Raw genomic sequence first — 144179 nt, forward strand, 5'->3', positions numbered from 1 at the left:
TACTTTCTCTCCATTAAAATCAGCAGAGGCTTATCAGGGAGGTGACCTAGGTCAAAGCTGAGTGCTTTGTGAAAACCCAATCCATTTTTATATTTGGGAGCCAATAAAAAAAACCCAAACCAAACAGAAACACCTACTGTAAACATCACTATTTATTCAAAATATGCACATTACTTGCTATCAGTGTAATAGTTTGAACCTCTACAAACTTCTGTGCTTAGCTGATTAAATGGAAAGCTTTTTCTTGTGGCAAGGTAAAAAAGCACTTAAACCAGTTATATGTTAATACACATTTGCTTATATCAGTAAGGATAGAGTCAAACTCTCAGTCTGACACCTAATGACAACAATCATTACATTGTCATTGATTTCAAAACTTACTATTTTTTTTAACTACCTTGGAGATGAACACACTTCTCTTCCATTCTCTTTTCTGATAGATAAACTTGGAAAGTTATTTCTTGACATGTAAAGTATGACTGCAATGTTCTTAAATTGTTCATACATTTCAGATTGGCCTGTAATCCATATGAAAACAGCTTCCAGATGAGATGAAGTTGGATTATTATGAAATGTACCTTATTAGCCCAAAGTAAGGAGCTAATTATTTCAGATGAGCTTAAGGGGAGGTGTACTTGTCTGTACTCAGGTAGGCAAAATGTTTATACTTCATTTCAGAATGTTATCAGCAAAGTAAACTTTCATAACAGCTCAAAAAAATACGTTTTTAGCAAGTAATCTGTTGTGTTGAGATACCATGCAGCCCTTTATAAAACCAGGTACAACCAAAAAACACACCATGAAAAGAGATGAACTATTAATCTTCTCAAAATGCATTAAGAGCGTATATATATCTGTTGTAACTAGAAGACGCAGGTTGCTGTCCCAAAGAATTAGAAATGAGAAACAACTATGAAATGCAGCTTACATGAACAACTCATCTTTACTGAAGAACTTGATAAATACTTAAAAATATTTCATTAACTTTCTCTTCTTGGTATACATTAGAGAGATATTTGTGCTTACTTGTCTTCTAGTGTATAGTACCTGCTTTAAATACTGCTAGACAGACAAGCTACCATATTGTGCTAGGCATGGGTAGACCTGCACTATTGCTACTTTATGCATATTTTGATAATATCCTTTGTACTTTTGCTAGCAGACAATTGGGATATTTGTTTTTAGCCCAGCAAATGATTAGGAATAATTTATTCATGAATGATCACACTAACTTCAGAGGGGCTACTTAAATTATATGAAGTTAGATGCAGTGGACCTGAACAGCTTAGGTTTTCTTATTAAGATTTTACATACTTTTATGCATCTTCAGGGAATCACAGGGTTCTTTTTCAGAAAGATAATTTAGGCTGAAAAAGTCAAACCATCTCACTATGGACGACGTCCGCCTTGTTTATGGGTAATGTTGCCTGGTGCTGCTGAATGTCATCTCTACTATTCTGTTATAAATTTACCATTGTAGCTGCAGTGAGAGATAGAGGGCTTTTAGGTGGGCTGGGTTTTGAAACAAAGCATTTCAAAATTACAAGTAATTTAAAAAAAAGTTTAAAGTTACAGTAGAAATATCCTTTTTAGATATATTTTGAGGCTTGTATTATTCATATAAGATTAATTGTAAAACATGAAGGAATAGAAATTAGCTTTTAGTCTATGTTTTTAAAAATTTAAAACAGGTCCAGCTGAGTGTACCATAGAGAATTATCCACATTTTGCATGACAAATTGTAGATAAAACCGCATGATTTAAATATTTTGTACCTCTCATTCATAGGACAGGATTTTAAAAAATTTCTATTATATGAAACAAGCTAATGTCTGCAGATTAAAAACTGCAACCTCACAGTACATCATACCTCTGGAAAAGTTTATAGAAATTAATACTACAATAACCTCCTTGTGCTGCTGTAATGACTAGAAGGACAAGAGATTCACTTTCTGCCCCATCTGTCACAACTCAAAGCCCAGACCAGGCAAACCATGTCATCTCTGCTGGTATTTAGAAAAGGCTGGCAGAAATTTTTAGAAATATTGCCTCCAACCTGTACATTTAAATGAGTCATGTGTTCCCTTCGAACTCACCTTCCTCAGGGCAGCCAAGTGCATAAGTATTTTTGGCACCGATGGAAATAATCATCTGCAGTATCACTTTTTTCCCCCATGGGAAGTACATTTACTCTCTAATGGGGAACTGAAACAAGATTGTCACCATTCTGACTAATGGCAACACAGAACAAATAGGAAACACTTCAAAGGAAATATTTACAAAAATAGTGTACACAGAAGACCTAAGAAGCTTTCATATTATGAATGATTACTTGAAAGTAATAATTATTTCTTACCAACATTCATGAGCTGGAAGGGAGTAAAAATTAGTTGACTTAGGAAACTCTTGTTAAGAATTATTCATTAAGCTGTGCTTAATGCAGGTAATTGCATATGGCAACTATAATTATGGACTGTGTATGTATTTTATATGCAGAATCTATGTCCGGTAACATAGGTGACAGTAACTACTGGTGAAGTTTTTCACAGAAATTAATGATTGAAAGAATATTGACTCACACTGGAAATTTAAAATAAACAATAATTTCCGCATCCACTGGTTATTTCAGCATCACTTACTATCCCACTCACCTACTGTACAGCAATGTTATCGCAGGGCCTTTCAGGTTAGAAACTGGGCGCTTCACGTTTCCCAGTTGAATACTGTTGCTGAAGATAGCTGATAAAAAGAAATTCTTAATTTAAGGAAGAATTAAAAAAAAAAATCCAAACCAAAAAATCTCAATGCCTTGATTGCTCATGGCAAATAAAGAATTCCCATTTACAGACAGGAAAAGGACTGGACAAAGCAAAAAGTTACCACAAGTGCCATTTTTGTCTCCTTTTTTCATAGATCTCTCAATAGAAAAAAAAAAAAGCCCATATAATGGGCTTAATTTTCAGTGCCATTTATTTTAAACCTATGCATTCTGACAGTTGTGTCATGCCAGTAAAGATAACCATTATATCACAACTGAATCCCTTCTGTATACATAGCTATATCTGTTTACTGTACATAAGCATTACACAACACGGCAAATGTTTGTACAAAGAAAAAGTCACTCTGCTTCGTCCTTGTCCGAAACCAGGACAGGATCAAGTATGATATTCGACACTGAAAGTGTTTAAATTCCAACAGCATTTTATACCCCACTTTTTGTAAAATGAAAATCTGTGCTCGGGTTTTGGCAGTCTGACTCTGATTTCTGAAATCACAGACTTTAATGGAAACATAAAGTTGATACACAAAACAACATCTGAAAACAGCTAAATTGGATTGTAAGTGACAGGAGCAAGCTTTGGTAGAATTGGATTATTTAGATTAACCGTCACAATGCTAACAACGAGTCACTCGGGATTTACGTCCCAACATTTGCAGCAAACAAAAAGTTATCTTTAACCATATTAGATTACAAATAAAGACTAAAGTAGTGCTGATCATGTACTCTTCCACATAGAACAGACGGCCCACAACCAGATTGTTCTCCCAAATATCAAGTGAGTGTTGTAAGGACAACATTTTTATGTTTCACCTTAACAAATTCTGATGACATTTTCCTTGTATAGTTTCATTAACAGTAGAGTTTTAGACCAGTTTTGCTGTGCAAGTGTTGTTTACTCATGACTTTCAAGGTAATAGGTTTATTTGGAGTTATGTCATGGCAGTGTCCTGTTCACGGCAGTGTATCCAATTTGGAGCTGAGAGGAGGACTCCAACCCACTGAACATGACTGCAAACAAAATCTCTTTAGTTGAATTCAATCTAAAAATCCTGTATAGTCTATTTGGAACTCATAAGAGGGATTATGATTGTATGAGACTGTACATTTTAACATTAGTAAAATGTAGGTGATGGAAAGTAAATTGATGAGTAGTAAATTGGTGGAAGTAAATAGATGAACACTCTTGATTGCCATCAGTCTATGCAGCTTATCTTGTATCAAATTTTATCTCCATTGTGCTAAGGTAAGAGAAGTTAAGACTAATAAAGCAAACTCTCTTCTCATTAAGACAAGACAATACATGTTACAAGACTTCAAATGTTGAATCTCAAGTCCTCTATTGAGTTACTTAGTGTTTGCTTCCAAACCAAGATACAAGCTTCGTTAGTGCCAACATCATTGTAACACTTCTCATTTGATAGCAAGCTCAGTAATTTGGGAGCCTATTTTCCCCCTCCCTTCCATATATTGTTTGTGCTTCCTGCTTAGATCAAGTGGTTGTATGCCAACAGCCACTATAAAAGTAGCAGTTCGAGTACATTTTCCCATCCAAGAAAGTTGTAACAGAGGATGGTTAGTCTGAAAAACAGCGAGAATGAAGTGCGAAGCCATTTGCAGTAAGAGGTTGCCAAATGGAACCCTATGCAAAATGGCAATCTACAAAGAAGTACTGGAACTACAACTCTTATCCAGCTTGACATGTTTTCTGAAAGGGGAAATCATTAATTGTAGTATTCAGCACGAAAAACACACTTTGGAAACTACCAGTAAAAGGGTTTGCCAATTTAAAAGTTAGTTGTTGATTGTACAAAGAACAAGCCAATGGACTTTCCATTCTTTGCATCTTTGTTCCCCTCAGGAGTCGATTACCTTTCACAAAGAAAATTTTAGCTATCAAACTTGTCCATAAATTTTGCCGCTGAGTGTGAAACCATCCAGTTAGCATATACACTATCATTTGCATATCTTGAAAACACAGAGTTAGTGCCATCGAATCTTGTGAGTGGAACGGGGCTCTCCTCAGGCCAGTTCGGGTATGACATGCCTAAAAATGAAAACAGATAATTTTTTCTGCACTGAAGAACCATAACTTCATGTGCAGACAGTAAGGCCCTTGGCAAAACTCCCTTCAATATTTTAAGCCAGTCAACTGGATTTTGTCCCAAATCAATTCATATAAATGATGTTTCGAAATCCCTGAAGCGCAAATTCAGATGTAGGCCAAAACCCTGAAAAAATAAAGTGCTTACTTGATAAAAAATTGCGTGTGCGCACGCACATGTGCATAATAAAAAGCTAATAATTTTTCTTCTGATGAGCCTCCAACTTTCCATAATTTTCTTTTTAAACAATCATGTAGCAATATATTACTTTGCAAGAGGAAGTTCTTGCTGTACAGGAAAAGCTCCAAGAATTAATAAACCTATTTGGGACAGGATCCAAAGTCCATTCCAATGACTGAGAGTATTTCCATTTAGTTAAATGGGTGCCTTTCTTTTGGCTTCAGTGAGGTTTTGGGGACACTCTCACACCCTCACCAGGCATACCCTGATTAATTTTAAGAAATCCCAGGAGCACAACTGATAAAGTCCAACAAAGTCCTGAGCACTCTTGTCTTGATTCAGCATTTAAACATGTATTTCAGGCATGCAATTATTTGCATTGAGTCCCATAATTGCCTCACAGTTTAGGCACAAGTGATTACCAAAATGGAAGCAGAGTGCTTAGCACCTTGTTGATCCAGCTGTATGAGAAGAGAACCATACCAGCATTTTCAAAAACAGAAATCTGATTTTGTTGCTTATTAAGTATTCAGCATCTGCCATCAACCTCGGTGGCAACTTTTTCTGTTACTGCATTTTTTTAACTGTATTTTTTTAACTATCTAGCCACTAAGTGTCCCAAAGTGAACATGAGTTGGGGGAACCTATTAAAGAAAATTATAGCTAGGGCATAGATCAAAAATAGACCCAAAGCCATGTATTAATGGCAACTTTTAAGCAAAAAGATCCAACTTTTCAAAAGTCGCAGTGCTTGAAGAATGAAAAAAATATCTGTGATGTTAGTAAATATCTAAAAACATGTAGAGTATTTAATCAGGAGACAAAATGTAGGAGTTTTGGCAAGAACCATTTTTACTGTCCATCTCACCATCACAATATGAAAGCATATGTTCTTTTTAAAAACACTTGCTACATCATTCAATCACGGTTTAGTACTGACATTTTCATAATAAATCAAAGGACGTGAAAACAGCTGAGTGTATCTTCAAAATGCCCACTGTTAACTCAATTTTCAAAGGACTTTACATGTTGATTTAGTCTGTATATAATACTTATATACAGTATTTCTACCTTCTGTATATAATACTCTGGTTTCATTCTATGATACATTAAATAGACATTTCAGCTTATGGATCCAGAATGCATTAACAGCATCTGAAATTTAGAAATCCATCTCGATAAAAGAAAAATGTTGCAGATGGGTCCCATCATTGAGCTACGGCAAAAAATAGTATTTAAAAAAAAAAGTCTATTGCTTAAATTAGAGGTGCAGAATCTAACATATTTTAAATGTTCTTAGCCCCCCCCAACAGGACAGTTGAATTAGATACTCATTAGCATTTTATATTTCCCCTGAGAATACTTCCCTGATCTTTTTTCTTTTACTGTATGATATCTAGTCATTTCACTTATTTTCACATCCTTTTAAAAATGTTTACTTTAGACACAGCTGCAAAATGACTAAAGAATGATCCTGATGCAAACTTTGACATTTATCAAAAGAAAAAACAAACAAACAAAAAAACCCAAAAGAAGCTTCCAAGCAAATTTTGATTGGCTTCAGACAAGAAACACTGTAATGGGGTTACAGAGTCTGAGAACAGTGCAGAAGAAAAATCATTTTTTTGTGTGTTGCTAGAATCTAGTAAATGCATGTGAAATTCTACCATAGAGTTTGTTTTCAATCCATGTGGAAGGGAGGGTTCGAGGGAGGGGAGCATTATTACAGTCCACGAGTGGTGTCTCCTCTTCTGAGAGCCCATCATCATAAAGTAAGGAATCGGAAGGTGTGGAAGCTGCAAGATCTAAGTAGTCCTAAGAAATGAACACAGAAAAAGCTGGGTTAACGTACGTGCCAGTGTTGCTGGGTGGGTATAAAGGCTAAATGTACATCTGTTTTCTTTAAAACAAGTAACTACAGACCTCACTGCATTTGTCTTTTGACAGTACCTCTAGCACCTGAGTAGGCTCTCCTGTTCTGCAACCATAGCATCTTTGGAAGGATCTGATTTGCCACAACATTAGACATGCTAGAGACATACTAATACTTCCCTTACTTAATTCTGCACATTGGTCAGATAACCGAGTTAAAGGGCTGTGCTAACTGATTTGTTGGACATTCAGATTCTGTTATGTCTGATATAGATGTATGCCTGAAATACTTATATATAGATACATATGTGCGCTTAAAGGAGAAGGTACTCAGATCTTCTCATTGTTTTACAAAAGCTATTACATAATCATGTATAAAATTAGCTGCGTAAACATTGCCAAATAAAGCTTTTGCTGCTGCTGTTCTAAAACTAAATATTTAGGTCAACCATAAGAATTCATAGGTTTTCACCTATGCTGCTGAATTGCTTTGATGCAAACAACAAATGCGAAGCATTTTCAACTAATGTAAAATATATTTTTTCCTTTCAAAATGCAAAATGGCTTTTCCTTTGGAAATTTACTGAAATTAAACTTTAAGAAGGTAAAGTTACCCAAATGAAAATGGAATTGAAATTTTTGAAAAATTTAAAAATCTTTAGAATTTTCCATTCAGAAAGGCAATAAAAAAAATTACTCATTTGTCAAGCTCTATTTTGGGTTGGCTTTGGTTCTAATTATGATGAAAATTTCAGAAAACTTGCCAGCCTCTGTAGTACAAGTCTGTCACTGGACATGCAGATTGTTTGCATACTGATTGTCAGCAGCTAAATGGTTGACAAGTCCGAGTGATTTAATGTACAGCCTAGACATTTCACTTTGCCATTTTTAATTTAGAACTTATTTTTACGTTCACATTATGAATAAAATTGTTCCCATTTCTTTATTAGTCCTTTTTGCACCCAATGTAAATGCCATCACATTCTCAAATCTGATAATGGTAGCTGTATTTCCTCTGTTTTTCATTTGTAACTGTCCCCCTTCCCATAACCAGTAGATTTCAAAAATAATTTATGTGTTTATGTGCAAGTAGGTACGTATACATTTTATAAATATATGCAACTTGGACTTATTTTTAGACCTGAGCATCCATTAATTCAAAGAAAGTCTATACAGGATTATAATAGTTTTAAAGTTAACTCAGAATGGTAGAATCACACAGCTTTCGTATCTCTGTTGCTATCATCACATAACTAAACCAGATTCAAGGAAATACTGCATTCTTCTACTTCTAGGCTTCCTAGGGTTATTTATTCAGGAGTGCAATTTCGGAGTAACTTTTCACAGTAATTTTATTTTTTTTTATTTAAGGAAGCTAGATAGATTATGGATAACTCATCTGCATTTAGAGTTGAAGTCACCAAAGCCATTATATGAAGTAGTACTGCTTTCAGAAAGCTAGATGCATTTGGAAGAACCTAGATATTTAAATGCTTAAAAATTTGATGAAAAGTAAATTACTTTTATTTTTTTTAAAAAAATCATTATTTCTGTATATTCAAACTGAGATGATCACAAAAACTTTCAAAACCTCACACTTTCCGACACTTACCCTACTCTTCACCATCATTTTCTCTAGTTCCTTGCTGATCTCAGCAAATGTTGGTCTTTTATCAGGTTCTTGCTTCCAACAGCGCAACATCAGGTTGTACCTGTGACCCGCCACAACGTGAAAAAAAAAATTGTTAGAAGAGGGTCATGCTTCTGTTCAAATAATTTATAATGCTGAAGCTGAACTGTGACGTGAAGGCCATCCACAAGTACATCAATCTTTGTTATGTGTTCTGTTAAACGTTCCCTTGAATCAACAGCTGATGTTCATAAGAATGGACTTCTATTTTCATGAGTCTTTATGAGTTTAAATGATGATGCACTTGGCTGTCCTTGAAGAACTGTAGTCTTAGGTTTCTTTCATTATTTTCACTCTCTCAAAGGACCACCTCGTGTATAGGCAGCATGCCAGATTTCTAATTGATTTTGTTTGCATATGACTTTGAAGAAATTTGTATGTCATCACTGATGTGTATCTCAACCTGAAAAATGCTTATATCAGAAAGCAGAATTTTGTTCTTAATTTGTTTAAATTCTGAAAAGTTTCTGCAAACTTTTCTTCAAAGTGAAGCCTAACCTAAGACTATTTGCGCAAACTAACATTCTTTTGATTACTTCTATTATGGCTATTTTGATTATATCTATTCTTACTTTGTCTTTAACCGCCTTCTGTAGCATACAGCGTGGAAACGAAAGGGAGCAGAATTAAAGTTCTATAGTTGAGTGACTACCAGACAGACATTGGCCAAGTTCTGGATGTGTAACTCTCCAACCTGTGCCATTCATGTTATTTTTCTGGCTCAAGTGTTCTCAGGACTAAGTGATCTAGTCACAAAAGTGCTCTAATTCTGGAAATAGTTGGTTACAAGAACTACAGCAAGCTATTGAAAAGCACTGCATCATCCATGATCTCTCTCTTACTTGACTGAGTAAAGCGGAGAATGCAATTTAAGAAAAATGGCCCTTAAAGTGGGCTCTCAAAGGCTGTCAGAAAAATTTCTGAATAAAACAGAAAAAAATCTAAACCAGTCAGAAAACCATGATGTGGCTTGAATAAAAAAAGAAACGCAAACATGGTCAGCTTGCCAAACCTAATAATTATAAATGATACAACATATGTTTGAGGAATGAAGTCTTATTCCTTGTTGAGATGAAACAAACAAAAAAATTAAATATTAAGTATTTGCTAGAGGATATTTGCCAGTGACACTTGTAAACTTCTACCGTGCCCTAAATTCAGAAACCCTTAATGTTTTTTCTCTGTATATGGTATTTTAAAAAAATTATATATACTGTATTTTCTCAGCCCAGATGTGGCCAAAGCATCCTTCATATTGAAAATCTGTCAAGAGAGATGTCATAGTGATTATAGCCTGGTAACTTTCTAAAAAAACCTGACCATGACCAGATTTGCAGGCTGAACATAAAATCATGCTTCATCTCCAAATGCCATGGAAGAACCACAGAGAAAAGATATTTCACATTGAGAGTGTTTTAATAAATCAGCCAATAAAATATGAACTGTCTCCAAATAGAAAAGAAATTGCTATGGGCTTATCAAGCCACAGAAAATTTGTGTCTTCTAGGATATAGATTTCTGGGTCAAGGTATCCTTTCTCCTAGGTAATATGCCAGGACAACTAGTAGACAATGACTGTAGATGGAACGTCTATCTCATTTGCAGAAAAGTACTGAAACATCTTCTTGAATATTTCAGCTACCACTGTGTTTTATGAAATTCTCCTCCTCCCCCCACCCTCAAAAGTTTTGAATATTCAAACTGTTTTAATTATTTAAAATGTGTGTTATTAAATATCCTACAAATATTTTGCATGTAGCTGCAAGCATTCCGTTGGTAATTCTTTTCCTGCACTTTTCTGTCTACTAATTTTATTACATTCTTTTGAGCACTACATATTTTGATTATACCTCTGAGATATGCAGAACAGTATTTATGTGGTATTTATGTAAACGTTTTTTAAAAAATTTATTTATTCAAGAGATGTTTTATACATCTAATCAGATCATGAGCTACTTACATTTCTTCACTGCAGTTTTCTGGTCTCTCCATTCTATAGCCTGTTTTTAGGAGGTTAAAGAGCCTTTCAGGAGCAATACCTGGGTAGGGATTGCCTCCCAAAGTTACAATCTCCCAGAGTAGAACTCCAAATGACCATCTGAAAAAGAGAAAATTAGCTTTCATTTAGAGTGATAGGTTTCAAGAACTTAAGTGTGGCTTTCACCCAACACATCTCTTTCTAGTGTTTTGAGAACCCAACCAAATTCAAGACATTGCTGAGCCAGAGGGGCCGTACAGATGCATATAGGGCCATCCTTGTTCCCAAATACCATTCATTAAAAAGATTAGCAACCAAGACAGTAGAGATAAAGGATACCCCTCTTTTATCTATTGACAAAAGCTAACTGTATCCTGCAAAGGCCCATCTTCTCTAGACAGCAAGAAGAGAAAGTCCTTCCCATGGAGGCCCAGACCTCCCTAATTAGCCCTTATAGTCCTATTCAGAAATAATTGTCTAAATTTACACAGGCTGGCTCAACCAGTTACCGAGGGACTGTTTTGCTGTCTTGACTTTCTTCTCAGAAAGGGTCATTAGACATTGGAACGGGCTGCCCAGGGAGGTGGTGGAGTCACCATCTCTGGATGTGCTTAAGAAAAGACTGGACATAGCACTTAGTGCCACGGTCTAGTTGACAGGGTGGTGTCAGGGCAATGATTGGACTCGATGATCCCAAAGGTCTTTTCCAACCTGATTGATTCTGGGATTCTGTGACTATGAGGTTGTATTTCTTTATATGCACAATGTGTTTATTTCAATCATAAGCAACACCTTTGATTTCAGCTGGTTTGTTGGGCCATTTCAGTGATTCAGGACTTAATTTTCTTCTTAAGAGTTGACGAAAGAAGAGGAAAGAATTTATTCTGGAAATGCCAAATGCCTAAAATATAGTTTAACATAGAACAGAAGAAACTGTTTTCTGAAATTAACAGAAGAAATGGTGAGTTTTTTAACCTGCTTTATTGACAAGCTCAAACAAAAAGACTTTGCTCAATGGGTTGGAAATATTTAGATAGATTAAATGAGTCCATTTTTAGAGGGCAGGCCAGAAGAAGAGAGGCAAAAATATTTTTCTTTCCTTAGTGAAAGGCTTTTTCGAGACACAAAGAAGCTACAAATTACTCTGAATCTGCTCAACTGACAGAACTGCCAAAATCTGGATGCTAGAAATGAAGGAAACTGGCCAACACTGTTTCACTCAAAGGTGATACTCAATGGGATGCATTTGGAAGCAAAATTACATACAATTTATGACAAATGTTAGCTGGGTAATTTCTGTGAAAACTCCACTTTTAAGAAGATTTTAGAAAGTGTTACACACCTAGTGCCAAACCAAACAGCAGTGTCTAATTCCCTTTGGAAATTCCATCTCAAAATGTTAGCCACAAACCTCACCTCCCGTCTGACTACATTCCACCTGTGCTTCTCACATTTTACAGAACAACGGAACCCCACAAGTCCAGCATTAAAACTTCCAAAATGGGCAGAGAAGCCAAAGTGAGTCTCATGCAGTCCTAAGTGGTATGCCGCCGTTTTTCTCCCTGATGCCATTCATTGAATTAATTTTTAATCACTCTGCACATTCTTGAAAGCTAATGAATATTTATAGCATTTTCATATACTTTATTAATATACCTCCTCATACCCTTTTTGAAGCCAATTATGCTCTGCCATCAGGTTATAATTCTGTCCATGATTAATTCAAATAAACTTTGTAGTGTGGCAGGTTTTATTTTTTAAAATCCACCTCTTCTGCTTAAGAGGAATTTTACAGAATACGGAAGGAGGGATCCAGTAAATAATTTCTTAATTAAAGTTGTTTAGTAAATGGGCATATTAGAACAGAATGCTGTAGAATGCTGCAATGCTTTCAAATCATTATACAAATTAAGTACTATGGGAGAAGAAATGGGAGATGAAAAAATTCCCATTGTTCTATGTTTATTGCTGAATAAAAATGTGATGAGAAAAAGCCAGGAAAGAAAAATATGTGAAGAGGAAGACAGTAGGCTAGCTTTCCACTGATGTCATCGGCCTCTGAGGCAAAAAGGGATTTTGTAAATGCTGGCAGTGGTACTGCTACTAAGCACTGCTAACCACTAACTATATAGAAAGGCTTTACAAGGACAAGGCTGGAAAATAGAAACACAAAGTATCAGAAAAAAAGAGCATATTGGAATGGTTGTTAGTATATTAATATATATGTTCCTCTACAATATAATTGTATCACCACAAACAACAAAGAATATTAATAAAATAATATTTTTAGTGAGTGTAATTATCTAAAGTAACAATCAATGCTGCAAAAAAAGTACTTCATTTATCAGTTTGCTGTTGTTGGAATGGCATTCGTGGAACCTAGTGCTGGAGAGGATTTGCTTTGCAACTGTCTCAGTACTGTTCTGTAGGGACTCGGCTAAATTAGGAGCTGCTATATAACACTCTTAGATTACTTCACGTGTAATGACATGAATAGTGAAGGTGACCTCACCAGTGAGTCAAAGGCACCGTGTAAGTGTGGCAGATATGTCGACCTTTTATGCCATTGTATTGAAGCAGACCTGCAAAGCACAATGCAGTGCTCTGGTAAGAACACCTGATGCATCTCCAAGAAAGCTGGTATATCAGCATGGCTTTACACAGAGATACTAATCCAGATCTGGGAAGCAGTAAAGCTACACAGCACCAGCCTGCTGCCCAGGGCTCTGAGCTAGCTTGCTTGATGCCAGCTGGGCAATCTCTGCGTGGCGTCATCTCACATGCACAAGAGATGGGCTCCTGGGCTTAATGCAGCCCACCAGGAAAACAAACAAGGAGGAATGGTATTGGATCCAGAAGATCGATCAACAATCAAAGAAGAGGCAGTTACACGACAACACAATCTGTTCTGGCCCCAAACCATAGTGACAAATCTGTTTTGCAGAAAATGAAGAAATTAAAAATATGCTAAGCAGTTTTTAAAAGAACTTTAACAATTCTCTACGAAAAGTCATTGTAGAGAAGCAGGTCAGTGCAACGGATACTACCTGAGGAGGATAATAAGAGACCCAGAAAAACCTGTAAGCAGACCTAAGTAAAAGTGACATTCTACCAAGAATTACCCATATCTTTTTTCTTTTCTTGCTCAAAATGAAACAAAGTAAATGAAAATATTTTGGAAATTCATTTTGTAAGGAGTTTCCAAGGCAAGCTAAATATTTTACTTCACTAAAATCGCTCTGACCTGCAAAGAGGAGAGTAAAAAGTGAATGCAAATCATTTTAGAAATACAAATCAAAATGTTCCTATTTGCACATATTGCTGTTATCAAAGTGTTTTCCCCCAAAGTGAAATGTCTTTGAGACTGGTATGTTTTATTCCATTTGAGTTTAATGAAAACATTACTTTAGTTAGATTCTCTTTCAAGGGAAACTTGGAAGGTATCAAAATGCTACCCAAAACGCTACCTAGCAGAAAGTCAGGCATAAGTGCTGCTGCTTTTGCAGTCCCTTAGAGATTTATCTGTGGTTGCTTTGCCACCTAATCATCACAGGTGGAAACAGGAGCATAACCATCTTCAGGATCTTAAATGGGTTAAAAACTGGCTGGATGGCCGAGCCCAGAGAGTGGTGGTGAATGGGGCAAAGTCCAACTGGCGGCCGGTCACTAGCGGTGTTCCCCAGGGCTCAGTTCTGGGGCCGGTGCTGTTCAGTATCTTTATAGATGATCTAGACGTAGGGATTGAGTGCACCCTCAGTAAATTTGCAGATGACACCAAGCTGGGTGGGAGTGTCGATCTGCTGGAGGGTAGGAAGGCCCTTCAGAGGGATTTGGACAGGTTAGATAGATGGGCCGAGACCAACGGCATGAGGTTCAACAAGAACAAGTGCCGGGTCTTACACTTCGGCCACAACAACCCCATGCAGCTCTACAGGCTGGGGGAAGAGTGGTTAGAAAGCGGCCTGGCGGAAAGAGACCTGGGGGTGCTGATCGACAGCCGGCTAAACATGAGCCAGCAGTGTGCCCAGGTGGCCAAGAAGGCCAATGGCATCCTGGCCTCTCTTAGGAATAGTGTAGCCAGCCGGTCTAGGGAAGTGATCGTCCCTCTGTACTCGGCACTGGTGAAGCCGCATCTTGAGTACTGTGTTCAGTTCTGGGCCCCGCACTTCAAGAAAGATGTTGAGGTGTTGGAGGAGGAGGAGGGCGACCAAGCTGGTGAAGGGTCTGGAGGGTATGACCTATGAGGAACGGCTGAGGGAGCTGGGGTTGTTTAGCCTGGAGAAGAGGAGGCTCCGAGGTGACCTTATTGCAGTCTACACCTACCTGAAGGGAGGTTGTAGTGAAGTGGGAGTTGGCCTCTTCTCCTGGGCAACTAGCGATAGGACAAGAGGACACAGCCTCAAGCTTCACCAGGGGAGGTTCAGGTTGGGCATCAGGAAGAATTTCTTTACAGAAAGGGTTATTAGACATTGGAATGGGCTGCCCAGGGAGGTGGTGGAGTCACCATCTCTGGATGTGTTTAAGAAAAGACTGGACATGGCACTTAGTGCCATGGTCTAGTTGACAGGGTGGTGTAGGGGCAGCGGTTGGACTCGATGATCCCTGAGGTCTCTTCCAACCTGGTTGATTCTGTGATTCTGTGATTTCTGCTTCCCTAATCGTGCAAATGAACTTGCATCTTGGCACTGGAACTGGATTATTCCCCTAAGGTCTGAGCTGGCTGTCATTAAAATTAATTGGACTTTTGTCATTGATTTCAATAGGAGTGAGGCCAAGCATTAAATTCTTCTTCCCTTCTTCCCACCCTATCCTTCACCTGCCACCAGGTGTTACAGAGAAGTGATGAACTGGGATGTTTGGGTATAACCATTATCTTTAGCAAAGACTAATAATTTGTGTCTATATATCATGCCACAAGAACAGATCCAACCCTTGTTGTTTTTAACAGGAATTATGTATCTAAACACCTCTGATAATATTTTCTTCAGATTTAATTCAACAGCGAAAATCTTGCGTATAGTTGCCAGCTGAAGGTGCGATCCAGGCTCTGTTCTTCATGTCTCTTTGTAAGAGTAACAGCTTTGGCTACTATGTACCTTGTGCTTCCTCCCTCATCTCGTTAAACAAATACATAAACCATAAAGAATGCAAGAATTTACACTTACACATCACTTTGTGTTGTATAGATATGATCGAATAGGGACTCTATGGCCATCCATTTAACAGGTATCCGGCCCTAGGAAGAAAAAAAGCAACAATGCAATTATTGGTTGGAAAATTAAGTTTCCAAGCAGAAAACCAAGGTATTTATCTTCAAAACTGTAACAGATACTCTATCCATACTCTTAATATTTTCCAAACAACTGAATGATTTGGCATTTCATAAGAAAAACAGTGAGAACAGTTATAAGAGTTTTTAAAATCACTCATTCATTTCATTCCACACACTTCAGTAATCGCATTATATACAATAAGGTGGTGTGTTTTTTTTCCAGATGGTCACCAGCTTAAGTCACATAAACTCAACTCTCCTCTTAACAAAGAGCTTCATCCAAAGACTTATATTCTTCAAACATGAATGTCTATCTTCCCATTGCTCTGGGGAAATGTGCAAATGCAAAAATGATGAGAAATGATGATTAGAGAGGAAGAGCTATCACATTTATGTCAGGGATGATACATAAATGGAAGCACTGAGATGTTAAGATAGCTTTGGTTTTAGAACTGTACCTGGACAGTCTTATTCGGTTTCTGGTTACTAAACGGAATCTACAAGTTGCTACTTTCCACTGGCAGAAATTCACTGATAAAATCTGAGAAATTTGCCCCAGATATTCATGAAAATCTAGTTTTGCAAAATTTCCAAGATGTTTCATAACCTTCACAGTATCACTAGTATTCATATGCCTTACTTCTTGTTCTCATGAAATTCATATATATATGCAACAACTGTTTCAAGTAGGATTTGAAACTTATCCTACTTCCTTCCTATCAATTTTTTCTTTTCCCCGTTTCCCTATGCAAGCAGACAGATGCTTGTAGGCTCTATGTAATACTACGGCGATGAGTGTCTCAGAAGTAGAGAAAATATCCATTCAGTACATCAACACCCCACTAAATAAAATGAAACTGCCTTTATCTAAATACATAATTCTTAAAATACAGAGCAACTGGTATAGATCAATGTAAAACACATACATCAGAAGATACTAAATGAACATAGCAAAGCTCTTTTACATATGACCATGTCTTTCAAAAGGTTTCTTTGCAACTTATTTTGACTTACAAAACATTCACACAAACTGGCCTGAAAAAATAAGGAAAGCTAAACTGAAAATTCACAGTATTTATGGAAATCTTTTCATAAAATTCTAAAATTTTCACACGCAAAAAATTCTGTTGGCAACTCTTTCATATTAAGTCATAGAGGGAACAGAACCAACACTACTCATCTTAGAAAGAGTCAGTAGAAAGCAGTGAACATCACAGTCTGGTCTCGGTTGAGTTGTAAAAGTTCTGCTGATGCCAATGACAGGTGGATGCAAACAGGCAGAAAGCAGGATTTGGCTTGCCGTACTTGGCAATATTTTTTACAAGAATAAATAAATGACAAGCCTTAACTTATCTTCTTAGCCACAAAGTTATTATGCTCAAGCGTTTCTTTTCAGGGAAGTAGTGATGTGACTCAACCACTCGTCTTTCTATCAAATTTCATTTGTGCAGCCCTACAGGTGAAATGTTACCATATGCTGAATCCTGCCACGAGCACTGCGAGCAGGCAGAACTGTATCTAGGCACCTGACAATAATTTACTGTGGCAGGTAAAACAGAATTGCTTTCAATAACCTCTGGCAGGTAGCATTAGCTCCTAATCTACCCTGACCTGTGATGTACCATTTTGATTAAGATTTGGTATCTTTCATGCATTTGGAAGTATTTGTAGGAGGTCTTTGCTTCAAGTCTTCTGCATAGGTGTGATAATTCCTGAAATTAGGATCTTTATAGAAAATGACTGCATTTTTTTCAACTCGTTGGGATTTTTTTGTTTGTATTTTTAATTATAAATAGGAAAAGAGACGGAGAAAAATGATGGTGTTTTTAGCTTGTCTTTTCAAGCAGCGTGCTGAGGAACTGGATAAATGAGAGGGTCCACCTCATTTAAAAATGGGCTGCCCTCTACCTGTAAAATGGTTAATAGTTAAGAGCTCCTGCAATGAAAAAGGGTGTCATTCCTCTGTATTTACATTAACAAAACACATGCTATTTTTAAGCTTCCTGTGTGAACTCTCTAGCCTTAAGAAAAAGAAATAATTTATTACAGACTGTTTGGCACATTGTTTTTAAAAAAACAGCAGATCTTATCCTACTCTAGATATTGTCTTGCAGCTTTTCACAGGATCTCAGAACCGCTGACGTAGGCAGGGTCCTCACCCCTCCACCCAGAGCAGGCTCAGCCACAACAGGGTTCTTGAGACCATTTCCAGACAGGTTTTGAGTAACTCCAGGGACAAGAGATTCTCTGTGCAGCCTGTTCCCGTGTTTGATCACTGTTACAGTAAAAAAGGTTTTTCTTTTCTTTAAATGGAATTTCTCATATTTAAGAGAGTGTCTATTGCCTCTTGTCCTGTCACTGAGCCACACTGAGAAGAGCCTGGCTCTGTTGGCTTTGTTCCCTCCCATCACATATTTATACACATCATTAAGATCCCCCTGAGCCCTCTTTTCTCCAGGCTAAACAAACACAGCTCTATCAGGCTCTGTTTGCATGTCAGATGCTCCAAGGTGTTAATCATCATAGCAACCCTTCTTTTATTAACTTTTACATATTAGAAATAAATTGTTTTTGTTAACAAGTCAACAAAAAGAGGTGGAGGAGGTAATGGTGACTTAAATATGATATATTTTTCACACATATATATATTACTGTCCCACTGATTAAGCTCTTAATTTTGCTTCATCTTCATTTTTATTTCTTTAAAATAGAGAATTATTCTAAGTTAATAAAAAATAGCTATTATATTTTTCTTCTGTGGTCAAGTCCTGCAGTGTAAATTCATTCTCTTGATTAGGTAATAATTCCCACTACTGTTTTTAATATGCACTGTACCTTGCTCCTCTTGACATACGAATCTTCCTCATATACATCACGGGAGAGGCCAAAATCAGAAATCTTCATTTTGCGCCCTTCTGCCACCAATACATTTCTGGCTGCTAAATCACGATGGACAAGCTTTTGGAAGAAACCAACAATAGTGTTTATGCTTCTTGTGGAGGAACTGACTGCTGACACGTCCATCAGAAGGGCGTGCTCAGATCACCATTACGCTGTCCTACCTTCATTTCTGCAAGGTACTGCATTCCTCGTGATATCTGCCATGCAAACGATATCAGATCTCCCATTGTTAAGGCTCTCTCATCAGGGTTATCCAAATAACTCGAATTTCTGTTGCCATCACTACCCACGTAGCTTGGCCCTACTTTTCGACTTTCCCTGAGAAAACTGCGTAAGGAGCCATACTTAGCGTACTCCACAATTAAATACAGTGGGCCTGAAATAAACAAACACACCAATAAGTAAACAATTAATAGATAACCATTTATTCCAAAAAAGTCTCTTCTAATCAACACATTCTTTTGAACGATCAGAGGCTCCAGACGCCTCTGGCCTTTACGTAAAAGGCACTGAATCAGCCATGGAATCATAGAATATTTTTAGCTTACATCCTTTATGCAAAGTGAGTGAGTTTCAGCCTAAATCAAAGCAGAATTCACGCTCTTGCCTATATTCCTTCATCTAGATAATCTGAGACTAAAAAAGAGACAACCTTCTTACAAATCAGATCTGTGAAACAGCCTAACTTAGAGAAAATTAAAAAAAAATTTTAAAATCAAAATACTTTTCCGGAGTGTGTGATACTGAGCTCACAAATCATCTGCTAATTCCAATATTATATTTAAGGTGCCTTTTCAGAGCACTTAGAAACATTCTGACAGTTCAATCCATTAGTTTCTCCTCCCCATTACCCACATGAATAATATCCACTCAGTGCTTTAATGCTAAATACATTTTTCTGCTTTATCAAAGCCCTCCCACCCCATACGCTAATGAATTACCTTGATATTTATTAAAAGCCTGTGACTCAGAAACGATTCACTTCCTTTGCGATGAAAAAATACATTGTACTGAAAAGAAAAAAAAACAAACATCCCACCCTGCTGGTTCACTACCTTACTAAGACTCTGAGATGACTCAGTCCTAAATTATATTCTCTGTCTACAACTAAAAGTGCCACTTGCAACAGAACTTGGTGGGCAAAGAAGACAGACCTTTGCCCAAGGTTGCAACATGCATGCTGTGATTTTAGGCTGCATAATTACAGACACAAAAGGAAGAGGATGTTGCCGTGTAACTTCATTTAACATGAACAGAAATTATTCAGATCAGTTCCTATGCACAACAATGAAAATTTGCTTCATTGGCAGTTTATAATTCAAGTGTCTGAAAATTTTCTCACTTGAAATATACCTTTCAATGACTGTGGCTTTTAGCAAATATTTCACAAGAGTGAGACAATAGTTTTGTGACAGAGGAGAAGAACTGAGTATCAATCTAACTATCCAGCTATATTTTAACAAAAGGATCTGCAGTTGTCTTTTTTGTTGTTGTTGTTGTTTTTTTTTTTTCAAAGGGAGATCTCTCTCCCTGGCTCAGGCCTCAAAGCATTGTTTTAGTATGAATAATAACAACAATAATGGAAACCCCATTAAACTTTAAATGTAACCCATGTTTGAAAACACTGAGCATCTACATGATATAAAAATATATATTGATTGGAAGAGAATTGGTAGTAGATTGGTTAAATGTAAAATGGCTTCAGAATCAGAATGTGTATTGAAGAAAACCACAGGAAGAATGCTTAGTTACACTGAATTAGCATCTCCCCTCCCTTCAAACACTGCTTTTCTTGTAGTCCCTCATTTTTTTCAGCAAGCAGCAAATTTAAGAAGGGCTCAGCAATTATTAAGCAGTGGTCCAAACCCATCAACAAACTGCTCTTTATTTCCTTGCTTGATGTTTTCATCTTAATAACAAGTTTCTAATATTTACCATCTTGACTGCAGGCTCCATAAAGTTTGATGACATGAGGATGGTTCACCTGTTTCAAAAGGTTGAACTCTGAAAGCAGATCTCGCAGCTCACTCTGGGAAGCATTTTCTGCGGAGTGTTCAAGCACACAGTTGTGGTTAGGAAAGCATTACTCAAGAGTTTTCTACATACCATCTAAAGTATGAGATCAACCATTTCTCCTGGAATTAGCAAGAGGTTGGAAAACTCAGTACTTGCCCACAGGAGATAAATTTCCCCATCTCCACTGTCCTGCAGACATTCATGTTAGAACCAAGTGAAAGGGACTGCTGCTGTTCTGGCTTGGTAACCTGCTCTGATAATCACTCTGCCCTGATACAAATGGCTGCAGAAAGATGTCAGCCAAGAGTCAGGACCAGAGTCTGTAATGTCTTGAAGATGCCATGAAATTATTACAGACCTTTTCTGGTGTTCTAAAGCAACTTTTTAGTGTGAATCAGTGCAACTGAAGGTTCAGAAGCATATGAAAGCCAAGATTTTATGTTGATCAAACAAAAAAGACTCAGTTAACTCCCATGATATAGCCCTCCTCCTCCTAAATACATTTGCTGACAGAATAAAAATCCACTAATATACTGGCTTAGACTTGCAGCACACACACAGATTTAGAGTTCACAAGAGAAACATACAGTTCAGATTGATTTTACTGGGAGATACGTATGCAGACTTCACCGATGTCAGTGGGAATCACATGACAATACATAGCCTCTAGAGACTTTCTTAGGCTTTCAAGCATTTTGTTTTTGCAGAATTCTTCTGACTAACAAACTTCCTCTTTGAACGCACTGGGGCTTGAAGGAGATCTTTAGTCATAAAGACACCATAGGACAGAGATAACCCTTTTTCTAACTCATCCTTAAACTGTCTGACACACAGAACCTCCCCAGATAGTTCCTACAGTGTGTTATTACTGGGCAGTTGACAAGAATGTTGTCACCTTTACTTAAGGCTAATAAAAATCAAGCTCAGCTTCTGATCTTTGGTACTGTACTGTATGTTTTTTCCATAAAGGCTGTAAGCACCAAAGGATTTATTTACATATTCATTTAAAATGTGTGCTAATAGTTTGCCCTGGTCATGATAATTTTTATTCTGTTCTACTACATGTTTGTATCGGTACTATATTTTTGTATCCGCCGTATATTATCCTACAGTCTGAACCTCCAGTCAGACTTCAGAGTCTTCCACCCCAGGGAGTGCAAGATCGGATGCTCTCTCACTACTGAGACATAGTACTCTCTCTACTACAAAAAAAAAAAAAGCATTTATGTAAAACAAAAATGAACAACATCAAGTTAATGCCTGTGAGAAAGTTAGCTCTGGAACTGTGCAGCATGTGCAAGAACAGAACAAAGTTCCCCATGTACCATGTTTGTCTGCTGGAAGAACTAACTTCAATAGTGCACAAATGGAGGCAATTAGCTCTGTAGCTTTATGCCCCTTGTTTTTACAAATTGTGAATAATGTCTGTTTACGTATTGGTTGGTGTTTTCCCCTTTAGTTTTATTGTAATGAGGGCTTTCGTATTATGCAGGAGGTCAGATTTAATTCATATGAGAAAAGTGGTAATAATGGGCTGAAAAAATTATCCCTCTGTTCCTTTAAACCTCCATCCATAGCTCCAAGACTATTTTGGCTCAGCTAATTACTTACTGCTCCTTGTTCCCCCCCCAGTACGTAACGCCAAGTTGACAAAGTAGAGAGAGTCCTACCCTGGTCTGTTCTTAACCACAGACTGTGCCCATCTAACACAGTTCAGGCAGTAGATAGCTTTTACGCAAGAAGCAGGCGGCTTTCTCCATTAACATACTCGTATACATACCATTCCCTTTTAAAGATCAGGCAGTGCAGAGCCCCTAATACTTGGACAAAGTACCCTCTTTACATCTGTTACAGGGAAAAAATAAGTGATGTTGGCCTGATCCAGAATAACTGTCCTTTATACTTCCTGACAGCATGATAAAGACCACTGTGGACTAATGCAATGTTTCTTATACTTGAGTTGTGATGTGTTAACAGTAAAGTTAAACCGAGAACAACGGATAAATATTTGCAGAATGACAAATGTTCTCCACAGTCAAGTTGGAAAATGGAATTTCAGGTGACTATCTGCAACATAATTTACATTACAAAGGGATTCATTAAAGCCTGAAGTAATACTGTAAATGTCATATCAATTTATTAAAATAAGGTGCTTAAAATAAAGAGTTACTCCTTCGCATATCAATTCTGTCAGTTTCACAGAATCACAGAATCACAGAATCAACCAGGTTGGAAGAGAACTCAGGGATCATCGAGTCCAACCGCTGCCCTGACACCACCCTGTCAACTAGACCATGGCACTAAGTGCCATGTCCAGTCTTTTCTTAAACACATCCAGAGATGGTGACTCCACCACCTCCCTGGGCAGCCCATTCCAATGTCTAATAACCCTTTCTGTAAAGAAATTCTTCCTGATGCCCAACCTGAACCTCCCCTGCGAAGCTTGAGGCTGTGTCCTCTTGTCCTATCGCTAGTTACCCAGGAGAAGAGGCCAACTCCCACTTCACTACAACCTCCCTTCAGGTAGGTGTAGACTGCAATAAGGTCACCTCGGAGCCTCCTCTTCTCCAGGCTAAACAACCCCAGCTCCCGCAGCCATTCCTCATAGGTCAGACCCTCCAGACCCTTCACCAGCTTGGTCGCCCTCCTCTGGACTCGCTCCAACATCTCAACATCTTCAAGTGCGGGGCCCAGAACTGGACACAGTATTCAAGATGCGGCCTCACCAGTGCCGAGTACAGAGGGACGATCACTTCCCTAGACCGGCTGGCTACACTATTCCTAAGAGAGGCCAGGATGCCATTGGCCTTCTTGGCCACCTGGGCACACTGCTGGCTCATGTTTAGCCGGCTGTCGATCAGCACCCCCAGGTCTCTTTCCGCCAGGCCGCTTTCTAACCACTCTTCCCCCAGCCTGTAGAGCTGCATGGGGTTGTTGTGGCCGAAGTGTAAGACCCGGCACTTGTTCTTGTTGAACCTCATGCCGTTGGTCTCGGCCCATCTATCTAACCTGTCCAGATCCCTCTGAAGGGCCTTCCTACCCTCCAGCAGATCGACACTCCCACCCAGCTTGGTGTCATCTGCAAATTTACTGAGGGTGCACTCAATCCCTACGTCTAGATCATCTATAAAGATATTGAACAGCACCAGCCCCAGAACTGAGCCCTGGGGAACACCGCTAGTGACCGGCCGCCAGCTGGACTTTGCCCCATTCACCACCACTCTCTGGGCTCGGCCATCCAGCCAGTTTTTAACCCATTGAAGAGTCCACCCATCCAAGCCCCGGGCAGCCAGTTTGTCTAGGAGGATGCTGTGGGAGACAGTGTCGAATGCCTTACTGAAGTCTAGATAGACTACATCCACAGCCCTGCCCTCATCTACTAAGCGGGTCACTTTGTCATAGAAGGAGACCAGGTTGGTCAAGCAGGACCTGCCTTTCATGAATCCATGTTGGCTGGCCCCGATGCCCCGATTGTCCTGCATGTGCCGTGTAATGGCACTCAGGATGATCTGTTCCATCACCTTGCCTGGCACCGAGGTCAGGCTGACAGGCCTATAGTTCCCTGGATCGTCCTTCCGACCCTTCTTGTAGATGGGTGTTACATTCGCTAATTTCCAGTCAGCTGGAACTTCTCCAGTTAACCAGGGCTGCCGGTAGATAATAGAGAGCGGTTTGGCAAGTTCATTTGCCAGTTCCTTCATTACTCTGGGGTGAATTCCATCCCGGCCCATAGCCTTGTGGGTGTCCAGCTGGCACAGCAGGTCACTAACCGTCTCCTCCTGGATTACAGGAGGTTCACACAGCCCCCCGTCCCTAACTTCAGGCTCTGGGGGCCGAGTCTCCTGAGGACAACCGATCTTGACATTAAAGACCGAGGCAAAGAAGGCATTGAGCACCTCTGCCTTTTCCTCATCCCCTGACACTACACTACCCTCCTCATTCAGCAAGTGGTGGAGGCTCTCCTTGACCCTCCTTTTGCTGTTGATGTATTTGTAAAAGCTTTTTTTGTTATCTTTGACTGTAGAAGCCAAATCAAGCTCTAATTGAGCTTTGGCCCTTCTAATCTTCTCCCTACACGACCTGGCCATGTCCCTATAGACCTCCCAAGTTACCCGACCCTTCTTCCAGAGCAAGTAGGTTCTCTTTTTTTCCTTAAGTTCTAGCGTAAGTTCTCTGTTTAACCAGGCCGGTCTTTTTCCCCGACGGCTTGTCTTCCTACAGACTGGGACAGCCTGCTCCTGAATATTTAGCAATTCCCTTTTGAAGCATGTCCAGCCACTCCTTTGCCCTTCAGGACCGATTGCCAAGGGACTCGGTCCACCAGCCTCTTAAGCAGGCTAAAGTCTGCCCACCGGAAATCTAAGGCAGAAGTTCTACTCTTGCCCCTCCTTACTTCCCCCACTATCGAAAACTCTAACATTTCGTGGTCGCTACTCCCAAGACGGCCACCGACCCTCACATCTCCCACTAGTCCTTCTCTGTTCACAAACAACAGGTCAAGCAGGGCCCCTCCTCTAGTGGGCTCATTTACCACTTGCATGAGGAAGTTGTCCTCCACACATTCAAGGAATCTCCTAGATTGCTTCTTCTCTGCCATGTTGTATTTCCAGCAGACATCCGGCAAGTTGAAGTCGCCCACGAGTACAAGGGCTGGCGACCGGGCGGCTTCCGACAGCCGCTTGTAAAACGCCTCGTCCACCTGCTCATCCTGGTTGGGTGGTCTATAACAGACTCCCACCATAATGTCCGCCCTGCCGACCTTCCCCCTGATCTTCACCCATAAAGAGTCAACCTTGTCATCCTCACCATCTTCCTCAATTTCATCACAGTCCAAGCACTCCCTAACATACAGCGCTACCCCACCGCCTCTCCTGCTTCGCCTGTCCCTCTTAAAGAGCTTATAGCCATCCATAGCTGCACTCCAGTCATGAGAGTCATCCCACCACGTTTCTGTGATGGCAACCACATCATAACCTTCCTGCTGCACAGTGGCTTCTAGCTCTTCCTGTTTGTTGCCCATACTGCGTGCATTGGTGTAAACACACTTCAGCTGGGCTAGCGGCCTTGCCCCCAACGCAGGCCTGTCCCCACTAGGTTCATTTGTGGCTGCCCTGGTCTTATCCCCAGGTCTTATCCCCCTTATTGTGAATTTCCTTCACAATAGCTAGGGAAAACTGAATGTTAAATTATCTGCAAGTAAAAGCAACATTTTTACCACTATGTCTTGAAATCTTAACTTAGTCCCTTGTTGTTGATGAAAATGTGCTAGAAAAAGCAGTGACACTAAGTGCACAAATAAATATGAAATGAAATAATGACTAAGACTATTCTCTTGATAATGAGTATTACAAGTAATGGTTAACTAGTCTTCACTCCTGAAAAAACTTCGTTCCTAGACTTTCTCCGTATGACCTATTCTCCACTGAACCTCTTGCAGTGCAGGTGTGCACTTCATAATGCATTTATTTCTTTGATAAAAATGATGAGATATGCAGCATCTTTGTTCTCAAGCAGGAGATGATGTGTTGTTTTTTTAAAAACCCAACCTTGCATATAATAGAAATGGTAATAAGTAATATAACATTTTCCTGTAATTACATGTTTTTACTTATAAGCAGCAGTAAATGGTTGAGGTCATTCAGCTAAAGCTAGCTACCCAGCTAAAGGAATCTTCTTGCATCCACAAGCCTTTCTGAAGGTTGTTTCCCCTCTTCATCTCATGTATTCCTAGGTGCCTGATATGTAGGGACTACATGTACATATGAATTAGTACCCAAGACGGTAGAGAAGGACACAATTTTCTTTTCCTATCTATTTCATCTTTCAGGCTCTGGTGAATAAATGGCCTTCTGAAGGAACTGGTTTAAGCATTTCCACTGACCTCCTTCACTATCATTGCATGTCTATTGAAGTCCTTATTAGAAACCAGGCTCGGACATTAGATATGTAAAATCTATACTCATATCTATAACTGTACAGGTGGCAAAAGCCATGCATTACAACAGCTTCCACCTGAAATGTACAGTAATACCAGAGACTTCCTATGTCAGAGATCAAGCAAAACCATTAATTTCTTCATGTTTTTCTTTCAGCACAATTTCTTTTTTCTGTACGGGAAAGAAGCAGGTATATTTGGGCTGAAAACTACTGAACTGAGATGGTTAGAAGAGCTCAAGGTCTCACATTATCATCTCAACATTGTCTAAACAATTTTTTTTTTTTTCCCCTAGCTTTAAAGTCTTAGGGAAACCTGAAGACCCGGAGACAGCACTGGGCTATTCAAGCCAGTTTGGCAGAGCTCCTAGTAACTGAACAGCAGATCAGAAAGTATAAAAGTAGATGGAATTCTCAATCAGAAAAGTAACTTAATAGGTCTATTATCTCTCTTGACACAATTATAGTATGTTTTATTTAAAAAGCTTTGTCAAAGAAAACTGGGTAGAGGAAAAAAAAAAATCAGGAAGCTTTAACAAGCCCTTGCAATATTTCCATCAATGCCAAAAAAATTAAATACATTTGCCATGTTAAGTCAGAGGTTCCTTGCACATCATGAATTAGGATTTGTGGAAATTACTTATTTGGATCAATGTGATGCGAGCTCCTAAAGTGAGAAATCTGTCAGAACATAACAGAATGCTGGAAAAAATGGAGGCTGTGACAATGGTTAGTTTTAGCTGACCTTTTACTTTCACGCTAGCCCCTCTTAAAATCCATTCAGACGTTACAACAAATAGTTTTCAAATCATTTCAGACCCAGATGTGAATGTACCTTTCAGCATTTTCACTGCCACTGTGGTATAGCCAGCTCTTCCCTTGAGTCGGAATGCTGTTGCCTTGACGACCTTTCCAAATTCTCCTTCTCCAAGAGTCTTGCCCAGAACCAAGTTCTTTCGAGGGAATTCCCACTTTGGATCTTCCTGCAGGAGAGAAAAGGAATCCTATAAGATGAAGCAAGAAAAGGAGTGGCTAGCTGCACCCAAAGCATTAATGTTCAATAGGAGAACATTATTCAGGAATAGGTACAGTTTGGTTACTCTTTTTATCAATATCAGTCTATTCCTATAAAAGCTTCTGAATCTCTAGGTATTTTGAAAGTATTTTTCCATTACCTTGAAATCACCTACTTCAAAACAATCTGTATATGTAGTCTGTGGATAATGGATTATATTTACAGGTCTGGGAAATCGGATACAAATGAAACATGAAGTGAAACAGGATAAATACTTGCTGTCAGAATAACTATGAATATGTGACCTTGGACTTCTCTGTGAAACAAATCAGTTTTACTCACAGAATAAGGCTTTCCCTTAAGAGTTCATCAGAGACAACAAATTAGTGTTATTAAGCCTTACAGTTGCAAAATGATGACAGATGTACAAACCAGACAAGAAATTAAAGCAAACGGAGTACAAGGTTTGTGAAGATCTCAATATCTAATATCTAAATAGATTTGTTGTTGCCACATATGTCATATAAAGTGACAGTGTTTCTCTACCATGTCGATCCATGAAAACGCACCAACTGGCAGGCATCCTGGATAGTACGCAATTCAACACAGAAAAAACTAGATTAAAGGTATGATAGTGTGACTGGGCAAAAATCCTGAAAATGTGGGTAAAACTTACACTCCAGCTGACACCTACAGCCTGCCTGTTTTGTTTTAAACTTACCCTTGTTGTGATACTGTGGCTCATCACAGAGACTACAAACCTATTATGATTATTAGTATTTAATTGAACAAAGTGAAATCACACTACTGTCAAATGTAGAGTTACATCTAGAAAAAAACATCGGCTCAAATTAAGCCTAAGATGTTACATTATATTAAACCATAACAAAAATAGAATATATGGTTTATCCTATTACTCATTAAGTATCTTCAGATGCCTAACTATACACATGGTTTTTGCTTTAGTTATTTGAATTACATATTTCTATGAATAGATTGCATTTCTGTAACATTTTCTGCATGCATAAACAACATTCTTTAGGAATGAGAAAGACATAGAAAAAGAGCATGCAAAATGACATCAGACTTACTGGTATTTTAAAGGTGTCTACAGACACCTGGTTCTCCATGGAATCTAAAGAAGGCCGGCGGACATTAGTGGAAGAATAACTGATGGGGTAGGACTGGGCTGGGCGCCGGAATGTCATTTCTGCGGAGGCAATAGGTGGCTTCGGGGAATTCTTGTGGTACCGATGGATGAAATAGGAAGAAAGCAGCACGGAGATGATGAAGGACAGCAGCACTGCCCCTGCTATCACAGTCTTGCACACGTCATCACATAGTTGCTCTGTGGACCAAGAAAAGCTTCTTAGAACTTTGCTTGTTGTCTCCTACTTCCGATCTGGCAGTGCACATGATACACACAGGTGTGACAGAAACAGAACTCAAAATTATTTAAAAACCTAGGAAAACCTAATTAGCTAATTCTCAATGAAATTTGAGAATTTGCAAATATGACCACTGCACCTACCAATTCTTTTTTTTATTTTGGACACCTGCAGGTAATTATTTGCCTAACTGTCTGTGTAGATGTAAGGATAGGTAGCTTGACTCCATATTCCTTATCTTTATAGATGTAGGCTACTTCTGACACTCTTCTTTAAGACCAATATATTGATCTTCTGATACCACTTATCTCTCTGGAGAGATATGACTGAATTTTGCTTATGGACAACAGTTTATATTAGAGCCATTCAACCCATCAAATAAAATCTTCAAATGTGAATTTAATTCATTATGTCACTTGTTAGACATTAAAGAATATTGCTCTTCAACTTTTAGATGAGGAGACTTAGAATATTTCTGCTTTGTATTCAACAAAATAATTATTTCTGAAAACATTGCCTAATGCTGCACACTGCTTCTAAAGTAATATGCATTTTTTTCTCCCCATTTCCTACGTCCCCTTTTGCAGAAGTACTTTTAATGTCGTACTTTGGAAACTAAGTTTCTTTAAGTCTATGTGCCCCTAGACAGCATTCCTAGGGAGTCGCTTCCTGAAGAAACTGAAAGATCCAAAATGCAGTTCTTGTACTGTTGTTCAACAGATGATCCTGACTTCAGATACACAGTTAACTTAGCTACATCTGCAATCTGTACCTCAGAAATAAGTGGAAACAGCACAATATCCTTCTAGAATTTAAAAAGAAAAAGAACAAAAGCAAAAGCAAGAAGCTTTATGCTTTCTCTTTTTCTTCTTATGCCTATAGCAAATTTACTCAAAAGAGTAAATTGAGTTATATTCCAAACAATTCAAAGATGCAAAATATTTCATGTTATATTTATTATAAGCAATAATAAAAATTATTTTTTTAAAAAAATCCCAAACAGTATTTAATCCCCATCAATCTTTTTCAAACAACTATGTAGAGCTTTTCTGTTTAAACAAAGGTCACTGAAAAAAATAATCCACTCCTCCTCCTAACACAATGGGTGCTGGCTACCTCTGACATTTTGAAGCTAAGATTTTCAGAAATGATTAGGAGGCTGGAATTACTTGAAAGTAATAGAAGTCGTTATTCTAATTCTCCTAGCAAAGCTTCTCTTTGCAAGTATCAGGTGAGTCTCACTGAAATGCAAATGCTGCTGGAAATTGAAGGACAGCCAACCTGTTTGTCATGTAGTGATGGATAAAAAAGAATCTTTAGCCAAGGATAGAAATAACCCCCACTCTGGGGATTTTCAAGCTCCATAGTAGAAATCAAGGTGCCAGTTCTTAACTAATTCTATATTAGCAGTCTCTGACCAAAGATACTGCTTATTAACATGCCCACAATTTTCGATTATTCCATATATACAGATGGTAGATACAGAGGAAAAGATTAATATGAGAACAGCAGATAACGTTTAGACTTACCCTTGATATCGTCTTTCTCACAATAACAGTTCTGTCTTGGGAAGCAGTAACAAATCCCATGTCCTGACTTAATTCCAAGATTTCCAGTGCCTTTCCCGTGACCACCAATAATGTTTCCACCTAATCAAATACAGACACAAGCTAAAATTCTCACATGTAGCTAAAAGGAAAAAAAAGGGCTTAAAGTTTTCCACAGGTTTTTCCTAGTGTGCATCTGAAATTTGACAGGGCAGCACAGTGCAGCGATAATGACAGGGATTCCTGAGAATTACGGGAGAGTCTAAATTCTGAAATTTCTGAGATCCTGAAATGATCCTGAAAAGATCCTGAAAGATCTTGGACTGCTTGAACATTAGCCTTGATTAGCAGTTATTCCCATTATGGAAAACTCTGGATTAAAATTTATCTATAATAAAAATATAATGGTTCTCTTTGCATTGCATAGTTGGGATACTTTCCTAATTTCACATACCCCTTAAAACCTTATCTAGAATCCCATTATTTAATGCCAAATATCTACCTCAAACGATTGTCTCATGGCTGTCCCAACCCAGTTACCTCATAAAGCATTATGGTTCTGTATCAGTGAGGTCTTCTTACACTTTAAAATTCTCCCTAAAATATCTTCTCTAGTCTACTTATTTTATTTTCTCTCCGCCATCATCTTAGGTATTTTTTTACACATGAGATGATGTACAATCCAGTGGTATAGACCAGCGGTCTACAGACTTGAGTTCTGTTCCTGGTACTGATGCCAATTTCCTCTTACCTTGAAAAAGTCAGCATACTGTTCTAAATATCATTTGTTCCATTGTCAAATGGAGATAACAATACTTAATCAGGTCTGTAAAATGCCAAGTGCTAGTGAAAGCACTAAGTGCCAAGTATAAGTGATAAAAAATTAATCTTTTATCTAAAAACACATTGTTTAATATTAAGAAAAAAGTGCAACAACTCCTACAGAACTACTCTTGTTTTCAAGCAGGAATTCTTCAGGCAGAGTGACTGCAACTATATTTCCAAGTAAATAACTTTTTTTCTGCATATATTATAAAAATTACTATTAGTTGTGACATTTTTCATCCATAAACTGCCTTTAATCACAAACAGCATTGTATAGGCAGAAAACAATCAAATTCTGCAAGTTCAGCTGCCTTTCAGAAAAATCACCTAAACCATAAAAGGATTAAAAAAATGAACAAGGTATTTTCAATATAGTTGTCTTTTTATTTCAACTCATTTTCCTCCATTATATCTAATTCAATAGCAGAGTGAATGACTATTTCTTTTACATTTCTTTGGATGTGTAACACAAATTGAGGAAGAGGATATTTTTTGGCAACATGAAGGCAAACATCCTTTTTTAGAAGTAGTGAAATGGGGACTTGAGTATTTAAGCAAAATATACAGATTTTTACCATCTTTCCAGAGAGGCCATACCTACTAAATTACATGCAGCTCAGCTGGTTAATTTTGAAAGAGACTGTGCTGAGTCACTGCTTTCTGAGCTGACACTTGTTTGAAGCAGCATGGGTATTCCCAAAAATTCTTGATTATCCCCCCCCACCAGCCAACTTTGTCCATTGTGAAGAGGTGATGAAATAAAGTTTCCATTAGCCTCAGAAAAATCATATGTATTTATCTATATCTGCCTATGTTTGAGGAGCTGCAACAAGGGGGAAGCAAGGGATGAGCAGGTCCTATCTAAACTGTTCTTGAGGGAGGGATTTGAAGACAAAGAGTTTTCACAGCAGGGAAAGAAGTACATTTTCACTGCAGGTGTACATTGGAAACATGGAGGCTCCTATATGCATTCCAGAGACTCAAAAATGTATTTTTCACCAATGCATTGCTGGTGGGGAAATTCCAAGAGTTATCAATATTGGTTTGAATTGTGTGGTCTTTCACATGCTCCTTCTTTAAATCATCAGCTGTTTCCATTGCCCTGTGGTGGGAAAGAGCTTTTCCTGCTTTAAGACCATTTGGAAAAAGGAAAAACAGTGGCCCTAACCCACATCATTTAGAAATTCAGAAAGTAAAAGCACTGGTTGTTGGACAAAACTAAAGACAATGTCCGACTACCGCTGAAAACAGAGACATGCAAAGCAAGGTAGAAGCATAAGCAGTATTTTTTTTTTCCATTATCAGAAAGCCAAAGTTCAGAGGAACCTATAGAGATCAGTCATTTACAAATGTTAAGCTAGATTCTCACACTGCAACCAGCCCTGAAGCAGTTACTTACTACAAGAAAGACTCTTGCTTAGAATGTAATTAGCCATAATGATAGATGAATTATAAAAATAAGTATTTTAGCAACTGTCTGTACTTAAAGAATATTCTTGATGTTAATGCATCTGGGGCTTTTCTATTTATCGCTTGCCATTCCCAAAGAAATGTCCTCTGCCAGTAAAAGCTGATATAGTTGTACTCCTGCACCTCTGAGCTCCCAAAAACACTCATTGCTTTGTCTGTAAATATACTGGTCTTGGGCACCAGCCCAGGTTCTGAATTGCATCAAATCATGTATAAAATTATCCAACTCAGGCATTAAAAAGCCATACATAACATCTTGAAAGCTTGTCTTACTTGCCTACTTCTATTATCTAATAAGACAGTATTTCTTTGAGGCTTCTGTCAAGCAAAACATCTGATGCTGCATATGTTGTACATTACATGTTTTAGCATTGCAGCCTCTGGCACAAATATTTCCACTTTTAGAACGACAACTGATTCCAGTTATTACCAATAAAGAATTCTTTTCAGATGATTAGAGAAGTTGCTTGCATTCACTTCAAGCATTTCTGCCACTTTAAGAACTGTTTTTTATGCACTCTAATGAAATAATTATCTTTGTGATAAAAGTCATTTACAATACATAATCCCGTTCTTGCATGTAAGAAATACAAAGATGCCTGTTTAGTAATTTATTTTACAGAAGAACGTAAGTCCTAACCTGTAAGAAAATACTAGTTCCTCCAAGACTCCATTTCCAAATGTAAACTTGGGAGTATACAATGCCAGAGCCAGGAGAATTATTCAAGAAAAATCTATGTCTTTATTCCTGAATTAGATACCGGATGCTGTATAAAGAGATCCACTTAAAAATTACCGTCTCATAGAAGACTGAAATTGCTTAAGTGCAATATGCTGTTTTTCTAACCTTTATGTCTTCAGGGTGATTTGTGAACTTGCAGGTATGAGCACGTATTAGTGAGTGGCACATAGATAGACGTGTTCATGAAAAAAACACAAACGCACTTAAATTTGTCCTTCATAAATGCTGTTCATGTTCATGCCTGTATCTTCAAATAGGTAAGGCACTGAATCATTTTGATGGCTGCCCATCAAATAAGGCCAGGTACATTTTTTCCCCAAATGATTCTTTGCAAGCACATTTATTTTAAATTGAAATTTGTTTCTTTTTATTTATTTAAATTTCAGTTTGAATAGGCATGGTTTCTATCATATTGTGCTAAGGTTTGGAAATATGGCATTAACTTGCCTAAAATCTATACTTGTTTCAGCAAATACCTCCACTGAAAAACATTACCTGTGAATTAACAGGTGGAGCAGAATGAGAATTACTGAGAAAACCTTATCTTTCCATCACTGTCAGCCAATAGGTGTTGGCTGACTAACTTAAAAAAGAACTAGATTAGTCCCCATAACCTTAACTCTCTTGTATGATTCAAATGCAGATCTGACAATGCAGAGATGGTAAATATGTTGAGCTTGTAAAGGTATCTGGGATCAAGACAGTGGAACTTGAACAGCCACCAGTGGTGACACAGAAAAGGCAACCCTAAAACATTTCCGTACTTGTGCAGTCTTGGGGGCACACAGCCGGATCTTTGCTCTCAATCACATCACAGGTGCCGTCCGGACAAGTCTTGATACTTGGGGTGCACGTGGAATAGTTCGTGGTGATCCCTGTGAAGACAGAAACAGACAGCTGCACAAATACCACGAGGCTTTGAAGGAAAGCTGATTGTATCTTAGTGCATGTTGACACACTGAAGAACAGGTCACTTTTCTTTTTAAAATAAACACTTATTAATATCTATAAATACCATCTGCTGAACTAACAGGCAAGACAAGAGCTAAAAGCAACAGGAAGGAATACATTTTTCACTATGTTTTCTGCTATGTGCCTTTGACAGCCCTTTGGGCATGTCACTTGCAGTTACAGTGAGTATTACTTGAAAAAGAGCTAGTTGACCATTTTGAGTCTGAACAGTGGCTTTCACAACTACAGATGTCTCTACACAATTTCACGCATATTTGAATATGAAGTTACAAGTAGTCGAAGAGAATTTGTGATACTCATGCAGTTTGAAGGGATAACTCATCAACGTGGAAGCATTGTTCTGGAAGAGTCAAGAGTACTGTCACCCATCAGATCTGTGCTACAGATCACAGAAAACAGAGATGACAGAGACACTGATTCTGTGCTCACTGTCTGCTGTGGCAGAGGGTCATTGGTACGTTCCAAACTCAATTCATGATCGCAGAGATTATCTTTCAAGCCATAAGTCATCTGTTCCAGTTACACTGGTGCAAAACCAATTCAGTACCTTGCATTTTATGTATCATGTTCAGCTTCACCAGGGACAAGATCAAGAATGACCTTTCAAACTTCACAGCATTTTCCTTCCTAATGCATGTTTCATTTGGGTATTATGATTAATTTTTTTAGCCACAGCATCTGTGTAGTTTACAATACCAAGTTGTCCAGCCAGAAGAAATCCATTTATATCTATGGAAGTCAAATGCACAATTACAACTAAACAGCAGCTTGGTTTCACACAACACAAAGGTACCTTTTCCACTCCCCTGTCTCCACTGGCATCTTCCTGTTAGCACTCCCAGGCCACCACACTCTTCGCATTCAGCATGGTGCTTACTCACAGCACAAGAGTCAGGGCAGTCCTCCTCTTTTTTTAAAACTGTGGGGAAGAGTGTTTGCTGTCAGTTCAGGACAAGGCAGATGAATACACAAGCAAGGCAGCTCAAATCAGAAGGAAAACTCCATTCTTAGGGATAGATAGGAAGGAAAGAAAGATGAAGAAAGGAGAGAAAGACTGAACACTGACTGACCCAACTATCGGGAAACTTAAATAACAAAGAAAAGTCCAGGTGTTTCCCTTCTGTGAAATAAAAGATAAACACGATGGCATGGTTATATTTGCTTGATAGCACCCTGTCAATGCCTAGAAGTGTAGAAATGGGCTAACATACTGATAACAGAAAAATGGGGACCCTAAGTACTTACACCTTCACACAAAACCTTTAATTAAGGGAAAACACTTAGTACTTGGGCTAATGCAGTAGTATCCCAAAGAGCAACAGCTAGAAATGTGTGATTTCAGACAGCACAAGGCTCTTGCAAAAAGAAAAGTCCACTGCAGGCTTTTGTTTCTTCTTCCTCAGCCCATTCTCTCGTCATAGGAGCTGTGATACGATACAAGGGAATGCAGGCAACTATCAGGCAGAATTGTAAGGTTTTCCACAAAGTGTGATATGGTTTGGAGAGAAATGATTACATTTCCAGAGTAATCCTCCTCTTCTGTGGCTGTTGTAGAACATTTCTAACATTGTTATGAACTTTTCAGTAAAATGAAGTCAATGCAATTGCTACATGAACGTTAAGCAAAATTATTTAAAAAAAAAAAAGTAAAAATTGGAGAGAGAAGTGGAGAGAAAAATGATTGAATAACTATACTTAGGCCAGAGATTTGTGGTTCATATATATACACATATATTTTTTTCTTCCATAGGAATACGTGAAATACAAAATAAAGGTCACACAGACACACAAAAAAAGTTCTTCTAAATCAAATGTCATCATGATCATCAGGAATTGCATATGATAGACTACCTTTCTGTGCATTAGTTCTTCAAACAAATACCTGCTACAGGCAGGTCTGAATCAGAACTCCAAATGCAAACTTTGCTATCTGTATGTTGTAGCTCAGGCTCATTTTCATTGTTAATACCATCAGTTTATAGATCACCCTACTAATGCATCATCTAACACCAGTAACACTTGTAAATAGTAAATAGTTCTAATTGACTTGGGTACTTACGAGTTCCTTCCAATACAATAGTGAGGAGGGTTTTGGTATGTTTTCTGCTCTGCTTGTCTGTAGCTTGAATTGTGTATTGTATTTCCTTGCATTCGGGTCTGCGTAGCACAGAGGAATCATTCACATAAAGGCTTCCATATTTGTCTTCTCGGCCTTGAAGTATGCTGACAGCATAGCAGCTTACGTTGGGGGACAGTAACTTGTAGGTGATGTTCACACCACGGAATTTCATACAGTTTTCGATGCAGATTTTTCCTATCTAGGCATCAACAAAAACAAAACTATACATCAAAAACATTCCGTGTTTCCCAAAAATATCTAAAAGAAAACTGAGCATATTATACCTTGCAGAGTTCAGCGTTTCTCTTGGGTTTACAGATTTGATATTTTACTACCAATGCAGTACGTCAATGCTTCAAATGGGATTTATTCTCAGTAAAAATGAGAGGTAAAGCATTACCATTGTCTCCAGGCTAACAGTGCAAATGTAAAAAGCTTTGACACAGAGACTCAGTGATATTTGGTGCCTACTGCTGATGGTCAGCAGTGTTTGGTGAGAACAAGACCCTGTGATCTGGGAAAGTCTGACTTCAGTCCCTGCTCTGTCCCAGGCTGATCAGTGAGAAAAACTTTGGTCTTTGCTTGAGAAAGCAAAGAGCTCAGTGTGAACAAAGCTGAGACTCTTTTCAAATAAGACAGAAATAGAAATTGCTAATACATAATTTTCATAATATTACAGTCAAAAAATTTCTAGCCCGCAGAGTTCTCTGAAAGCCTTAAAAGGAATAAGAACCTCATTGTTTCCCATTTGCAATTTTTTAGACATTTCTTTCTAAAAATGAAAATATGTTGGTTTGCCATATTTGAACTTCTGCCTGCCAGACTATCTGTGCTAGAGCATTCTTTGGTCTGAAATGATTTATCTAAGCAGCACAGAAAAGTAAAGCCCCATCTCCTGTCCAGCTCCTATAGGAACTGATCCAAAGCTCACTTTGATGTTTCCATTTACAAGAGTGGGATTCAGATCAGGTCCAGAGGTATTGGCTTTCCTTGCAGGGAAAACCACAATGTGAAGGGTGGAGTGTTATTTAAGGGAACTTGGTCATGGATTCTTTTCAAATACTGCATTTAAGATGTTTTCAAGTAACACCACTGCTGGTGAAAGCATATCTGTACATCTTGGTTTTAGCATTATTAAAGAATGTAAAAAAAGAGAAAAAGTTTTTTGTACTAAGACCTCTTCCTATGAACCTGGACTATATAAAGTCAGAGAGGAAGCTTTTGCAGTCCAAGAAGCATACTTTGTCATAGGATAGTCACACTTCATCTAACTTACTCCCATTCACATCACTGACTGGTCACTTGGCACAATTTGCTGGGGTTTTTTGTTGGGTTTTTTGGTGGCAGGATAACATATGAAGGCCATTAAAGCAATCAGAAGCTAGGCCATTTCTTCCACACTGTCTTCTCTCCACAGCATGCTGGGACTGGCAGGAAGAAAAAGAAGACAAGACTTCAGCTATTCATAATCTCTGTCTAGACACAAGGTCTAGACAGGTCCCTTCCAGAACCACGTCATCTCAGCTTTGGTGCTGCGTTGCAACTGGCAGCGTTTTGCAACTGCTTAGGTGGTGTTGCTTTAAGGCAGTAGGAGAACATAATGATGTTCCATGGCATTAACTTTCATATAGACTAGATTTAACTGTCCTTTCTGCCTACTCTGTCACAACTGCTTTTTCCAGGCACCTTTTTCATCAACAGAAATTTCCTGCAAAGAGGACGGAGAAGACCCTATAAATTCGGGGTCCCTGAAGAGCAGATTATCCTTAGAGTAGCACATGGGCCAGTTTTGCTTTTTCTGTATAATTTGAGGAGAAGCTAAAAATGCCCCCCTCAAGAAGTTTCTACAAGAAAGACAGGCTTTCTCTTTTTGCCCGATTCCACTAGGTAAGCCCCAAGCTTGTAACTTTGCCCTGCACCACAGGTTCTGGAGTCAGCACAGCTCTTAGATGCAGCAGAGCACAGCACTGGGGAAGGAGGTAGAAGCAGGCAGTGCCTCTTTCTCATGATGGTGAAAAAGAGCCTCGTAATCAGAATTAACATCAACACACAGGGGAGGAAACTACAAAGGTGCATTTTGCAAGACACACAACAGTTAACACAGAAATACCATTACTAGAAATAGGAATGGGAAAATCCATCTTTTGAGCTCCAGAGTTTAATAAAGTCTGGATAATGATAATGTTCCTCTTCACTGAATTCCAGGGACATTTGGACATATAACCTCTCTCAAAATCTCAGCTGATGTTATTCATCATTTGTCTCAGTAAATGTCAATAGAGCTTTAAGTCCTTTGATAAGTTAAATGCCACTGGACAAGCCTGTACTGTCAGGCCGTGCTTCTGTTATTCAATTCATTTAGCTGCTCAAATAGACAAATGGCATCAGCCCAATAGTTAATCATTTCTTCACGCTCTTGTGTTTTCCTTAGGGCAAGAGACAGTTCAGCCTTCATATTGATTTGGTCCAGTACTTTTCCTCACTGCTCTGGCACATCAGAGCTAATTATGCAGACGACTTTAATAATGTGAAGTGCTGGGGACTAAGCTGCTTCCATTGACTTGTGCTCCAACCTGAGCACACTCTAAATTCAAACCCAGCCTCAGAAGTAAGTGGATGACAGTAACTGATCGAGATCATCTCCAGAGCCAGGATGAGTTTTGCATTTTGCTGGTCAAGAATCAGAACAAAATCTCTCAGTGAATTTGTGTTTAGGCAGCACAAAGAGAGATCTCTTCCAACAGACTTAAGAGTCCTCCTTTCCAGAAAGAGTTTTCCCTGCTACTACTGCCACCCAGTGAAACTGCACAGCTAGTGGGAAGTGCCATTGTTTCCAGAAACCCTAAAATTCCCTTTCAGATGTTTGACTGTCCTGACAACCTGTAAAACCAGCACCCTTAAAAGTTAACTGGGGGTTTTTTCGGTTTTGCATTCTGGAACTAGAAAACTATATACTCCCAGGCTTCAAAGAAATGTGTTCAGGCAGTCTAGGGTATGCACAGATAAATATGGTTTAACTAAATTTAATTTGCAGTTAATTCATTCATAATATTATTGTATGCATACACCTATATGTAAAATCTGTGCGTATATGTACACATATACACACACGCACACACATAAAAATCAATTAATTCATATATATTCATACATGCCTAACAGTTAAGTTTACACACTTTTTAAGATTACAGTCATGTGACATACATACAGTTGGGGCCCATTTCTCGATGCTAAGAGCTAGACTGTATCTTACACAATGCTGTTATTTCTTTTAGGGGAACACCCACTGGTTTCACCTTATCTTCAGGCAAGAGTTTTTTACACCACTAAGAAGAAAGCTTTCACAATCTGGTGCTATAAAAAACCCAAACCTAACATCAATAATATTGTGATCTGCACAAAAAGCACAGAATATGCTCTCAAGTTTCTAATGGACTGCAAATTTAAAAGTTGCAGGCACAAGGCATCACAAAATGTCATAAAGCAGTAGCCTTTTTTGTAGGGAGCCCGCTGTGCAAGCACACTTGGTATCTTTTCCTTATTTAGGAAATTCAGTGCAGACTACGGGTAAAATGTCCCTTGACTAAGCAGTAGCATTTTTTATTGGCCATGTAAGGTCTGTTCCTTACTCTGAAGAGATATCAGGCCATAATGCATTTCATCAGATTACATATAAGAACATGCAATATATCTAACTTTCCTTTTTCTTTCTTTTTATAATCAGCCAGCAGCTTAAAGATTAATAAAACTGAATTCTTCCTTAGAAGTCTTTTAATGAATTGTTTTTCTCTGCAATTGGGATGATCATATTTTAGTCTCAGTCCTCCTCTCCGCTACAAATACAGTGGCAGTTTTATAGCTTTAGTTACGAGGTATACTTTCCAGCAGCTTTCCCAAAATGGCTCATCACTAATGTTTTTAATATTCACTTTTGTAACATTAATTATATTGAACTAGTTCCTTATTAATGTACATGTTCCATAGGAATTACATTGTAATTTTCACCTGATTAATGTCAACCTGTTAGAAAGTGTTTCTGGAAGGCATTATTAATGGCAATGGTGGTGATTAAGCTAAAATGAGGATTAAATTAGGAAACACATTAATTACTAACTAGCCATTATATAGAGAAAAGCCATTAACATACTGGAATATGTAGAGCTGGGACTCCAATATCTGTGACAAAGTTTTTTTTGCCCTTGATATTTTTCCAGTTATTTATGCCTAAGCCACTCATGGTGGCAAGTCCTTCCGTCTCTATTTCTCTCTATTAATACTAGCATGTGTAGCCCCTCTTCTGTTATTATGTGATAGGAGAGCTAGTGTCTAGTCTACCTGCTATCCACTGCATCCAGCAACAGTCATATTGAGATCACATTTTTCATTGATTCTACTTAAAACAGCTACAACCAATGCTTTAGCGCATCTCACCCCAGTGATCTATCTACTAAGCTCTGTCTCTAACACAGAGTGAAAGTATAATTAACACAGTTCTTACTTGTGCAAAACGTTCAGCATTTCTGTTCACTGTGAACTGGTAAGTCATGTTTGGAAACTGAATGCTGACAGGGAGGATGGAGACATTGAAATAAAGCATCACCGATCTTTTGGGACCATGAAATTCTGTGTCATTCACCAAAACATCCAACTGGAAGGAACGATGCTCTGTGACTGAAATACTTTTATTCAGTACCAGTTCTGCAAAGGAAAAGATTAGTCTGTTACCAACCCACAGTATCTGCAAATGTATATTTTGATGCTGCAATCCCAACAAAATTATACATATCAAAATTATACATAAAGTTATTCCTAACAAGAAACAGAAGATCAGTTAAATATGAAAATATGCTTCTATGGAGTTATGCTCTGTGCCATTCAGGATGTTTGGAGAGGTCCTCTTCCCTTCTGCCTACCATGCTGAGAACCCTACAATCAGAACCTCTTGCTCATGAGTATGCACAACATCATCCCATACGCTCCCTATCCCAGAGATGCACAAACTCAATTTTTTCAGTACACATTTAAAACTCAGCGTTTGTTTAACTTGAAATTTCTCAGCTTTCTTTGGCTCAATATTTACAAAATGCTTGGAAAAGTTAAAGATCTTATTGGTCAATTACTAAAAAGCAACTTCTCCCTTATTTGAAGAAAGAGACCTTACTGTACTCATGTTGAGTTCCCCTCACTTGGCTGCCATTTGGGCTGAAGTGGATTTCATCGAAGATGTGCTCTACCCGAAATGTTTCACTTATCCAGGGATCATCAGTAATGATGGTTCCTGTGTATTTCTTTCTGCTGCTTTCAAGGGGATAAATAGGTGTCGTGTCTGCATCATATACAGTCAGCGCTGCAAGGACAGTTCCCTAGAAAAAAATAATAAATGACATTGCTGAATGACCTGAAGCTTTCTTCCTCCGATATGTGTTTGAGAGGTTGAAATATTGGTCAAATAAAACCTTACAACTTTCATTCAAGCCCACTTTCATTCAAATGCCTTTTAAGCTTAAGGATCTAAGCTTAATGAAATTACTAAGCAAAATGCCAGTGAAATTCACTATGTTCTGAATGCTTTGCAGGCATGTAATTTCAAAGAGAATATTTTACTTTATAAAACAGTTTTATGAGACCTTCACTATCATCCAGAGCTAAATGAAACTCCCAAATCTCAAAATTTTCAAAAGTAAAAAGGAACTACTTTATCCCCAGGGAAATGTGACATGTTCATCGGTATCTTGTCAACGCTCATTCTAGTCAGGAGGTGGCAGCAAACTCCCAAAAGCATTCTTTTCCCTTCCAGACACAAATATGAGCAAAACATACTTTGAAGGGAAATTTGACTACAAAAAAAAGATGTTGTTATGAAACAGAAGTTCTCTCACAAAAAAATGCATCATTTAGGCCCCCAAAGAAGTGTCTTCTCTATACCACTGACTTATAAAGGGTTGTTGCCCCGGTGGGAAGAGCCAAAGAGCCCACCTGTATGTACACTTAGCCGAAGCAAGGGGTGTACGTGTGCGGGGGGCACACACAAAGACACACAGGGGTTCAGACCTCTTGAAAGATCACTTTGGGGTGGTAAGGAAAAAGTGGGAGAGCACCATTAAAGCAAGATCCTGAAGCTCTCCCTTAACAGCCTGACACTGGAAAGTTTAACACCTTTGCAGGTGCAACGTTTGTCTGCAGAAGACTACTGCTTCTCCAAACTTTCTGTTTCTGTTACAGCATCCTATTAAACGTTCTGAATGTAGTTCTGATATCTTATATAGATTTGCATATATGGGAAGGATACACACATACACTTGCTCTAACAACGCTCAGTTTTAGTCACCTGGGGGAAGTAACCCTGTAGCAAATACAGAGCAGAGCTCAGGATGAGGAGATACAGCGATCCTGACCACAGTGTCAGCAATGGTCCATCCTGACCTCAGGAACTGCTCACATTTCTTTACACTGTTTAATTCCTAACCCAAACTCTTCTTTCTTTGGGGTCTGAATAAGATATAACATGGGAGAGAGGAATCCTACAAACTCAGTGTTTTACAATTACAGGTCTGTAGAGTATGGTGCAGTGATGTGCTCATTGCTGAGATCCATTATCCAGAGCATGGTGTTTCCCAGTAATCATGCCACCCACTGCTGCGCTCCTACTTCAGGGACTAGATAAAGGAGAACATTACCTCTTTCCTGTTGAACTCCACAACAGCATCTGCAGTATCAGTGCCATTAGGAAGGAAGGGAGGAGAATCATCTTCATCTAACACATTCACCAGGAAGGGCACCTCAACCTGCATTTCCCTGAAGCCCTCTCTCACAGTACATTTGGCAATCAGCTCATATCTCTCTCTCTCTTCTCGATCTAGGCGCTGTGTCACACTCACGCCGGTGGTGTTCTCATTATAGCGAAAGGGCATACCTTCATCTGAAAAACATAGCAACAGTATAAATAGGGACAATCACTTCCCATTATAGGACTCTGATAGTTTTCTTCTGTAATACTCTTTTGCAATCCAGTAAATCCATTTGGACATCACGGCTGCATGATAAAAAGCAGACTCAGAACTGAAACAGAAAGAAGTTGTGGGGTTACGTTAGGGTGGGCAGAAAACATGGAATACATGGGAAGATCCTACATTCTAGAAGCAGCACAATTTAAAGCTCAGGATATTCCCAGTCTGCTCTTAGCAGATGCAGACTTCTAAAACCAATCTTTTCCTTAGGGAAGGGGACAGTCCTCCTTCCCATCCCTTCTGTATATCTCAAAGGCTAAAATCTCCAGGCTCAGTTCACGTTTGCAACGGAACTTCCTTTATAGAATCAATCTAGAGGATCTACTACAAAGCGGATCTTAACAGTGCAGCTGTTTACATCTATTGCTGGTATGTGAGTGGCTCAGTTCCAGTTTTACCTGCCAGCAGTTTGTAGGAAATGCTGAGATTCTGACACAGATGATGAACTGAGGGTAACTGGAGCTGATGAAATGTGCCAGGTGGTTTATTCTCCTTGATGTGAAAGGAGAGATCCATTTCTGTGAAGCAAAGCTGCCTTGCAGTCAGGGAACTGCAAGCGGGTGCAGTAGCATTGATCAAGGAGAGGAAAACTGTGGTGCGCGTAGCAGAGTCGCATTCATTCTCTTCGAAAGGGTGGGATGAAAGGAAGACATACAGCATCACCTTCGATAACGGCATCCAGTTTCCTACAGCTTCAGAAAAAAAAAAAACACCAGAAGAAATATTTTACAGAAGACAAGCCAACATTTCTTTTACTCATTTTGTACTCTAGTCCATTATTCCACAAACAACTATATAATCCATTATTCCACAAACAACTATATAATCCTATTATGTAATAAAACAATTCTTCAATACGTCTTCTGCTGGTGCGAAGACCTTAAATCTTAATCTCGCTAACCCCAACAAGCCAAAAAACTATAGGTGTTAGCACCACTTTTACATTGTAGAACCTCACAGAATGATATCAGCATTCTGTCTGTAAGACATTGACATAAAACAGGTCACTATTAGTAATCAGCTTTTTGATAGGACTGGTTTTTGGAGGGACTGGGGCAGACTGGGATGACAGCAGGGAAACAGGAGTGCATGAATGGCAACAGATATTCAGGACAGATCCATAACTACTATCATTTAAGTCACAGTGTTCTGTTAAGTACCAGTTGAGGATATGGGCCAAATTGTTTACATTCAGAGAGCAAATTGCTTCTTCATTTTGAAATATGAAGAGCTGGTCAAAAGATAACATAGTAGTTAAAATCAACCTGTGGCAGCTACTAATAGACCCTCAAGCCTTAATTATTTTGATTACCTTGGTTTGACTACCAACAGAATGATAGTATCTCTGTAACAGATCTAATTCACTTGAAAAGATGCTCTAGGTCACTTTGATCCGTATGAAAAAAAACAAGGCTCTCCAATTCTGGATAGCTGTTCTTCCTTCGTTCAGTTACAAATAGCTATCTGATATTCATGAACACTGAGTACCAAAAATGCAGGGAAAACAGGTGAGATACCAAGCACTCAGCGCTTAAAAAATAAAGCAGTAAGTGTCTGAAGTTAAACATTTCAACATCAAGGCACCCAAGTCAAAGGGTAGTGTTGATATATGGCTCTTACAAACTCAAGACAGTTACTGCAGACTCTCTCCAACAGCAGAATTTCTGCAACTATTCACAGCAGTATGCCATTAACTCCTCACCCATTTCCTCCTCCACCATCTAATGATACCTAATTTCCTCATAGATCAAAATCACCAAAACCAATTTACTGCTAGAGCATAAAAGTAGGGGAAAAAACGGAGATAATTTATTTCTGTAGTTCAATCGTAAGCTTCTCTAACAAAGCCAAATCTCCAGAGGGGGAGCGAGATACACTTAACCATTTCTTCCAAAAACTGTTCGGTGTTACACACAATTGTACTTTGTGAATCCATGTTACCAGAGTTCAAGGACCATTTATATAAGAGTTTGGACCAATCTAACTGCATTGGTCTGGGCAGTAAGCACCCAGCATTAACACAGTGGAAATTGCTTAATTTGCATCAGTAGATGGACAAACTGCAAATCTCAGTGTAAAGCTGTGACTTATACTGCTGTGAAATGGAGAAAAAATATTTCAAGTAATGCAACTTTCAGACCATATTGGAGTCCACACTGTGGGCAGCTAGATCTATCCCAGGTCAGTGTTTGCTTTGGCGTATGGTTCCTTGCATTCGCTGTGGGTTTCGCTGGGTCTGGTTCCTCATTTTAAAAGGGCAGATGTGGTTTTTCCAAACTTGATGCTCATATGCTGATGGATAAGTCTAACGATCTGAATGTACTTTGCTTTAACAACGGGTACTTCAACAAGAAAAGCTAGTCTTCTCATACTTACACAGCAAGCTGAAGTCTTCTCTATCCATGCTTTTGCTGAGGTAGAGAAGTCCTGTTTTTTCTCTGATTTGAATCCAATGATTTTCATGGGATCTTGCTCGAGAAATGATGAGATTCTGGCACAGATGAAAGTGGGCCACTTCCCCGTGTGAATCCCTCAAGGCATGGATGCGCAGGAGCGGTGTACCTGCTGGCTGATCAATGTAGACATTCTCCGAGTACTCTTTCCGGGGGAAGTAGAGACCAAAGGCAGCTGCAAAGGAAGGCACACAAAAGGAGAGATGCTCCCAGTTAAATGATTTTTGCACTAGCATTTTCTTAAGAGATGCATTTCCAAAGAACCAAAGGCTTCATTCTCTAAGGATTAAAGAAACGTTTAAAAAGATGTGGAAAAAGGCAGATCCTCATCTGGTGTAAATAAACATGGTTTTACTGCACTCAAGCCAGGGACATAGCCACCAAAATTTCGGCCTATAGTTTAAGTTACAAAATCATCTGCTTTTTGAAAGCAAAACTGCTTTACTGTAAACATAGCCCAGTTTAAGCAGAACGCTTAATGAAGTTCTGCGTGCCAAATTTTACTTAAGTTCATATCTGGAGCTCTCAGCTGTAATTCCATTATCTCACAGATGACATTCAAAGAAGGAAAAAACCTTTGATGAAATCACGCACTTTAAAAGCCTAAACACGCTCCCTGTTGTGAGAAAACACAGATATGTATCAATGGCTCACACACTCTTCCTTGGATTACAAAAAACCTCTCTTACATAGGAGTCCTTTTGTGGCTCCCTCCCCTTCTAAACAGGCCAGCATGGTACTTTTGGTACAGAAAATGGAAGTTGTTTAAATAAAATTGGTATGAAAGTCTTATAAGTATTTTAAATATGACGGATAGGAAAGCTGAGAACTGACTTGCCTGAACCGGGGAGGGAAACATACATTTATTTTTAATACAATGGCTGTGACTGACCCATTGTTCTCCAATGTTTTCCCCCTCTGACACTGCAGACATTTACATTTAGTAGGGCTCAGCTGCCCCTTGATGACCGTTTCTTCCGCTGATCTCATTTTACCAGGTCACTTTGCAATGGCCTCTCTATCCCTTTCCAGTGCTTCCCTTCCAATTCTGCTGCCCGCAGATGTGATAAGAGCAGAATGCTTGATAAGCAGGGAAGGTACAAAGTGATGCTCATTGCACTCATGCGCACCGAAATACTGGAACTGTCACTCTTGTACTTCACCTGTACTGACAGTCAGTACTTGCTCCCGTACAAAAGAATACTTCCGTATTACAGAATTTTGCATCATTTCATCTGATTTGCTAAGGAGTAAGGCATATAAAAGGCTCATGCATCTGCTGAACAAATGAAAATAATAACAATTTCCATATGTTACTAATACAAGACTATCTTAGCTTAAACCAAGCCAGATACAACTGGAAACAATAGTAATACAGCAGTAAAATTAGGGACAGAATGCCAAAACATCTTGAAAAGAGCATCAGGCTATAGCACGTATTTATTTTTTATTATTATTGGATCCATACACTGTTCTACTGAATGGAGAGGACTGCAAACAAACTGTAAACAAGAGACCTCTAATTTCATTTGGAAATACCACAGAAACCACTGTACCTTGCAATGATTCATGACATCATCAGCATCCCTGGATGCAGTTCCAATCCGTGAGATTTACAGAGGCCCATTACTTTTTCTACATATACTTTGCAATATATGAATAAAGTAGTAAAGTAATATGGTAGGTGAATTCGCTCCAAAGTAATTAATTCAAAGGGAAGCCAACAATAATCTTTTTGAGAGTTTTAGAAAAGCATTAACTCCTGACGTCCCCTGTCTGGAAGAAAACTATTACTTCTGATTCTGGTGCTATCACCATCTTTTTTGTAAATTAGATTCCTGAACATTTGTAATAAATTTCAAATATTTTTCTAGTCCCTCTATCTGTCTTTTTTGAAGTGCAGGAAGACATAATGAATATGCACTGCTAGAAGTCCTAACAAACTGGCTCATTAACAAGAGGGATAAGGTGATATCCAAATAGCAAGCCCAGTAGTCCCAGTGCAAGCAAATAGATTTCCTTGAGGTATTTTCTATAAAATCTTGATTCTAGAATTATGAAAACTTCTTCACGAGAAATTCAACACTGAAAATTCACTGCTCAAGACCAAAAAATGACTTTTAACCCACTGATGCATACAAACAAGGCTCATACAACATTAGCTACAGGACAGAGGAATATTTACTTATTTACTTATTTCCAAGACTGGAGTGAACTGTTCTAATATGAGCAATCCTGTGTGCTCAGCGTGACAAACACATCATGCTGTGCAAGAAGCAGCACCTTAGCAGAGACATGAAATCACCTCCCGTAAAAGCAGCATATAGAAAGTAGAGTATATATAAACAGTATGGATGTGTAAAGTGTGAAATTGGAAAAGAAAAGGAAAAACGGGGATTTTGAGTTGTAATTCTTTCTTTCCTTGTCTTAAACAAGTGTGTTAATCTTTTATGCTTTGCTCTACAAATCTGGGCCTACACTGCATGCTAGTGTGTACACAGTCGCGTTTAACAAGGCACATAAATAATTATGACAGACGTTGCAACTTAAATGCTGCAGACTCTGAAATTCTTTGGCATCAGCTCACAGGAGCAGTCTTCTCCATTCTCAAAAAAAGGGGAAAAAAATCCTGTAATATAAAAATTTGATTTCTCTGTAGATAACAAATGCAAAAAAATGCTTTGTATTTTGAAAAGAGGAGGATTCCTTTACAAAATAATTTATAATTTACATCACTAATTAACCTGTAATGTTTCTTCACAAATATAAAAGCCACTTTAAGAAATTAGGAAAAGACACTGTAAGAAATTTAAGTAGAAGAATGACCTTTTTCTCCCTGATTCAAACCTAAAAACTGATGAAACTAAATTCTGTCCATCAAAAGTGTTAGCTTTTTAGGACAGAGCATACTTCTCTATTAAGGACAACACCTAAGGATAGTTTTAAGTGACACCAGTGGATATGACATTCTTTCACGTTTTACTTAGAAGACAAGTATTTCAAGTGACAAGACGTTACAACACTGTAGAAACTTAGACAATAAAATGAAAAAAAAAATATATATAAATTTGATTTAGCCATGAAACAAGATTCACCCAATGCTGCTGATCTTGAAATTACTGGGATTTTGTAAAGTGCTTTGTGTCATTCTCTAACTCCATTTCAAGCACTGAAAGAGATGAGAGGTATGCAACAGACTGCCCAGGTCACAACCACACTCTGCATATAAATCTTTGGAAGTTGATTTTGAATGAGACCTTTGAAGTAGAAACGTAGCACCCACTTCTTTGAGCTGCGTTCATTCCTTTAAGCCCTAGTAAGTTAAAACCAGATTCAATAAACTTGCCGTCTGGCAAGTATGCTGCAGGAGGAAGAGGTTCTAATCTTGGCCACAGTTCCTTATGTCCTGAAAAAAAAAAAAATATCAATTTCCAAGGACTTGTGCAAGCTTCCTATGGAAGCCAGATGGAGTTTTTATTGAATCTGCCATTTAAATAAAGAGGAATTGAGATGGTTACGCTCAAAACTGATGGTTAAAGTGCTTTTGCTTAAGAATTAAAAGCAGAGAAACATTTCACGTTACGACCTTGAAATACACCATGAGAAGGTTGTGCTCTGTAACTTACATCAGTAACATAATATATAGATAGAGAGTGTGCGCACCCTATTGAAGTATTTTGGAATCTCTGAACTTTTTTTTAGAGGACGCGTCAGCTCTCCTCCATTCTACAATCAGCGCAGAAATCATGGCAACCTCTGATAGATGAGCAATATTACGTGATAATAGCATATCGGTAACATACAGAAGAGAAAAGTGATCACATTGAAGCGGATGTAATGCTGCTGACTAATAGCTCCTACAGGAAATAGATACAGTTATGACAGCAGTTTTCCAGTTCAGGGAGAGAAAGCAGATAAAAGGAGAGCAATGAAATGAGATTATATATACTTTGAAGCCGTCATGATTGCCTTTTGAAATAAGACCAACTTTCATGTGGCTTTTTTCAGTCATGAATGATTAGGTAAATAATGCCTTTTTTTGATACAAATTAATTTTTTTTTTGTACGAACTTTGTTGTAGAAAATTTTACATGTTTTTAGTGCTTTTTATGCTTGCCATTATAGTCTTGAGTAGCACTGGTGGACTACTCTTGATGAAAACACTTAAACTGACTATAGCAACATTATACTCTTACCATCAAGCACGATGACGAAAAACATAATTTAACTTTTTAGTCACAAAATGAAGTGGAATGAAATTTTTTATTAGTGTAGAGGTAGACTTCACTGTAAGACATTCTCCCAAACAATGTAACCATCTTTCAACAATTGCAGACTTCAGAAAACCTGTTTTGAAGCAAATTATCCCAGTCACAAGATTTGCTCTGGGAAAGAACATGCTTAGATAACTGGAAAACCATCTCAGGTCTGTGTGGATCACTTGCAGAGTCTCAAAGCACATCGGAGATGGTGAGAAGAGAAGACAACCAGCACACGACAGGGTCACTGGTCAGAAGCATCCCGTCACCCTGGTCAACAAGACAAAAGACACATCCACAACATCCTCTTCTGAAAAGAAGCCGTTGCAGGTTGTAGCAGCCAGTGAACTGCCGGTCAGTAAAACGCAGCAGCTAGCTTGTTCTGGAACCTGGGTTTGAGAACCTAGGAGTGAAACCCACAGGAACGGTAAAAGCAGTGCACTGTTCAAGTTCAAGGCTCTCCACTTAGCCAAACCATTTGCCTCAAGCTAAGTAAGCAGGTGTCTTATGTAGCTCATAGTGAAAATTCAAAGCTTAAATGACCGCTGATTGGTTTAAGTTACACCATGTGCGTGAACAAAAAGCTCACTTCTTGTTTCTAATGACTGAAATCTAACATATCTCTTTAAAGTTATTTTGGTTTTCATTACTCATGTAATCTGAAAATTGTCTCTCTAGCCTGAGTGTTTGCTACCTTCCACCTTCTTTTCACCAGTTCATGTTGTAAGTTACACTTTTTTCCAGTAGGTTAGAATCTTGACAGATCTCATGGTGCCTGCTGGATGAACATGCTTTTAAAAATAGACTGGTTTATGTTTTTAAGAAAACATAAGAAAAATCAGCAAAATGGAAATGGAATGAGGGTTGGGTTTCATTCAGCAAGTAATATACACCTATATGACGCACATCTAACAAAATTTACTCAGAGTTCCCCAGCATTTTGGAGGACAACACAACAATTTATTAAGAATAGAACAGCCCTCATGCAATCAAAATCCTTAATCAAGAATTGACATGCATCTCCAAGAAAAGGGGCATGCTTTTAATGCAATGATAGCCCTATCATTGTAACATACAGGATTTAATGATATAACAGATGAACATGGGAGTCTGCTGTTAATAATCCCCCATTTGTTGCACAGCATCAGATTTCAATGAGCAATTATCTGGCAGGGTTAGTTTTGTGTTCCTGAAATAATTATCTTTACTTTTGACGAGTAGCCATTATGTTCCATTACTAGAATTAACATACCCAATGTTTGATTCATCAGAGAACGAGAGCAGCAATGCACTTGTATATTTTAAATTAAAGGTCTTGCCCACTTAACGCCCTTCTAGCCCCTACAGAATTAGGAAATAAACTCACTCTCATAAACCAAAAAGTCAGTAATTTAGAAAAACACTGTCGCTTAATGGAAAGGTAGCATGAAACAGCATAGCTCGAAATAACGCTACGTGGATTGAACATCCTGCAAGGTATTCAAGACAATATCCACCATTTAACACAGGTTGATCCATCCCATAAGAATAAAAATATTTTTGCCAGCATTTAGATGAATGTTTCTTCAGTCAGAGACAGTTTAACAGAGAGAACAATCTCTGCATTATGCAGGGAATCGCTCCAACCTTTCCTTTGGTTCAGCAGCAGGATTTTAAATGAAGAACTCCTCACTGCACTATCCATCATTACACTGGGACTCACTTAAAAGGTCATCCCAGAAGAAGAACTATTTCCAATAGACCTGGCTGCACATCACCAGAGATAACCACTCGGAGAAACTAATATTCACCAGGGCAAAACATAACCAAGTTTTAAACAAAGCACCCTGAAAAGCTGAAAGGGATCGATCAACAAGGAACAGCTCTGGAGCTCCGCTCATACTCGCAGTTCATGGCAAAGCACCAGCTGCATTTCCTTTTTTAAGCCAGCATGAGAGTTTCAGTGTCAGAAACTGCAGGCTGGGGAAGGGCTGGTGCCACGCAGCACTGCTCACTCAACACCTCTCTCCGAGGTCCTCGGCTGACAGGACAGCCTGTGCCAGACGGGGACACAGCACCGATGATGGATGGACCCCAGGTGTGCTGTGCTCCTCTCTACGTGTCTGCACAGCCAGGCACCAGGCTAAGCCAGCCTCCTCGACCGTCCTAGGTGTATAACCACCGCTCAGGGGAGACTGTTTCTTGCACAAATACAATTATTAAAAATTTCTCCTAGTTTTATACAGAGAAGTCCAGTCAAATTCTGCCACCAGCTCATTGAGGTTAGGCTGCAGGATTAGTGCTCTAAGTATAACTCCCAGTGCATTTGAGGGTCACTAGAACAATGACAAATAGAAGAACTGGCATACACTTAATTAACTAGCAAGCCATTAATGCGGCTCAGCAGCATGACATTATTTATTTTTAGGTGTGTTATTTTTAAGCTGATCATTACAGAAATTGTAACAGATGTAATATGAACCAGAGAACATAAGAAACTATTAAAGTGAAAATGAAATTAATTCCTTTTTTATAAAGCTGGACCCTAGGTTAGAGTGGACTGGGGAAAGATCAGTGTAGAGCTTCATACTAGATTCTCTGAAAGTATGCTCAAACTTTATGGAGCTGGATAACTGCTAAGTTTCACCTGTTATGTACATTTAAATGTAGCACAATTGTTAGAGAATGATAGAATGAATTTCAATAGCAGCAGTATCAGTGGAATACATGTGTTTTACAGAATATGATACTTCCAGAGAGAACAGGTCCTTACCAAGTGATGGTAAGCAGAAACGATACTTAACTAGAATATATTCCAGACCTGTTAAACTGGTCTGCTTTAAGTTAATTGCCTCTCTTGTGATTTTCCTCACCAGATTCCCATGCTTGTATTGAAAACAATCCTGAAGTTTAGAGTGAAAACACAGAAATTAAGTAGATACAAATATTAGGTAAAAAAGCTCAGTTGACCACCTGTATCAACCTGCTCATAAGGAAAATGAGAATGAATTCCACAAGACATTAATAAGATAGACCTAGTAAAGCCAAAAGATGGATGAGATAAAGTTTACTTCCTGTATCAGGCATTTTGAACATAAATTTTACAAAAGTCAAGATCAAAGACAGACCCTAAATTTGACAAAAAGAAAATATTTCAGTTGGATTTTTGAGACTGTCAAGATTTTCATTTTTGTCTCAATTCAAGAATGGAAAATCTGTGCGGCACAGTATCTACCAGAGAATGGGACAATGCTTCTACCAAAGCTCTGCTTACTAGTTCACCAATGCCCAGTTCAGACGGAGGTCAAACCTGTGCCTCCACTTTCCTTTCAGAGCCCATACTCCTAGACAAGTTTTAGAAACTCACTTTTGAACCTCCTTAAGTGCAAAAAAGGCTAGAAGCTTCCTTTTTCTTGCTTTCTTATGGTTTGTTGGGGTTTCTTTTTTGCTTTAGTGAGAAGGTAAGTTTTTGATGCTTCATTGTTCTAAATACCAGTATTACTAAAACTTAAACCATCCCTCATAGAAATTAACGCGCACAGAAAGCTTCTGTAAGAGACTGCAAATTCTTCAGATCCTGATTCTGTCACTCCTCCTTATTTGTGTGATTAAACACATCTTCAGTTTTAAAGTATGGCTTAATTGCTTGAGAATAACTGGATATAATTTTGCTCTGTATGAGTACAGAGCTGAAATGTAACACAAGGAAACTGACTGACTATTGTATTGCAGCACAAATTACATTAATAAATGTTGAATAAAATTTATTTACATCTGGCTCAAATTTAGGGTGTTTACAAGGCAGCATAAAAAAATGAAAATGACATAATGTTTCATTTTTACACCACTCCAATTCAGCTTTATACAGACACGATTTATCATGTTCCATAATTCTGTATTTCCAATGACCTCTCTATATTTTGCTTTGACAACTAATCCTGAGTTTACAAGCATCAGAGAAACGATCTTACAAAGACAGCCCATGCTAAAAGCTGCGAAGCTTGAGGCTTTGTTTAGGCTTGCTTACAGTAGGTGACAAGTAAAAATCTTCACGTAAAACCTGTCAAGGTAGAGAGTGTGTGTGTGCATACATACATACTTACATATGTACCAAGAGTAAATAAGATCCTAAAAAAAAAGCAGCTGGATAATGAACTTGTGAAAATATACACGCATATACACACACACAGAGTTGTATTTTCAGTCATTTCTTTTCTTTAAATAGTTCAGCTAGAACAACCACTAGGACTACCTGCAGGTGACTCAAGTCTGTTTATACAGAAGCAAAAGGCAACAGTTACACTGCAATGTCTGTACATAAGAGGCGTTCCATACATCTCAGCTCAACAGTCATCTGCAGGATCATAAAGCCCATGGTTGTAAACATAAAATAAATATCAATCCACAAATCCATAATGCCAAGACATTATTTCTTGTATTACATGATCCTGAAGTAGCATCTATATAAGTGTCTAGCAATTAAAAAAAAAACAATAAAAGAAACAGGATTAACGATAGGTTCAAATTGTGTCCTCGTGCATAAACTATGTGGCCTTTTCCAACTTTAATATGGAAGATTAATTGGAAATATTTTAAACAATTATTTTTCATTTTTGCATGACAGAATGCAAATCACATTTTTGTAACTAAATAGCACCTTATTCACTGTGAATCTGTCTAAAGCAAAAGGAACACTAAGAATAAAAGAAATTTATTTTTAAAAATAGTAGCTCAATCTTTGGAGACAGACAAAGGTTTCAGCAGTTTCAGCATCAGAAACCAGGAAGGATCTCTAAAGAGGTTGCTATAAGTACTTCCCTATCACTGGAAACATCTTGCACAATCCTTTGTACCGTTTTTATTTTTTTTAAAGGTAAATTGGAATAATAATGGTTCATAACATGTATTCTCTTGACATATTCCCCTCCCAGCAGGAACTAGATAGGAGCTAACCTAGCACTGCTGAAGACACACAAATAAGAGATTCAAGTAATCAAAGGTTCATTTTACATTTTAAATGGTCCTCTTTTCTGCATTATATAGGTTTGTAGAAAGGGGCTGAGATTATCAAGAAGAAAGGCAAAACTTAGTGTAAGTGGTGCAATACCATCTTTATAATACTCCCAGCTCTGTCATACACAGGCTCTGCAACCACTGGGTCACCCTAATCTACCACTTCTTTTTAGTAATTTTCTTTTACTTTCACTACTTTCAGTGAACCCAGACAGCCCAACACATTTGGGGTTCATTCATGTTGCTCGTATTTCTGACAAGTGAATTATTCTGCATCATATGAGAAAAGATGCCAAGACAAGAATGTGGACCCAGTCTGCTGTTTTATTTCTAATTTTTAAAATAAAGTCCTGTTTTTCTGTTCACCCTCCTTGCGCACTCTCTCTGTGCCTCCTAGAACGTGTTTACGCATTACATATTTGCAGATTGTGATACATGAGAAGCTAGAGAAGACCAGTGATGTATGTATCACTGTTCTGTGCTAAAATTGACACACTAGTTGTAAATCTCAAAACCATAAAATCCTCAATTAATAATGTAGTGACATACAAGCACCCTAAACTCTTGTTATACTTCAATTAGCTTTCACATAATATTTACTCCAAAAATGCTTAGCTCATATGCAGGGGAAAACATTATAGCAGTGGAGAACAAGGTACTGACAACTGAATATATTTAAATTTCACAAAAAAAAAAAAAGAAAATAAATCACAAGACACTCTCACCCACAGAAATTTTTCAGCATATTTGATAAGATGAAAGGATCCTTGAATGTAAGACAAATAAGCTTAAATTCGTTATCTTCATCAAAAGAATATCAGTATCACAACGCATTTCCTACATTAAGATAAGGATTTAGATCACTGCGCTGCGTCCTTAATAAAAACAAAGTGCTAATTTTTCACAATCCCAAGTCATGAAAATTAATGAAAAAAAATTAACTGTTGATTTATGACAAAGATTTGTATACGCACAAACTCCTCCATTCCATTACTACCTTAGCTCAGGTTTCCCCGTTTCCTTTCCTCCAGCTGCACTTGATTCCGCATCATCAAAATGAACACAACCCTTCCTGTCAATTATAAGTAGACAGAGTCAGACATCGGAGATCACCTTCTGACAGCTCAGTATAATTCTGGTGCTAATGACCAAAACACCTCCATCCATCTCCTATGCCTACGCCATCTTCATATGGCAAATACACTCAAGTGAAATGTGTACCAATAATTCTCACAAATCGCTTTTTTCCCCCCTCATCATCACTGGATTGTAACAATTAACAAAATGGTAACCCTTGAACAAATGGTAACAGTATCAGTTTGGGATAACTGCACAGTGTCTAATTCTTCTTTATCAACAACAGTGGCCCCTCTGCCTGAGTCATGGCAAGAGGGGTCTGATTATCAGAGAAAAGGTGCACGTGGCACCCTCTTGTTTTCTAGGAAGTGAATGACTTTACAGCATCTTGATCGATTCTTACTTTGGATTCTCCACTGTTGCGTTGGAAAACCTATTTTCTGTATTTAGTGCAGATGTGTAAAAATTAGCCTGCTAGACCTTCTGTAGTGAATAGGAAATAGCTCGGCTTGAATGGTGTTTTATCCATATCTACTATCTCTAGCTTCCTTCATTTTCTCCAATTCCTGCAGTTCATGAAAGAAAGAGACAGCAGCATCATTACTGCCTTACAGTAGGAGGCAATCAATGAAAACTTTTGCTGCCGGTGGCTGAAAATTTGCCAGAAAAACAGTAATGACATGAATGTCCACCTCTCACAGGAAAGTGCTCTGTTATTAAGAGCTGCTATTCTCTTTCCAAACACTCTAGGGAGCTATGAGCCCACAATTCAATTTTTCAATCCAGGAAGTGAAATCTCAGTGTAACTGTGAGCTTACTTATTTTTTTTTTTATTTAAAGTTTTGTCATGAATTAACAGAGCATTTTGGTTTAGATTATTATATTTTAGGTGTAGATTACTATATTTTAGGTGATCTATGAAATGTGGAAGATGAGGTCTTGTAATTTTGTTATTTTTTAATTTATATTATCTCCTTCTAAGAAATACACATATATGCTTCAAACAAAAATATACGAGAAGACCTAAAATACTGTTATGACACATCTGCGTTTGAACCTCTAATTCCTTAAGACACCCTGGCAGAGAATACATATTCTTAATTGCTCTTACAATACAGACCTGCTTTTAAAATATTTTCCTAAAAATCTGTATGACACCTGCCATCACTGGGGAGAAAAAAAACATCACTGTTTAATAAAACCTAAGAACTTCTCCTTTGGGGACTTTTAGTCATTACCGCACAGTAGCTAGTCATTATGCTGTTGTCTTAAAGCATAACTGTTGTCAGCAAAAGGGCAGAAACTGTATTGACAAGGCTCAGAAGCGGGCTGGCATAACACTAACGATACACGTTTGACACTGATGGCTTTTCTAGACAGCTCTTCTCAACTAGCTTTAAGACAGACACGAACTACATTGTATTCCTGACAAGTTATAGGAATGAACTAGAGAAGTCTAAAAGAAACAGTAATAAAAGAGGCAGTAAAACCTGGAATAGCAGGGGCCTTTACAGGAGCTTACAAAAGCTTTATTTTCCTATAAGTGAACTTCTGGGTTTCTAGCCCCAGTCCCTTGCCACAGGGCTTGCCAAACACCGGATACAAAACAATCCTCCTCTGATTATTAAACGCTGAATTTGCTTAACATATTTCCTAGCTATTTCAATGTCTCTTTTACTTTAAAAACATTTTTACTATAAAGTTAAATATTTGCCCCACATTTGTATCCTCCACTGCCAATAGAAGAGAAGGCAATTCCTTTTTATCTCTCATAGAGTCACTTTTGATAAAGGTTTCACTAATCAGAAAGCGGAAGCATTTCTATTTGGTAACTTCTGATCACTTACTGTCTTTAATTATTAGCAATTTCTACTACCATCAAGGTCTGTACCGACTCCTGGGTTGCACTGACGCACACAGATAGTCCTTGATGCTAACATTCATTCCGAACTATAAGACTACCAGAGTAGTCATTCTGATCACACGTTTCTGATGTATCAACAAAGTGTAAGTGACAGTCCCAGAGTCAAAGGAAGTACTGTCATCGTTCAACGACTAGCCCCTGGACAGCCCAACCCAAAAAGGATATTAAAGCATAAAAAGTTCATACATTTACATTTTTCTCAGATGGTGATCCTGATGCTTTCTGCTCTGTTTCCAAGCTGAAAACACCTCCAGTGGCGTCTCCAGTCACAAAGAAGTCACAAGGTCTTGTTCCAGCACAGTATCTCTGCACATTTTATCAAGGCATTTTGATTTTTCAACTCCTCTGCAAAGGTGCTTGCTGCACCTTTTCATCAAGCGTTCATGTTTTAGATGTAAGTGTCAGCAAAAAACTAATTTCCTCTGGTTCCCCTCTTTCCTTATCGAGGCAGTAATATTCACAAGCTAGAAGACACAGAAGTTCAGATTTTAACTGAATACCACAGAAATGTAAATTCAAAATTGCAGGTTTAGTCTCACTGCTCAGAAACTCTTACCTGTGCCTTAAAAAAATCCCACCACCGCAAACTCATCGGCATCAACAAACCAAGCAGGGTTTTATGCCATGGCTAAGACTCAAGTGCATTGACTTTTCCATGAATGCTTTTCATGAAATAGTCTCCCTCAAGCAGGAATAAATAGCTGCCTGGCTTGATGCTTTTTGTTGTAAAAACTTAACAGAGCTTAAACTTAAGGCATATGCTTATTTATTCCCATTTTCTCATTAATGATAACTACTACATTTGATGCCAAAAAGAGACCACAACATATAAACCTTTATAACTTTCAGATTTCTTTCTATGCTACAGCTACCAATAAAATACTCTCTGTAGGGTGTACTCTTCCTTTCATAAATCTTCCCTGCTGACAGGTTCAGGACTGAAGACTGAAGCTAAATTTCCTAGAGTTTGTGAAGTCAGTGTGACAAAAAGAAAAGAAATGGAAAAAACAACCTGCTGGACTAAACTCCTGGGATTCTCATGCTACACAGGATTAAAAAATACTAGATTAGTGAATTTCAGATCAAAGTTCCAATTTGCAGTTGCAATTAAAAAAATGGAAGAAGAAGGAAATACAACATCATCTCTGTAACATAATGATATGTCCATAACAAAATGTTATCTGTATATCTCTGTATTCAAAACTTAAACAAAAATGCAGAGCTGATTCTTCTGGAAAAAAAAAGTGACCTAAAGCATTGTTATGTAACCCAAGCCTTACTGAAAATAAGAAACTCAGTTTCAGTTTTAAAGTGGATCCACATTGACTCTAAACACTGCCACTACGTGTATGATGCAAAATGCATACAACAATTGACTAAGCCAGGTACCTAGGAACTTTCTTAAATAACATTCTCCTAGTTTGGGGCTGCAGTATAAAAGGTCCAGCGTATAAATCAATCTTCATGTCTCAAAGGTTCTCTGATGAGCACTAATGCTATTTCCCAGAGCTTTAACGAACCACAGGTATCAGTTTTATGTATATTTGGAGCACATTTCCTTTGCTGATGCACTAATATTTTTCTGAGTGAAGAACAGCAAAATGTACTGGACAGCTGCTCACTTTTCTAATGAGACTTCAGTGTGAGACAAGTGACAGCAGAGTTGCTTATAAGTATTTTGTGGCTTTCCTGTTGCTCTGCTCCGCAACAAACATTGACAAGTTCTGCTGGCACTCATTGGGGGTTCCCATATACCGGCTGGCAAAGATGAAAGCAGTCAGAAGGAAAATAAATAAGCAAGCATCAGTCCCTTGCATATTTCTCCACTTTTAAAGCAATTACTGATTTAATAAACATTGATTTCAAGGAAAGAGATAAGATTCTGGCTTTAGGCTTGCATGAATCAGTCCGAAGGCACTGATGTTTCCAGTGACTATTCCCTATTTTTTGTATGTTATTAGAAAAAGTCTGACCTCCCATATTTTTCAGTGCACTGGAGAAGACTCTGCTCAGCTAGCTAATCCAATTGACTTGTGCATTTGGAAGACAAATTAGAATTAACACCCCGCCGCCCCTTGGTCTCTAATACAAAAGGAACTGCCTGTGAAGCCTGGCACCCTCACACCGCTCTGCCCATTCCTCTGGAAGTAACTCAATGTAGGTCTGTCTCCAAGTACTTCAGCATATCAGTTCCATTAAATGCTGCAAATACAGTAGTCCACTGAGAGACGAGACAATTGTGGGAAGCAATTTAGATGACAGCTATCTGCTCCAAAGGTGTCCTCCCCACTAACATTTTTAGGGATAGCATCACACATACAACATTTTTATACTATACAAAAAATAAAATGTCAATAGCAACTGGGAGCACTCAGCCTGAAGCCCATTCCCTGTGATGCAAACACAACATACCTCCGTTACTGACTGCGTGGCCTTCAACATACACTTAATATACTTGCATATAAAAGTGGGTGCTTCAGAAAGACAGAAAACAACTAATAGGCATTAGATGCTTAGTTACATGAATTATACTTAGTGTTGAACTGAAGATGGAATTTGGGTAACAATATATAAGGCTAATAATCATAGGAGTAGACCTGCTATTTGCCAAGACTTTTGACTACTTTTCAAGCCCACCATCTCACTGGTCTTGCTGGAAGAGAACCTTGAAAACCACAGACTGATGACTTATGTTTCATTAAAGGATGCACAGTGGGCTCAAAAGTTTCCTTAAATGCTTCAAGCTTTAAGGATCAGGTGTTCTTCATCAGCAGTCTTGGCTCTTAGATTGGAAATAGCTTGAGAACAGCTGGGTCAAAGGTATAGGCTAATTGGCTGGGAGATGTCACAGTCGGCACCACTCTGCCAAGCCTGTCCGAACTTCACAAAGGAAAGCCTGGACATAGCGCACTTCAGCTCTTCTCCTCCTCACAGACCACAGGTTAAATGCATATGTGAATTCATGCTTCTGTGTAAATAAATGCTGAGCCTGTACCAGACTATAGACTCGTATCGACTGACACTGCAGGTATACCTTATGAAAATATCTATTTTCAATACAGTCACTGGCCTCATCCAAACTTGCTGAGGTCAAGAACTCTATAGATTTCACCAGGTTTGAAGCTACAGGCAACACTTGCAGGCAAATACTTGCAGACAGGATAAGATGACAAATTTTTGCATATCCACAATGACATAAACATGTAAGAGTATGGGTTAGACTAAGGAGGGAAAGATGTATGCTTGGGGACTGCTGCATAAAAATGTTTAGTCAAAAAGAATAAGAAAGTGCTATGTTTTAAGAACTTACGCTAAGGAAAACATATTTAAAAGTCTCAGCTCCTACTGCCTGGGGTAATGATATATGTTGTTTTAAATTTCTTTGTCCAGAATTTAGATTCAAAATGGTATTTGGACTATTAGCAGTATTTTAAGAGTTTAATGTGTTTAATGTGTTTCTCTGTAGCTGTAATTCAGTAATACTTTGTTTTTAAGGTTGGAAAATATTCCCTTTTAAACCAAAATTAATGTAGCACATCAATTGTAATTCTTCAATGATCCCCATCCATTTGAATGAATGCTACTTTACCAAAAAGCCCAGTGGAGTCATTCAGTCTACCTATCATTAAACCCACTATTTTTTATTGGATGTCATAAGGACTTTGTGGACCTACTCAACTCAAAGCTTTTTGGTTGACCCAATTTTGGAAAATACCACTTTTTTTTTTACAAAGATTGCATTGCTCTCATTCTCAAAATGGGATGGGAATGCTTAGCTGCATATATTTTATTTTGTATTGTACTTCATACATTTGATTGGCAAACCTCAGAAAGGATCTTGCATGTTGCTGCAGTGATGATCAACAACGTAATTTTAAAATTAGATTTATTCATTACGGGTTTAATTCACTTTTCTTTGAATAAAGGCAGAGTAAATCAACTTATACAGCTGTATGAGCAAAATATAACTCTCTTCTGGAGCAAGAGACAGGGAGTAGAGTTATACATCAGACCTCCATGGTCATAAGGCTGAGGTCCAGAATAGAATGGGCAACCCCCACGGCCATAAGGCTCAGATCCAGAGTAAAGTGTCTTGCTCACCTGCAGACTGTATTTCTGTTTCCTCAGCATTACCCTAGTCATGGTAGGTTGGTTCATTTTTGAGACACCTTGTCCATCTCTCAAGCATATCCAGTTATCAATATCTTTTCCACTTTTAAAGGAAAATTGAGAAGGCACAAACAGATGGCACTTGTTCAGAAACTTGTCTTGTGCTATGGATTTTTTAAAAACAGAACATGACAGAATCACAGAATGCTTGAGGTTGGCAGGGACCTCTGGAGATTATCTGGCCCAATGCCCCTACTCAACCAAGGCCACCAAAAGCCACTTGCTCTGTTACTTAAAATAATCTCTTTTACACTGAGCCCAAAAGAACACTAGCCAAAAGACATCTTGATCACACAGAGACATTTACAGTCACAATATTATTTTCCTAGATTTTACCTTTCATTCAAGAAAATCAAAAAAAGTTATAGGCAAGTGAAAGATGACTTTCCTATAAATGTTTTATTTTACAAAATGAGAACCATCTGCCAAAGATGTAGCATCATGCTAAAAGATTAAAAGTAGCAACTTTTTAATGCAACTATGGATTTGATATTTATAAAAGCAAACATATATAAATAAAATCCACACTTAATAAATATATATGCTAATACAAACAGCACTGCATAGATCTTAATTATAATCAGGAAAAAAATTAAATTGCTGCTTTAAACTGTAATCATGTTTCTTCTGGAGCAATTTGGATTAAATCTGTCTCTTCTTAAGTATGCAGAATACCCTGTTTTCTAAAACAATTCATTTACCCTGGAAAGCTCATAAGTGAAGCTGCTAGCTAACATTCAGCACATCAATCATTATAGAGTCCAATGTTTAAAATACAGAAACAAAGCAAGGACAAGATTAATACTGCTCATATTTCTATTCTGATTTAAACAATTTACATCTCAACACTTAAATTTCATATTGGTTATCCACAGATGAGACTATATACTACTACACGTTCATTCATAAGCATGAATACACATCTAGGAAAATCAAACAAAAGCAATAATACAGATACACACAGACAGACTTTGAACCCTATCTTTTAGCTACAATCAAGAACTGTTTAGCATAACCGCTCATATGCTGTTTTCTAGATAGAGTATTCATTTAGTCTGTACAGATTTTATATCTGAATACACAGCTACATCCAGTGGACCTTATAAAATCGTAATTAGTTTTTCCAATGCTAACTTTAGGGAAGCCTAGTCTTTCTTATAGTTTCACATCCCTCCTAACCTCCTGCACAGCTTTATTTCCCAAGGTTTCTTTGAATTGTCACAAGACTGGCACCTGCAGCGCTCCAGAGCTCAGGCAAACAGAAACCCTTCTATTTCCATCTGAACTGGGCTTCTAGTTATCGACAAATAAAAGTGAGTGAAACTGGATTGTTTCCTAAAATAATGCACCACCACAAAGTTTTCAGTCCTGAAAACAGTTCATGTTACTAAATATAAGCACGAGTGGTTCCCCTGAAGCGAAGGAAGTTACTCATATATTCCGTGTTGAGCTTGTGCCTCGAGGCTCTGGGACCTTTGTGCCACAGACCTTTGCCATTGTTGGCAATACCAGCACAAGCCGTTTTCACACACATTTTGTCTTTTCCCCTCCCACACCGCTGTCTCAGCTGTGCCGACGCATTGCAGAACTGTGTATAACTAAAGGAGCGAGCTGGGTTTAAATTGACTCTGCCCAGAAGAAAGGTTGTATGGACAACTGAGATCTGTGGTGCCTAGCCCCATACAAAGGCACTCCAGGGCAACTGAGAAGGGCGGTTACTCATCCTTTCTCTTCTCCCCTTCTCTCTAACAGAGGCTGCCAGCCAAAGCTAGGAAAACTTAACTGTTCTTTACAAGCTGCTGCTTATAAACCAGCAATAAGGCAAATATTACAATAAGCCAAAATATCCTGAGTTGAATATGATCATGGTTCAAGGGGATTTTCCAGAAGTTTTTTACTTGCGCTCGAAGTGCCACATGTTCCCTGGGAGAGAATGGGCTGGCAGCCGGGGGAAGCAGGGGGAGTACTACGAGGCACTGCCAACTGCGAGTTAAAGCTTTACAATTTCACGAGATCAAGCTCTCGGGGTAGTACTTCACCGAGGCTGCAACCAAGAGACTCCAGTTCATCAGCACAACTGTCAGGGTTGATGAGATAGTGGCGCCGAGCTATTTGTTTGGGAGATACATGTGACTTGTCCATCTGCATGAAAAATGTATGCTAAGGTCTTTTAATGAGGACTACATGCAATCTCTGATAAGGGAACAGATTGCTGTATTACCTCTTCCACAATAATCCAGACAGATTGTCGAGCACAGATTGGGTCAATTGCATGTATTTTTATTTTTATTTTTTGCGATTCCTCTGAAAACTGACAAAAGAAACACATCAAAACCCCAATGAAAGAGTTGATAGCGTTTGTATTGTGACATTACTCTGCCTTTGGGATGATGAACTTTCTCACACATTTGATTGATGTAAGTAGCTTAACTGATTAATCACTTTGCCTCCTAGCAGTTCCTTCCTGCTTACATCCAAGGAAACAGTCAATTAGGACCATAATTAATTCCTCCTCTCATGATGGGGTAAATTTGGAAGGTTGTGACCACATAAATGCAGGCAGTGCAGCTGGTTAATCTGCAGCCCTGAGCCTCATGGTCCTAATGAACAATCTACAGCTCTTGTACTTCAAACAACAGACAAAACACCCAAATCCTCTACAGTCTGCTTGGATACCTACAAAATAGCACATGGAGGAAATGCAATGTTTAATCGGGCAGTGGCACTGAAAAAAACGTGAATGTGCTTTTATGTCAAAGATGTATTAATGGATAACTCAACAGAAACCATCAGAAACTACAAGAGAAAACAAAATACTGTAAACTAATAAACCAATATTAAGCACATCCAACAACTGGGTGTGCACAGCTAGAGAAATAGGATTAAAATTTTTAGCACAAAGATAACAATGGAAAAACCTTATCCGGATATAATGCAGATTCTCCATCATGACTTTTTTAAAATCTAAACTAGTTGTTCTTCTAAAACAAACTCCACCATGACAACAGACCTTGAAAAGCAGCAATTCATTCAGGGAAACTGCAACCATAGACTGTTCAAAAGCAGGCTACACAGCTACCGCACGCATTTCTCACCTTCAAGTAGAAGTGTTCAGCAAACATCTAAGGAGGAGTTCAGAGAATATTTTAGTAGGTTGACTGCAGTCTTATAATTTCCAATGATTTATCTGTATTACAGTTCAATAATATTGATTACAGAAAATACAGAGACCCTCTCCTCCAAGGTATTGTGAGTTTGGAGATTGTTAGGTTATTTTTGTGAAGTAGTTTTTGAAAACATGTTCTAAGCATCTAAAAATTGTTCTGGTTGGTCAGATCGTGTGAAATTTATACTTCAAATGATTTAATGCATTTTTATATTGAGCATAATTTGCTACATAAACCTGGTAAAGGCAAGAGACAGAGACAGGTTAGCAAACTAGTGGGAATAAGCTTCTGAAATTACAAGTGAACTGAAAAAAGATGCCTTAATTAAAAATTTTTGGAATGAGTGCAGAGGTGATAACTGAGTTCCATGTATACAAATTTGCTCTCAGAGTTACAGATCTGGATCAGACTTCAGACTGAGAGGTTTGGTTTCCTGCCCAGATCAGCTGCAGAGCAATTTCGTGAAATTACCACAGTTCAAGAGAGAGACATGAAAAATCTTAACCCCTGTTTTGTTTCAGCCTTCAAAACTGCTGAATTTACATACAGTTTAATTCGGGTCTGTACTTCACTCCTTGGAACATTCCAAATGGAAATACCGTTATTAACTTAATCCAAGTCAGCATTACCTCCAGACACTCAGCTCCTCCCCGCCTCCTTTTTTCTTTTAGTCCCAGTGAAAGGAAAAATTGCTAACAAACATGCTAAGTAACGTACCAGTTCCCTATTGCTCATCATTATTCACATGGAAACAGCAAATGGGTACTTAAAATAATGATAATAGTGGGTTGGTAATTTGATCACAGATTCCAGATGATTTCCAATGTTTAAGGCATTAACTACAATAAAGTTTGATTTATTATTACATTTTCTCTATTTGTTCTCCCATGAATGGAATAAAACTGTGTCACAAAGGAGCAGCTAAGTAAGACCTTTTATTACCCTGCATGTGTATAAACATGTGCACCCAGAAAAGCATTGGATGTGCTTTTAATTGAAATCCAAAATATTTATTTTCAATCAAATAATATTTTAAATAACCACTCTGAAAAAAATCAAGTTAACTTAATGCCAATTTTTTTTTTTCAAATAATCAAACAGATGTCCCAATGAAGTTTGCCATTATTCTTTCCAGGAGGAGAGCAGCCATGATTTTTCCAATAACTTTAACAGAATTCATTCCAATTCTGTTTTTCTGGACAACGTACTAGGAAAAAAACGGGAAACTGCTTTCCTGAACATTTCTTATGAGAAAAATACCATTAAATCAATCGTCATTGATACTACAACACCAGATTGAGCAGGCAAGCGCCATGTTCTGCATGCTATTCTACTCAATGAATTTGTTCTTTTCTTAAAACTTCTACATGATTGCAAAGATTACAGGTCTAGTAGGGTATCATACAAAAGATACTGTTGTACAGTTAGGTGGCCACAAATGCAAATCATCAATTAGTATGCCTAAACAGAAAAGTGTCTCTGTGTCTAATCAGTATGTACTACTTCAATATAACTGTTCCCCAATTTTTCTGTCTGTATTTTCCTACTCGTTCTTAAAAACATGGGAAGCATACTGCTGAACTCTTCCTCTTTTTTAGGTTTCAATCACTGAACCAAATTTGTAATGACTACAAATTTGCCAGTTTTCCATGTAAGGACAACTACTACAGCTTTTCGTAGAACAGAGGGAAAAAAAACGCCAAAACAAAACAACAAAACCAACCAACAGTGAAACTGAAGTATTAAGATAGTTTGTTGCTATTGGTTAGATATTATTAATGGAAAAAAAAGAGGGTCAAAGTAAATTAATTGTTTGTTGGGATTTTTGTCAAGAAGATATGTGAGGTGCACTGGAGACATTTTAGCATCAACCTAAACACTTTAGAAAATGAAGGTATCCTACTAATACACAGCTGACACGGATGTAGGCTGGGAGCCTAGCAATTGAGTCCTGATGTTATCGGCACTTAGAAATAAAGGCAGTCTACCTCCTGGCAGGAAACCATGCAAAACAGAAGCCCGCTGCACTGATCACTGTTCCAAGTCACTGATCTAACAGAGAAGACTTCAATAGCTTGGGAAACAAAGCCTGGACTGGGAACTCTAACAAATGGTTGAAAAAACGCTGGCTTAAACTGGCCTTCTGGATCATCCCACACTGTCGACTAGATCATTGCAGTTTCCTTTGGTTGTGTACATTGCAAGGTGGTTGGAAAAAAGGCATATTGAGCTTAAATGTTGTTCCTGCTCCAAGAACCCCCTGGAAGTATTCAGTATGTTGCTTCTGCTGTCAATGAAGTAACATTCATTGAAAGATGGCTTTAAGGTTTCTGAAAAAACAAGGTTTCTGACAAGTGTCTGATGGGGTACTGCCACTTTGAGGACCAAAATATCCACAATCTTACTGCCCAAGGTCTCACAGTCCGCATTTCCTCCTGCCTGAACTCCAAGAACATAAAATGATCACATACTTTTCATGTCGACTGGCTGAGTACTCCTATAGTTTAATAACATATGAACGGTAAGAAAAAAAGTAGTCATGTTTGTTTATGCATTCACATTTCTTTGGTAGTGTAAACAAAGTTTTTAAATCCCCAGCATATTTCTTTCATCCCTTTTCACTGACTTCATGCTCTTTTCACAACATTTCCAAGACTAGGTTGATAAATATTTACTTGCCCAATCAGAAAAGCACAGGGCAGTCTGAATGTGCAGTTCTACAAAAGCTATAAGCTATTCTAAGATGCAAAAGGTTTCTTCCTTGAAAAAGGTTTTCATAGCATAATGAACACAAATAACGCGGTGTGGTTTCTGTGTGGATTAGCATTCTCAAGCTCTTAAAAACAAAAATGTGAAATAATATCTCCTCGTTACTGAATCCCTCTGCACCACTGTAGTACTAAGTGGTCTCACCATGTTTTAATGTATTCCCACTTCCTCCTTGAGTTGTCATGAATCTTATCCTCATTTTACACCTGGAGAACTGGGGCACAGAAAGGTTAAGGACCATATCTAAACGGGTTTTGCTGACAAAACTATGTCCATCAGGTAAAATCTCTAACACAGATGTGTCTTCAGTACAGACCTTATCCATCTACAGTCTGTGCCTTTAAGGATATAATTTCCTTTGCAAAGAGGAGCTGGAAGTAGTAAGGGGGGTTATGATCCAAATACAAATTTCTTCTCTAAGAGTGCTTTGCATTTACAGTCCTAATACACTGCATACCAGCAGACCTAGGGGACTTAACCAAAACCACACACCCTGCTTTGTCACAGGCACCTCATTTAACTGTGGTCGAATACATAATAGATTAAAGCCCTGGCCACGATATCATCTCTTCTCTTGCCGTGATTCTTGTAAAATTGTACAAAAAAGATTTAAAAAAAAAATTTAAAAGTCTCTTTATGAAAGCAGATACAAATATTTAAAAATAACAACAAAAAAATCAAAGTATTAGATCAAGACTTCACTGAGATAATATCTGCTAATGGCCAAGGCATGCTCTGCAGTGAGCACCACAGGCATCTCCTGAGCAGCTGTAGGAGATGTGAGCACCCTGCTCCCATGCACCGCGCAGAAGTAACCCAGGGTCTGCAGGGTGCTGCGGGGCACCAGAGGCTTCTCTGGTCTAAGTGATCCGAGACCAGGGCTGCAGCAGGGGATACTCAAGGACAAGAACTGCAGGGCATGCTGTACAGCTCCCTTCCATGCAGGGAACAACATCCAATGCTGGCTTAAATTTCATGGATTAAGGCAACGCAACAGTGGTGTTACTAAAATAGTTTTGAATTTGGCCCTTGGGTGTTCTTGAGTTTCAAGATTTTAACTAAGTTTTTTGATGCTTATCCACCAAAATAAGAAGGGTCTGATAGGAAATGATCATCACAAACATCAGCAGCTGCTATGCATAGATGCTACTGATAAGGAGACAGCTGGGTACACATTTCTGCGGTCATTTCCTTGATGAATGGAGTGCACTGTTGCACATAAAAATGGCATTGTCAGCCTCCGAAAATGCTATAGGTTCAATCCTCATTTGAATGACTAAGACTTGTCTTTAAGAGACAGAAAGACTCCAAAATCTGTCAGTCCTTGTCCTGCTGGCATTCCACTCCTAGGAAGACAATAGCTTTCACCAGCAATTCTCAAACCTGTAAGACATGCATCTGATTCTGCAGAAGGTCACAACTGACATGTCACTTAACTGCACAGCGAACAGAGGTTTTAAAAAGGATACCTGTTCAGCCCGCTAGGTCCTTGCTCTAGCAGGAGCCAGAAAAACACGTCACAAGCCCTCTGCGAAAACTTAACTGCTAAGCGCTCTGGGCAGACAATCCAGGACAGTTGGCAAAACAACGTACGAGAAAGAGGAAGTCTTCTCCTCAAAGTTTAACAAGGAAAGGGGCAAAGTATGGGCATGCTGAAGCCTGCTCCTAAAATGTCATTATTCTAGAGGAAGTTAATGACTCTTCCCCTCGTCTGCAGGATGTGTTCTCCCCCCGTAAGCTATCATTTAAAGAATCAACTAGTACTAACTAAGCACGCTATTAGCTGTTGATATTTAATAATACAGGAACAGAAGCTACAGTCCTGGCCTTGCCAGGCCTCTTGATTAAGGGCAGCATTGTAACTAACGGTGCCTTTGGCACTTTGACAATTTCAGGAGGTTAGTGCAAATTTCTGACAGGATCTGCACATCAGTGCTTTACTGAATCACTGACCAACCATTCTGGACAAAAAAAAAAAAAAGAGTAAGAAAAAAATCCTGTGGTTTCAGAAATAAATCAGCAAAATTATGACATTTTCTCACAAGGTATTGCTCCTGACCTTTAGATGTGGTAAAGAGCAGGGCAGCAGCTACAAATCTCAGACAAAATGAATATTTAGTAATTGATACGGTGGTGCCCCAATCAAAAACCACCCAAGAATGTCCGATACCCCAGTAGCCCATGGCACAGAGAAGGAAACTGTCAATAACACAGAGAGATGATGAAGAAAAACTTAGATGCGCTTCTAAATTAAAGTAAACTAGGTCAGCAAATAGAAAAATCTCAGAGCAGACACAGCAATTTCTTCCTGTAGAAACCACATTTACACCCTGTACTACATTCAATACTTAAATCAGTTATCGATGTCTCAGCCCTCCAAAAAAAAAAACGAATCAAGCAAACAAAAAAGCAACCCACATAACCCTGCAAAACCATTTCCAGAAAAGTAACAATCAAAGCTATGAAACTTCTGGAAGAAGAACCTGCATTAACCAACTACAAGCTTTTAAAGGCTGTAAAAATACAAGAGCAGATATAAAAGGAAATGTATAAGCAGATGCAAAACCAAGACCAAAACGTAGGAAAATAGTTTTCCAAGCTTCCTTCTAGGGAGATAAATTAGACCGTGAAACAGTCCCCATTGCTTAGGACAGGCTGAACGAAGTTGGACAGAACACTGGAAATGCATACTGCAGGGAAACTTTGAAACCAGACACTTTCAAAGGTCCTTTCCATCTTTAACATTTATTATTCTACAACTAACAGGTCGAACTTGTTACATAACTATATAGTTTCCACATTTTCACGAAAACAAGGATGAGAGACTTGTCCTTGCAAAGCTGCTTGTAACAGGCAAGCCACAGTAGCTCAATGAAACAAGATAAAACAGTCAGATGTCAGAGCTCTCCCGCTGAGTGCTTTAGTCTGAGCGCTCAGTTTAGCAACACGAAGATGTTTATGCTGGCTATAAGAGGACTTCAAATGGCTTGTCTACAGAAATTACTTTAGAGGAATATTATACATGACATCATCCAACTACATTAAGTCAGTTCAATTACTGCTAATCAACTTAGACTATATCTGTGTAGTTATTTTTAGAGGTTTTACTGAGGTTTATCAGGAGAACATATTCTAGCACTCCCTTTATCAAGATGCCATGATGTTCAGCTATTTTGAAAAAGGACAATATGATTTTTATGCCTTTTGTGCAACATTTAGGTTTCTCAGCAGTCTTATTCTTTCTTACGCTCCCCAGGGCTAGTTTCCTCTGAGGACAAATGTCCATTGATTAACAATGAAAACACACTGGTTGCAGAGAATTTAATTAGGGGATAGACTACAGATTGCCAGGTCTAACTATCCAGGAATTTGCTTCTCCCTTCCCATTTGAAGCTTGAGGAAAACACTCAAAATCCTGACAGCACCCATTGCAGTTATATTTCTTGTTTACAGAGTTCAAAATAACATCTGTTGTGCAAAGGACAGTAAAGTTCCCAACAAATACACTGGGATAGACAGTTCTACCTTTCGGATACTGCATGCTACTGGGATGTGGGGCTGCTGGTTCATTTTGCTTAAGAGAAGCTTTAAGTTTTAATTTGTGACCCACACAGGCAGAGCAGTGGGTCAAAGCCCAGTCCTCGGGCACTGCCATGGTTAAGGATGCTCAAGCTCCTTCCCTGCAGTCCGTGTGCCCTACGCCCGTGTCAGTGCCTCGGTTGTGCGGGGGTTCTGCGCACCCCTGCCAGTGCCGTGGGGAGGGACGCTGCACACGGAGCCTTGGCAGTACAGACTCAGCACTGCTATTTGCTACCGCGTAAAAGATATCTGGCAGCACACCGGTATGGCAGACTCTTCTATCATACAACTACTACATGGGAAAACTTCTCTTCTAATTCTTTTGGAAGCAGGGAAGGAGAAACCTTTTCCAGTCTCTTATTTTTCTCTCTCATTCTCTTTCGAGTAGGTATATTTTAAAGTCATCTTCTGCTTACCTATTCCACATGAATCCCATCTTACCTCTCATGCCATAATAAATCAGGAGTGAATCCATAAAAACAATATTTAGCTAACATTAGTGGAGTGAGGATAAGTTAAAGAGAAAGCAAATGAAAAAAAAAAAAAGTCGCCCTCTCACTCCCTACTTCCACAGTCTCTTTAGACTAGCATTTATTACATGACCAACATTTTTTAAGGGTCTGTTTTGCTTTCTATACACATGTAACTCCCATTACTGTCAGTGGAAATTATGTATGCACATCAGTAGCAAACCAGACTGCAGGATATTTAGCTCTCTGAGGTATCCATGTCCCTGTTACAGTCATGTTTCAGGAGAAAAGCCAACAAATGTATTTGGAATTCTGCCTTTAAACAAACCTTGTATTACAACAGACACAAGTACAGCCTGATTCTTCCAAATGGAAGAAATACCCAAGAGAAAATCCTACTTAAACCAACAAAAGAGTGAATTAACAACATTTATCTTTTTCCACCATTCCCACAATGTTGCTGTGTCTCACATGATGAAACTGCTCAGAAATATCTCTGTAAGAAAAACAAATAAAGACAAGGTTTTCCACTAAGCTGTATACTGAAATGGTTAAAAATTCACAGCAATGCTTGAAAATAGCAAACAAGAAAACTGTAATATTTAGTTACTAGAACTAAGAGTACTTTTCCATTCACAGACCACAAAGAGCTTTTACAATATTGGATCTCTATCGCCATAAACTGGAGGAGGAAATAAAGGGTGAAATGGAAGAGATTTGGCCAAGAACTGAAATGACAAGGAAACCATTTTTCCTAACTCCTTCTCTGACATTTGGTCCACTGCAGCCTGTCAAGCACTTCTTGACGAGCCAGTGCAATGCCCCCTCAGGAGCCAAAATCCCATGAGATCATGTAGGTTACATTCTTTTCCACATAAAGAATCCTGATATGCAAAAGATCTGACAGTAACCTGTTCATTCAAGTTCTTATTATTTTCCAAAGTATGACCAAACTATCCTTCAGATACCTACACTAGTTTTCTTTCTAAGGCATTTATATTCACATGGCTCTTGGGTGTTCCTCTACTTCTACAGCTAAAAGTGAAAAATGCACATTAGCAGCATCATATTCATCACTGTATGCCTTAAAATCAGAGGAAAGCACTTGATTTCCAGTAAAAGCACGTCTTTTCATTCCACCACTAATCATCTGACACTGCAGTGTTTTCCCTAAACCACGCTTAATGTTTTCATTAAGAAATTAAATCTAATCATGAACACAGGGATATGAACTACAGCGTCTCTGGGCACAGACACTTGTCCTGCCAGGTTACATACCACAGGACTATAAAAGCAATCGTGGTTTCTAAAACTCTGTATTTCCTCAATGAACTTACTGCCCTTCTGTGCCAAATGGAATTCTGACAGGGTCTCAAAACCAACACAAAAGGTGAAATTGAACTTAATGAGAGTTTTGCAGCTGAAATCCACAAAGCTTGTTCTTATCCAAAGTTATTTCACTTCTATCACAAGGGGAAAATTCGTAATAGACCTTAAGCTCCCTTTGAACACCTCTGTTTGAAAAAAACAGACCCATATTAGCGGTGTATTAGAAGTCACAAATGCTAGTCTAGACATTACAGCTACAGCCTCCTCCTTTAATCTTCTCTGACTCATATATATCTGCATGCACCAGGTTGTGTTTGTCCACATGGTTTTCTTGATAATTTGAATATCTCAAAGACCCTGGCCTGAAAATTGCTCTATAAATATCCACTGCATCAGTTTTACTTATAAAAGTGATTAATTGAAGAATCTGAGCTGTTACTACCTTGAATAGCAAATAAAATGTCACTCAGCAAGCCATAAATCATGAAAGCTGCCAATAAAAAACGCCTGAACCATACTACAAGCCAGAAGCATGCAAGCATACTGTCTGGAAAAAAACAAGTACAACCTCGCAACAAAAATATACCAATTACTTGTTTTATTAAACAGCTATAAACTTTTCAGACAATAGCCAGCTTTCAGCAAAATATCCTTCTCTGATTTATCCTAAAATGGATTATAAGTTTGTGGATGCAAACATTCAGGGATTTTTTAATCTTAATTTATTTTTTTTTTTAAGGAGGTGAGTCATAAGGATAGATCCAAGTGTTCTGAAGGCAGTAGGCTTGTCATAATGTTTGGACACAACTTAAACTCTTTTTTGGTGAATGGCTATCTTATTTCCTATTAGTTCATTTATTTATTTATTTATTCCTTAATCATTTAACATACTAGCATCAAAGAACTGCTCAATTCTCAAGTAACATATTGACTTTGTAAAGAATAAGTGAAACAAATTAATTCATTTTGTAAAATGTACTTGTAATGGAAATACGTCTATCATAACAAGATTAATTTTATCAAGCACACTGTCGATTAGCTGTAAAGAAATACTGGGAAATAAAAGCAGCCTTGCTGGCATATTGTATTGTTTTCCATAAGGCATTTGTTAAACAGTGTAGCTATACTGTGATAATGGTTTTCATCGTAAATCTGTTTATTTCATTAGTGTTTTTTTTCTCTATTTTCAATAAATCTCTTTTACGTCTGGTAGCATAGGAAGAAAGACCACTTTAATAAGGCAACTCTTACTCTGCTTTACTATGCCTATGGAGGGATGGCATTGAATATTTGCTTTATTTATCTTTGACAGAGCTGATAGATAGAGATGTATAGCATGTTAAAATGTATGTTCACATTTTAACACACACAAGCTACCATATTTTTCACCCCAGTAGGAGTGATACACAACAATCATTAACAGAGTTCTCAATACATGCTAGCAGTTTTCTAATAAATCAAACAGCCTGAGGAAGAAAGATATCTTAAGTTGCATTGTTCTCAGGAAATTAAAAATGGTTCATGGTACACGATACATATCAAGAGTTGTGAGTAATTATAATCACAACCTAGCAAAAACAATCTACTTCATAATTTTTTATAGTGTTCGTGACTATCATACGTAAAAGCTGCCTAAGTAAATTACTTCTATACTCAAAGATTAAGAGTGGCTGTAATAGAAGACTCTGGTCTTTGCCCCTGTCTTCAAACACAGCCTCTCAGAACAGGTGGCTCTCTTTAAATTTGTCTTGGACACAGTGTTTTCCAAGGTTTTTAGGAGCATTTAGAGTGGGTTGCTCCAGTCTAAAAGCAGTCTTTTCACCGCTGAGTTTCCCCATGACCAAGCAGTCTGATTTTTAATGTTCCTGTGCTTCGCTCTAGGTCTTGCGAGATGCCTTGCTCCAGAAGAAGACAGTAAATCAAGGGGTAATGCTCTTAATCTAGACCGAGTCCAAACTTATCAGGAATGTTTTCTTGATCCTCCCCCTACATCGGCAGCAAATAACATCATTTCTCTGAAGCAGCTAATGACAACAGCAACAATCTGGCTGTCAAACAAAACAACTAGCTTTTGCATTTCAGAAGCAACCCCAGGTGATGAACAAGGAAGTATGGATGGAACTGTCACATGAAGAGAGCGAGATACAGCTTGTTTCTAAAAAAATTACCTCTCTGAAATACCCTTCTATGGCTTGTTATTAGATTAGATTTTCTTGTTCCTTCGCTGCAGCTGTCTTTAAAAATAAAATTTAAAAAAAGCAAACACAGGTGTTTACTCAAGGATCAATTCACCTGCTGTTCTACTGCTCCACCTGCCCCTGTGGCCTCACTGCCTGGTCCAGCCGTACAGCTGGGATGACTCATCTCTGCATGAGTACATGTCTAAGTGATGTATTTTCAGGGGTTTGTTTCTGCAAAAGGAGAAGGAAGGATAAAGACCTTTCCTTAATACCACATCACTCACTCAGTTTGCATCTCTCTACCTTTTTTGAAGCAGAAAAAGCACAGTGGTTGAATCCTTCAGGCTTCTGAATGCCAGGCTAATGTGCAATTCACCCCTTTGTAATGAAAGGCATCATAATTCAAGGGCATCTGCATCATCCTCCCCCAGATAACAATTTACTTGAAGCAGCGAAAGGGAAAGAGCTTTTAAAGTTTGTTGCAAAATTTCAGTTCTGTGTTTGAACAGAGTTGATGGATTTCCAGAAGCAGAGTGGAGTGATCTGCTTTGAATTAGCCATTATCTTTTACATCCCTCCGTGTTTCCTGTCATCACAAAAGAAGATGAGTTACCCTTTAACTTACTGTAGAATAATCTCTGACTACCAGCAAAGGGGTAGTTAATGCTATTGGCAAGGATGATTTAGGAGACAATTTCAAAGCTCAGTTAACTATAAAAACAGAAGTCATACTAAAACAGCCTCATTCATTCTGCATACCGAGTGTGAGGGAAGCAGGGCTTAATACCACAACTGTTGGGAGATGTGACAGTAACACAAGAAATGGTAGTTTATCACTTTCTCATTTGACAAATGTATCCAAGCTTTGCTGACGGGAATAGGTGTTCATCAACCATTGCTAAAATATAATATATAAAGTATGACATCAGTGCCCAGAACTGTCCTGGACCAGATCTGACAGGCCTAAGTGAATGAAGAGGAAATCCTTACCTTATCAACCAGATTAATCCTTACTTTATGGATTTCTTATTTAAACAAACCAAGTAACCTGACAGCTGCAGACAAACCAGACAAACCTTTAGTATTCAGAAGAAGGCTTGACTCTAAATTTATTTTCAAACATATTTCTAAGTCTCCTGTAATGAAAATGCTCATTGTTTCAGAAAGTTACTTTACAGTCCTTTTTGTGTGTCTTAAGAATAGCAGCAAACAAATGTCTTCAAGTCATTTCATAGTCAGAAGGTTTTATTTGCTTTGACTTTTTTCTTTGATTGGCTTGTTACTCTTACATCATTAAATATGTAACTTTAAGTATTTTCCACACAAAACCAACCCTCTCCCCTCCCAAAAAAAAAGAGGAGGGGCAGCTGTGTATTCAAAATTGTTTAACAAAAATTTTGTTATGTGTTACAGTCACCTACAACAGGGGTTCCCAGCATTGTGTATCACTGTATGTCCCTCAATCCTCATCCTCTCTTTTACAACAATATGCATGTTTATCATCAAGGTTTTAATTGCAAGCACTACTGAAATAGTTGTTTAATATGGCTTCTTGGACCTTTACTATAGTTGACAGACCATCAGTAGCATGAAGCCTACAGCTCAAGAACCAGTGATCAAAACGTAACACATTTTCCCATGGATATGCAGCTGCCGGAGGCACAATACAGAAACACTGACATCGAGAGAAAAACCACCATCATCTCTGGATCATGTATTGAACTAAATCATAATTTAAGTACCACCACTCCAGAGAGAGTAAAACCAAATAAACTTGCACATATTTATCTGTGTACCTGTCAACAAGTTGACTTTTAATTTTATAATGAGAAATCCAGACTCCTGCAAATGCAAAGCACCTTAAATGCACCTGATTCTCCTCAAGCATTTTCAAAATAACAGTAATATTATTTAGTGAGATAAAATCAGCAAAACAGTCCATGCGGTGTATTTAATTTCTAGTATACTCATTTTATGTTAGTCTGCAACCTCCCACTTCGTATATTACCATACGACATCTTGTTATCGAAAAACAAACATAGATATTTAAATTAGAAAGCCACTGCAAAATTTTTGTGTCTTACTGCATTGGTAGGATTGCTAGATGGTCTTTGCCAAGGGCTCGAAGACCCTGTTAAATATTCACCTAACTCTGGCAGTGATCTTGATGCCCATCACTGGCCATTTGTTTCCCACAACAATCCAAATGGGTAACTTGTTTATCCAGACAGCTCTACTAAAACAATCAGCAATGAGAGAGTTGCCAATGACCGCATTTAAATGACTTTTTAAGACTTCAATGTTAATGTCTCATTGAGATAAACAGAGCAATCCCTCCCTTTTACAGCTTTTATTCCAAAACAATTTGCAAACTCTAGAAGTTGTCACCGAATTTGGCTTTCATTACTCGATGTTGGGAAAAGTTACTGTGGCAGAAGAAATGGAAACTAGTCTCAATGTGCTTTCCAGAAGCAAGGAGAGCATCTTTAAAAGAAAAAAACCTCACTATCAATAATAGTGGCAATTTCATTCTTGTCTTAATTATTTTACAGTCTACGGGTTACCTGAAACCTAGGGGAAAAACCAATCTTCATTAAGTGATGCTAGAAAAGACTACGACCCCATTAAATGCACTGGTGAACCATTATATGAAAATCTTGCCCATTCCGCTTTTGACAGTACTTTCTGCACTGACAGCTTCCCAATTTCCCCTACACTTCTGTCTGTTTTCCCTCATTAAGTAGATCTGGCATTAGCAACAGAAAAGAAACATGCATTTTATAATGCAATGATAATGTAAGATAGGTGCAGAAGCTGAATTGCAGTACCTGAATTAATTTGTTACAGTTTTTTAATTTTTAATTTCTTCTTTCATTGACAACTTTTTTTTAAGCTCATTCTTTCTAAGCAGGGCTACGTTTGGGGGCTCTGGTCAACCCTAACTACATATGGGTTTCTAACAAAAAAAGGTATAGGGAAGTCTTTGCACCAAAAAAAAAAAAAAAAAAATCAATGTTGTTAACAATTTAGGCAATATACTCCCTGATACATGGGTGTATCTGCAGCTATTATCTAGAGATATCTAAGGGCAGTTTTAATTAAAGTTGCTAAAAGGAGGTGTCTGTTGTGAGAAGGGAAAGATGAGGTGTTCTGCAGTTTCTCCAAGTCAACTCTGTGACAATAATACTCCTTCCTATCTTTTTAATTAATGAAACGAGTTAAGGCTTAAGGTTGTCATTCTATTGCAAGACTTATGGTACTCACAAGCTATTCAAAAGCTAGATGTGAAAAAAAAATCCAAACATAACATTCTTCCCAAACAAAAATCACATGTCTAAAAAATCACAGATGCTGTGACAGTGTCTGCACTCTTTATCAGGACGTTTGGAAAGGTAATCATGTTGCTCAGTGCAATTTCATTTTCAACGACAGTTCCACACATTTGTAGGTTTCTGTCCAAATGCCAGAAAAGTTGACAAGGTAACAATTCTGCTTTAAATCAAGACTAACTAGGACTGAATTCAGTCCTTGGAAAGGAGGAATAATAGTCTGTTTCTTCTTCATAGTGATTTCCTACCTTTATCTCGCATTCAGAATGGGATGCAACCTATTGTTATGCCATGCTGGCACATACAGGATAAATGAAAATCTTCCCAGAATGGGAAATAGGATGACATTATAGGATTGCACCATTTTCCACCACAATTTTATTTTCACAGAATCACAGAATCAACCAGGTTGGAAGAGACCTCAGGGATCATCGAGTCCAACCGTTGCCCCTACACCACCCTGTCAACTAGACCATGGCACTAAGTGCCATTTCCAGTCTTTTCTTAAACACATCCAGAGATGGTGACTCCACCACCTCCCTGGGCAGCCCATTCCAATGTCTAATAACCCTTTCTGTAAAGAAATGCTTCCTGATGTCCAACCTGAACCTCCCCTGGCAAAGCTTGAGGCTGTGCCCTCTTGTCCTATCGCTAGTTGCCTGGGAGAAGAGGCCAACTCCCACTTCACTACAACCTCCCTTCAGGTAGGTGTAGACTGCAATAAGGTCACCTCGGAGCCTCCTCTTCTCCAGGCTAAACAACCCCAGCTCCCTCAGCCGTTCCTCATAGGTCAGACCCTCCAGACCCTTCACCAGCTTGGTCGCCCTCCTCTGGACTCGCTCCAACATCTCAACATCTTTCTTCAAGTGCGGGGCCCAGAACTGAACACAGTATTCAAGGTGTGGCCTCACCAGTGCCGAGTACAGAGGGACGATCACTTCCCTAGACCGGCTGGCTACACTATTCCTAAGAGAGGCTAGGATGCCATTGGCCTTCTTGGCCACCTGGGCACACTGCTGGCTCATGTTTAGCAGGCTGTCGATCAGCACCCCCAGGTCTCTTTCCGCCAGGCCGCTTTCTAACCACTCTTCCCCCAGCCTGTAGAGCTGCATGGGGTTGTTGTGGCCGAAGTGTAAGACCCGGCACTTGTTCTTGTTGAACCTCATGCCGTTGGTCTCGGCCCATCTATCTAACCTGTCCAGATCCCTCTGAAGGGCCTTCCTACCCTCCAGCAGATCGACACTCCCACCCAGCTTGGTGTCATCTGCAAATTTACTGAGGGTGCACTCAATCCCTACGTCTAGATCATCTATAAAGATATTGAACAGCACCGGCCCCAGAACTGAGCCCTGGGGAACACCGCTAGTGACCGGCCGCCAGCTGGACTTTGCCCCATTCACCACCACTCTCTGGGCTCGGCCATCCAGCCAGTTTTTAACCCATTGAAGAGTCCACCCATCCAAGCCCCGGGCAGCCAGTTTGTCCAGGAGGATGCTGTGGGAGACAGTGTTGAATGCCTTACTGAAGTCTAGATAGACTACATCCACAGCCCTGCCCTCATCTACTAAGCGGGTCACTTTGTCATAGAAGGAGACCAGGTTGGTCAAGCAGGACCTGCCTTTCATGAATCCATGTTGGCTGGCCCCGATGCCCCGATTGTCCTGCATGTGCCGTGTAATGGCACTCAGGATGATCTGTTCCATCACCTTGCCTGGCACCGAGGTCAGGCTGACAGGCCTATAGTTCCCTGGATCGTCCTTCCGACCCTTCTTGTAGATGGGTGTTACATTCGCTAATTTCCAGTCAGCTGGAACTTCTCCAGTTAACCAGGGCTGCCGGTAGATAATAGAGAGCGGTTTGGCAAGTTCATTTGCCAGTTCCTTCATTACTCTGGGGTGAATCCCATCCGGGCCCATAGCCTTGTGGGTGTCCAACTGGCACAGCAGGTCACTAACCGTCTCCTCCTGGATCATGGGAGGTTCACACAGCCCCCCGTCCCTAACTTCAGGCTCTGGGGGCCGAGTCTCCTGAGGACAACCGATCTTGACATTAAAGACCGAGGCAAAGAAGGCATTGAGCACCTCTGCCTTTTCCTCATCCCCTGACACTACACTACCCTCCTCATTCAGCAAGTGGTGGAGGCTCTCCTTGACCCTCCTTTTGCTGTTGATGTATTTGTAAAAGCTTTTTTTGTTATCTTTGACTGTAGCAGCCAAATTGAGCTCTAATTGAGCTTTGGCCCTTCTAATCTTCTCCCTACACGACCTGGCCACGTCCCTATAGACCTCCCAAGTTACCCGACCCTTCTTCCAGAGCAAGTAGGCTCTCTTTTTTTCCTTAAGTTCTAGTCTAAGTTCTCTGTTTAACCAGGCCGGTCTTTTTCCCCGACGGCTTGTCTTCCTACAGACTGGGACAGCCTGCTCCTGAATATTTAGCAATTCCCTTTTGAAGCATGTCCAGCCTTCCTGGACTCCTTTGCCCTTCAGGACCGATTGCCAAGGGACTCGGTCCACCAGCCTCTTAAACAGGCTAAAGTCTGCCCACCGGAAATCTAAGGCAGAAGTTCTACTCTTGCCCCTCCTTACTTCCCCCACTATCGAAAACTCTAACATTTCGTGGTTGCTACTCCCAAGACGGCCACCGACCCTCACATCTCCCACTAGTCCTTCTCTGTTCACAAACAACAGGTCAAGCATTTTGCAAAACATCTTATCAGTTCCTTCCACAAGATCAGTGCTGCCAATGTACAGCAGTTAAGTAGCTCATGCCCAAACCCCATTTTAAATAAAGCACATTTCAACATAAACACTTAATCGAAAATGTTGTGGAATTACAATGAATGCATTATTGCAGTGAAAGATACTAACTGTGAAACAGAACCAACAATGAAAAAATACAAACTGTAGTTCTTCATATATTCCAATCTAGCAAAGAATTGCATTGATAAAAGGGAAAACTAGAGGAGAGTTCTCAGCAGCAGAAGTCAAAGACAGATAAATGGTCCTGGCAATTGCAACTTAGGATTCAGGGTGGAAAATACTGACAGTATTTTCCCAGTGCTGATTTTTTTTCATGGCCTTTCTTCTATCGTTAAATTCTCATTTAATAATGAGAACTGCCTACCAAACCATAAATCCAGTTTAACTCTTAAGAAAATGGATCCTCAAATCCTGTGTCTACTTGAACAAGCGTTAACACTCCAATACATTTCCCTTTCTGTCTGAAGAAAACAGCACTCTCTCTATTATTCTGGGTGACAAGGTTAGGCCATACATATAGATACTTTGTCAAGGCCCTAATTGGAAATTCTCAGTGCCAGTGTGAGGTCCCCAACTCATTGCCTGGGATTTGAGAATGCTGAGCACGGTATTAGAACTTGAGTTTTAAAAAGACAAAGATCACCATACATTAAATATATCCCTGGGGGTATTCTGGAAACCAGAAACTCCAGCAGCTCATCTTGATATCAAAGGCATCTAGCTCCTGTCTATTCAGCTGCTGATGATTAACAATATAAGTATTTTGACATCAACTCTCAAATTGCATTGACCACAGACTCAAGTTATCATGATCTCTTAAAAAGCCCTGATTAATCAAACACCAGGCATTAACTTCAGCAAACATACAGAGGCTGCATTTGTCCTATTTCTTACACCCTAAGCACAAAACCATAAGAAGATTAAGTCAAAGGTTTTCAACAGAGGTCATCTAACTCACCCCAGGTAGGACTGATTACACATAACCAACATCAACACATTGCTGTTCCACCTGTTCTTAAGATACTCCCAGTGACAGAAATCCCATCGTGACTGCAGACAACTGATTCCTGTAGCTCCCTGTTACCAAAATGCTTTCTGAATCTTACTTGCTATAAGCCACATGTGTCGTTTCCAGCATTACTTCATTTTCACCATTACATCCACCTTTATACTTCTGCATAAACTGAAAAATTTGAACTCTGTGCTTTCTCAGTTGTCTTTGTGACTAAATATTGCCAATTGTTTATATTTTTCTTCAAAACCAGCATTTCCTAAACTTCTTATTGTCCTTTGCATTCAAGAAGTATGAAGGCCACAATGCACCATTCAAAACTGGATATTGCCAGTCATCATCAGGAAATAGGCTACTGGACCAGATGGACTTCTAGAGTGACTTCATGTAGTAATTCCTACATTATCACCACCACCACCAAGGATTAATGAGGCAGGGGGGGAATCTTTTGTCAGATACACAAATTAGCTCTAAACATACTAGCCTAGATACTGTAAACTAAGGCAACACGGAGCTCAGTGCAAGCTAACCTCACCTACAAACCTGGGTAATAAAATGTGCTGCTTCCGAACTAGCTGGATCTTTGTATTCTGCAGGCAACAAAAGAAGTTTGAGATGTTACACTTACTTGTGATGTGTTACTCACACAACAGGAAACCTGCATGTCAGAGCCATGACAATTGTTAGTCTAGGTACACACCAGGAAAGGGGAACTTCACAGCAGAGGGTAGAGAAGAGAAATTTGGCACCTGAATGTGCTGCCACAGTTTTAACTTTGGGAACTGCTGTGCAATTCTTTACAGGGCTTGATTCAGCAGTCCCAGTCTAAAATGCTTTGCTCATAAAGGATGAACCTAAGCATATGCCTAAGTACTTCAGAGATGTGAGAAGGCTCTGTTGAAGTGCTTTACAAAATGATGTTCTTCATACCGGAGGTGCCAAAGCAGCACTTTGTTGTTGTTGGTAATAATGAGCATCGGACACTTTCTCCAAAGATCCTGTCAGAATTTCCCAGTTATCACAGTGCAATTTCATAAAACCAGAGAAACTTCTGTGTGTCTTTAAGCCACTGGGAGAGTTAAGTCTCATCTCCAAGTCAGCTTTGGAATGGCACAGACAGGACTACTGGATGCCTGCTCTAATTCAATGGCAAAACTAGTCTTTAAGGGGCTTCAGAGATATGTGAAATTCTGGTCTACTGATGTCAATGAGTTATGCCATTTCGCACGTGAAAAGAACTGATAATGGAATTGTCCGTATCAGAAAACCTGGTGTCTCTGAATTAGGAGAAAAACCTAGATTTAATTTTATTATCTGAAATTTGTCTCACTTAGAAGAAAGCCATAATGGACATTAAAAAAAACCCACCCATTACAGCAACACAAGCAACTTTGTTATAACAGTTAAATATAATGTTTAATTAGTTTTCTAAATGCATACACTGAAAAGCCATTAGACAACCATTAAGAGTAATATATCCATTTTCTTTTTACAATCATCTGATTTAGTTAGGCAAATTTCTGAAGTAATTCAGTCAAACAACATTTTTGGCACTCTTATCCCAGTAAAGTTTCCAATTCTCTTTTTTGACTGCAACCACTGCAATTTTCCCTTAAGCTCTAAAATGCTGATGATCATCTTCATTTCGGCAGATTTACAGAGCATCTCTTTCAGGTAAAAATGCATCTGGTATGTTTTTGGTCCCGTTTCAAGATCCAGAAATCTGAAACTATTCAGCTATTTTTAAGAAGTAATCTTCAAGAAAACAGTTTTGTGTTCTCCTTACGTGGGGGAAAAAAGACAAAACATCTGAAGAATAAGATGGCTTTAGACACCTTTGTGGTCCTTTTAAAACAACTGAACTCCGAAAGGAGCAAAATCCAACTGGCTATTCACACCTCAACTGACTTACTATTTTATTAACAAAAACTTTCTTAATAATGTTATTAATGGGCAAGATATCTACTTGAAATTTGTCAAAAGGCTCATTATGACTTCACCAAAACATTGTGGAAGTGGCCAATATATCTCACTGATGAAGGACAAGATCACATCGTAAAAATAAAGCCTCTGAACAGATTTTATTCTACAGCTACCTACAGCTTTTCTCTGATGCTGTTTTTTCTCGATGCATCATCACTCTAGAGATTCTGTAAAGTTTTCCAGTGTATTTTCCCCGCTTTCTGTCAGCTCTAGCACCGGGTTATGTGATAGGCAATCAACAATGCATATGACATGCAAAGGAGAATCTTACTGATGGGGTATTTTACAGAAAACTAAGTGTGAGACAATGAACAAATCTGTAGCACAGCTGTTAACTGAACTTGAATCTTGATCTAAACAAACTAAAATGCAAACCTCATATCCATCCTTCTCCTACAGTAATTGCTTTATTTATCCTTGCAATGCTTCAGTTGTTTGCTTTTCAAAATGTAATAGTTTAAAAAAAAAATCATCTGGAGAATAAACAATTCTGAAGTTTCTTTTGAATAATTTGGTAACTTTTTAAGGTCTTCTTTTGCCAAAACAAACAAAAGTAGGAAGTAAGAACTAAGAACAGACTCTGCACCGTGAACATGCCTCAATCCTGAAAGAGCATTCCCTTTGTTCACATAGGGAATCAGCATCTGTGTTAAAGTAAGTTTTGCAATGTTACTAATACAAACGCACATACCTAATAAGCAGTGTCAGGCTATTTGTTACATTTCAAAACGAAGAGACAATTCCAGTCAATCACCAGCTGGCACCACTCTCAGTTCTGCTGGAAAGCTGTAGGATGCCAATGTATGAATAAAGCAAACCCTCTCCTCACTACAGATGGACTCTAAGTGACCTTTACGAAAAAGGCTCTTTAGAAAACACCGAGCTCCTATAGTATGGATTTTTTCCAACTCATGGCATATTTGTGTTTGCTAGTTCGCATTATGGGCAAGATAGCAGCACAGGAGGAGTGGGGACTATGAATGCTTGTTTACTATATCTCCTTCAAATACTCAGTATGCATAAAACAGTACAGTTGCCAAATCAGGTACTGAGGAGAGTGATACTATTTGGTTTCCCTCAAACTAGTTACCTCCATTCAAATCCTAAAAAGACTAGAATTAGTACTCGCCTCGTTACGAGCCTGAGCAGTGGTGCCAAGAATGCAAGTACAGCAAGAAGCGAGCAAATCCTTTCCCTCCTGCCAGGGGCCAAAGTGGAGGAAAGGAGAAGAAATGGAGATTAACAAAACACGTGTTTTCTCACCAGTCATGTCTGTCATTTCAGTAAATTAAAAAAAAAAAAAAAAAAGAAAGAAAAAAATTAAAATACCATAATGTGACATACAGATGGAAAACTGAACGTGGGCACGCTACTGAATGCGCAACTTGTATTCAAGTGCTGAACCAACACTGTCATACAAACTTCAAGAAATACTACAAGAAATCTTGTTTGTTAATCAAAGTCCTATGAATGAGTTTTTTAGCATTAAAATGCTGGCCTTTGGTAATCTTCTTATTAATTTCCTTTATACTGTCTTTATGATAGTAAGAAAACCCATGAATGAAGCCAAAGACCATGACTCCAACAAACTGAATGGCAGAACTAATCAAGCCAATACTGTGTATTGCCCTGACACACACCCTGAGAAGTCAGGCAGATAGGCAAATACAGGCATCTGAGGTACAGAAGGTACAGCAAAAATAACAATGAGAAGGGAATTAAATATAACACAAATATGGATCCTATTAGCATGAGTTAAAAAAAACCCAACATGGTACATTACTTTTTGTGAAATGGAAAATGCTGCAGGTTGTGAACTTCAGTCCAACAGTTAGTTTGTAGAGGAACTGGAAGGTGAAGGATCTGGGAATATGAATATGAAGTGAGGAGAGACACTCAGCTTGGAGAGCCACAGAGGGCCCAGGCACCTTCCCTGGCAGCAAGCAGGAGCGCTGGGACGAACCCTGCCATCAGCCCTGTGGGAGCGAGGCAGCAGTCTCATGGTCCACACCAGTGGAAGCAGGGGACAGGAGTGCAGGGAAGCACTGGCACCAGGAGCAGGCTGCAAGCTGCCTGGGGAAAAGCCAGCGTGTAAGATGCTGAATCTCTGGGCAGAGAAAAACAAAGTAGCAAAGAACCAAAGTGTCATAATTAATACCCTTGTTCCTACCAAAAAGAACAGCAAGGTTTGAAATTTCCTCATAACTCTTAGACCCTCTCCACATAAGACACATTAAGATCTAACGAAGTGCCTTTCACTTTCCTCCACAGATTCCCTTTGCCCTAGAGCCGGGGTTATAATCTAACAAAGTAAAATGAAAATCACATATTGTCTGACCAAAATGACAGGCACACAAATTTATGTCTATCTTTAACCTGGTCCCTGACTCAAGTCAATGGTCACCGTTTGATCTGATTAGCACTGTTTTGATCTAAAGACATTAGTGTAGAGGCATTCTTTTTTTTGGAAGAATCACATAGGTGTTCTTTTCCTAGGGAAAATATCCGTTTTCTATCATGAAATACAAATATTACACAAAATATCTAAACTTTGGGAAGAAGAATGTCAATATTTGCACAGTTGATTTCTAAAGTCTGTCCTTGATCTGGATGCATGAGTTGAGCCAGGACTTGTTGTAAACTGTAACCAGTCAAAATAAAACAGTAATGCATGAAAATGCACTGTAAGAATCAATCCCATACAGTGTTTAAATGAATATCAGAACTAATACATTCATCAGTAATTTCATATCACAGTCAATAAAATAGAAAAAAGTTTGAATAGTCTGTATTCAAGGGCACATTCGTTAAAGCAGCATCTCTATTTCCACGTAGAAGCAGGTTTCCCTTCCAATTTTATGAAACATGCATACTGTAATGCTTACAAACTTTATTTTATTCACTGAAAATAGATTATCTCTTCAAAAGTATTTCCTTTAATAACAAAAATTACTTTCCAGACAAGACAATCCTGCCAAGTCTTTCTCACAGGCACTCTTTTCTACACTTAACTGAACAAGGTCCTTCTCTTGTATCAATGAGCTTTCAGAAATAAATCAAAACTCCAGTGCCAACCACCCATGCAGCGTGGTGTGCAAGTAAACACCCTGGAGCCCTACTACTGACAAGATGTAGAACTTTTGAAAAATACATGAGCACACTCCATAATAAAAATCTGTATTTCTTTTAATTGATATTGATGAAAGAGACAGACGTCTTAATTTTGAGAAGAAACATTCCTTTTATTTTCTCTATTTCTAGGCTGCCGCACATTAATACCAGTGCCTGCAGGAGCCTCACGCGTTGCTTATGGTGCAAAAGCAGCAAGGCTGCAGCCTTTCTGCTTCAGAACAAATGCTCCAGTGTGCTTTTTGAAGCCCTCCAATACAAAAGAACCAGACCTAATCCTTTCAACTAACAGCACACTCACCAGATTGATTAATCAAGCTCACTTTGTAAAATGCAAACTTGTTCCAAGTAAGAGAAAACCTTTGGATTAGTTGTGAGCACATGTTTTCAGAACTACTGCAGTTTTAAGCTTTCCAAAACCCCACAGTTAGGTAAGCCAAAGATGTACCAACGGGAGCTGAGTGCAATGGTATCGCTGCATGTTAACTTCGGGTGGGAATCCTCTATGACCAGGTCTTGCCCAGGTGAGAGAGATTCCTTCACAACACCCAGCGATGAGCCACGACATCGTTATCACTGCAGAATCTCTGCCCTTCCCTTAGGATGGAGCCCACTGAAGTTTCACTGCATTCCTCCTCCTGCCAGGGGACTGCAGCATCACACATATGATAGCTCTGTTTCTAAACTGCAACTCTATGCATACGGGGATTTTGCTAATACCTCCAAGACATAACAACTCATCTTAGCCCTGTTGTCAACTCAGCTTTTATTACATAAATAGGAATTAGTGTCACACATCTAAACAACGTGAAACAGTGCTTCCTCAGCAACAGACACCCATATGACATTGATAATATGCTAGACTTCTTGAAATAACTATGAATACAATTACCCTAAAGTGTGATCCTAAATGTATACAACTTTTCTTCCCCATAGTTTTAGTAAAATTTAAGGAAAATCAAGTATTAAGCCTCACCAGTCAAAGCTGAGAGCATAAACAAAACTAATATTTGCAATTGTAAGCATAAGCAAATGGTATTAAAAAAAAGTCTACTTGGCAGTCTATCCTACTCAAATAAATTAACTTCTACAATATTGCTCCAAACTATGGACAGATCCAAAAGTTAACAATTTATGGTGACATTTAATAATAAAAAGTCTTTCAAACTGATTTCCAACTGCTTAGGTCTGATACTTAAAGAAGGGTTTAGATATCTATCTTGAGTGGGGAGAACACACAGAGACAACTCCCTTTCCCACCCGTGACTTTCAGAGTGAAATTCATATAAAGTTATACAACTAAAAGTAAAATCAAACGACGGTCCAACTGAAAGGGAAACAATGAAGAAAAGCCCCATACGAGCAAACAGCTTGAGAGACCCAAGCGCCAGTTCGTTCAGTACATAGAATATTCTGGGGCATCACAGCATGAATAGAAGTTCATCTGTCCAGCGTAAACGGAAATCCCTGAAAACCATTTTCAAGCAAGTGCATGTGACTCATTTTGGCTAATGAAAACATACCCCTCAAACTGAAGAACTCGGGTAAATTACATTTCTCCTAATTCTGCCAAAAACATTAAAGAAAATGGATTTGCCAAAGATAAAAGCAAAGTAGGCATGATAGATCATCCATTAGCAATACAAGTATGCCTAATTCTTCCTGACAGTGAAATGACTTGGGATACAACCTATTCTGGTTTTTTTTTTAGTGAGTGTTTAGATGTAGTATATCTCACATATTTTATTCCCAGACATCGTAGGTTTGAGTACCAGTGAGTTTTTAGGAAGATCAGGCCTTAACAATAACGTACTAGGAAGAGAAAGAGTAAAGGCAACTTTAAGTATTGAAGTATTTAAGTATTCTTTAGCATACTAAAGAAAAAATGAAATAAAAGAGAGGCTTTATAATCTCTGCAAGTTACAGGAAGTCATTAAAATGGTGTGAATTAATACAATTAATTTGAAAACAATAACCAGAAGGAACAAGTGCACATTTTATGCAGAATCACAAGTACAGAATTAATACTGCACTTTACTCTCTGTTATACCAACTAGTGAACTACCAGGCTGGTTTGGGGTTTGCTTTTTTTCATAAATGCATTTTTGGTGTGCAAGGTTGTACTGCATTCTCTAGCAAATAACAACTTTGATTTATTCATGTAACCATCAGAAATGCATTGGCAAACAAAGCCATATGGAAGAAAGAGAGATAGAACGGATTTTCTGTTTGCTTTGGAAACTTGACATCTGTGGACAGCATCATCTATGTTACGATCCAATCACTTTTCATATTTTGGTAATTTTCATTTACCAGTCCAAACCCCATTTAATCCGATGATGCAAAAATCTCTGGGAGGGGGACAACAGAGAAGGAATAATGTTTTAGAAACTTAAAATAGGAATATGCTTGAATATTCTTCCCTTTCACATCATAAATATAAAAGAACAAGGAAACTCACATCTGTTCTAACTTAGCCTTAGAGCTAAAAAGCAAAGGAAAAGTATCAGGTTATTTATATCTTGCTTGTATTTAGGAAAAATTTTCGGAGCCGGACCCAGCCGCGGGTGGCATCGACCACCTCAGCCCCGCAAACTTCCCGCGGGCCGGTTCTCGGCGGTACTTACCCCCGCAGAGGAGGAGGAAGCCCGCCGTCCGCCCCGCGGAGGGCATCTTCGCCCGCGCCAGCGCTCCTGCCGCCCCGCCTCGGCCGCCGGCGCTCCGGGCGGGCTGCGGGCCGCTCCCCGCCGGCTCTCAGTCGGGCCGGCCCATGTCCGGGGCGCCGGCAGCGGGCCGCGATGGGACGCACCAAGCCGGGCGGGGATGGAATGGGACGGACGACGCCGGGATGCCTCTTCGGGATGCCCCTTCGCCGGCCCTTATGTCGGTCCTCCCGGGTCCCGCCCTGCTGCCACCGGCCGGGAAAGGGCGCCCTTGTCCCCTCAGTGGTGCCGGCGCCTCTCGGGCTCTGCGGGGAGAAGCCCAAGTCACAGGCGAAGCCCCGCTCCGTCGCGCCTGCCGCCGAGCCCCCCGCGCTGCCCGGGCAGCGGAACCGCCCGGCTCGGGCCAGCCCCCGGCCCCTCCTCCGCGCCCGGACGCGGCCGCCGGTCCGCGCTACCCGGGGCCGCCCCCGGCCGCCCCGCACTTGCCGCCCCTCCCGGCGGGCAGCCCCCGCCCCGCACTTGCCGGCCCGCCTGGCCCGCGGAGCCGCCGCGGAGGGGAGCGGAGGGGGTGCGGCGGCGCCTCCGCCCCGAGCATCCCCGCGGGCAAGGTGCGGGGGGCCGGAGCGGCAGCGCGGGGCCGCCCCCGCGGGGTGCCGGTGCACCGGCCCGTGTCCCCTGCCCCCCCACACGAAGGAGGAGGAGGCTGAGGGGGAAGGAAGACGCGCCAGCCGCGCAAACACACCAGGTGCGAGGACAAAGCAGGGACAGGCGCTGCGGCAGCAGGATGTATTCAGTGGCCGCCTCCCCCCCCGCCCCAAACACATTAAACGTGTTGAATAATTAATCCTCGGGAGAGAAGACAATTTTTGCTTGATGGTAGGAGGGTGCTGTAAGAGATGAGCTCTACCTGGCAGGCAACCAAAGTAACGCGGACGCGAGCATCCCGCTTAGCGGCGAAAGGCCACTTTGAAACCGCAAGCGGGGAAAATAATAATAATAATCATCATCATCATACCAAGCCAAACCAAAAATACGCTTTAACTACAGGTCGGGCTCACTGAGAAACGCGGTCCGAAAACGCCGCCGCTCACAAACACCGCCCAGAGCATTCGGTGCGCCGCTGCCGGACCTGCCCCCGCCCGGCAAGCCCCCGCCGCCGCTTGCCCCTCGGCTCGCCGCGGTGCCCGGCTCCGGCAGCCGCGGGGACCCCGCCGGGAAGGCGCTGGGACGGGGCGGGCACAGCCCCGCAACGCCCGCCGCCACCGCGCCCGCACCGGCTCCGCGCTCCCCAGCGCCGGGCAGCGGCCCCCGCCCGCCCGGAGGGCCACATCGACCGCTCGGCTGAAGGCAAACCCTGTCCCGTCCCTTCACCTCTCCTCCCAGGTCACTGCAGCCTGCCGGGAAAATATTCCCCCCCCCCGAAACTGCTGTCGCCTCGGCACAGTCGCGCTGCTCTAGAGATCTGGACGTCAGGATTGGGGCACAGATGAGCAGCTACAGCTCGGGTCTTTCCCAGCCTTCACACTTCGAAACGCCCGAGCAAGAGCAAGGAGACACGCACAGCAGAATGATAGTACGATTTCACCCAGCAAAAACTGCTATAGATTACTTAAATACAAATCAAATGGGAAATTCTCTCTCTAGTCTAATAAGGACTCTGCTTAAAATACCCAACACCGTAGGAGGCAAAATAAAAGAAATTACCCTACAGAACCGGTAAAAGAACTAGCCTATTTAAACTTTTCTGTTAGATCCCCATCAAGCATTCCCATGTTCTTTATCAGGCTCAGGAAAACAAGAAGCCAAGTGCAAGCATCCAAAGGGGTAATAATTTGAGACAAACACTGGCAACCACCATAAATTAATGGCATTTGAAGCTGCCTGACAGAGAGTATAAATTAAACTTTTGAATACTTACTCACATGCACAAGTGTTTGTGGGGCTTTCAAAGATGCCTGATAATAGAGGGAACTGCGAAGCATATTTGGGATGTCTCCATCAACCAAGGGAAAGGCTATAGCAAAGAAAGGAACATAAAAAATTAACATTAAATCAATGCTTTGTGGAGAAATGTCTTACGTTAAGCTTAGCTTTATCTTAAATCATATTTAAAAGCTCGCACAGTATACAAATCAATATTGATGCCATCTAAAATACACCACTATCATCTGCACTGATAAATGCCAATTTCCATCCAGGACAAAGTGACTTCTTGGAAGAATTTCAAGGACTTCCAATCTCTTCTGGCATCTCAGCAACTGAAGCCAAAGCTGTTACTCTTCTCCAACTTCAGGCTCTGCTCCAGCGCATTAAAACTGGTTTTAGATGCCATTGTGTTCGTCATACAAGGAGCAGAAGTAAGGTCACCAGAATAATTTTTTTATTTGATTTCCAGGCTTTTAAGTTAAGCAGATATATACGTTTTCAGAGGATCATAGCTTACACATAGCCCCTATAGGAAAAAGTTGCCAACTTGGATGAGAAAAGGACTAAATACTGGTGTCTTTGGTGTTCTAGCTACTGCGATCGTCACTCTGATGTTAATGTAGTCACCATCCTTCCTGGAGCTGTTCTCCTTTATGGTCTCTGGTACACTGCAAGCCTCCAACAAGGAAACCATTGATGGTATACTGAGGAAACCTAGTTCATCCAGGAAACATAGCCTACCATAAGGAAGACAAAAATAACTTTACTGCAGCATCTCATGAAACTCTGAAAAAGCCTAGCAAAATGGAGGCATTTTGAATTTTCTCTCGGAATTCAAACTTCAAGGGGAAAAACTGAAACACTTCCTGCCCAGCCTTGTTTCCACACCCCTAAAGAGGCCCAACACAGACTGTGAAGCATCTGCCCTTGAGTGACTAGAAGAACACAAGCCTACAACCACCTTCTCCTTCCAACAGCTAACTTCTGCTCTGATATGCATAAAATACACATTCTTGTCATTCACTTGGTTTCTTTGTCTGAAGGCCTTTTGAAAACTGAATGAAAATCAGTGCTAGTAAATGGGGAATAAAAAGCTAGGTGTCCTTAACTCTCCAGACAAGCTCAAGCTTTGTAGTCATCTCCCATCACTCTCCTAGCAAAAGTACTTTGGAAATAAATTGACGCTTTCCTGCAGGCTGGTGCAATTGTGAACCTATAGCTCATATGCTTTTTTTTTTTCCCTGCTTTGAGTCATTCATTTGGCACAGCAGACTGATCTATTAAATTATTGTATTTTTTTCTTTTATAAAGGCACCCTGACATGTCTTGATACGATAATGCTTCCTGAAACTGATGATAATTGATAACGGTTTCTTGGTTTCATCAGAATCCTTAGGTCATGCTCATTTAGCACCAGAGCAGGAAACTTAAGAACTGTTCCACCTTTACATGTTTTCCAAACATTCATGCATGAACACAAATATTTTCATAGATGAAACTCCCCCAGAACATTGTGTTTGAAATCCAGTTCTTGAACAGTTCAGGAAGTAAACACTTTTCTTCCCCATGCTATGAGGTTGGTTGTTGTAGAGTCTCAGAGTCTGAAGTGCTGTTGTGGATCATGTTAGGAAAAAATTATTTTAAAATTATAAATATTGCTTATTAAGCTTAACACTACTTTGTGATCAAACCGTCAAGTCTTTCATAGTTACGACCAGGATGGCACTGAGCAGATACTCTTCCTGAGGCAGATCTAATGGTAAAAGGACAGATCAAATTTTGATCCTGACAATGACAAAGAATTTATGTGCACGGCATACTTAATTCAAGTTGTTGTATACATGTTTTTCCACAATCCATGGGCTTTATTTTCTTATATTTCTGTCTACTCCTTTCTTCCTCACTTGTTACATGCAGCTAACATTTAAACTGTGGAATATCCACAGCATCTATTTAATTTTAGTCCATTTGAGATCACTGAAAGACCTAAGAGCAGTGTGTTTTCCTGGAGTACTCGTCCAAAAGTGCTATGAAATGATCGGAAACACCTTCTACTGTGAGAAAGCAGCAAACCTATGCTAAGGGATATCTCCGTTGCAGCACCTACAGAAGGGAACCAAGAAGATACTTCTTTCATGTCAGGAGGAAATAAATCATTCTTGTGAGAAAGAATGCCACTAACTGTGCTGATCACAAGACGTTTAAGCAAGGGCTCAGCGTTGTCCAATACATAGAGTTCATGGCAAAACCAGGATTCTTGTGAAAACAGTGACAAGAGACTGGCATAAGCAAAGATGCTGTGCGAGGGAAAGCACAACAGCAGATCATGAGCAAGTCCTTTGGCAACCTGACAAAGCTATCCCTCCTGTGAGCTGGCTGCCACAGGGACTGCCCTTATCAGACCCCACTGCTGCTTCTTGGCAATAAGATTGCCAAGTTCCTCCAACAAAAAGCTTTTGAAAATATATTAATCCACAAAAATACCTCATTTCTGGCCATTGGATTGTTTCACTGAAAGCATAAACTTAAGTATCAAAACCATGATGAAATCATAAATCATAGCCATCTGTTTTCTTGGGCAAAACAGACCTCCATGTCTGATGCCATCAGAAGTCAGTAATAAAACAGTTCTCAGACCATTGATTTATCTGAAATTTTCACCTGCTTGTCTTTATCGCTGCAGGTTTATGTGAAGCACAGGAGGACGATTCTAAAACGTTTCCATGCAAAGAGGAAATGAGTTCTCCCAATACCTGGGAATGACAGGTATTTTCTTGTTTCATTTTCACTACAAAGCTCATGTTGTCTTGCACCTGTCTGGTTACTTTAGCCCTCAAAACTGACAGAAAACTATAGCTCAGTTTTCATATAATTGTGCTAATAGTCCTGGGAGTGCCATAAATGCTACCTATTGGAGTGTGCGTTTGCCACGATGCACCCCGACACTCAACTGTTGTATTCTCAGTAGCGTGAGTTTCAAAACTGAGAGTCAAATCCAGATCTGCATTTTGTATCCTATTATGGACCAGCATGATTACAGGAGCGCGATTAATACAGGATGTAAACCTCTCGCTGCAAAGATGCGCACTGCCCCACGCGAGAAAGCCCACAACATCGCAAGGCTGATGTGCACGTTGCAGGGCATCCAGCAGAGCTATGCCAGCAGCTGCCATTCCATCGCTAAAGGAATATCCCCTGGCTAGAATCAGGAACTGCAACAGGGCTGATGACTCATGATTATCTCATTTGCACAGACAGTCCTTTTTGCCTGGAACCATACTATAACATAATCCCAACAGTTGTAACCCACAGGCACCTTGGCATTGAGGCTCTACACTGATTCCATTACTCAAGAGGTATTAATTTCCCTGAGGTATTAACAAACATCAGTATGATAAATCTGTCCGCATCATTATGAGCAGTAAAGTTCTTCTGAACTTTAAAGACCGGATTTTTCTAGCTTTTAAACATTTTGAATCTGCCTTGAAACATTATGAACACGCACAAGCACATTCACACATCCCCCATCAGAATTTGAATGGTAGGGGGTAGATATTTTTCCAGAAGTTACAGTACAACTAGTTAGAGAAATATATTGAAACTGGCAGCTGATAAATTAAAACCAGCTAACAAAATATAAAACATCCTTTGTTGACTCTTCTCCAGGTCCATTTCCAGTAGATAATGTACTACTATGATCACAATGATAAAAAGGTTATTTTCATCCTTGTTTCTTAGAATTTGGTGTCAAATATAATAGCCCACCTGAGAGATGTGACAGCTCAATTCCCTACGTATTCATAAAGAACTTACAGCCTGGGTTATGGCCAAGGCAAGCTTTCTGCTCTCTGCCCGACTAAAGTACCCCTACAGTGACCTGGGGGAGGTGAATGTGTTAAGAGAATGATTCTGTTCAGTGTACAGTCAGATCTACCCACCATGTTTACAACTCACAAAAACTATTTCTGAAGTTTGTAGATGACCCTAAAATACTCCATTACCAACTTGAATAAAAATAACAACAGCTAGAAAAAGCTGTGATACTTTCAAAATGCCCAGTAAATATTTGTGAACCTCAGCTTTTATTTCTTCATTAAATAGTACACTTGGTTGCAGAGAACTTGAAAACATGACCACAGCATACCCTAGAGGTTTCAAACCTGAAAAGCAAATCTAAGGAGTTTCAAATATGATAATTTTAAAAATAACTAATAATGTAGAGAAACTAACTCAAAATGTACAGACGCTTGGGGTTCAATATGAAATGTAGTTAAATTGGACTGACAAAACCATATCTTCCTCGAGCAGTATAAAATCTGATTTGCTTTAAGTTCAACAACTAAGCTCTGAAATCTTTTCAGCTTTACCTTTGCCACACTGCTCCTGAGAAGAGGCCTCACTCTCCTTGCATAGACATCTCTGCGTAGGGGAGCTAAGAGAGACCTTCCAGCATGCTACTCTTCCTGCCAGTTCCTGCAACCCACAGTAAGCTTCATTACATGCCATAATGCCATTGGCAACGTCACCCGCAATCACAGATGGGGCTCTTCCAGTCCTAACGGGGTACCATGGTGGGAACCAGGTGGCTGGGAAAGCACGGTAGCTGCTGACTCACCACCTTACAGAATCCCCATACAGATTGAACAAAATCCATGATGGAGCTTCTACAGAGCCCAGGGCCAAGTGTGCAAGGCATGAACTCTCAAATCATTCTGTCTCCCACAAAAGAAGCCACTGGCAGCAGAAGTGCTAGACCCTGCTATGCCTGTGTATGATCTAATACCAGAAGAAAAAATTAAAAAAAAAATTCCTATATCTTCTTTGTAACACAACAGCTTTATGGTAATAGCAGGTGAGGTCCTTGGTTGTTGTAAACTTTCATAGGTTCAGAATAGAGCTACGATAACTTATGTTACTGGGGGATTTACCCCAATATCACAAGGAGAAAGAGTGACCTGATACTTTTCAGTCTCATAAATCATCAGGTCAAATTCTGCCAGGGAAGAGCTGACAAAATCATGACCATTATTCAGTTACGAATATAAGCATGAAGGCACACTAAAGTTAATGAAGAAAAGATCACATTCAATGGAATAACAATTAATTTTGTCACTATAGGAATTAGTATAAAAATATCAGATTCAGGACTTACAAGGGACTTCACCTCTAAGTTAACTCGTATTGGGTTAAATGACCTATATAATCTGATTTACTTTCAGCACCATATGTTACTAAATTGTAATCATTAGAAACCGGAAATATGATCCTAGGCTAATTCAAGAGATCTGGATTAATACTAAAAGGTACCTTTAAATATACGGTATCATGGTCATAAAAGAAAGCACTCAGATAGTCAGGTCACACATCTTCATTCACGCCATGGTTTATAGAGACACGTTTGCCCCTGCATTCTATCGATCTAACAGGATGCGTTTTTCTATTACACATGCACACAGTCTCTACTTTTAAAGAACATTACATTAAAAATGAAATCAAGAGCTTGTCTGTGAGGAAATGTGAGAAGGGAGATTGCCCCATACATTTTTTATTTGCTCACTAATACGCCTTCTAAATCTCATTCAGGAACAGCTAGAAGTCGGTGTCAGAAGTAGTGCCAGAACTTGTGAATTCCTGGGACCCACCCCAAAGATGCGACCTCAAAATGACATACATGTGACAAACAGAGGACTCTGCTTTGCTCTTCCTGTGAATTCAGTAAGGCCCGGGTCCTGCAAATGCAAGAATATAAAATTACATATAGTCTAACAAATACACTTCACGAGAGGTGAACTCAGATTGAAAAGTTAAACTTTGTTCCTATTTTCAGTGCTTAATACTGTAACGCTGTCCTTGAATGTAAGCTTTTCCAGTATGTCACCTCCTAAAATATTTTTTAAATCAAAATTTCAGGATTGCATCATATGGAGCCGCACTGAGTGCTGCATAAATTACCACAGGAGTTTAAATGGCTGAAACAACCATTTCAAAGGAAAATAGCAGCCTATTGGACCAGTTACTGTAGGTAGACGTGATATATTATAAATATACAAGAGGCCAAGCATATTAGTATAACCTGATTTTCCTTAAAAACAAACCCCAAAACAACCACCACCATAAAACGAACAAAAAAGTGCCAGGATTCATGTCTGCCCCTTAGCTTTGGAATTTGATCATAATTTGAGCTTAAAAAGGACAAGAAAGTTCTCAAAATCATCTTGAGCAATAAAAGGAGAAATGGATGCTAAGTCATGGCCATCCCAGTAGAGATTCACCCAGAGGCAAGAGGTCCCTGACCCTCTAACATCCTGCACAGCTCTAAGGCTCTGTAGAGCGGAGAACACATTGCAGACAAATCAACCATTCTGGGATTTTAGCAGAAAGTCTTAAAGCGCTGAGTGTGCAAGTTCTTTTAGTTAGAGGCCTAACACACAGGCAGATGTGGGTTGATTTTCAAGAACATGGGAAAAACCCAGTCCTCTCTTCCCTTAGGTCCCTGTTCAAAATGCCAGGTCATGACAGGTTTTCAAAGTATACACTGAAATAGCATTTTCCTACCATTCTTTTAGAAAAGACACACTTACTATAATAAACTGCAATATACTGTATAAATTATGTTTCAGGCAGAGTAGACAGGGTCTCTGTCACAGTTACCCATTATCTAGCACAACAAGGCTCCGACTGCAGTTTCTCTAGTACAAACAGCAACAACAGCACAAGATAACTTTAAAGTAGACTCTGCCTGTAATACACATGCTATAAAAATATTATAAAATTATAAGTTTTTTTTGTCTTGGTGTTGCAAATCAATTCATGGGGGACAGTTTCATATTTATACTTCCTGTTTTCAGATATAAGAAAATATTTCTGTTTTAGTGAAATTACGCCTACCTTTACACACATGCATAGAAATAATACAAGCCCTTAGACGTTCATTCTGCTATTCCTTTGTGTCTTGACTTCCATGAACTTAAAGAGTAGGAATCAGAGCCCAGGGGAGAAAGACAAGAGGAACTTTGAATGCCTAAAGCAGATAACCGAAAGTAGGTTACCGTCATATTTTTAATTTATGCATATTACAGGACAAGATGACAGTCATATATACATCTCCTATTATCAATGGCTAGGCAGTTTCCCTTTTAAGTTAGCACAGTCAGTTTAGCTACTTAAAGTCTATTTCTATTCGTTGGGGCTGTGGAACATCCTGCATTTTACCTCAGAGAAATTTGTCTTGCTTGGAATTTCTCTGAAGCAGCATATATGAAGGAAACAGTTTCTTGTTTCTTCCTCGCAACTAAGTGGTAACTCAGAGCAATTCAACACAGCTGTTTCAGTTTTGTTAGCAGGCACAGTAACATTTAACTAAAACTAAGAGCTTGGTGAATACAAGCAAGGCCACACATGTGGTGTTTGATGCAGGGCAATAGTTATGGAGCAGGCACACCCCTCATTTACTGGAAAATTTTGGAATATTGGCTATTGTCCCTTAGACTCTGACAAACAAAATTAATGAGATACCATCTGAAATTATCTTTTTTTTCTATGACACTTACTACACTGAAACACTGCTCAGTTAACACCTGGGAGAAACTGGTTTGAGTGATCCAGGTAAACAGAAATCAGATAAATCAGTGCTCTATCAGCTTGCAATCAACATTTTTACAGCTCCAATATTTCTAAGTTAAACCAGACCTTTTCAGCCCTCCTATAATACATCTCATGTAAACCAGGCACAGCTGGTCTCTCCACCAATAAATCAACTGATGAAGGAGTAACAAAATATACACAACTAGGGCACAGAGAGGACAAAAGATTGTGATTGAAAGAGAAACTGTGAAGTGAACCTAAGAAATCAATTTAGAGAGTCTTGATATGTTTCATCAACACGTACCAAGGAAGTCCTCCCATGGGGAAGGTGTTTTTGTCTTAATTTTTTTATGTTGGTGCTTCAACGGATGCTTTGTATAAGGCATCTCTGAATGAAAGGGATGTCTAGTTTATAAAAAAGCTGCAATCCCTTTAACTACTGATGATGGAGACTGAGAAATATACTTTCTTATACTGAGAAATAAAGTCCTAGAGCAGAGAGTTGTAGGGATGTTGACACACAGGATGTTGACTTCTGCAGCCAGGGAATGCAGCCCCCTGTCACACTGGCAGGCTCGTTCCCCTGGAGGTGCCCCAGAAGTTGCGGTGGGGCCACAGAAGCAGCCTGGACTGATAAGGATTCCCTGTATAATACAGGTTGACTCCCTATATAATAGTAGCTATTTCTATATGATTTTGGAGGGAATTTTAATTGCACTCTGCTGACCACAATCCCAGCTCTACTGGGAAAATATTGTAGACGTATTGTACTTGCTTTTTTCAAGGGGTGCTGTGTGTCTACATTGAAAAGATGCTTAATGTCAAATCAAATTAAAACAAAAAATTATATATTGATGGCACACAAAAAAAATTACCTGTCTGAAACAAAGCATACATATCTTTCTATGCCACTGGCCAGAAAACACAGAAAAGCGCTGGCTAATTGTACCTGAAACTGGCCTGATAGTGTCTTCTAAGAAGCTAGATGGGAAACCGCCTTTGGTGAATCTACTTTTGGTATTTTGTATGCCTAACACAATAATTCTTAAAGAAATCCCACAGATAAGAAGATATGAAACTAAGCAGTTTGCATTGAAGTACAATATTAGACATTAGGCTGACAGTCCTCAATACCCACCATCTAAGAGGCTAGTAGGAAACAGCATCAGAATAATAAGACATTCACAAGAAAGGGCTGTAGATTAAGATTCTAACCTTGTTAACTACACTAAGGAAACACTGGTTTGTCACCTGCTGACATTTTGTTCAGCAGAAAACTGAAAACAAGAATGCCTGCTCTGTCAGAACTAATTTCCGAGTCTCTGGGGACTTGGAGAAGATTAAATAGACAGAAAATTACAAGAGGCTCTAGTACAAACCAACAGGAACGACACTATCAGAGCATGAAGTTCATAATATTCAGTGCTGGTGAGTTTCTGTTTAATAGCTTCTTCTAAGCTATTAAACAAAAACCCCAAATCACAATCCAGAAATCATCTTAAAGGACCTACTGCGTTCAACATCTTCCATCTTGGATTTCAGGGCTTTAACATCATCTAACAGTGTCCCACAGATCCTGAATTTGTTGGTGTTAGCTTAGGAGTCTTGCTCTAGAATGTGAATCAAACTATTTGCTGGTTGTTTTCAGACAAAGTTATTTTGCTCTGTGCATTCATTGTGAATCCAATAAGTCTTTTTAAATACATCCTGAAATGCCATTATACCTGGGTCAGCAACATGTCTATCCCTTTAAACTTCCTGTGATTACCCATGAGACAGAACGCCTAAGAATAGTTTTCCCTCCAGGAAATGCTTGAAACAAGACTGAAACCAAGTTTCTATTGATTATTGCCATAAGAAAGCTGCAGTGACTTCATAAAGATGATTCAGAGCTTAGCTTAGGCAGGGTGACTTAATGTCACTAAAAAATCTTACATGAATAGGAATTCAAAATATCTCCACCATGTGATTACACAAAAAATTTGTCCTCTGAACTTTTCTGTTTTGTACTTCCAGCTTCCTCCCTGAACTCTGAGGTACTCTTTCTGCTTGTCTACATCTTATTGTACTTCTCTATATAATTCCTCTCTCTGCTATATGAGTCTTCTGCTAACAACTGTTCAAGTGCTTCCTTGAAGACTGTATACTACAGACACAACACCACTAAGGCTAACATGAGGCACAGTGAGGGGACCTGAACTGAGCACATGCATCATTGCATAATGGAGCGGTGAATGCCATCCAGCAGGACACCCTCAAGTAGGACAAGCTTAGTCCTTGGCAACGTCCTGTCCAACAGCGACCTTCCTAGCACCAACGTTGACTGAAATGTCATGATTGACTTAAGGCTTCTCACCTGTATAAGGCCCACCAGGATCATCTTCCTGACAAAGTTAGGGTCCCAGATCCAAGTTGTCTCCTAGACTTTAGTACTGGGTGGCTACAGACCAACTGCAAGTCACAGAGCAGTGACAGAGTGGCCCAGAGCCTGGTGACAGAGCCCACAAGAGTGGCCTTATCGCTCCCAGCCACTCAGCAAGCCTGGGAAAGTGGTTTTGCTGCCACCCCTGACCCAGTGCAAATTGGCAAGCAGCTCACATATCGCTCACGCCTGCAATCAACATAGTCAGGATCTAAAGCTAGCCCCAGGTGTTAGAGCCTGCAGTGTTTGGGACAGGAGTGATGATTGAGTTTAAAGGCAAAGGGAATAAAGCCAGGAGATTTCTTTCCCAAACAGAATGTTTCACCTGTTCAAATGTTTATCCTCCAGCACAGCACAGAGACCTCGACTCCACAGCTAGGAGTAGAAGGGCTTCATCGGCCGCACTGGGCTCCAGTGAATAAACCCAGTGAGTTTGTTGCCAGGCAGTTGAGACAGAGAGCCTGGCTGAGGCAGCTGTGCTGCGTCTCCGCTGTGTGAGTGGACATGCTCTGAAATACTGGATCTGGCAGTGACAGTTTTCCCTTTTGCCCATCATATGCTTCACCACTCTTGCATAAGGGTGATCTAAAGCTTAGAAAATACTTGTAGAAGGAAATATTACACACACAAAATAATTACAGTAATACTCTTCATTTGCAGAAGGCAGATCATTCATTAGCTACCCAAAATAGCTGAATGGCTCAAGAAACTAACAGCCAACAATAGGCATTTAAACCATCAGGCAGCAAAGAGGAGAGGTACGATGCCTTAGCAAGGGTGGAGTGTTTCTCATTTACATAGTTGCTATGGCAAAAACATTTCTACTACTTCCTATCTAGATGCCAGAAAAAGAGCTCACTACGAATATTAGAACAACGTATTTTGCTTTTGTTACTACTATGTGAAAAAACTTATAATTTATCTTTCTGTAATACAAATACAATATTTTTCATGGAAATAACTCACGTCTGTTGCTTTTAGTGTTGTATGAACATTAACCACATGCACTCTGTTCTCAGAATTATATTTCCCTTCTCAAAAGAGATTCAGTGAAAAACACGTTTACTATGAGAGACCACAAAGGTGGACCGTGATATAAAGTAAGTTGCCCAGAGTCAGTAGCATAGCTGGGAACAGAGCTCAGAGTCAATATCTACAGAGCTCAGAGTCAATATCTACAGATCTGTTCAGTGGACCACAGAATTTGGCAGGCAGGAGGAGACAAAGGAAAGTTTCACCCAACTGCTGGAAGTTGGTGGGGAGCCCCAGGTAAGTTTGCTGTGTACATTCCTCATTCCCTGTGACTTACAGACCTCACAAAGCACCCACTACTTGACATGGTTGAAAATCAGTTACCTGTCTGCTTCATCTTGAGTCAGTTTGATGTTTTCTCCTTAAGCCTCCATCCCTTGAAAATCATAAAGATGTAATTCATTCTGATCCTGCAGGGGTTAGTCAAATTGCTAGGCCTGTGGATGAACTGATGACAGTCTTTGGAGGACTTCAATCACATTACTATGTTAATGTTCTGGGTCACTAGTCTAATAAAATGCATGTCTCAAGAAGGAAACAAGTAAGCGTGAACATTTTCTCAATCAAGAGAAACAGCCAACATGGTCAGTGACAGACACTGGAACATAAAATAAAAAGGTATTCAATGTTAGAACAGTACAAGCCACGGAGATAAAGAAAAATAAGATTGAATACTGGTCCAATATGCCAGGAGAAATTGCTTCGCTTATCTGATTTACTTAGACTCTGTTTTATTCAAGGTTCACACTTCAAAGCTTAGCATCCAAAAGTACTACAACCTTACATGTAGTACAGCTCAGCCCATTCCCCCTGGAAGACTTAGTTTAACAGCTTACTTTCTAAGTATGCATTTAGATTGCTAATATTAATGGCAGCTTAACTGCTCCACGCAAGATGGCTTGTTGCTCTTTCAGTATTTCCAAGCAGCCTGCAAGCTCATTTCTGGGATATGTATCACGTATTTGCCACTCCATAGATACTACCACAAGATATAATGACATACATGTGTGGAGAATCAGGATCTTACGAGCCAAGTCGATGTCATCACTTGTTTACTGTGATGGGTCCTGCTAGCTGCAGCAAAGCCTGCCTCAGATTTATGATGAGCGAATTCCCATGCACATAACTACCCACCCATAACACAGTTTGCCTGTTCAAAGCAGAGAGAACATTTGTGTATATACATATAACTGTGTTTGAGTTGAGGTGCTAAGAAAACTGCAAATAAGCATTATGTTTATTATTTAGTAAATATAAGTATCTAGAGATGATGATGCAATCAGCGTTATTACAGAGCATAGGAGAAGTATTGTAATATTAAACCCTATCTCTTTCATCATTACAAAAGTGTTCATTTTTGACAAATGGCAGTAGATTTCAAAAAAATATGTGTGGACCTTCACAACTATTTCACAGAGCCTCTAAATAATTTTTTCAAACTAACACTGATCAGTAGTACCTTTAATATCTTTTTTCCTGACAGATGTCAGTGTTCTTTCCCCTCCACACCTTTTTATTACTTCACTCGCTCAGAAATGATAAAAACCCTCTGCATTTTGGTAATAAAGTATTTAGTTCAAATGAAAAATTACCTCATAATAAAGCAAGTGTTAGCTAGATCAAAAAAAAAAATCCATCAGTGAGGATTTTTATTAGTCAATCATGTAACTAATTAAAACCATTGATTGATAACAGACAACACTGCAACAAAGCTATCTTACTCCTATCCCAGCAAAATGATCTGCCTTCTGCACGTATAGATAGTATGGGATGACCGGCTTACAGATAAGCCTGCAACTGCTGACCAATCTATTTTTACTTAGTGGTAGTATTTCCCCAGCTCAGCAGTTCTGACAGATCACAGCTTTGAGTTCGAGACATTTGTGAACCATCTCTTTGTTAGTCACAAATAGCAAGGTGCACACCGATAAATCACACCCTTTGTCTCTTTCTTTTCCCTCCCCCACACAGTTGCTGCTTTTTCTTGTCAAACCAACCCAGGCTGAACATTCCGAATCATCTCTATTAACCTGTAAGAAATTCTAAAGAACAGATTCTATGTAATGGAAAATGACCTCAAATAATTAACATTTTTGAAGTGGTTTTATCTGAATTTTGTCCAAGGTACATAAATCATCATTCATCTTTCCTCTTCCTGGCAGTGCACTTAGACATAGCAAGTCTTAAAATTATGACTTCACCATCCCATGATCCTTCATTATAAGTAATTAAAGCAGTAATATGCCTCTTCTCATGCACTAGTCATCAAGCAGCCTTACTCATATGAAATCTCAGGCACAGTGCACCTGAGGTGAATCAAGAGAGCACAGGACTCAATGTTTTTGGTGAACTGCTGGTACTTTTGTGTGAATTTATTGCTGCTGTGTAGTGCATGTTAACATGGAGGGAGACTAAATTCTGCTATTAATCCGTGAGACAGTCACTGCAGAGGTAATATTAGGTTTCCTATCCACGTATGGTATCAAGGCCTTGTCAAGAAAGGAAGGAAGGAAGGATTTAGTTTAGTCTGTGCCTCTTTAGATTTTGGCCTTTCTCATAAACACACTGGCAAAGCTATCAACATTAACGTCTGGATAATATGTTCAGTGACAGGGACAGTACCCAACAGGAACTCTGTTAGACACTCAAACACCTTTCTGCAAAGACTAATGATGATGAAAACTTTCTTATGCTGCTCAACAAGCTTCGGTCTAAAACCAGTAAGCTAGATCAGCTACCTAATAGCAGAACAGCCATCCCAGCAATGTAGTCATTACGGAGTTTTAATCTGTTACTGCATGAATTCCAGATCGTTATTTTTACTTATTATAAAGTTTCAAAATATGCACTACTATTTCCTATGTAGCAAACAATAAAGCATTTGTCTTCCATGGGCAATAGCAACACCATATGTCACACTATTTTTTAATTCACATCCCACTTGGTGATCTCATCTATGCATTTCTGTTTAATAGCGACTCCAAAATATGGTCTGGTTTGGAAGACTCCTTGATAAGCCTCATTCCAGCTTTAGTTGCTTCCATATATACGACAGTTTATAGTCCTACTGCCATAGCCATATTTATACTACAGATTGTTCTGTGTATCTCTTTTTTTTCCTGTCCCATTCTGGATTCCACTGTGCTAGCATCATCAACGCTATTCACGTTACTGAGCTTAGTTAGGTGACTGTCATGGTTAGACTGAAGATTTCTTGCGAGTAGACCAACTTGCATTGGCGTTTGCAATAAGCACGATAGATACACAAGAAAAAAAAGCATCTAGGAAGGGAGAAGAATGCTGCCAAAGAGTTGTTCTTTATCTATTGTTTTGCTTGTGCCAAACAAATTCTGGATTACAATTAAATATTTTTATTGCTGCCGCAATTTACTGGATTAAATGATGCTCAATATCCAAGACATCTTGGAGGACTGGTTATTCAGAACCTGATAATCTAGAATAACATCTTGATTTCTTTGGCTGTGATGATTCAAACTATCTGCACACCTACCCCTACTTTTATCTTTCAAGCCTATCTCCTGCCTCCACCCATCCTGAATCCACACGATGGCACTACACCACACCTGTGTCAAAAACTGCCCAAACACCAGAGCTTAGAGCTCAGCAAAAGAAAGAGGAGAAACTTCGCCAAAACTAAATGTCAGTTCGAACTTAGCTTGCGTCACTACGTATAAATCTTTATTTTAACCTTCTCTTCAGCTGGGCAATGCAAATAGAGGCAAATCTGAGAGTACAAGGAGGATCCAGAGTCTGGGGTCATGGTTCTGCAGGTATAAGCATACTTCAACAAGGTCCATGGTATGCTTTTAGGAAAATCTGTTCCATTTCATCTCGAAACAATGCAAAGAAAGCAAATTAAAAAAAAAAAAAAAAAGCAGAAAGCATTTCATATGGTGAAAAACAGTGAGGTGCATCCTGACTTTCTCATCAGTCTTTTTAGATAGATAAGTGCACGATTTCTCCATAGTCATTCTTCTACAAAGGTTACAAAGTCTATCCCCGGTTCCAAAGAAAGATCAGACATGACTGTCATTCCTAACTAATATTTATCTAACTACTTCTTTTAAAAATGGAAATTCCAGAGCCTGGCTAGGCTTTCTGTTACAATGCTTTATACCCCTATTATTAGAGGATAGAAAATATTTTTCCTTATAGGAAATATAAATTTTCCTTGCGGCAATTTAATCTATCTTGCTTTACCAGCTGTATTCCCACCTATCTGCAGTAGACAAAAAGTACAGTTTTCCTGTCTTTGTATCTACATTCCACTGATTAGAAGATTGGCCATTATTTTGACCTTATTTTGCAAGTAAACAAACCACAGAAAAATTTACTACAGTATTCTAAGAGCAGAGAGAGAAGTGTTATAAGAAGAGCAAGCAAGAAAACCAACTTGTCAGACAGTTTTCATATTAAAAAAAAAAAAAAACAACAAAAAAACAACACACGTAAAACCCCCCCAAGCCCTCCTAGAAATTATCATAGGAATAATACTACTGAGAGAGATAATAGGTTAAATCTAATTTAGGATTCAAGATACATCTTTCAAGAGCAGGTATTATTAGTCACCCTTCAGTCTCATCATCTGGTATTCAGAAATATGTATTTCCATAGATAGCTGTATTTCACTACTACCTGCAAGAAAAGGTTGGCTAAAGAGCATTTTATGTTTCTGACCAAAAACATACATGACTGGCTTTTTGCCTTGACACAAAAAATATCTTTTCTTTCCTCCTATCATTATCATCTCTTAATTAATCCAGTACAAAGGGTTGCTTAATTAGTTAATTCTTCCACTTATTTTTTCTATTTACCAAGCAACATTTTCCATTAAAAAAATTTGGACTAAAGGCCTTAAAGTGTTATCCTGTCTATAAGATTAATGTGTAATGCATATTCAAGTATGTACTGAAGCTTATAGATAATATTGAGAAAATATATTTTTCCTAATTATAATTCTAATCCATTTCATCTCTGTGTGAGGAACATTAATAAAAAAGGGGTTTATATTTCTCTGTTTGAATGAACATTCAGTTACAATTCCGGTTTATTTGTTCAGACTGCTGACATTTCCATGGTCTTTTGTTAAAGACCTGATTAACCTGCAGAAGGAGCATGGTGTTTGTACAAAGCTTATGTTCTCTAAGCCTACTTCACACCTACATATTGCCTTCTGCTAGGGGAACGCTGGTAATATCAGCATACCCTATCATATGACAAGACCTTCAGAGGACTGACCCCTCTTCTGTCAATACCAAGTGATTTATAATGCCAGGAACCACAATATGAGTAATACCAGAGTGTTAGCCTGAGCCTTTGGCAGCCGCAGTGCTGTTACTAGGCTCTGGGCATGCAGGAAATAACTGCCCGTGCAGCTCTGCTAACACCTTTATCCACATTGTTGTCCGCTATACCAGCATCCAGTTGCTGTAATAATCAACTTTCTCACAGTAGGTTTGCTATTTCTAGACAACAGTATTGACTTAAAATAATAGAAGTCCTCTGCATATGACTCTCTCAGATGTGCTGAGGATAATATTCTTCCTGAGCTATCACTCTTTCCCTGATTTAGGAGTCTTTGAAAGTCAAAGCACTCTCTGCATGGACACATGGAAAATTAATACAACTAAGAAAATTTACCTATGTGCATTTTAAAGTAAGCTGTCAGAAAGATCTTGCATCAACAACACCTAGTGGTGTCTAAGATGTTTAATGAAACCAAATTCTTTACAGCCTCAGTATCCGTTTTCCCATTACCTGATGACTAGGGTTAGGACATTCATAAACAACAGCATAATCTAACCAACAGATCAGCAATTCCTCTTTTATCTAAGCCAAGTGTTCAACAGTTAGAGATTCTAAATTCAAAGTTAATTTATTAACATTACACAGTACTGTTAATAAAGGTCCACATTTGAGATGCAAAATTGGTAACAGGTTATAAAATGCAAGATATGACCCTACCAAAGTCATTATCAACTAATTTAAGATATGACGTGGTGGCACTAAAGGGAAATGAAGTAATTGTGAGAGAATGCGACAGGTAGAAAGGATCCAGAGTTACGTAATAACTGAGTCGAAGACAATTGCAAACCTGAATTGATTAAGCTTTCTCTGAACATCTTTTCAATTTATTGATCTATTTTGCACAGGCTAAACCACCACAAATATATCATAATTTAAAAAAAATTATCACAGTCAGGAGTTTCATTATTCTGGGCTGGCTGCATGCTGTTTGCCTTTCACTTGTGTATGATGTTTATATTACTTCCCAACTTTGTATTTTCTAGAAAAATGAAGCTGACTACATACTCAGTCCCAAAGAAAAATTTGCAGATGTAAAAAATATATACCTAGGTTTATGTTTCTCTGTGCATCTTCTCTCAGTGCTTCCTTGTAATCACACAAGATTTAATATTCAGTAACTTAGTCCGGTATTCAAGGCAGGCATGGACTTGTATACCTTCTGTAAGTTTTTTCTGTTTTAAGAATCTCTGCTGAATGTGATATCGTTTGTAGAGAAAATCTCTATGAAAATCTCCATTAAAATCTTTCTTAAGCGATGGGAATATAAACATGAAATTCTGCTTGTATATCCACACCTACCCTACAAGGTACACTTCAAATTCATGGTTCAGTAAACTCCAGCTCTTATTTTGACTCAGATAAATCGACGTTATGCCTCTACTCTTGACAGATAGCTATGGGTTCCACTAAAGGGCCTGCCAAATCTGTGCAGCAAAGGCTCCATGTGACAGAAACATGAGATTTGGAGGGTGAGAAAAGATTTTCATGCATTTCCTGTCTCTTTGTACATTTCCTCTTTAAACTCCTGTTATTCTCTTTTATTTCCTCTGTGTCTGTTAGCACCTCGGCTCAGCCTGCTTCCTGAGTGTTAGCAGTCCCAGGAGGCAGGAGACAGCATTTTGCAACCAGCAAGGTACTTATTGACAATCCAAATCTTCACAGCATTGCGGGTGTGAAGATTATACACACTGAAAATAGCAGGCTAAAAGGAGAAGGTTTGTCTTTCAGGAGCAGCAGAATAGCAACCTGTATTACCATGCAATTGTTTAAGTACTAGTGAGTGCTGGAGTAGTTGGGGGCCAAATTTTCAAAAGTATTGTAAAAGTATTCAGCTTCCAGTGAATATGTACACCTAGAGACCTTTCAAAAGCTGGATCCTAGATCTTTAAGAGTATACAATACCAAAAAAAGTTAGTGGAAATTACATATGATTTTTTTAAATCATGACCCTTGAAAATGCTAGATATAAGATATATCAGATATTAAGCTAGAGCTAAACTTCATCTGAGCCAAAAGGGCACTTGCCTGTATTCAGTTTTGAGTAACGTCTATATTGGATTGCCACCCATAGCCCATACAATGACCTTTTTAAAATTCATTTTTAACATTTGGTTTTATATAAGCAGGAGAAAACTTTGGTCCAGATGCTGCCTTTAAAGGAGTGCATTTGTACTACGGAAGGGAGGAAGATGGGAGGAAGCACATCACAAGGCCATAGTTGTTATTCAAAGAAAAACAGAGCGTCTATATTATTTAAAAGGTATAAAAATCTCTCCAGAGTATCAAAAGCAAGTTCTTTTCACAGAGAACTAACCTTAAAGAAAGGGCTGGATGTAAGCTAGGGCATCAGGGTATATTGCATACATGTGAAATTTGGGATAAATATGTAAGAGTTTAATGGAGCTGATTACTGAAAAGGTTTTTGTTTTTATTATGGAAAGAACATGTGCTCCTGACTGGCAACTGAAAAGTATAGAAATAACAGAGCAGCTATCACTGATGTCTGTACGGCAGAATATTTTGTGGAATTTTGAAAAGGCTTTTCTTGCCCAGTTGGTTTTAAATGATACCAAATACAAAGTCCTTTGGACTTCAATCATCCCAGCAAGGGAGAGAAGGGTTGGAAGAGTTTAATACCTAACTCTTAATCTAGTTGCTCTCTCTTCTAAGGATGCAGGGAAATGGCTGTTTCAAGCTAATAACTTTTCCATTTCTAAATTCTGCCTTTCAGACCAACAAAACAACAGCGTTCTTTTGCTTAATCACAAAATGAGACTTTAAGAAATGCAATAGCAAATCTTGGAGGGTGAATACTAAAGCTACCTTCTTCTCTGTACAGCCAGAGCTGCAGTCAAACATGTATGAGTTCTGTTGACAGTGCCTTCATGCTGGCTCCAAGCGACAGCAAGCGAAATAACGTAAGAAATATCTGTACGCTTGTCATGTGCTAATATCCTTTTGATAATGCAAACTGTTAATCCTAACCCAGGTAAAGAGAAGAAAAGAAATTGGGTTCTTATCTTAAAGAGTCCACATTGGCCAGATGAACACTTCAAGGTCATTCAGTATCACTATAAACAAAACAAACCTGTCGGCTCTATTATGTTGCTAAAATCCCACCTGTCTGACAGCATTTTCACCAAACACAACCAATTTATTTTTGTTTTAAGCTTTAATTAAGTATTATAGATTGAAGTGAAGCAATTAATAACTTTAAAGTATACTGACCCACAGAGAGCCAATACCTCAATCAGGTGAAGCCTGGGGAAAGGAAATGCATGAAATAAAATAAAACAATTTTGTCCCCTCAGCCTCTCCTAGTAGATCAAAGAAAGGAATTTTTATATTAATTGGCAATGAGTCTATGTCTAGGCTGACTGCTGACATAGTTAGCCATAATAGTAAAAAACATTTCTGTGGGAAGTGAAAATGCAGTTTGAATGTTAATAATGCCTTCATTTTCTGTCCTGATTGATTAGTTTGAATAAAATTCATGCAGCAATGTCCCTGCCCCAATTGCTTATCTCGGGAAAAATCACAGAAATCAAGTAATGTATGAGTTAGTAATGCATGTAAGTGACTGTCTATATAGGAAGTTACATTCCAGAGACAGTTCTTGGGAAAACATAATGGTGATTAGGCAGGAAATCATTGCAGAACAAGTTTCAAATTCTGAGCATTTTTCCATTCCATATTGCTTACATTTATCACAGATAGAATTTTCTTAGCAAATACAGCATGGAGAAGGCTATTTAGTGCAATCTGGACAGTAAAATTAAAATTACCTATGTCCTAAAAAATTTAAAGTATTCAGATCACATTTTAAAAGAATAAACAGATAGTATGTTTTGACTCTTTCCCTCAAACCAACCCTCAAAACCTCAAATGAGTAAGCTTGAATTAGTTAAAACTCTCAAAAATCTGACAGCTTGCTGATACATGCAAAAGCCAATATTGTTGAACCAAGACTATATATTAGGTTTGCATTTCATTATAAAACTTTGTGCACCACATCTTTTAAATGTTTAACGTATTTACATTTCCATTTTCCAAACAGCTGAGGCATTATCAAGATCAGAGCATCCCAACAGGTAGGAAGTCAAGGAAGGGTACCAGGAGACCTGCATGGTTGAACAGGGAACTGCTGGGCAAACTCAAGTGGAAGAAGAAGGTGTACAGATCATGGAAGGAGGGGCTGGCCACTTGGGAGGAATATAAGTCTGTTGTCAGAGGATGTAGGGAGGCAACTAGGAAAGCTAAGGCCTCCTTGGAATTAAACCTTGCAAGAGAGGTCAAGGACAACAGAAAGGGCTTCTTCAAATACATTGCAGGTAAAGCCAACACTAGAGGCAATGTAGGCCCACTGATGAATGAGGTGGGGGTCCTGGAGACAGAGGATAAAAAGAAGGCGGAGTTACTGAATGCCTTCTTTGCCTCTGTCTATACTGTTGGAGGCTGTCCTGAGGAGCCCTGGACCCCTGAGGCCCCAGAAGAAGTCAGGATAGAGGAGGAATCTGTCTTGGTTGATGAGGGCTGGGTCAGGGACCAATTAAGCAACCTGGACGTCCATAAATCCATGGGCCCTGATGGGATGCACCCGCGGGTGCTGAGGGAGCTGGCGGAAGTCATTGCTAGGCCACTCTCCATCATCTTTGCTAAGTCGTGGGCAACGGGAGAGGTGCCTGAGGACTGGAGGAAAGCGAATGTCACTCCAGTCTTCAAAAAGGGCAGGAAGGAGGACCCGGGTAACTATAGACCAGTCAGCCTCACCTCCATCCCTGGAAAGGTGATGGAGCAACTTGTTCTTGGTGCTGTCTCTAGGCACATCAAGGATAGGGGGATCATTAGGGGCACTCAGCATGGCTTCACCAACGGGAAGTCTTGCTCAACCAACTTGATAGCCTTTTATGAGGATGTTACCCGGTGGATAGATGATGGTAAAGCTGTGGATGTGGTCTATCTCGATTTCAGTAAAGCGTTTGACATGGTCTCCCACAGCATCCTCGCAGCTAAACTGGGGAAGTGTGGTCTGGATGATCGGGTAGTGAGGTGGATTGTGAACTGGCTGAAGGAAAGAAGCCAGAGAGTAGTGGTCAGCGGGACAGAGTCCAGTTGGAGGTCTGTGTCTAGCGGAGTTCCGCAAGGGTCGGTTCTGGGACCAGTTCTATTCAATATATTCATTAATGACTTGGATGAGGGATTAGAGTGCGCTGTCAGCATGTTCGCTGATGACACAAAACTGGGAGGAGTGGCTGAGATGCCGGAAGGCTGCGCAGCCATTCAGAGAGACCTGGACAGGCTGGAGAGTTGGGCGGGGAGAAATTTAATGAAATATAACAAGGGCAAGTGTAGAGTCCTGCATCTGGGCAAGAACAACCCCATGTACCAGTACAAGTTGGGGGCAGAGCTGTTGGAGACCAGCGTAGGGGAAAGGGACCTGGGGGTCCTAGTGGACAACAGGATGACCATGAGCCAGCAGTGTGCCCTTGTGGCCAAGAAGGCCAATGGCATCCTGGGGTGTATTAGACGGGGTGTGGTCAGCAGGTCGAGAGAGGTTCTCCTCCCCCTCTACTCTGCCCTGCTGAGGCCGCATCTGGAGTATTGTGTCCAGTTCTGGGCCCCTCAGTTCAAGAAGGACAGGGAACTGCTAGAGAGAGTCCAGCGCAGAGCCACGAAGATGATTAAGGGAGTGGAACATCTCCCTTATGAGGAGAGGCTGAGGGAGCTGGGTCTCTTTAGCTTAGAGAAGAGGAGACTGAGGGGTGACCTCATTAATGTTTATAAATATGTAAAGGGCAAGTGTCAAGAGGATGGAGCCAGGCTCTTCTCAGTGACATCCCTTGACAGGACAAGGGGCAATGGGTGCAAGCTGGAGCACAGGAGGTTCCACTTAAATTTGAGGAAAAACTTCTTTACGGTGAGGGTGACTGAACACTGGAACAGGCTGCCCAGAGAGGTTGTGGAGTCTCCTTCTCTGGAGACATTCAAAACCCACCTGGACGCGTTCCTGTGTGATATGGTCTAGGCAATCCTGCCCCGGCAGGGGGATTGGACTAGATGATCTTTCGAGGTCCCTTCCAATCCCTAACATTCTGTGATTCTGTGATTCTGTGATTATACCATTGTTAAAAGCAGTATTCTTAATCTTCTGACACTGAAAACCCCAATTTCAATGTTTTCTTCATATGTTAAATGTGAATGACCACTCCTCATGAAGTTCAGAGCATTAAACTTGTGTTTATACATTTGTTAAAGGCCTCATAGGTTATTTGTGTTCTTATTAATATGGAATAAAAAGAGCTTAACATCATCCATAACCCAATAATAACTCCTGTTACATTACCTGAGTCATTGTTTCCATGTAACAAACATTTTCAAACACTCAAGCCTAATAGGTAAAATAAATCATTGGGTATTTGCTGTTTATTCTCGTCTATAGGAAGAAATAGTTCTTCAAAACATAACTGCATCTGACAGACGTGTGCCCAGTGGGTTTGGAAAGAGGAGCTGAGCATGTAAAGTTTGGAAATTTAATTTCCTAGTCAAAAGGGAAGTAGATGCCCCAAAATGACAGCATTCATACCTTAAAACCATGAAAATCAATCACTTTGCTCTTCCTTAGGATTAGGTAATACTGCACATACAAACATTATAGACGAAAAATCTGAAAGAAAAAGTGTCTTTAGAAATTCAAACATGAAAAGATGGCATACAGCAATTTGCAGATAAAGCCCCATTTCCCATATAGGAAAAAAAGGAATTGAAAGGGAAGAAATCCTCGGTGTGAAAGACATGAAAACTGATAGATTATTTAAATTTCTCTTTGCTGAAGTCAGTTTTGGAAATCAGACTTTCAAATGTTTTGCCCACCCCCTCTCTCAGGGCTGAGCGTCAACAGTACACTGCTGTGTACTTCGAGTGCTGAATTATGACCTACTGCAGAGACAGTACATTCAGTATCACAACTTCATAAATTACAAATTTATATCCCTGAACAAATATACAATTAAGTAGAGTTTTTCCAAATGTGTCCAGGGGAGATTTTAGATTAAGCAAAAATGATGAGTGATTTATCCTTGACTTCTCTTGGAAATATACACCCTATTTTCTAAGTGGTTCATGTTAATAAGCACTTAAAACACATTAAAGAACAGCCTTTTAACTTATTTGGATGGACGTTGTGGCATATTAGATGAGCAACAGGGCTTTATTCACACAGCAGTTATTTTTCAGTAAGCTAAACTGTTCTGGGAATAAGCCTAGGGTCCTCACTGCTGAGCAACTCCTGCATAATTCCTTTACTTCCATAACAGAGTAATGATTTAGTTCCAGCGTCCTCCCTGAGATAAATGAAAGGCTGGCTACTCTACCAGTTTTTCAAATCAACATCACATAACATTAGTCTCAGAAGGACAGACAAGAAACAAATCACTGCAGTCACAGAGGGTAGAGACATGACAAAAAAAAAAAGCCCCATCTGATTGATAGCAGAGAACGCTGATAAGCCACCACCATTTACAGTGACCATTTAGATTTACTTTTCCCACTGCAGGAGACAAAAGTGTAGAAAATGATCAAAGCACACAGTAGCAATATCTTGTTGCAACGGCATTAACAAGATCTGCAAAATCCATGGACCTGGATCTTGAAGAGGGTCTCGCACCGCATTGCTGTGGTTAAACAGGCAGAGTTGTGTTGTCTTTACACTTGCTAAGGAGTTGTCTTTGGAGTAGAATCCTTCAGCTTTAGGAAGAGATATGCAGTTAGCTTTAACCTGTGCCATTAACAAAGACCAGTCAACCTTTCTTACGTGTGAGGCAAGAATAAGTACCAAAATTCAGGCAGCTAGCTGAAAACAGCAGCTTTGTAGCTGATTGTCACCAAAGACAACAGAAGTTAGACATATTCCATGCTAACAGGGACACCATGAGCGAAAATATTCACACAACTTTACTAGAAGCAGGAATACTCAAAATATTTTAAAATTCTCAAAAAGTGCTGAATTCAAATTTCCAAAAGAAAGGGATACAAAGCGTTCTGAGAAAGTTTCAAAAAACATCTTACCAATTTGGGTGCCTATTTCAATCATGCTAACTCTTTCAGACCTTGATAAGTCCATAATTTTATAAACACTCAGAAAACAATAAGAGCTTCAATGAACTGAAGTTTGAATAGACTTAAATATCCAGCAAAGATAGAAGAGCAACAAGAACAGTTGATTCTTACTGACTTTCATGCAGGATTAATGTGTTTGATTCAGAAGTATCACAGTATTAGAATCATTTCCCAGAAGACATACCTGAAATTGTAACTGGCCGTTTTGCAATACTGTCATCTTATCTTAAAGGTCTTATGCTGAATTGTTCTGAACAATTTAAAAAAAAACCAAACAAACAAAAAACAAACACAAAACCAAAACCAACAACATTTTGAGTTGGGGCTTGCATAATAAAAGTACTCCGGACAAAGCACAACTTTCGGGTGACATTCAGGAGGCACCAGGACAGAAAGACTTAAGTCTGTAGTGCTCTCCAAGGCTGTGGGGCACTAAATGATCTGCAAGGACTGACAAAGCTGCCAAGGTGTATCCCTGGATCTGATCTTGGGCTTGTTACAGAAACGTAGCCTTTTGTTTTCCTTGTATACTGACGACTGCTTGCTAAAAGATTTTTTTCTTTTCAGGACCAAGATCAATGCAGGAAATCCTTCAATCTTTAGAAAGTTACAATTACCTAAAACTGATATATTAGATTACATTGTTCTGAGCATTTGAATGAGAGTAGCTGAAATTGCTTATGCCATAATGAAGTGTCACTTTTCATTATGCTTTTAATTAAAACAGCATCCAATTCCACTTTTTTTCCCTGCTACTGCAATATTTGCAGTTTTAAAATGTAGAAATATATAAACAGTAAAAACATTTAGCTGTTACATTTTGATAAAAATGAACACATTTATTTTTTCTGTTTATAATTGATCTAGGTAACAGTCGAGAAGGTACTTTTTTCTGTAAGGATCTGTAATGCTTTGGGAATCAAACCAAGATGTGTACTCTCCAGATCATTGCTTCCCATTCTTATGCTGTTTGTTTCATGACTCTAATTCTAACCTTTTTCCTTAGATTTTCTAGCTATCCATTTTAAATTTAAATGTTGTCATTACCAAAATGTCCAGGGCTTCCTATGATGTAAATTAATTTTTGGTATTATAAGCAGTGGCTGGTTTTTCATGAGATTTTGACAGTGGATTTGAAGAGTAAGAAAGCACTAGTGTTCACTCATATATTATAAAGAAGCATAAGAATTTGGGGACAAGGAGAAATCTTGTTATTCAGAGATGATTCTGTTTCTGGACCTAAATATTTGTGGGTAGCTTTTACTAAAAATAACTAACTAAATAAATAAATTTTAAAGAATCCTCAATGTACACATTAGGAAAGGTCAAACCAACAACTCCTGCAGTGCTGTCAAGGCTAGCTCCAGCATGGGGTGGGATCCATGGGGCCAAGGTCCAAAGGCTTGGGTGGGCAGGGAAAGAGCAATCACCCACCTAACAACATACTTGCAGTTCAAGAGAAGGGCGGTAACAGCTACAAGGACCCTAAGACCTTTCTGATGGCAATTTCTAACAACTAGTTCAGGGGCCAGTGGCTATTTTAACAACTGTTTTGACTGACCCAAACCAGACAATCTCCAGCATTTTATTCATCCTCAGTATGCATGTTAAGGAACAGGAAAAACTCACAAAGACAACTATCAGGTGCCCCCCAAAAATAAGAAACCAAAAGTCTGGCAGACTATTAGACCTTCCAGACACAGGCATGAGGACAGATGATCTCTTGAAGTTCTTCAAAGGATTGCCCAAGAAATTCCTAGAAGCAAAGCTAGAATTTTCACAGAAACATTTGGGTTTTACATCTGGAATTACTGTTTCAGCCCCACTCAGTGCTTGGAAAGGCTGAAGCCTAGATCATTTTGTAGGTGGATCATTTTGTAGTACTCCATTTTAGAAAGCTGAATAAATAGCCAGGTATGCAATGAATTAGTTTCTTGAGGTATAAAGAGTGGGTACTTAAAACTCTTACACCTCATCACATCCTTTCTTTAGTATAACCAATAACTTATTCATGCCTTCACCACTCATAAGTGTAATGCAGTTATCCAGGACACATGCCAATATAATCCTTATAGCATACACTTAAGAAGCTATGATGCACAAAATATTTCAAATACTTTATATTGAAATATTATCACATGTAAAATACTTCCTTGTATACAAACATTTAAATTCTACACAATTAAAAAAAGAATCTATTAAACTCTTGATACACCCTGTGGAAATGAAGCCTTTCTTAACATGTTAGTTTTGCATTGGTAGAAGGTTTTATTTCACACAATTCCATGCCTTTTTCTCTGAAGGAGTTATTGCTAGGAATTTGTTTGCAAAGTATTTGAACACAGTAAATAACTCAAGCAGGCTCTTGTCAACATGCATTAACACCTTTTACTGCTTTGTTTATAAGAGGCATTTTTCCTCTCTCCCTCCACAGGATTTGTATTGAAGTTCATTGTTCTGCAAGTTGTATTGATGTTGCCGTGCAAAGTTCAGACTTAGCAAAGCTGCTTATCTGCATACTGCAATACTCTAAGTAGCTGCATATTGATTTTTGCTTGTCCTTTAAAACCATCATGGCTTCTTCCAATATTTTTCTTAAACACCCAATGTACAGGACTGGAAGATAGTACATAGACACACAGCTTTTCAAAGAAACTCTTAAAGTCTTCATACTAGTTAACTCTCCATTTAGAGAATGCATTTCATGTGTTTCATGAAGAATATCAAATAAATTCAATATCTTAAATGAAAACCCCTTTATTCATTAAAGAAATAAAAATTCAGAAGGACATCGTGAATTAATAGATCCTGTTCTAATCAATATCACATCAAAATAGTTGATTTTTTTTTCACATTTAAGGAACTTCTAGAAGTACAGTAGCCTTACTACAGTTTCTGGGCATAAGCATTTTAAAAGACACATATTAGAACCATTCAGTTATGAAGACAGACAACAGTATTTTTAGCAAGACCTTTCTGGCAAGTCATTTAAGATATATTACACATAGGTGCCCAGGGTCTTGTCATATATCTTGAGCATGGATGATATGTCTGCAAGACTGCTGTAGTTTAACGACAATTTCTCAAATTCTATTCATGGGTTTAATAATTTCTCCATTTTTAAAAGATATCAGCTATTTTGGCCTTCAGAGTCCTGTCATTTTATTTAAAAATTCATTTTTAAAAATGGCAACATGGCTCTTAGCAAACAGAAATCTTTCGAATTATGCTTTCTTTAATGCTCATCTCAATACTGATCAAAAAGACATGAATATTTGGACAGACAAACTCCACCCTTTATAGCTTCTGATAATTCTATAGACTGGCATTTCTCCAGCGTATAACATTAACCTACTGTCCTCTTTCAGTTATCAGACAACTGCTCCTGATTTGACATCTTACGGTGCATTTATTATCTTCTGGTAGACTAAGCACCTTTTTACGTTGTAAGATATGTGCTGTATTCCTGAAAGCTTTTAATCTGGCTGCTTTTTGTGTTGGCAGACTAAATAGTCTGCCATAATTCTAATCTTGAGCACCACAAGATGACTTGCTCTGCCCCAAAAAAAAAGACCCGTGGTGAACATTACTAGCATTTTTTTCCATGATCAGTAGGCAAAATTCAGGTCCTTATTTAGGTGACTGCATGATTCAGTTGTGATTTGTCTTTTGGCTAGATTCTCAGTTTCATGCATGCTTTTGAAAAAGAACTATACAAATTGTTTGTAATGAAATCCAAACCTGCTGACAGGTTTTATTATGAAACCTACATTTGGGCCCTTTAAAAACTTTCTCCATGGTCCCAGGCTGAGTGACTGTGAGCAGATTTATGATTTGGGGTGGAAATTATGCTGAACTCAGAGGTTTTGTATCATTTAATGTGAAACCAGGCAAATCTTAGCAATATTGGATGACTTTTATTCTGTACTTTTCCAAAGGTTCAAACATGAAAGTCAAAGGAAGGCCAGGGAAAGTAAAAAGAGACAAAAGACTGCACGAACCTCTGGAAACGAAGCGGTATTTTTGCCTTTCTTGACAAACAAGCAGAAGGATTTACACAGCTAGAATACTCAAGAGTTGCCAATACTATGTAGCTTGCTATTTTCACAGCATTTACTCTTGGTTTTGGTTAGAGGGTATTGTTGCTCATGGTCTCGTGTTCATCTCCCTCAAATGATCAAAACAGTCACTGCATGGTTCTGTCACCGATGCAATGCACAGACTCCTTTTGCTTAAGTGTAGCATGCTTATAGCCTACGCAAGTGCACAGAAGGTTATTACTATTTCAGATGGCTACAGAGCATTAAAACTGTATTTTTCTCAGGGAAGATGATGGCCCCTTCACCACTGATATATAACCAGCCATGGAATTGAAATGCATGACACAGGAAATGAGATTTTTGAGGGCAGAAAAAAAAATGGAGTGATCATACAGTGCAGAGGCAAACACCGAAGAGAAAGGCTATGGGGCATAAAATCCAGGAGGAGTAGGAAGACAGCCATAAAGAGTACAAGAGGCAGGAAAATTCTAGTAGAAAAAGGAGTCTAATCTGGGTGGTGAGGATTATCACAAATGATGATTGTAAAGAGAGAAATACTGCTAGAAAAGCAAACTAGAGGGGCTCAAATAGTGATCTACAAGAACCTTGTCTTCAACATGTACTTTAGAGGAGGCTGACAAGAAGTTGCATAGTATTCACACATCACATCATTTACTTCAACTTAGAAGATCTTACTGTGACCAAGGTTTTAATCTGCCACCTAATTAGATGCTAGCTTTCATGAATGAGCACTGGTTTCAAGAATTTTCTGATTCTCAGTAATATTCATTGCAATGATTATGGATATTTTTCTTAGCTATGTGTGTATCCAGCCTTCTGCTGGAATAGCTGCACTAATATTCTGTTTTGAAGTGGAAGTAATTTACTATTCCTTTCACATCAAACAGCAAGTAATAAACCCTATAGAGAAATCTTTGAAGGAGTTTTTCTCTCTAAGGTCCTCCAGTGGTTTAATGTAAAAAAACCTGGAATCTGTAAATGTGTCTAACACAAAACATTTTGATTTGTCCACAAAAAGTCTCATTATCATTTTGTATAGTATAAGTAAAGATAAATAAATCCATTTTTTCTTAGCCACCTCTCCCTTCTTCTGGCTAGGGGCAATAATATATTTCCCACCATTACTTCATTAACCAAATCGTGTCCTTTTTTGATGAAGACATCTCAGATGACTATTATTGCTGCTAGTATAAGCACATTAATAATAAAGTAATAATAATATAATGTTTGTTAAAGACTAAAGGATTGTATTGAGGCTATTTTTAAAGGTTGATTTGTTAGACTTTTAATGGATTAGCTTGATTTCTGTGAATCGCTTGATCTCGTAGGTTCATACATGTTTCTCTAGTTAAAAAGTGGATATGAAAGTCAAACATTCAGAGTTTGACAGGAGGGGATAATTTTTTCTTAGCTTCTTAGTAATGTTGAGAGAACCCATATGGAGATCAGACTTCTGTTTCAGAAGCATTTCATTTTCACTTCCTAGGCAAACCACAGTTTGGTCTGGAAGTAATGTGGGTGGTGCTAGTTTTCAACCTTAACATTAGCAGGAAGAAGAAAAGAAAAAAAAGTAAAACTGAAAAAAGACTAAATACAGCCCCAAAGGGATCTGCCAAATGTCATATATGATATGACATTTTATGATATAATCATAAAAATCAACCCCCTATTCAACACTAGTAGATCAAATTTCTGGCTAAACATAGTATTTTCTACTACATTTTCCCATAACTATCAACTCACTTGCATGATGCTTTGGATTGGAAAGCACTTACCAGAGATGTTTTTTACAAGAATGAATCCTTGACTTCGCATGCAGTCAGCTAGGGCAGCCAAAATAATCCCCATAGGGAGAGGGACTAGGACATGGGTCCATGACAAGCAATAGCCAGTGTAGAAATCACTGAAAATAGTGAGAGAAGAAGGAAGGCATCAGCATCCATACCAAGCTGTAAGTGTTCTTATTGATTAGGTAATCAAAAGATGAATTGCTCAATAAGAACAGCAGATAATCTATACAGTAGTGGCAGGGAACCATCTCTGACTTCAGACGTGATTCTGTTGCAACATGAGAATTACAAAAACTTTTTTGGGGGGGAATTTCATTAACTCAGATAAACAAACTACACTGATACAGAAAGCAAATCTAATTTGATTGTGGCACAAATAGTACATTTAGCTATAGACATTAGGTAAAAATTATTTAGAAATGGGTATTATTACAAAAATAGATCTTCTGTGTAATTTAATCTTAGGTCATGATTCTGTACCACTGAACAGTCTATGCTGGTTTCCCTCTCATCTCTACCTTTTGATTATGAAGCTAATAAACTTCCAAAAAGTCTAAGCAAGTCTGTATCTCAATGGCATTCTCAACTTCTAATTACCCAGGTTGCTTTTGATACTGTTCCTACACTTTTTTGACTCATTTTTTGCCAAACTACTATGTGATGAGTCCCTTTATGATTATCCAACACATTAATTTATTGGGGTTTGCTTCAATTTTACTTTTTGAATGCCTGGAATTCTCAGGTCACAATCATAATTCTAGCACTGTACAAACAAGCCTACTTTCTGTAACAACATTTTTCCCTTTGTACTGATTTTATCCGATATTGTGAAATCACAACAGCGAACCAATACAGAAACACTGAAGCTTCTAGATGAAGCATCATATATTTTTAACAAAGCTTTTATTTTACAGTTTTGCTACTAGTGAAAAACCTTTTATTTCTGTGGTCTCACCCCATAGAAATAAGCTATGTTTTTAGTAAATATTCATTTATGGGACAATAAAAAAACCCCACAAAATACAGTTCAGAAGATGGAATGTTTTTCAGGACTATGAAAAACACAGCAAGACAAAGGAAAATGAAACACAGAAAATATTTCCACCATCTCTGGCTTCATAACGCCTAGTCCATTATTCAGGGGCACATGAAAGATGCTCAGACTACTTCTATGTACACATTGTAATAAATATTCAGTCCTTTTTGACTGCTTGCATTCTCTCTTCCACTGAAAATAATTTTGCTTTTATTTTGTCATAAATGAGAATCACCTGAATTGTTATGGCTCATAACTGCAGCATGATCAATACTACAAAATAAGTGTTATAAATATAGATATTTAACATGACTTAGTTAAACTGTGCTTAGTATTTTATTGGATTACTCAGCATAACCCCTTGCCCCATTTTAAGCAAGCGCTGGAGAAACATCAAGGGAAAAAATTTCGAAACTGCAGCTTCCTCTGGATTCTCAGTTACGTCCACCCAGACAAGAAGCATAATTAAAACATACTCTCTCTTGCTCTCTTTCTCACACGCACGCATATATATATGTATATCAGAATATATTCGATTTGGAATACTTCTATTAACTTGTCTCATCTGTTTGATACGAAGTTTTTCAGCACAGGAATCATGACTTCCTATGTCTGCATACAGCTGCTACCAAAAACTGTGCCCTAATTTTCCTATTTCTGCATTGTATATTAGCATAATATAAATGTACTATTATTATTGAAACCATCACCAGGAAACAGTCCCTTATTTTTGCAACCAGCATGACATCAAATCACAAGACAAGAGTGGATTTGTATTGCTACTGTTTTTCTGTTAGCACCTACAGACTTCATTGTTCCAGACAAAATAAAAGAGGGTGGCCTGTGCCGTTTCAAGATCATATCCAAGAAGGGTATTCAAGAAGCGTATTCTTAAAATTGTTAACACCCCAAGTAACAATCTGATCACAGACACATCCATACGTCTACATGAAACATTAGTGCAGATTCAAGAGTCACTAAAGGACTAGGTGATCTCCAGAGGTCCCTTCCAGCCCCGACCATTCTGTGACAGGGATGCATCAATGCGAGAGATTTTTTTTTTGGTGGAGAGAATATATGGCTGTTTTACCTCCAGCATCATAACACAAGATTGAAGTTGCCAGTTCTGGTCCATGGAAGCACTGTTAGTTAAGCAGTTTTAGGTTCGATCAGATATTTCAAATTCTCTCTTGGCTGCTGCTTGAAAAGAACAAGGGAGGACACAGTGAGGCAGAGGATACTTAAAATAAATCTTGGCTGGTACGGTGGCTGAGGAAAGAGTTACACCACTTTATCACATACCCTTTGTACAATTTTAAATCTAAATTAATTAAATAAATCAGTTGATGAAATCACCCTATAAATGTGACAGCACATAATAATTCACTGCAGCTGCAAGAGCAAGGAGCAGATGGAAGACGCTGGATTCTTCTTTGAGCTGAAGTGCCATTTTGCTGGTCCCTTTCTATTTCTTTTAAGATTACTACAAGCGCGTGTCTACAAAGGGCCTGATTCTGCAGCTGCTTCTTGCACAGTACTTCACTGTCAGGAAACTTTCCATGAAAACAAAGCAGCTGCAGAACTGTACCTTTCACATTTCGTTCACTCATACAAGGAAAATTCTGGCCTGTGTTACACTGGTGGAAGTGAGGACAAAAGTTGGCTTGAAGTTTAATTGTAGTCCATTAAGAAGTGAAATGATCCTCCCTGTTGTCCTCTCATTATGCACTGTACATTAAACAGAGTTCTTTTAACAAGGGTAATTGTTTCCTCTGAAGTTCAAGGTTCAGTACCAACAAGCAATCTGGATTTGGCTTATTGCAGGCAGCGCCTCAAACAGAAAACTACATGCTTTAGGCTAGCTAGAACTGATACTTCCTAATTCACCTTTACACCATGCAAAGTGAACAAGAAGGAAGGAAAAATATTAAATAAAAATCATTTTGAATAGTCAATATGTCCCAAATGAAAATGGAGGTGACTTGGAAATTGTTTCTGGAACAATTTATAGCTGTGTGTAAGGTGGAGCTGCCAGCCATGCTCCCAGGAGCAGGCTGACCACCTCCACCAGGAGCCTGTGCAAGAAGATTTACTGCACGTGGAGCTGCATGCTGCTTGCAGCAGCTCTGGCAGATTGCTGGAAACTGGCAGAGCTGCTTTGCTCCGCACTTTACTCTTTAAGTCATGACACAGTGATGTGGGAGAATGGGAGGGTGACATGCAGCTCTTGGTCTCTATTTTCATCTTCAGGTTCCCAGGGAAAAAAATGGCACAGTGCAGAGTGATGTGCATTGTCCTCATCAGAGGAAACCAGCATGCATGCTGCTCCCTGCCCTGTGGGGACAGTAATGCTGAAGAATCAAATAAGGTTGATTTGCCGCAACTTATAGTCTCACACAAAAATGTACCAAAGGCAGTATAAAACCTTCCGTACACTTTGCTGGATTTGAGTTCATGTTTTTTTTTTCAATTCTTTCTGAAAATTGTCATCAAGCTCTGATGAGTAGCAAAGGTAATCTCCAAAACATGAATCAGACGGGAAAGGAAGACCAGGCGATCTGGAAAATGCCCATACCTAGGTGCTATGCTCTGACAAATGGGAATGATTCCTGTAGAGTACAATCTGAGGCCACTAGAAGACTGGGACTCATCTCCCCTTCTCACTTAAAGCTGGCCTTGGAAATGAGGATCAACAGTGGTAATATATTAAACATTCTCATGAGTATCTGCCGAAACACTAACTACTAAAGACAATAAAAGACAGAAAACCACCCTTATTTTACTGAGAGCGCTGCTTGATGGTGATGGCATGCATGGACAGAGCTCAAGACGTAGAGGGAGAGGTGGGCATTTCTTTTTCCCCTGAGGTGCCTGGACATGGTAACTATACCATGCCTCACAATTTCCCAGTCTGCATCCTCACTGTTTATAGACAGAAACATGCAAAAAGAGGTAATGCATCTCTCCTGAGGTGAACACTAATCAGGATCAGAGTTAGTCTTAAATTTTAAGAGTTTACAGAAGTCAGTCTAATAGGACAGGGTCAGTACAGAGCTGAAAAAGTTACATGATGTTACTCTACTTTCACATTTCATCATCTACCGTACTTTTAAACTTAAAGATTTTGTACACCATTATACCTGCCACTCGTTAGCTTATCATTCTTTCGTCCTACTCTGTTATTTGTTAGGCATACTTGAAAGCTTAGACTTACAAAAACAATCCTTAAGCACTTAAAGATCAAGGGTGAATTTTAATTGACACTAACATTACAATCTCAGAACTACAAATCACAGATCCAGAACATTTGCTTTAATATTAATTTTCAGATCTCAAACTTACTGGATAATTGCAGCCTATTTATATTGGAAGTTGAATAGTTATTTTGTTTCTCTTTAATCATGGCAGTCAACAGCTTATTTGTCAAGATTATAGGACATTCAAGAGAAAGTGAAACTGCTTAACAAGACCATCTGTCATGTGGTCTAGATAAAAGACCTTAACGATTGCTTCTATAAGAGAATTCTAAACTTTATCAGTTTCAGAAAAATACAATAAAAATTTTATTTTCCAGTCTTTTTTTTTGGGGGGGGGGGGGGGGGAGGGCGCGGGGGTGGACACTAATGCTAGTTTTTATTTGCATCAATATCCTGAAAATAAGAATAGGTTGTGACTGAAATGGTTGATACTGACCTGTTGAAATTATATGCTTTCATGTTTTGAAAATGGTTAAAATGGTTTTGAAATTGAACCTTTGGGGTGGGGTACAACTGAGAGGGAAGAGGAAAGATGTTCTATAATTAGCAAATTAACAGAAAATTTTTTCCAACAGTTCTCTATTTCAGCTGCTAACCTGCAAATGAGAAGACACACAAGAATGGACTAAAAAGGTGACTAATTTAATGAAGAGTTAAAATTAGGTTTTTTGTTTCTGTTGAGTTGGTTTTGGGGTTGTTTTTTTTCTGGGTGTGTTGGGTTTTTTTGTTTTGTTTTGGATTTTTTAGGGGTTTTTTTCTTTTCTATTATTCTCTATTTTTAAATGTCAATTAAAGTAAGCTATTTTCTGTGTTGGGAAAAATAACTTTTTGAAAATGCCCTTAGTCTTAGTAGAAACTTGTAACATTCAAATAGGTTAAATGTAGTCCTCAATGCAATATGCTGTTAATGTGCAGGTCACAATTTGGTTAAAAATTAAATATTTAAATACAGAGCAGACTTCTGATCTTGGCTTCCTAAAATTAAACTTGAGATCACACCACTGGTACAGACTCCATTACTCTAGGGACACAATATGGAATAGCGCAGCTAGTACTGATACTATTATTCAAAAAATCGCAACATCATGTCACAAAGCCTTAAGTTGCTTGAGTGAACCAAAAAAGTCTTTCTGACTTGGCTGAGTACTGTGTGGATATGCCAACAATGCACACACATTCAAAACAATGCAAAGATAACAGCTGACCTATGTGCCAAGCCATTTCACATTGATTTGTGGGGTCAGAAGTAGAGATCATAATAATAAAAACAACAATAAAATATAATACCATATGCAATTAATGAAGTCATCATCTTCAACAAAAAAAAGTAGCAAAAATGGTTCTGCTTCTGTTAGAGAAGAGTCCAAGCAGCCTAATTTAGGTATGAGTTCAAGACTAGTCCTCAAAAAGCACCAGTGAAAGAACAGGGAGATTCAGGTTTGACTGGGTTGTATTAATCTCTAAATTACTTAGTTATTGTTAATAACTGTCATGCAGCATGTGAGAGCAAGTTTTGCACAGAAAAAGCAAGACTTTCCCATGCAGATTTATCACAGAAAAAAAAGGAAAAATTGATTGTGGGATCCCAGGAGCAGTTGTTAATTTTTAACTTTCTGTCCCTCTCTAGTCTACTCTGTGACATAATAATATGTTCACTGATGACAGCAGATTTCAGAAATGGGTAAACTACCTTGAGAACCGTGGGCATAAATTCCCTTTATCATGTTTTAATGGTGATTTTACCCAAGAGTAGTAGAAAGGTGATACGAGATCTTTCCTGCTAAACCTTTCAGATGCTTATAGACGGCAATCATAGAGCACTGTGTCTTTATTTTACAAGGGTACTGAAAAAATAACTGAACTGCTAAATCCTGTGGATGACACTTGTTCCAGAGCTGTCCTCCTGCTCTAGTGTAGAAAAGCTTTATAGTAGGCTTCCTTCACGATCCATAATATTGATTTTAGGTTTTTTAAATACCTAATCCAACAGTTTCAAATTAAGCAAAGAACACTGCACCTGATTTGTGAACCATTTTAATATGATGAATATCTAGAAATATCTCTATCAGCCTATTTATATAAACTCTAAGCTTTACACAATACAGCTTGAACTCCTTCTCACCTATCATTGCTAGAAATGCTAACTATCTTATTAACGTTACATACGTCTATTCATCACAGTAGACAGAAGAACAACATGATCATATTTACAGCAAGAGTCACAGCTGCGGGTGTCCCTTACAAAATGAAATTAGTTTTGATTTTGTGTCATGACAATGTTCATTAATGACACGTACTCTAAAAGGGCAAGATCAGACAGATCCATGAATCAATGCAACGATAAACACCGAGTATCTTAGTGAGGGTCCACATGCCTCTCTCCTCTATCTGACTTCTCACATATATTAGATGGTCTTCATGTAAAACTGCTGGAATTAGACTCTCTATGCCCTTCAAGGAGGAAACCCATGGGATATAAGGATGATACAATAAGTACATATATTAAACCATCAACAAAGGCTCAACAGGCCCTGTTGACCGTCTGAATAAAAGTGCTACCCAGATGGATAATGTGATAAAACCTAAAAAAGCAACAAAAACTTGCACATGGTCCTGTGCCTCCCTGTTTTTTTAACTCATGCTAGAAATAATTCAACTACCAGAAATCAGCTAGCTCTGAGAAAGCCCTTAGCTGAATTCGCAACACAAGTTTAAAATGCTTTATTTTGGAAAAACAATTTCAATACTTTCTGAGAAGCTTACATCTGAAAATAAACTTACCTTAGATATAATATGTTTGAGGCAAGGATCAGTTTTGCTCTGCATCTGCAAAGTGTCTGATAAATTCTTGGGAAACTGATAAATAATAAAAACTACTATGATTTCTTAAATTCTCAAGCAAAATCTGAACATTTTAAAATCCAGGCAAATTTACTTATCTATATGATGCTGCAATAACAAAAATGATGTAATTTATAAAAAACAAATTGCTATGTGAACCAGCAATACTGAGATAGCACTAAAACTAATCTTTATAGGAGCATTGAAGGCTACAGACTAGAGATGTGCACAAATAAGTTTCAGTTCAGTTGCATATAAAAAAAGTTAGAAGATAAAGTTTGGATAAAATAACTATAAGGTACTCCTTTGGTATCTAGCTGATTTTCTATCAAGATTATAATTGCAGTAAATATCTTTCTCCCTCCATATGTAAAGGAGTACGAGTACAGCTGTTACACAATGTAAGGAAGGAAACGTCACAACTTTCCTCACCGAAGGATCTTTCTCCTTGTCTGAATTTAGTATATATTAAAATAAAAAGTTCACTCGTTGAATGAATGAGTGTATTTAAAGGCTATCTTCTTGACTTTTCTTCCATTAAAAGAAGAAATTTCATAATTTTAATAAAATATCAATAGTCAGAGCAAACTTTAGACACAAAATAGATTGGCCTAATTCTTGAGAAACTGGTTTTAATGTGCTGTGGATAAGCACTAAAGGGAAAACAGAACATCAGGTCATCATTTTCTAGATTTTTCTAGTTAATTACTTTGCTACTGAGAATATAGAATATTTACAGGACTAACAGTTTAAAAACATTTGCCCTCAGCAAACAAAAGTAGGGAAATTCATAAGAGATGTTAGGAAAAGCCATATGTGCTGATGACCTGATTCATTCTCTAATTCTATGAAGCCAAGCTATTTCTTACCAAAATAACCTCACAGTTCATTAATTTCCTTTTACATCAGCTGACTCTTTAAATTATCAGGTAAGTTAGAATTCCAGTTTGTTTCTCATTGTCTCAGAGACAAGTGGAAGGTCTTTAACCATACTTTATTCTCGAATCTGTGTAAAAGTTAATGGGCCCTACATCAATGATCTGCTATCTCTTTAGTGAGGTTCACAGAAAATCTTCTGTTTTAAATATCCTGTGTAATTACCATTACTGGTAATTTACTAAACATATAGTAAAGCTGTTTTATTTTTCTTGAGAGACAGACTAGACATTAGATAGCAGTTCGTGAAAAATAGGTACGTATCTATATGTATAGAAACACCTATTTCTCAAATTACGCATAGCTTAAAAAAGAAAACTTATGGTTAAGATTCATTACTTCAATTTTATGCTGAAAAAGAACAAAAATGCTGTATTTTGTATGCTAAAAGGCTTTGGTAGAAGACCAGCATGTAGTACAACAGATAATCTCCCATACCTGAAGAGGATTGCAAATATAAAAATGCAGTCAGTGTCCAACCAGCCATTACTTCCTCCTTCATAGGTAGAAAAGAGACTATAATATTACGGTTTCTGAATAGCTAATATTCACTTCATGCCTAATAAGACAAAAAGCTTCATGCAAGAGGTAACTGCTACTGCTCAATAGGAGTGGACGGACTAAACAAGGTAGCTGTGCTAAAAGATTGCACTGTCCCAGCACAGCCAGCTTATTTCTGCTCTTATGTTCTCTTGTCAAACAAGACAGAAAAATCCATTCAGAGGATGAGAAACTACTTCAAACAGGCGTGTTGCAGGCTCCAACAAACTTCTCAGAGCCACTAGGAAACCTCTGGCAGGAAATATAATACTGGTGCAGTAATAACCCTTCAAAAAGAGGGAAAATGACAGAAGTATATGACAATCTCTGGGACTGTTTCCACATACTAATCAGAAATAATTCCACTGAAGTCAACTGATCTTTATAAGCATAATATGAAAATAAATGGGAAGAGCATTAGACTTCTCCTAAGGATGTAGTTACATGTTAATTTATCTTGGTGACAATGCATGTTAAATAGGTCTGGACGCTCTTTCTTGTCCTGCCAAGTGTTCATTTCTACTACCCAGCATTATAATGCAAAATACTTCTTAGTGCTGGCCTCTGAAAAGCATTTATGTAAACGACTACATATGTATATGTGCTCGCACATAAAGCTGCATGACATGAAAGAGAAACTGGCCTACTAAAATGATTTTAAAAAGAAAAACTAAAATCTTTACAAGTAGGAAATAATTAAAACAAAACAAAAAAAACCAACCAGAAAATCACAAAATAGTCCCTAGCAAAAGTACAGAGAACACTTTCTATTGGACAACAGTTCAGTGTAGTTTTTTGGAAGATAATCTAAAAATATACAGCTAGCCTCTGACAGGCTACATTTTCAATTTCGCACATTATGTGAGCTTGTGGATCAATGCTCAGAAATTTCCTGTTCAGTCTGGGTCAATTGTGCCCTGCAGTCTTGTTATGCTACAGCTGGGCAGGCACCCAGTTCACAGCTTGCCAGCTCCCTGACAGATGTTATTTCCAGGGATGATGATAGCTTCTAAGAAAATGCCCAAATTAAGAGCACTCGGTAGTGGCCATCTTGCCCAAAACGAGTTTGACAGAAAGAAAGGGAAACCAAAGTGATCCAGTGGTCCATCCAGAACCAAGAAAGCATGTGAGAGAAGAGAGAAATGTCTTCCTGGCAGCCAAGGCAGGTGATAGGCATCCTACAGAGCCCAGGTCCTATGAGGTGCACCACGGGAGCAGCTCCTCATCCCTCCTCAGACCCATGGACCTCTCCCCAGTCCAAGGACTATTTAAAAGGGAGAGGATCTTCAGGGAAAATGACAGCTTCTTTCTTGCTCCAGATAGCTGTGCCAAAGCAGGAAGCCTTCGGCCTGGGCCCTGAAAGCATATGAGGCTTTGAGGTAAAAGATGTGTACTTGTAACATCTATGACATAATCCAGGTAGGTGGACCCACGTCACTGGTACTTCAGTGCCTTATACCACCGTGCTTGTAAATCACTAATGAATAAAAGCAATAAGGGTGAAATAAGTTGAAAACTCTGAAGAAATAAATAACAACCAACTCGTATAAAGAACCAAACAAAACTTAATCATATACCTATAACTTAAACTGCAGTAATGGGCCAAACAGATTTAGGATTTTTTCCCCCTTTTGTTCAATTCACCATGAAATAGACTTCAGCTTTAAAGTAACCAAGACTGTTATGGCAACCGACTGGCATTCAACTGACTTTAAAAATGATACATCGATTATTTAGGTGTCCTTTCACTACATGACCTGAAAGATACCGTCATCACTTTCCTTCTGATGAATCGTGTCAAGTTCAGGAGGAAAAGCTTTTCAGGAGTTCATCTCCTCTGTGACACCACTGAGAGAAGGAAAGGCAATTTTCCAAAAGAGGAGGTGGAGCAAAATCTCTAGCACAGAGATGCCTGGAAGCGTAATCGTGATGGATTACATACTGAGGAGCTGCCACACTTTGTGATTTTAAATCCAGAGTCAGAAGTCCATACTCTGAAACACTTTCTCTCTGATACCATTGTAAACTTTACTGCATTAAGCAAATCTATCAAACAGGCTGTTGTTGGCAAGTCACTTCAAAAACAACATACAAATGCAGCAGAGAGGTCCTGAATGGTGGCAGCCGAGAACACAACAGCTCGTTTTGGAGACACAACCAGAGTTACAGGCTCTTTAAAACTTCATTCAGACTCTGTCCAGCTCTTTATAAAGGCACACCATGTGTGAAGGTTGTGTCTTTTTTCTGCTGAGGTGACTACTATGTTTGCCAGCTTGCAAAGATGCAAGGAAATCGATTTTAGTTTTGTGCTTAATGGCTATGACGCAAGTGGCACCTGCACACTGCAGAGCAGAGCTCCCCCAGCGCTGACCTTTGGCCACAGCACTCATGGCTCTAAATGGATCTCGACAACCTACTATTTTGTGGAACAGATTATTAGATGATTACTATGGAAATGCAGGACACTAGCAGAATATTAGCATAATAAATTATAAGCCAATAAATACAGCAGTTGCTTGTTGAAATATAATTTCCAGTCAGCCAACTACATATATTTATTGCTACTATATAGCAATACAAACAAAACAAAACAGACACAGTCTCTATCCCCTTTTAAATATTTAGCCTTTGAATCTTCTGGAAAATTAGGGGGTTTGGTCGGGTTTGGTTTTCTTTGTACGGTTGGGATTTTCCTAGAATATTGCCAGCTTGTTTCCCCTTACCCCCATTTCCCACTGACAGACTACTAGCTGAAAATCAAACAGTGTTGATTAAGTTTATAAAAATGGAGTTCCTCATCTTCTAATCAATATTTTTGTCGAATTGCAACACTATAAATTTTCTTGGCCATTTACTTTATTCTCTTTCCCATACAAACTAACCCTTCCCAACTAGTAGTTAGGAATGTAACCTATTCACACATTAAAATGATCTATTACCCAAATCCCCAGGGTGCTGTTTTCTGTAATAGGTGTTTAAGTACCATACTTTATATGCACACACAAATGCACATGAATGGATAAATCACTGAAATCTCTTTGAGGTTCATCCCATAAGGAACATGTGTTCCTTAATCTCTTCCAAAATACTGACCTTTCATTAGCCTGAGCCACAAATGAACATGGAAATCTGTATTTAAATTGCTTTCTTCCAAAATGAAGATGCTCTTAAAATCGCCTCAACATCCCAAAGCCTGGAAGAAAACTGCAGAAGCAAAGGAGTGTGTGAATATTCATGTAATGTAGTGACTTTTTTCTGATTAACATGCATCACATTTTTGTCTCTATGTTGTTTTCAGTATTTTTCAATTTACTATACAGAATGAAACTTCATAAAACTTCACCCACCTTGCCATGGTTGTATTCAGCTGTGACATGAATGAGAATGCTACAGAACTGACTGTGTTGCTATTTTCCCAGAAGCATGCATCACATGAGGTGCTAAAACTTCAACCTCCCCCCCTACTCCTCTCTCCACCACATAAATGCACCCCAGTCCATATTACATATCACCAAGCTTTCTTACAAATGCAGGATTTCAATTATGCACAGTGGCATGTCTGTGCACTGTGAAGTGCATGAGAGCTAATGACATATCTAGTCTTGAATACTGTGACAAGTACATCAACAGGCCACCAGTTTTAGCACATGGTTAAGTGAATAAAGATTGATTCATCAAATGTCTTTTGTCCTATGTTAAACCTATTTTTTAAAGGTGCTTATATTGCTGTCTTCATTGCCATGTCTGCCCAATGCCATGACTTCTTCGTAGCTACATCAGGCAGGAAAAGTTGTATTTGCTCTTGTTCTGAATGCACTTTAAGATCCATATATTTAAAAAAATAATAATAAAAAAATTCAGGGTTTTATCTTGCACAGCTACAATATAAACAGCTTTTCACATTAAAAAAACCCAGTAAGTAAATATTGCCGTTTATGTTAGCTCCATTTGGTTCAGTCAGCTGTACTATATGTATTAAGGAACCCACTGATGAAGGGCAAAGAGTCAAAGGGATGAGCTGTTGCAGTAAACACTACCAGTGGTAAAACACTTTTTTTGACCTACAATTCACATGTTAATCTACTAAGGTATCACTACAGAGAAGACTATATGTTGTTACACTTATCAGAAACCTCATAGCTTTCCTCTATCGTGAAAGTCATCTCACATACCATCAACATAGTAAAAGGGAGGAAGAGAAGAAGGGTTCCAAGTGTATGCAACAATATTGAAATCACGATTAAAAGGCTAAGGCTTGAGCAATCTGGTACCCATTCTCTCTTTAATTATGTGGAATACACTCATTCAGTCCTCACTGAGCCTCACAGAGTCCCCTCAATATTTTGGGGGGATTTTGATAGCTTTTCATCAATTCTGGTGTGTATACAATAGATCAACAACTGCTCGGTTAAAATACACAGAACAGTATAAGGAATATGTTGGAAATATGCAGAATAGTGTTTACATGGCTTATAGAAAATCATGATCAATTTTTACAGAAGATATGTTTAGCTTAGCATTCTTGATTATTCTGGTTTTAAAGTACTGAGTGTTAAGATTAATTCACACCAAACTAACTATAATTTTCTAAATTACAGAGTACCATCACATGACAGAGTGCCGTATTTCATGTCTTCAGATGAAGAAAATGTTCTAAAATACATACAACACTAAAATTCTCATCACAGACCTCAATCCTTAATGAAAGTGACACTTATGATACCAGAGTAAACATAGGCACTAGAGAACAAAAGTTATTATTGCAAGGAATGTTTTATACCACATAGAGAAGTATTCTTAATTGACAACTGTATAAAGCCTTTAAAACATTCAAAAGAAGGAGGTGGCTGAAGGCACAGAATCAGGTACCTTCAAATATATTACAAAAAGTATTCACATGCTTAACTATGCATACTATCTGTCTGCCTGACTTCAGAGTTTGTGAAGCTTATATCCTCAGATGAACTTGTCAAGTAATTATGTCTCAGATTAAGATATCTGGGTGAAAAGACACCCGATTCTCCTTCTAGCTCTTCCATTAACTTTTCTGTGATCACTGGCCTGTTATTGAGATGGGATTTGTAACGCAGCCTAAAGGAATTCTACAGGGAAATTCCACTGAAATCCTCTGACAAAAGGGCATCTCACTTCTTTACAGTTCAAAAGTCTCAGCCATAATATTCCAGGGCACCAGTTTCACCAGGTGTGGAATAGCTGAGTTCTTTGACTCACAGGACTCCTCTGACAGAGTTAATATTCAGAAATTACTTGAACCTTTTACGCTAAGAAGAGTATACCACAGTTGGATTAAAACGTGCATGTGTTTGAATACATATATGAAAAAAAATATTCTTTCAGCTAGCATGTAGAAATCTATTAAAAAATATTATCATCTCCCTAGTGCATTTCACTGGTGTCTAAAGGAGTTCAACCCATTAGGATATGAAGCTCACTTGTGCTAATGAAAACACAATGCTCCTCTCAAAGGTTTATATATTGGCCATGGAAAAAGATATCAGAGGTGCATAGACCAAGAAAGAGACACCAGAGAGGTGTAAGTTTGCTGAGCTCACACAAGTAGCAGTCTGCTTCAAACTGAAGAGCTGCCTGCAAAACGTGCATTATCAGTCAAGTACTCTATCCATGTGTGGTTCTGGGATGAACAACAGAAAACTTTCTTGTGCCCTTATATACTTACATAGTACATACACTCCATGTAAATGAGAGCTAGTCACAATTAGACATACAAAAAAAAAAAACCAGAAAAAATATAAACATGATGAGTTAAGCGTTAAAAATTTAGGAAATGCCAGAACTATTGTGACTTGTAACTCATATTTGGTCCTGTGTAGAAATATATTGTGATCCAGTCTTTTTTGATTATATTCTTTTTCCGTACATTTTCTTCCACAAGACCTGCCTAATTTAGGCTGTGGGTATGTTAGATTGTACAGTCTCCTAGGAAGAAAGGGAACAGAGAAACTTTGTGAAGAAAGAATTGAATGTGCCTTGAAACATTTAGAGATTCTGACTGTTTCAGTTCTAAAACTATTTTCTCCTTTGCACTCCACACGTGTATACTGACCGCACATATGACTGGCATAGAAGTAAGCATAGTAACATTTTTGATATAGTTACTTGCACTTCAGTTCCCATTAGGGTAATGGTCACTTTAGTTTTATGCTTTTAAACAGCCTTTATGATAAGAGTATTAATGAAAAGTGCAGATGACTTCAGAGTATACACTGAAGGAAGTACGAGACTCAAAACAGACAAAATAGCCTGTCAGAGTGAAAACCACAGAAACTGCGTATTTAAATGCCAGCACGCACAAGTGTAGTTAGGAGATCAGGGTCAAGGAAGGTTTGGTTGTTCTGAGTTTAATATGTCCATTGCTAAGAGGAATGTTCGGATGACCAGTTACAGATACATAAGTAAATGGGCTAAGGATTAGAATTATTTTAAAATATAAAATATGGCCCTAGAGTCACATCAATTAAACTGCAACAGAATTATTTGGAAAGATGCAGTACAGTGTGTGGCCTTGCTGACCTCACTGTTCAAAATGACTTCCATAAACAGGCAACAGAATTAGACTTCTCCCAATAATCTCTTCTTTTCATTAACTGCCAAAGAAAGGCTTCTGATTTATATATACAAACATGCACATGCACAAGCATGTGTGCAAACACCCACCCACAATATACATGTACTTTGGAAAAACATAGTGGAGGTAAGCCTTCTCTTGGTGTCATAAATTAGGACAGACCTAGAGATCCTGAATACTCCTGAGTCATGAATGTTTGAACTAGAACCACGTTATCGTCCTGGAAAGTACATCTTGTGGAAACTGCTATTGCATGATTAACTAGTGTCTAAATCCCTGCAGGGAAGCAAAACAATTATTCTCAGCCATAGCACAGTTACTGTATTTGTATTAACAGGAGGGAAGAAAAGGACCATCTGCAGAACCTTCTAATAGGCAGGGGCAGTAAAAAAAAATACCCCAACAATTTAAACAATTGCATTTTTGTGCTCTCTTAAAAGCTGTGAAATCCCTGCTTTGGACACCACAAGACATGAGAGCAAGCCAGTCCAAGTATGGGCGAATTCTGCTTTTGCTTTTAGCCCTGCATGCGTAAAGCAGCAATACTGATTTCACAGGGGCAAATCAGACCGATGAGACACACAGAGCTAGGCGGCTGTCAGACAAACCCCGAAGGAGGAGAGCAGATAGTTACAGGATGAAAAGAAACTACCAAGGAATGGGAAATGGACTATTTGTGTCCACTTCTGTGAACACTTAGTTTACAAGTCAAAAGGAGCCAATGGAAACCATGGCACAGAGCACTGGTCCTCAGTGTCTCTGTGTTGTGACCTGAAAATTCAATGATGGTTTCAGAGCTATTTAAAGCATATAGTTCATACAAATAGAAGACAAACAGCATTTCAACATAGTAGGTGGTCCATTATCAACTCTGATGTATAACTGCTTCGCAGTTGTTTGAAACACAGCTGCTTATTACTTATTTGTAAAGAAATATCTTATTAGTAAAGATAAAATTAAAAGAATGGATACATATATGCATATAAATTTAGCCTACATTGAGCTAGGTTGCTACAATTTAAAACTGTATGTGATGTAGTCTAATTAGAAATATTGATTAAAATGAAGCCAGCTCACTGGAAGGATGAAGATAATAGGCTAATAATAACAATTGATTTTGCTTTGATAAATGAACCAAAATGCGAGCTGAAAGTACTTAGATTTTGACCTATTTATGGCCCACATTCCCTTTTCTTCTTTGCTTTGTTGAGTTTCTGAGATTTGTCCAGGATATTATTAGACTGATAAATCTGAAAACCACATAATTCATAGAAGGATTTGACAACAGCCGCTTCTATGATGGCCCATTTTGAAATGCCGAATTGTTGGGTCCCCCCCCTCACTCCACTCCAGCTTTACCAAATTACATGTAGTGTGTGAGCAGCAGCAATAGTAATTAAAAATAATGAGGCCTGCTAGGTCTGCTAATTCTATCATCTTTATAGCATCAGGCTTCAAGCAACTCACCAGCAAAACAGCCCAGATGAGAAATCTCTTCAGAAGGTTCAGTGGTTGTTTACAATGCAACAGGACAATCTTTCCAGCCTGGAAATAAATAAATAAATTCAGAAAACAAAATCAAAAGCAGACATTAGCAGACATGGTTCAGGCAAAAGAAAAAGTTAATTGGTTGATAATTGGCATAAAACTATCCTATTTTATTTTTTTTTCTCCCCATAAGAAAATCTGGGGTAACTAAATAAGGTGCTGTATCATTAATTTTTTTTGTTTCTTTGCAAAAGCTCTTACTTCTTCATGGAGTAAAATGAAGAGGAGAATTTTGCATACTCTTTCTGTGTACCCTATTAACTCAGTGTAAAAACCACGAAATTTTTCAGGAACCTTCTACTACTTTCAGCTTCGGCGGAACCGACAACACTCTTCTAAATTGCAGGGTGCTAAAAAGCGGAATTGAGGTGTAGGTCTAAAACAGCACTGTAATACAGTAGGTCCTTTGTCTCTCCAAAACTATTAAACACAGAATTTTCTTTTATTGCTGCTACACTCTGATACTGTTTCTGAGCCCCATAAGCTACAAATGATCAGTGGGAGATCTTTTTTGCAGCTCACTAACACTTAATTCCTTACGTGACAGAATTTCAGTTACTACGTTTACCATTTGCGAAACAACTTTCAGAAGATGATTAAACATTGTGCAATCTTCCTGTTTCTGCATGCAACCAAAGCCAACAGCCTTCTGGAAAGCTGGGAATAGGCACCCTCTGACTCTAGAGTCTCATTCAGCAGCTCATTTGCATTCACTGCATCACCAGCTCTCAAGTAATGGCTTTATCCACCATGGCTGGAGGCACGTTTTCAGTGTTAGAGGTGAAATGTGCACGTGTGTATGCGCACACACAGAAGGCTGGGGCGGCAGAGCTTGCAGTAGTTAAAGTATCAATATTTTTTGTATCCTGTATCAAAAGGTTTACCAAAGGAAGACAGTGTGGCTCTGATCACAGCATTTGGCCTCACTACAAGCATCCTCAAATCTCCTTTGAATCGCAAGGTGACCGATGTCATTAAGAAACTAAAAAAGTAGCTATTTAAGAAGATTATCACAGTGCATCACAGTTTAAGCACATGGAAACTACATATTACTACTAACAAATGTTTCCCAAAATCTTGATCCTCTTGAAGCAGAGTTTAGAAGGTAATCCAAACTGGCAGGCACTGCAGTAGCAGATATTACTTGCAGACTAGGGGTAGGGAAGAAAATTCAAAATAAAAACATTCAAGAAATGGAACCTGTATTTTGCATGAAAATCTAAGAAGTCTAAATTTTTTTATCATTATTTTTAAATGAAACTGAGAATATGTGTAATAAAGATAATAAATTAATAATAATTAAATTAATAAAGATAATAAATTCTCTCAAGTATATTTTCATGTTGTTTGGAACATTATACAAAATAATGCCGTTGACACTAGATGCCATTTAATTTTGCTATTTAAATGGCAAAATCGAAAACCCAAAATATACCACAAAACAGGGTTTTTTTTTAATTTCTTGACACCACCCTCATTTATTTGGAATGTTTCAACCAACTCCAGGTCTTTCCACAAATTACTCTAGGATATATTTTAGGATATGTTTTATTTTTAAGATACATATCTTAACGATAAGGAGTTTGTCGGTTTACTCTTTTTAATTTATTTTTTCTCCTAAGGTTTTTTTTTAAAGATAGTGATAGAGCATATCTAATAATTCTGAAAAAATACACTTACCTTAACAGACAAAAATGTAGAGAACTTCTTTTTCAGGGACGTATTTGTACTCCTGGATCAGGAAGATATGCAGCTAAATTCAGTATGACTTTGCTTAATTAAGGGATTAGTAACAATGAAATGACTGCATCTATATTCTGTGTAACACAGTAAAAAAGGTAAAAGAAACAAACAGTAAGCTAAAAATGTAAAGCTTTGCATGAGAAATACAAGAGAGAAAACCACACGCTTAACTATTTAATATACAAAAAAATGGATATTAGCCTTGAGACAATTTTTACCATATTTCTTTTTTTTTATTTCCTACAGCAACTGAAATATCTGAATAATAATGCAGATGTTATACCACATCTTTTTGGTACATACAGCATGTACGCAATCCCTTCAGAAAACGTGCCTGTCTGCTTGAGTTGTGTTGCCATCTGTCTGTGGATACCTCCACACCAGAAGCCACAAGGAGGTAACAGCAAAAGCAAAGATCAGAAGCCAACAACAGAAATTGAGAAATATCTTATATATATTTCCATTAAACAGATAAGAAAAGTCTTAAAATTCAGCGCAAATGAAATCAACAAAGAACACTGCCTGTCTGAGATGTGGCATCTAACCCTTTGGGATCTGTGCATCACTTGCTAGAAACAGCTGTTGCTGAGGGGGACCTGCAGGAGATGCCTACCAGTATCTTTGGCATCTAGCAACCACAGTATCATGAGACTCTTCCAACTCACCTGGACTCTTCACCTCTTTACCTTCAGAAGTGCACAGCCCTGTTTTCCTGGGACTCAGGCAGAAATCACTACCCCTTCTATGCATACTATCCCTATGAATGTTGTCTAATGTGGATGTTGTTATTTTAGGACATATTCACACAAGAATCTTCACATGATTCTCCACACATTTCTGTATGAACGTGGACTTCGTTTCCATCTATTTAGAAAAAAACAGGCTGGCCTTGGTTCTCACATGCAGAAGAGCAAAGACAATTCAGCACTATGTCTTTCAAATACCTTAACAGACTGAGCTAAGTTCAAACAGACTTTCAAGAATAAAGATCAAAGCATTGGACATGCAAGCATAGAAGCCGAATCCTCAATGATTTTAAAGGGAGTTTTGAAGAGAGTCTAAGTTCAGACCTATTATGCATTTGATTTAGCAGTGGTTGTTTAGTTTACCATCTCATTTTTTTTATCCTCAATACCATCTTCCAGCTATCTCATATATCATACTCATAAGTGCTGTGGATTGGAGAATACTATTCTGTGGATTGAGTGGAAATGGAAAGCATAGGAGGGAAGTCACAGATAGTTACACTGGTTAGCATTAGTCAGAGTCCAAGGTAGTGCTGGCAAAGAAATGAAAGGAAATATGAAATTGCTTTTCAGCCCAATGCTGGAGAGTTGCCGTATGGAATCACAGGGAAGGCACTCAGGGAAAAATGTATTAAAAACCAAGCAGTATGTTCCAAAGAGATTCCTTTCAGGGATTTGCAGTGGAGCACTGGAACTCCTAAAGGAAAAATGCAGTAATTTCAACTATAACCTCTGAACAAACGTATAAACAACTTCAATGGAATAAAAAAAAAAGAAAGAAAAGAGAGCAACAGACCTTTCTGAATATGTGGATTTAGGCAACAGAAGCAATCAATCTCACCAGTGAAAGAAAAGAGCATGGGTGAAATGTACGACTCCAGCAAAACAGATCATATAGCCACTTTCACTGGGAACGTTCACAGCAATCATTGGCATCATTGTTACTTTTAATTTAGTGCACATTAACACAATGGCAATAAAAGGCTTTTGTGAGATATGAGCAAAATGACATCTTACAGTACTCAGCATGGTTCGTTTCTAAGGAAAGTGTAAAAGTAATAATTAGGAAGTTAATTATAAAATCATCTTAATCAAACATCATTACAAGCTGCCACGTAAAGTGTGGCCTTACCCTCTGTTCCCAATTCTTTGCTCCTACCTTGGGCTGACACTAACTCCCATGCTACTGTAACATGAGCTGGATCAGGAACCTGATTCAACCAAAAACTTACCAAGTAAAAAGGATTGGTTCTCAGGCTGGATCAGGTCCCTTGTGCTAGGTTCAGGGCGCACGATCACACAGACACTTACTCAAGCACACAGGAGGAACGGGGTCAGCACCTGACAGTAATAGAGAGGCAGGGTGGGACTGTCCCTTTCAACAGCACTGCAGAATTATGCCAAATGGAGCTGGCTGTATAACCTCAGGCTGGGCATCTGTTCTTCTCCGAGGCTACAATCAGACAAATGGCAGTGTTAAACAGGTTCTGCTGAACAGAGCATGTTCCAACATGCATGCATCAACTGTACATCCTAAAGCACTTCTGAAATCTACAATGATTTCTGTCCCTATCAGCAGAAAAGGCAAAACCAGTCTTTTCAAAGTTGTGA

General features: G+C 38.8%; 1 protein-coding gene across 1 annotated transcript; it reads right to left on the reverse strand.

The window, feature by feature from the left end:
- Nucleotides 1-4668: 4668 nt before the first annotated feature.
- Nucleotides 4669-96155, reverse strand: RET (ret proto-oncogene). Its single transcript, XM_068397430.1, has 24 exons — nt 95891-96155; nt 92975-93070; nt 92115-92450; nt 91021-91759; nt 47429-47541; nt 46189-46440; nt 44211-44504; nt 43483-43724; nt 41967-42168; nt 41304-41503; nt 36746-37004; nt 35480-35605; nt 34479-34589; nt 30660-30779; nt 28834-29090; nt 27563-27710; nt 20713-20820; nt 18939-19153; nt 18712-18834; nt 15770-15840; nt 10587-10724; nt 8549-8648; nt 6732-6879; nt 4669-4826 (listed from the first exon to the last, which is right to left on the reverse strand). The coding sequence occupies exons 1-24, from the start codon at nt 96153-96155 to the stop codon at nt 4669-4671; spliced, it is 4821 nt and encodes a 1606-aa protein (XP_068253531.1).
- Between the last annotated feature and the right edge of the window lie 48024 nt (nt 96156-144179).

Source organism: Nyctibius grandis, chromosome 4, assembly GCF_013368605.1.
Source record: "Nyctibius grandis isolate bNycGra1 chromosome 4, bNycGra1.pri, whole genome shotgun sequence".
NCBI classification, from domain to species: Eukaryota; Metazoa; Chordata; class Aves; order Nyctibiiformes; family Nyctibiidae; genus Nyctibius; species Nyctibius grandis.

Excerpts from the sequence above, each read along its gene's own strand:
- RET (XM_068397430.1), bottom strand. The coding sequence starts at position 96,155 with ATGGCAGCTGCTGGCATAGCTCTGCTGGATGCCCTGCAACGTGCACAT. Across the intron at positions 35,606-36,745 it reads TATTGTATTGGAAGGAACTC|TTTTAAAAAAAGAGGAGGAC; the intron begins GTAAGTACCCAA and ends TCTTCCCCACAG. Across the intron at positions 6,880-8,548 it reads AAATGATGGTGAAGAGTAGG|GACTACTTAGATCTTGCAGC; the intron begins GTAAGTGTCGGA and ends TTCATTTCTTAG.